General features: G+C 40.0%; 1 protein-coding gene across 2 annotated transcripts; it reads left to right on the top strand.

Annotated features, from left to right (window-relative positions):
* Window positions 1-37,962: 37,962 nt before the first annotated feature.
* ripk2 (receptor-interacting serine-threonine kinase 2) lies at window positions 37,963-120,389 on the top strand. 2 transcript variants are annotated; one of them, XR_009513863.1, is made up of 12 exons: window positions 37,963-38,403; window positions 69,540-69,693; window positions 70,721-70,876; window positions 82,413-82,570; window positions 100,554-100,603; window positions 102,642-102,803; window positions 108,947-109,032; window positions 109,747-109,827; window positions 111,530-111,719; window positions 113,807-114,007; window positions 116,238-116,312; window positions 117,336-117,472. XR_009513863.1 is itself a non-coding variant. In XM_059978990.1 (11 exons), the coding sequence occupies exons 1-11, from the start codon at window positions 38,171-38,173 to the stop codon at window positions 117,692-117,694; spliced, it is 1,830 nt and encodes a 609-aa protein (XP_059834973.1). In that variant the 5' UTR covers window positions 37,969-38,170; the 3' UTR covers window positions 117,695-120,389. The 2 variants fall into 2 exon arrangements, 1 of the variants encoding a protein (XP_059834973.1); XM_059978990.1 differs by lacking the exon at window positions 116,238-116,312 and having other exon boundaries at window positions 37,969-38,403; window positions 117,336-120,389.
* Window positions 120,390-144,179: the final 23,790 nt, after the last annotated feature.

The raw sequence follows: 144,179 nt of genomic DNA, 5'->3' as shown, positions 1-144,179 counted from the left end.
ATGTATTGGTTCCCATGTGCCCCAATTAACTGGAGTTCATTAGAATTCAATTTATATTGTGATATTAAATAGATTACTAGTATTCACCAAACTATCAAAGAGAGATATTAAAACTAGTTCTGGTGAAGTTCATGGTAAATTTATTATCAAAGTATGGATATGCTATAATATACTACAATAAGATTAATTTTCTAGCAGGCATTTACACGAAAAATAAATAATGCAAGAGAACTTACCAAAATACTCTTATTCTTGGCTGTGTGGAGGATTAGAAGGATCTTGGGGTCCAAATCCATAGGGCACTTAAAGTTGCTATGCAGGTTGACTCCGTAGTTAAGAGGGCGTATGGTGCATTGGACTTCATCAACCATGGGATTGAGTTTAGGAGCCGAGAGGTAATGTTGCAGCTATATAGGCCCCTGGTCAGAGCGCACTTGAAGTACTGTGCTCATTCTGGTCACCTCACTACAGGAAGAATGTGGAAACTATTGAAAGGGTCCAGAGGAGATTTACAAAAATGTTGCCTGGATTAGGAAGCATGCCTTATTAAAATAGGTTGAGTGAACTTGACCTTTTCTCCTTGGAGCGACGGAGGATGAGAGGTGACCTGACAGAGGTGTATAAGATGATGAGAGGCATTGATCTTGTGGCTAGTCAGAGGCTTTTTCCCAGAGCTGAAATGGCTATCACGAGAGGGCACAGAGGGCCTGGGAGTAGGTACAGAGGAAATGTCAGGGGTAAGTTTTTTATGCAGACAAAGTTGGGTGCATGGAATGGGCTGCCAGCAATGGTGGGGGAGGCAGATACGATCAGGTCTTTTAAGAGACTCCTGGATAGGTACATGGAGCTTAGAAAAATAGAGGGCTATGGGTAGCCCAGGGTAATTTCTAAAGTAAGTACATGTTTGGCATAGCATTGTGGACCAAAGGGCCTGTATTGTGCTGTAGTTTGTCTATGTTGCTATATTTCTAATATCTGTAGAGAGTGGGAATTTCAAGCTGTATATTGTATACATTTTCTGATATTAAATGGAAACATTGAACATGTTACAATTCATCATTATTTCTCGGCCCAAAATATTAAGTGTTTATTCCTATCCGTAGATGCTGCCTGACTTGCTGAGCTCATCATGTGTATTGCCAGTGGCCTGTGTTCTGTTCCAGCCTTGTCTGTAAGGAGTTGTGTTCATTCTCCCTGTGACCATGTGTCTTTCCTCTGGATATTCCAGTTTCTTCCCACATTCCAGAGACATGCAGGTTAGTAGGTTAATTGGTCACGACTCTGATTGGGTGTGTGGGCTCATTGGGCAGGAAGAGCCTGTTATCATGCTCTATCTTTAAATACATAAAATTAACGTCAAAACCATAGCTTCTCAATAAACTATCTGAATGCAAAGCAACTTATTTATTTGCATTATTTTGTTGATATCTTTTTACTTGATTTAAAAAGTCTATCAATCCTAAAGTTATTTCAATTGATATCAATCAGTAAAATCAAATTAAAAATTAATATTCTCACTATTAATAAAGTCGGTGTGCATAAATCAAGTTTTAAGCACAGAAATTTGGCATGTTGTCTCAAAATCATTCTTCTTTTAAAAATAGTCCCTTCAAGTCTACTTTGATCAACATAATTCATATCCTGGCACATCATCTCTGATCATTTTTGAAATGAGCTGCTATATAACACTGATGCAGAAATGTGTTTAAAAAATCTATTGTGCTTAGATGAAGATTGGGTTGCTAACTGGAAGCCAAAGGCTTTACTGGATGTCCTACATTTAACACAAACTTCTTAATGCAATTGCATAATTATTGTTCAGTCGTTCTTTTACTTATCCTTCATCAGCATACAGTTTGAAGCACTGGAAGGTCAGGGGAGGTTTTTGTGATTAAATGCATTGTTGAGCATCAGTAGAAGTTAGAATCTCTCAAATATGCAGTTTAAGCCTTTGATGGAAATGGTATCGATATTCATTTAAACCAACAACATTTAGTTATTCATCTCATGTGGATAAACATAAAGGAACATCAGCCAATTCATTATGAAAAAAGGTTCTAGTTTTCCTTGCAGAATTTGTTTTGAGCCATGCCTGACTGTAAATAACTTCTATGCAACATCATAAGGCATTAGTTCATTAAGGTTGTCAGAAGTGGGGGAGGTGGTAGGTATATACCCCCACCATGTATTAAATGTTCCAAGTGGTGTACATCTCAGATAGCCTCTGACAACCAAATCCACCTCTTGGCCTTCACATGCATCTTAGCTACTAAGCCCGGCAGAACTGTTTCTACTGACAGGAGAAGGGGCAAAGGCAGGTGACTGGCGCCTTAAAACCAGTCACTTAGGGAAGATGGGGCTCATCAGCCATGTTTGGCAGCTCATCTAGGAGAAGAAAAACTCTGAAAAACTCAAATCTCTGCTGCCTTACAGGTATATCCACTCATGGGGAAGGCTTCGGGAGTAAACCCTGAGGAAAACTCTGGAGGTGGAGACCCTAACGCAGTCCTACATTGAGTTCAAAGTTCACTGGCAACTCCAGATACATCATTGTATCACCAAACTGGAACATTCTCTGATGTCCCTTTAGATTCATCAGCTGCATGGAGAGGGAGAGCCTGCTACATGGGCAACAGCTTGAGTATCACATAACTAACTGGGACATAGCATCTATGGTCAACCCTGAGTCATGACTGTTGTGAGCCTTGACATTATTTCCTACAACAAGAAATGCAGTGAAGTTACATTTGGAATATCTTATGTAGTGATCTCTGACCAAGTCAGTCATTCACAAGCCCAGTTTGAATTCTTGGAAGAGAAGGAAGACAATGATCCAGTGAGGAATTTCATCTGGCAACTTTCAACGACACTTGGGTTAACTGAAGATCTGGGTACTGTCCAACGGCTGGACTTGCCAGCATTACATCATCAACAAGTGGTATGAAAAGCAGAAAAGATTCAATGTTTCAAAGATCATTATTATCAAAGCATGTATCCACATACAACTCTGAAATTTGTCTTCTCCAGATAGCCACGAAACAAAGAAAGAATGTGAAAGTTGTTCAGAGAGGAACATCAAACCCACCCTCTCCCTGCACATAAATGAAAAGCATCCTGGTTACCAACCCCCAAAACCCCCTCCCCTGCACAACACAAAACAGGAACATTGACCCCCAAAAAACAACTGCTTCCTGATCACAACAGAACATCAACCCCCAAATACCCTCCCCCTGTACAAAAAATGATAAAGGAATGGGCAATAAAAACACTGAATATAAAAACCATAAGTTTGAAAAAGTCCATAAACACAATAATCCAATCCATAAACACAGAACCACAGCACCATCCTACGATACTACAACACTCATCGAAAGAAAGGGACAGCACATGAAGTAGAGAGGCCTACCCGACTGCCACAGCCAGCTACACAGTGAGAGTCCTCTTTGACAGTGAGAAAAAAGAAGACAGTCAGTGCTGAACTCCCACTCGCTTTCCGCATTCACCTCGATGTCTCAATCTTCCTCGACACTTTAGTCAATTATTAACGGATGCTTTAACTGGCAAAATGGAGTCAAACATCAGCTCATGTCCCGCCTTGAAGTTTCTTTGCATTGAGACCATCTGTGTACGTGCTCACTTCCCAGAATCTCCTCAGAGACAGCACAGTGCTAGATCACTCAAACAATCTCCAGTCTGTAATCGTGGGACCTAACAGTCCCAGAAATGTACTTAAGGTGAAAAACAGACATAGAAGATGTAAAAAAAAGACATTTTTGTAGGCCATCTGGAAGGTGTCAACGAAGGGAGCCTTGTACACTGGCGCCATCTTGACTGGAACATTAGATAAATATTTGGGACTGAAGCCAATGGTCCTGAAAATCCGTAATCATTCCAGCAAAATTAAAAGGTGCCAAAATCCAGGAAGGCAAAGACAGAGGGAGCGCAAACTTCCACATTAGACTTCCTACATTCTCGGATTTCAGTGCAACCTAATGTAACATCAACATACCTTTGTCTGGTAGAATAAGGTGCATCACTTGATTCAATGGCACATGTGAGTACAATCGGAAAAGCCATCAGGGATGCCCACAACCTTTTCCATGGAAGGCAGGAGCCAATAACATCTTCATTTTTCCTCTCCAACTCATTTGGATTTATTTGGCAGCCGCAAAGTGTGTATGTACACTGACAAGGCACGAACCATTTGCAAATAATTTAGACTAGTGGATTTTTAGAGTGCGTATTTGAGTGAGCTGATGTGAGCATGATGAGGTACAAGTCACAGCTGAATGTTTAAAACTTTATGTGTTATGTGTTTGAGTTATATGTACTGCAGTGTGCACCTTGGTCCAGAGCATCATTGTCTGGTTTGGCAGTATACATGGTAAGAGTGAATGACAATAAACTTGAACTGGATTTTGCCTTAACATGAATGAAATTCCCATTCAGTTTTACCAGGTCTGCTCCATATCATGATCATTCTTACCTTCAAATGCATTTTAAAAAGGAGTTTTAAGGTGGAGTTGATGAATGGTTGTGAAAATTAATCAACAATCTACCTTAAAATGGCGTTGGTGAAGTCAGATAGTTGGTTGAACTGAGGATTGTGCTCTGTGCTCCTGCAGAACATCATTCATAAGCTAGGATTGCCTGAAAGGAAATTGAATGAAATGTCAAGTTGCAGTTGATCAGTGTTGCCTCTGAATGCCCTGCCAATGTGACAGCTGGATGAATCTTTGCAACAGCTGCTTTGACAATGAAGCCATAACCCATTAGACATTGTCAGGAGTGTCAGGATCATTAGAAATGATGGCTATATGAGTTCAAACAATGAGGACACACTGACACTTCTACTTCCATGCTATGTTAATGAAAGCATGAAAGTCTGTGCTTAATGTTCTCCCAACGGCCAAGACCCTGAAGGTATGTGGACCACTTCCCATTCCTCAGGAGTAAACTCTTAAGCAAAAAAAAACGGACATGGGTGGTGAAGTCCATCACTGCCATTAATGCACCAGCACGACTTCTGGCCAGTTGAGGAAACGACTATTTGAAGATTAAGACCTTATACCTGGTGTCCAGGTAACAATGACTTCTGCCCTTTGGGATGCTTCTGAGACCTGGGCTACCTACAGCTAATATATCACCTGTACTGCCAGCACAAAATCCTAATAATAACAACTCACTCAAAGGTTAACTGTCACTACAATCTCCTAGACCAATATTTCCAGCATTAAGGCCTCAGTTACAGTCAGCTAGAGTGGGCATTCATTTACATGCCTAACAAGAGACTTCCAAAACATGCATTAAATTTTTATCTCTGTCTTGGGAGAAGATCGTCAGCTGTTTAGAAGAGAAGATTCAAGGAGGTGCTCAAGGCACCATTGAAGAAATGCAGCATTCCCACTGACTCCTGGGAATCTCTAGCCAATAACAATTTAAAATGGAGAAGCCATTTTAAAATGGCATGGCATTGAAAACTTCAAGTCTATATTTTAGAAGCACAAAGAAGCCCAGTATAAACATTTGAAGGAATGGATCACCCCTTAAATTAACCACTAATCTGCCTCCTTGGGCATCTTCTATACCACCTGTGATCATCTGCAGTTCCCTCATTTGACTCAAAAATCACCTCAGAATGCAGAATTCTGGAGTGAAAGGAAATCACTCAATCCTGAGAGGCTGCATAGGAAGACTATTCACAGAGAAACTATAAACATTCTTCTCTTCTTATTCAATGTTCCAACATAAAGGTTTATTTAAATATTAAGAAGTTGCTATTATCTGAGAGGAAAGAAGCAAATTAATGAACATTATAAAGTTGAGTTTTCAGAGAGACTCCTAAAAGCATATGTTTATGTCATATTGGGTTCTCAGTCATATAATGTTCAACCACTGAATCCCAACAAGAAATGTATAAAACAAAAACAGAAAATGTTGGAAACACACAGCAGTTTCTCTCTTTATTAGAGATGTCCAGTAGCTGAAGTGTTATAACTTAAAAGAAGTCCTACCTGGAATATTCTGATCAGAATTTCATGTTGTAATCTTTGTCAGGGTTTGGTAGTACTTTGTGAATACTACTTCTGTCCCAACGCCTCTAATACAGCACCAATCGCTTAGTATGTTTTTGTGTTTAAAACATTTTAGTCACATCCAGCACTATAAATTTCCCAAAGTCTCAACTTCAACATTTTTATTTTAATAGAATATTAATAATAATTAAGCTGATGGCTTCCAGCTGCTAACAATCCCATCCAATCCAGCCAGAAGAAAGTTAATCTTTGACTAGTAAAAATTATTAGGCACAAGATTAATACAATGTGCTTGATAATTTCATCTGATAACTTCATCCCAAAGCTGAGTGATGTGTTCACTCAGTCTGTATATGGAGTGTATGCTGGAAGATTTCTGCTGTCTTCATAATACATTATACTCTGGGAATGTGCAAAATCCAGAACCAACAGCTCACTTAGTTCTTTAATCTACACTTGCAAATCAGCACTGTCCCCTGCTGGCTTCCAGCATACCAACAAAGGCTCAGCTTTGAACACCTCCTGTTTTTGCAGTAGAGAATTAAAATTGTATTTCTTAAATAAATAAACATTTCAGTATAATTTTGCAGGAGGATGCTTAATATGATAAATTAAGAACACCTGCAACTCTTACAAAATTGTCCACTAAGGATTTGCATAATCCTGGTCAGAATCTTTCAACTCTTTTGATATGGTCATATCCTCGTTACAATCCACCTGATTTAAGATTCTATACAATCTGTGATTAACATGCAGGTCTTTGCATTAATTACTTATGCACTGAAAAGAAAAGTCAGATTATACATGTATGAAGTATTATTTCAATGCTTTGGCTTTAACGCCATTATCATTTTCAGCTGACACAAGATGACAACGGTGTTTCAATCTCGAGTTCAGCTTCAAACTCCATTTTTAATTTGTTACTAAGTGTCTCTATTTCCACTTGTGCAAGATCACATTTTCAAATCATATACCATCCTACTTTTATCTTGTTCTGTAACACGGTAACAGCACTGCTAATATCTCACTATTCCAAACTACCCTCTCTGCCCCACACAAACTTGTTCATCCACCACTTTCAATTTTAAGTTCAATCTAAAATCACCCAAATCTTTGCTGCAATTCATTGTTCCATTAATTTGATTTTGAAGTTCTTTTTGTCTTTAAATGCTCTCTTTCTTTGCAAATTGTCATTTGGGGTTTTGCTCGATAAAAGGTACCACAAGGTCACCGCTTGATATTTGTTAAGGGCAAAAAGCATCAGTGAAACAAATGCCTTAGGCTACACAAGGCAGAGAACAAATTGCTTTTCATATTAAATTTACAAAATTGAAAGGTTTGCTTCAGAAATACAGCCTTTAATTTTTGGCTATTGATGCACTGCCTTGTGTGTACAATGTACAAATATTTAATTAGTGTCCAAATTGATATGTAAGTTAATTTGATATTTAGCCCGAACATGCCTGGGGAATTTAAAGATCAAAGTTTGTCTATCAGGCTGTTTAGGTATAACACCTGTCTCAAGCTGAAACAGTCAATCCATTATTCCAGATTCATCTTCTTCAATAAACTTTGCTGAATCTCACCCAACTTTGACTGTCATTCTGATTAATAGAGAACCAGCTTGATTGGCATTTGATTTTGGCAGACCGGTGTGTGTGCCATCGCTGTGCTTATGCTGTGTTGTTGAAAGCTGTTTTCAGTAAACAGCCCAGGGCCTACTGTGAGCATTCACAGTCTGGATCATCATTTCAGATGACTCTCCCCAGGCTATTACATGCTGTTGCCTTCTTACATTACAATGCCATTAAAGATAATTGTCACTTTTCCCATCTGCCTTAAGCAATTAGTGAAGTTTCTTTCCTCAGTGATCACACATGATTGTAAACAAGTCGTTTATCTGTTGCAAATGTAAATGTGGATATTTCTGCTGGCACATCAGTGAGTATGAAAGAAGACTCGTGCTATAAAGCAGGTAAGTGAGCAAAATATTTTTCGAGGCATAGTGAAAGAGTATTAATGCCTGTGCCATAAAGAACTGGATGATGCTCATGGCTGTAATTTCTTCACCCTTGCTCGTATGGCCTGTTGCCAATCCCAGCAAGACCATCTGGAAAAACATTGCGTAGAAGAGAGGCAATTCTCCACAGGGAGAGATGAGAAATCAGAAGACCAGTCAACCTGTATCACGTTTCTGCAGTGTCAAATGGCTACAAGGGAACAGCATCAACAGAGGGATAGGAACAGCTTGACTAATCTTCAGTTTTAGGAGTTGATATGTGGAGATTTAAAATAAATTTTGGAAAAGAAAAGATAATCTAGAAAGTTAAAAGAGACAGAAATAAATTACAATGATTCAAAGATTCAAGGTACATTTATTATCAAAGTATGTTGGCAGTATGCAACTCTGAGATTCATCTTCCCACAGCCATGAAAAAGGAACACGATGAAACCCATTCAAAGATAACTTCAAACATCAAATACGCAAAAAAAACAATCATGCAAATGACAAATGTCAAGCAAATAACACACAGAATATTAAACATGAAACTGCAGAGTCCTTGAAATGTTTTAGGAACGTTCAGTTGAGCACTGTGTTGTTCGTTGACTGTAGACCACAAAACCAGTCCGCTCCGAACAAAATCACACAAAGTAGCAGCGAAAATGATGAGCAATCAGAAACCAGAGCATGTATAACATGAATGGTAGAAACCAGTAAAAATCAGTCCAATTCACAAACCTTGCCCAAGACTCCTGCACCTCCTCCTGGCAGCAGCGAGACAGTTCTGGCAAATTTTCTGAGAGTAATATTAAATTTGTTGTTCCTAAATGTCCTCAATGTTGCTGCTCTAACACCCAACAGTGTATTCCATGTCCTTACCACTCAACGTGTGAAAACCCATCTCTGACATCACCCCATACCTTCCACCAATCAGCTTAAAAGGATGCCCTCTCACATTAATCACTGAGAAAAAGACATGGACTGTTGACACTATCAATGCTTCTTATCATCTTATACACCTCTTTAGAGTCACATTTTATATTCCTTAACTCCAAAAACAATAGCCCTAACTTGTTCAACTTCTCCACATAAGACATGCTCCCTAATCCAGGCAGCATCCTGGTATATCTCCTCTGCATTGTCTCTAAAGCTTCCACATCAGTTCTATAATGAGGCGACCAGAAATGAATACAATGCTCTGAGTGTGGTCTTGTGGCTCTTGAGCTTAATTCCTGACTAATAAGGCCAGTACACCACACACATTCTTAACAAATTTGTACTGCAACTGTGAGGGATCTATGGATGTGGACCTCAGGATCCCTCTGTTCCTCCCGACTGGGAAGAATCCTTCCACTAACCTTAGACTCTCTCTTCACGTTTGACCTTTCAAAGTGTATAACTTAACACTTTTCCAAATTGAACCCCATTTGCCAACTTCACAGCCCAGTTCTGAAAGCTATAGGTAAATTTCTACATTTTCTACAACACCAACAATGCTACAGTCATCTGCAAACTTGGTAACCCACCCTTTCACTTCCTCACCCAAGTCATTTATAAAAATCACCAGAAAGTAGGGATGAGATCCCTGTGGAGCACCACTAGTCACCACCTACAGTCAGAATACACTCCATCTACTACTACCTTCTGCCTTCTGTAGGCAAGCCAATTCTAAATCCACACCACCAGAGCAGCCACATTTCCCTGGATCCCATGCCTCCTAACTTTCTGAATAAGCCTACAAAGGGGCGCCTTGTCGAAAGCATTACTAAAATCCATATACACCACATCCACCACTCAATTTTGAGTTACTAAATAACCTGTCAATCTGTAGGACAAAACCAGATCACCTTGATAGCATCCACACAACCACAGGAAAACACAAGGGACTGTAGGGGACAGACACTGGAGCAAAAACCAAACATTTCAACCATCCCTTTGCTCCACAAATGTTGTTTAATCCACTAATTTCGGCCACAGAGAGAATGTGCAATTCTGCACAGATGGAACTGGAAGGCAGGAATGAATGCAGGTCACTTAGGAAGCTCCAATAGTTATTCCACTCTGGGTAAATGTCCTAATATAGATACTTCCTGGGGCTTTAGATGATGCCACTAACAATTTAGTGCTTCGGCCATACTCATTGCTTTCATTCTGAGCATCTAGCAGCCTGGGGAAATAGCATGTAATGCACTTTATTAATATATCAGCTCCTCACAGTGTATTCTAATCATCCCACTCACATTTTATTTAGCCCAGGGAAATGCATAATATGTAATAGGACTAGAAATCATAAGTACACTGCAGAATGCCAAATTCAAGCACCCTGATAAATGTCAATGTTTACATCAATAGTCATGTATCCGAGATAATCTCACAAAGAAGGTTTGGACAAGGGAAGCACAGGAGCACCTACAGGACTGCTTTGAATCAGTGGACTGGACTGTATTCAGGGATTCATTGTTGAATCTGGACGAGTATGCTGCAGTTGTTACAGACTTTATTAAAACCTGTATGGATGAGTGTGTGCCCACAAAGACTTACTGTACATTCCCAAACCTAAAGCCATGGATGAACCAGGAGATACGTTGTCTGCTGAAGGCTAGATCTGTGTCAATCAAGTCTGGCAACCTAGGTCTGCACCAGAACACCAGGTATGATTTGCGGAGGGTTATTTCAAGGGTGAAGAGACAATTTCGAAGGAGGTTGGAGGTGATATCAGATGCACAGCAACTCTGGCAGGGTCTGCAAGACATTACTTCCTACAAAGCGAAACCCAATAGTATGAATGGCAGTGATACTTCACGACCAGATGAACTCAAAGCCTTCTATGCATGCTTTGAAAACGATAACACAACTACAGCTGTGAAGATCCTTGCTGCACCTGATGACCTTGTGATCTCTGTTTCAGAGGCCAATGTTAGACTGTTTATAAATAGGGTGAACTCTCGCAAGGCAGAAGGTCTCGATGGAATACCTGGTAAGGCTCTGAAAACCTGTGCCAACCAACTAGTGGGAGTATTCAAGGACATTTTCAACCTCCCACTGCTATGGGCCGAAGTTCCCACTTCCTTCAAAAAGGCAACAATTATTCCAGTGTCAAAGAAGAATAATGTAGGCTGCCTTAACGACTATCACCCGGTAGCACTCACATTGACAGTGATGAAATGCTTTGAGAGGTTGGTCATGACTAGACTGAACTCCTGCCTCAGCAAGGACCTGGACCCATTGCAAATTACCTATCGCCACAATAGGTCAATGGTAGACATGATCTCCATGGCTCTTCACACGGCTTTAGACCACCTAGAAAACACAGGCACCTACATCAGGATGCTGTTCATTGACCAGCTCAGCATTTAATACCATCATTCCCACAATCCTGATTGAGAAGTTGCAGAACCTAGGCCTCTGTACCTCCCTCTGTAATTGGATTCTTGACTTCCTAACCGGAAGAGCACAATCTGTATGGATTGGTGATAAAATATCCTCTTCACTGACAATCAACACCGACGCACCTCAGGGGTATGTGCTTAGCCCACTGCTCTTCTCTCTGTATACACATGACTGTGTGGCTAGGCATAGCTCAAATACCTTCTACAAATTTGCTGACGATACAACCATCGTTGGTAGAATCTCAGGTGGTGATCAGAGGGCATACAGGAGTGAGATATGCCAACTAGTGGAATGGTGCCACAGCAACAACCTGGCACTCAATGTCAGTAAGATGAAAGAGATGATTGTGGACTTCAGGAAGGGTAAGATAAAGGAACACATACCAATCCTCGTAGAGGAATCAGAATTGGAGAGAGTGAGCAGCTTCAAGTTCCTGGGTGTCAAGATCTCTGAGGATCTAACAGACAGACAGACATACTTTATTGATCCTGAGGGAAATTGGGTTTTGTTACTGCCACACCAACCAAGAATAGTGCAGAAATATAGCAATATAAAACCATAAATAATTAAATAATAAGTAAATTATGCCAAGTGGAAATAAGTCCAGGACCAGCCCATTGGCTCAGGGTGTCTGACACTCCGAGGGAGGAGTTGTAAAGTTTGATGGCCACAGGTAGGAATGACTTCCTATGACACTCAGTGTTACATCTCGGTGGAATGAGTCTCTGGCCTAACCAGTACATTATGGAGTGGATGGGAGACATTGTCCAAGATGGCATGCAACTTGGACAGCATCCTCTTTTCAGACACCACGGTCAGAGAGTCCAGTTCCACCCCCACAACTTCACTGGCCTTACAAATGAGTTTGTTGATTCTGTTGGTGTCTGCTACCCTCAGCCTGTTACCCCAGTACACAACAGCAAACATGATAGCACTGGCCACCACAGACTCGCAGAACATCCTCAGCATCATCTGGCGGATGTTAAAGGACCTCAGTCTCCTCAGGAAATAGAGACGGCTCTGACCCTTCTTGTAGACAGCCTCAGTGTTCTTTAACCAGTCCAGTTTATTGTCCATTCATATCCCCAGGTATTTGTAACCTCCACCATGTCCACACTGACCCCTTGGATGGGAACAGGGGTCACCGGTGCCTTAGCCCTCCTCAGGTCCACCACCAGCTCCTTAGTCTTTTTCACATTAAGCTGCAGATGATTCTGCTCACACCATGTGACAAAGTTTCCCACCGTAGCCCTGTACTCCGCCTCATCTCCCTTGCTGATGCATCCAACTATGGCAGAGTCATCAGAAAACTTCTGAAGATGGCAAGACTCTGTGCAGTAGTTGAAGTCCGAGGTGTAGATGGTGAAGAGAAAGGGAGACAGGACAGTCCCCTGTGGAGCCCCAGTGCTGCTGACCACTCTGTCTGACACACAGTGTTGCAAGCGCACATACTGTGGTCTGCCAGTCAGGTAATCAATAATCCATGACACCAGGGAAGCATCCACCTGCATCACTGTCGGCTTCTCACCCAGCAGGGCAGGGCGGATGGTGTTGAATGCACCGGAGAAGTCAGAAAACATGACCCTCACAGTGCTCACCAGCTTGTCCAGGTGGGCGTAGATACGGTTGAGCAGGTGGACGATGGCATCCTCAACTACTAGTCGGGGCTGGTAGGCAAACTGGAAGTGGTCTAGGTGTGGCTTAACCATAGGCCGGAGCTGCTCCAGAGCAAGTCTCTCCAGGGTCTTCATGATGTGGGAGGTCATTGCCACCGGTCTGTAGTCATTGGAGCCACTGGGGCACGGTATCTTCAGTACAGGGACAAGGCAGGACGTCTTCCACAGCACAGGAACCCTCTGGAGACTCAGGCTCAGGTTGAAGACATGGTGAAGTGCACCACATAGCTGGGGGGCACAGGCTTTGAGCACCCTGGGGCTGATACCATCTGGGCCTGCAGCCTTGCTCAGGTGGAGACCTGGTCCCAACATATTGATACAGTTATAAAGAAGGCAGGATGGTGGCTATATTTTATTAGGAGTTTGATGCGTATTGGAATGTCAACAAATACACTCAAAAACTTCTATAGTTGTAACGTGGAGAGCATTCTGACAGGTTGCATCAATGTCTGGTATGGAGGGGCTACTACACAGGACTGAAAGAAGCTGCAGAAGGTTGTAAATCCAGTCAGCTCCATCTTGGGCACTAGCCTACAAAGTACCCAGGGCATGTTTAGGGAGCAGTGTTTCAGAAAGGCAGTGTCCATTATTAAGGACCTCCAGCACCCAGGACATGCCCTTTTCTCACTGTTACCATCATGTAGGAGATACTGAATCCTGAAGGGACACACTCAGCAATTCAGGAACAGCTTCTTCCCCTCTGCCATCTGAACCCTAAATGGACTTTGAAGCTTTGGTCACTACCTCACTTTTTAAAATATATAGTATTTCTGTTTTTGCACATTTTTTAATAATCTATTCAATATACGTAATTGATTTACTTGTTTATTTATTATTATGTTTTATTTTAATATTATTTTTTCTTCCTCCACTATATTATGTACTGCATTGAAATGCTGTTGCTAGGTTAACAAATTCCACGTCAGATGCCGGTGATAATAAACCCGATTCTGATTCTAAACTGTTCAAACAACCAGAATTGGGCGTCTTTTTCCTGCTCTCACCCTAGCCAGAGCAAAAGCAGTGAACCCTGATCCTTACCTTATAGCCCACAAGTATCGACACGCTTCACAGTTTCTGCCAGGTCTTTAGTTCCTTCACCAGACACGTATTCTCTTCGGCATTTCAAAGAGATCTCTCGTTGTGTGACCTCCTAAACCATTATTCCATCTTTTCCATCCCATGTCCTTTCACTCCTTCCATCTAGAGATGCAAGCAATCTTTCCAAGTGAGGCAACAATTTATTTGCTCTTCTTCCAATCTAACGTAACCCACTCATTGTCCACAATGTGGCCTCCTCTATGCTAGAGATACCAAGCACAGGCTATGCATTCTCTTTGTGTACTATCTGCACTCAGACTGCAGGAGTTCTCTTAAGCTTCTCCCTTTAATTCACCACCTCACTCCCACTAGGACATTCCTGTCTGTGGCTTCCTGCACTCCTGCATTATTACAGTGAGGCCCAATGCAAGCACCTCAATTCCTTCTGGACTATTGTAACTTGCCGGTCTCAACATCAAAATCTCCAACTCTACACAACTCACTTTTTTTTTGCTTATCAGAACAGGCCATTATTACCTGCCATTTTTTTTTGTATCCCACCAACCCCTCCTCCTTTTTTTGTCATTTTATATGATTTGCTGAGCATATCATGTATTACACAAAGAAGATTGATGCATTATTTCACCCTAACAGAGAACTTTTACCATCACCCTCCCTCACCTTTTCCAATACCTAGATTAACTTTCTCAGTTCTGGATCTGGTATGTTAACAATTTCTCTTTCCACAGGTGCTGCTGGATCTACCAAACTTTTCCTGGATATTCTGTTTAATTTTAGACCAGAATCCCTAGCTAAGAAGGCAGCAATAGAAATCCAAAGGTGAAGTCTTTACTTGTAGTACATTCTTTTACCACACAGTGGCGGGCTAGCTACATTACATTGTCAGATGTTTTGCTGTCCACTCAGGAGAATAACTACTTATGCTTAATTAAATTAACCCCTGGTGATCATTCCTGGGCAACTGTCTTTTTTTCTGGCACTCCACTAGACTGGAACCTCACTAACGCTGCCTGTGCAAAATCATCCAAATATACTGGGAGCACAACTGAACTAACGTCGCTATGTTCTCCCAGGTCAGCTGGTGAAGTAGCAAGTATACTTCATTAGCAGGCTGTATCATTTACATGCCTTACATCAGGTTTCCCCAAACAGGCATGACAAGAAATTACCAGGAGAAAAGAGGAAATGGTTCAAAGCCCTTATTTAAACCCCCCTGGAAAAACATGTAACCTCCCTTTTGGATTGTGGGTAATTCTGCACAACAAACATTCAAAATTAAGAAGCAGTGTTTGAGGTGGATCCGAGAACCATAAGCCCATGAGCAAAGGACACATAAAAACATAGTGTAAGCTACTGTTCACAGCCTTGTGATCTAAGCACGGTATAGTAACTGCTCCGCCCAAGAAAGTGCAGTTGTGGACACATTTCAATCCATCATGAAACCCAGCCTCTGTTCCATGGACTCCGTCTACACTTCCCACTGCCTCAGGAAAGCAGCCAGCATTATCAAAGATTCTTCCCACCCACGACATTCTCTTCTTCCCCCTCCCATCAGACACAATAGCTTGAAAACACATGTCAGCAGGCTCAAGCACAGCTTTTGTCCCGCTATTATCAAACCCCGGAACAGGCCTTCTGCATGTTAAAGAAGAACTCTTGACCTTACACTCTACCTCATCATAGCCCTTGTACCTTACATTTTCACTGTAACTGTAATACTATATCCTACCCTCACTTATTATTTACGCTTTCTATGACTTTGAAACACTTTTGCTTGCCATCCATACAGATCATTTCAATCCATACAGATCTCCCAGTGGCCACATATTTTAATTCCACGTCCCATTCCCATTCCAATAAGTCTATCCATGGCCTCCTCTACTGTCCAGATGAAGCCACACTCAGGTTGGAGAAACAACACCTTATATTCCTTCTGGGTAGCCTCCAACCTGAAAATTGATTTCTCTAACTTCCATTAATGCCCCTCCTCCCCTTCTAAACCCATCCATTTATTTATTTGTTTGTTTGTTTGATTAGTTATTTATTTCCCTCCCTCCCTCCCTTTGTTTTCTTTTTCTCTCTGTTCTTCTCAAAATCACTCCTTGCCTGCTCTCCATCTCCCTCTGGTACTCCCCTCCTCCTTTCTTTCTCCCTAGGCCTCCTGTCCTATGATCTTTTCCCTTCTCCAGCTCTGTATCCCTTTTGCCAATCAACTTTCTAGCTCTTACCTTCATCCCTCCCCCTCCTGTCTTCTGCTATCATTTTGGATCTTCCCCTCCCCCACCCACTTTCAAATCTCTTACTAGCTCTTCTTTCAGTTAGTCCTGACGAAGGGTCTCGGCCCAAAACGTCAACTGTATTTCTTCCTATAGATGCTGCCTGGTCTGCTGCGTTCCACCAGCATTTTGTGTGCTTTGCTTGAATTTCCATCATCTGCAGATTTCCTCCTGTTTGCATGATCATTTCAAAGCAAGATTTTTCATTGTACTTCATTACCTGTAACAAATTAACTGTGGAATAATCTGCGAGGTTCACATTGGACTCATCTGCCATCTCAGGATGCTTAGTACTGCATCTGACACCATAAGATAGGAGCAGAATTAGGCCATTCAGCCCATCAAGTCTGCTCCACTATTTTATCATGGCTGATCCTGGATCCCACTCAACCCCATACACCTGCCTTCTTGTCATGCCCTTTGAAGTGCTGACCAATCATGAAATGATCAACTTCTGCCTTAAATATAGGCATGGATTTGCAGTCTGTGGCAGAACAATCCACAGATTTGCTACTCTCTGGTTAAAAAAAAAAATCCTCCTTACTCCCATTCTAAAGGGACACCCCTCAATTTTGTGGTTGTGTCCTCTAGTTCTGGATAGCCCCATCATTGGAAACATTCTCTCCACATTCACCCTATCGAGTCCTTTCAATATTCGGTAGGTTTCAATGAGATCCCGATGCATTCTTATAAATTCCTGCAAGTACAGGCCCAAAGCTGCCAAACGCTCCTCATATGTTAACCCTTTCCTTCTTGTAATCATCCTTGTGAACCTTCTTTGGACTCTCTCCAATGACCACCCATCCTTTCTGAGATATGCGGCCCTAAACTGTTGATAATACTGTAAGTGTGCCTTGACTAGTGTCCTATAAAGGCTCAGCATTATCTCTATTTCCCTTAAAATAAATGCCAAGATCACATTTAACTTCTTTACCACAGACTCAACCTGTGAATTAACCTTATGGGAGACTTGCATGAGGACTCCTATGTTCCTCTACACCTCTGATGTTTGAACCTACCCATTTAGATAATAGTCCACGCTATTCTTGCTTTTATCAAAATGCATTATCATACATTTCCCAACACTATATTCCATCTACCACTTTTTTGCCCATTCCAATTTGTCTAAGTCATGCTGCACTTGCTTTGCTTCCTCAACACTACCTACCCTCCACCAGTCTTTATATCATCTTAAAAACTTTGTCACAAAGCCATCAATTCCATTATCTAAATCACAGACAAACAATGAAAAGCAGCGGTCCCAATACTGACCCCTGAGGAACACCACTAGTCACCGACAGCCAAACAGAAAAGGCCCCTTTTATTCCACTTGCTGCCTCTTGCCTGTCAACTATTCTACTATCCATGCCAGGATATTTCCTGTAACGCCTTAGGCCTTTCTCTTGTTAAGCAACCTCATATGTGGCACCTTATAAAACGCCTTCTGAAAATCCAAGTAAATGACATCCACTGCCTCTCCTTTGTCCACCCTGCTTGCTATTTCCTCGGAGAACTCTAACAGATTTATCAGGTAAGATTTCCTTTCACAGAAACCATGGTGACTTTGACTTATTTTATCATTAGTCTCCAAACACCCCAAAACCTCATCCTTAAGAATAGACTCCAACACTTTCCCAGCCACTGAGGTTAGGCTAACTGGCCTATAATTTCCTTTCTTTTGTCTTCCACCCTTCTTAAAGAGTGAAGTGACATTTACAATCTTCCAGTCCTCCAGGACCATGCAGACTCAAGTGATTCTTGAAAGATCATGACCAATGAACCGTTATCTCTTCAGCAAACTCTTTCAGGACTCTGGGACATAGTCCATCTGGTCCAGGTGACTTATTCACCTTATGACCTTTGAGTTTGCCTTATGACTTTTTCCTTTGTAATAGCAATGGCACTCACGCCTGATTCCTGGCACTCACAGACCTCTGGCACACTGCTTGTGTCTTCCACAGCGAAGAGAAATGCAAGTACCCATTAAGTTCATCCGTCATTTCTTTATCCCACATTACCACCTCACCAGCGTCATTTTCCAGTGGTCCAATATCAATTCTCTCCTCCCTTTTACTCTTCATATAACTGAAAAAAACTTTTGGTATCCTGCTTTATATTATTGGCTAGTCTGCCTGCATATTTCATTGTTTCTCTTCTTATAGCTTTTTTCTATGTCTTTTGTTGGATTTTAAAAACTTCCCAATCATCTAACGTCCCATTTACTTTTCAAAAAACACAAAATGCTGGCAGAACTCAGCAGGCCAGACAGCATCTATGGGAGGAGGTAATAACGACGTTTCAGGCCGAAACCCTTCATCAGGAGTGAAGTAACATGGGATGGTCAAGGGGGAATAAGAAGTGGGGGGAGGGATAAAGTAGAGAGCTGGGAAGTGATAGGCTGGAGGGAAATGGGCTGGGGAAAGGTGGAGAATTACGGGAAACAAAAGAGAAAGAAAGGTAGGGCTGAGGGGAGAGATTATAGTGAGGGGGGGAAAGAGAGAGAAAGAGAACCAGACTAAAATAATAGATAGGGATGGGGGTAAGGGTGGGGGGCAGGGGTATCAACAGAGGTCAGTGAATTGGATGTTCATGCTAGCAGGAAGGAGGCTACCTAGGCAGGAGATAAGGTATTGCTCCATCAACCTGAGTGTGGCCTCATCTTGATGGTAGAGGAGACCATGGACAGACATGTCAGAGTGAGGGTGGTCTGTGGAATTCAAGTGGGTGGCCACAAGGAGATCCCGCCACTGCTGGAGGACTGAGCGCCGGTGTTTGGCGAAACGGTCTCCCAGTCTGCGGCGGGTCTCCCCAATGTATAAATGGCCACATCGGGAGCACTGGATACAGTACATCACTCCAGTTGACTCGCAGGAGAAGGCCTCACCTGAAAGGACTGTCTGGGGCCTGGGATGGTGGTGAGGGAAGTGTGGGGGCAGGTGTAGCACTTCTTCCATTTGCAGGGATGAGTGCCTGGAGGGTGGCTCGTGGGGAGGGATGGGGGGGGATGTATGGACAAGGGAGTCGCGTAGGGAGCAATCCCTGCAGAAAGCCGAGAGTGGGGGGGAGGAGAAGGTGTGGTTGGTGGTGGGATCACGTAGGAGGTGGCAGAAGTTATGGAGGATTATGTATTGGATCTGTAGGCTGGTAGGATGATACATTTACTTTTGCTACCTTATATGTCTTTTCCTTGGCTATTATGAACTCCTTAACTTCCTTTGTCAGCCATGGTTGCCTAAACCTGCCATTTGAGAACTTCCTCTGTGGGACATATCTATCCTGTGCCTTGTGAACTATTTCTAGATGTTCTATAGATGTTCGATAGATGTTCTATCGGTCAGTTGTGGAGAGCGCCCTCTTCTTTGTGGTGGCGTGCTGGGGAGGCAGCATTAAGAAGAGGGACGCCTCGCGTCTTAATAAGCTGGTAAGGAAGGCGGGCTCTGTCATGGGCACAGAACTGGAGAGTATGACATCGGTGGCAGAGCAGAGGGTGCTGAGTAGGCTACGGTCAATCATGGAAAACCCTGAACATCCTCTGCACAACACCATCCAGAATCAGAGAAGCAGCTTCAGCGGCAGGTTGCTGTCAATGCAATGCTCCTCAGACAGGATGAAGAGATCATTACTCCCCAAAGCCATTCGGCTCTACAATTCAACCACCAGGGGCAAGACATGTTAAAGTGCCGGGGTTAGGACTGAGCTTAAGTTACCACTCAATGCACTTTAGTAAACTATTTAAGAACTTTTTAAAAGCTATTTATTAATGCTTTTTGGGAGGGTGATTTTAGATGCATATCATACTTATACTGAGTTAAATACTGTATGTAATTAGTTTTGTTACAATAAGTGTATGGGACATTGGAAAAATATTGAATTTCTCCTTGGGGATGAATAAAGTATCTATCTATCTATTTCCAGAAATTTCAGCCTTTTCTGCTCAGCCTTAATCCCCGCCAGTATCCTCCTCCGATCCACCTGGGCAAACTCCTCTCTCAATCCTCTGTAATTCCTTTTATTCCATTGTGATACTGATACGTGTGACTTATGCTTCTCCGTCTGAAACTGCAGTATGAATTCAATCATATTATGATCACTGCCTCCTAAGAGTTATTTTAATTAAGCTCCCTAATAAGATCTGGATTATTACACAACACACAATCTAAGATAGTCTTTCCCTGAGTAGGCTCAAGCACAAGCTTCTCTAAAAAGCCATCTCGTAGGCATTCGTCAAATTCCCTCTCTTGCGATCCACCAGCAACCTGATTTTCCCAGTCCCAATGCATATTGAAGTCCTCCAATTGTATCATTAGCCTTACTATATGTCTTTTCCAGCTCTCTTTGCAATCTTAACCCCACATCTTGGCTACCATTTGGAGACCATATATGATTCCCATAAATGTTTTCTCACCCTTGCAGTTTTTTAACTCCACCTACAAAGATTAATCATTCTCTGACCCTATGTCACCTCTTCTATAGATATAATTCCATCCCTTACCAACAGAGCCACACCACCAGCTATGTCTTCCTACTTGTCCTCTTGATACAAAGTATATCCTTTGATATTAAGCTCAAAACTATGGCCTTCTTCAGCTTCGACTGTGTGATGCCCACAATGTCATACCATCCAATCTCTAATTGCGCCGCGAGTTCATCCACCTTATTCTGAATGCTAAGCATTCTTCGTCCTTTTGAATTTTGCCTCTCTGGTACAATTTAGCTCTTTGCCTTGTCTGCATTTGTACCCAGTAATTGGCTTGTCCTTCCTTACTCTCATGTTAAAATCCATTATCTACTTGTAAACCTGCTGGCTCATCCTCTGCTCTATCATAACAGTTTTCATTCCCCTGCCATATTATTTTAAACTGCTCTCAAAAGATACACATCACTCTCAATTCTAATGGACTGCTAAAATGATTACAAGTTCTGAATAATTTCAATTGCAATTTTCTTTTCCTGTCATCTAGAGGGTCTTTGTTTCTTTGAAGCCTCTTAAATCCTCTTTACAATGAACTGACCCACCTTGCAGATACATTTCTATCTGCATTTGCAGTTTGTTGTCCATTGATCCTGTTTAGTTACTGTTCTGTAGATTTGCCAGGGCTCCCCACTTCTGAGTCACTGATACATTTTGCAGATAGTTGTTATTGTTTTAATATTGATCCCTGCTAACTGCTTCCCAGTTATACCCCATCATCAAGAAAATTTTGTGGCTCCAACATTTTCTTCTGTCCTATTTCAGAATACAAATGTAAGCTAGCCAATAAAGAGAATACCGTAGGTTTCCTCTGATACATAAAGTGTAAAAGGGAGGTAAGAGAGGATATCGGACCACTGAAAAAGTGACACTGGAGAGGTAGCACTGGAGGAGAAGAAAACGGAGAGCAAACTGAATAAGTATTTTGTATCATTTGTAAGATTTAAACAGTACAAAAGCTGTCATGGATGCTAACAAAGAGTCACATGAGTATAGTATAGTACTCACTGAAAGATTGGCAACTAGCAAAAATTAAAGTGAAATAACATGGTGATGGCTTCATTTGGAAAAGTTGATGAACTTGAGAGCACCAATGAAGATTGGGAGTCATATATCGAGATGGTTGATCTGTATTGTAAGGCGAACAATGTAGTTGAGCAAAAGAAAGTCCCCACGCTTCTTAGCTTAATAGCTCCTAGGATGTACAGTCTCTTGCACAACTTAGTAACCCCCGAAAAGTCAGCAAAACGTTCTACAAAATTGTTACAAAATTACTTGAACCCTAACCTCTGATAATAGATGAGAGATTTTGATTTTACAAAAGAAACCAGTCAAAGGATGAAAGCATTTCTGAATACATTTCAGAACTGTGCAAAGTTTCCCAGTACTGTGATTTTAGAGATAGACTTTCTGATGCATTAAGGGATAGGCTTGTATGTGACATGCACTGTCAAAGCACTCAAAAGAGGTTACTGGCAGAAAGTGATCTAACCTTAGAATGGGCATTGACCATTACAATATTATTAGAGAATGTAGCAAAGGATGCAACAGAACTACAGAAAAAGAAGTTAGAATGCGAAATGCACAGAGTGTCCCTGAATGGTCCAAAAAGTCAAAAATGTTATCAATGTGGCAAATCCTCCAACGATGCAAAGAAAAAGTTTGGTTCAAAGGAAGTGTCACAGACAAGGTCATATAGAGAGAGTGTGCAAGTCTGACAAAAAGCACAACCAGAGAGAAAATTGAACAGAGTGAACAATTTCAAACACAAAACTAAGCAAATACATAAAGTGGTCAAACAATACGGAGTCTGACAAAGGTGAGCTGTCATGCCTAGAATCGCAAAGTATTTCTGAAGAAGATCACAAAAGTATATGGAACACAATAGATGTGTCTGGTGTAAAACTTTAAATGGAGCTGGATACTGGGTCAGCTTTGTCTAGAATTCCAGAGGCTGACTACAGCAAACTGTTTTCTAGGATACCATTAGAAAAGACCTCAGTAATGCCTCAGACCTACACAGGTAAAAAAGTGTCCCCCAAAGGCAAACTGAAAGTGAATGTGACATATGGAGGCCAAATATAGCAGTTAGAGGATAATGTATTGAAAAATGGAAGGCCAGCAATTTCTTGGGTGTGAATGGTTGAGAAAACTCCAACTAGACTGGCATCAATCAAAACATATAAGGTGGCATCAGCAGGCAACTGTAGCCCAAACTGTACCACTAACCAGAGACTGTCACGGCTGCCTAATGCCAATGAAAAGATGTTTGAGAAGGGGAATGGTAAACTGAAAGGCATTAAGGCCAGAATTTAATTGAATGAAGCAGAGACACCAAGATTCCATAAAGCGTATCCAGTGCCTTACTCATTATGTCCTAAAATAGGTTCTGAACTTCAGAGCTTGGAGGCATCTGGAACCCTCCCCCAGGTGGAGTGGAATGAGTGAAGGGAAAGCAGGAGCTGTTGGGATATGTGGGGATTTCAAAGTGAGCATCAATCCAGTGCTGCGCCTTTGGCAGGCAGGGAGTGGTTTTCAATGATTGACTTGTCACAAGCCTACCTACAAATGGAGATTGCAGATTCAAGCAAGAAGTTCCTCACAATTAACACTCATGAGGGACTGGTCCAGTGTAATCACCTTTTCTTTGGCGTCACATCAGCTCTAAGATTTTGGCAAGGAACAAAGGACCAAGTCCTCCAAGATATCCCAAGAGCACAATGTTACCTGAATGACATCATTGTGACAGGCAAGAACAATGAAGAGCACCTCTAGAACCTTGGTAAAGTGCACAATAGGCTGAGTGAGTACAGTCTGCATGCAAAGAGAGAGAAATGTGAGTTTTTCAAGAATGAAATCTCATATTGTGGACATGTCATTGACAAGCATGGGTTACAAAAGTCACAAGAGAAAATTTAAGCAGCCTACAGGCACGCAAATTAGAAAATGTGTCTCAATTCAGGTCATACTTGGGCCTTGTAAACTACAACCACCAGTTTCTCCCAAACATTGCTATGATGCTGCACCCATTGAATGCACTGTTGCAGAGAGGAGCAAAGTGGGAAGGGTCAGAAATATGTGAAAGAGCATTCAAGGAAACCAAGAGATAGTAACATCAGATGAACTGCTCACCCATTATTACCCATTGCCGCCCATCAGTCTGGTGTGGGATGCATCCCCTTACGGTATTAGAACTGTTTTGTCACACACCATAAAAGATGGATCTGAATTTCTGATTGGGTTTGCTTCAATATCACTGATGAACTCAGAACACAACTCCCCACAGATCGACCAAGAGTCTAGTATGTGGAATAAAAAATTTCCACCACTGCCTCAATGGACAAAAGTTTACACTGGTGACAGATATCCAGCCCCTTGTGTCCATTTTCAATCGCAGGAAGAGAACTCCTGTGATGACTGCTTCCCAATTACAATGTTGCGCACTGTTCTTAGGAGCCCACTCTCTGGCATAGAGTTCAAGGGTACCAAACAACACAGGAACACTAATGGCGTGTTACATCTTCCACTCTTGGCAACTGAAGAAGAAAACTCTTCATACTGTGACCCAGCAAAAGTGTTCCAGACCGCACTGGTGGACCAGTTCCCGGTAACAAGTTTGGGAAAAACAAAGAGAAACAAGGATGACCCAATGTTGTCAAAAGTCTCTGTTTCCAGAGTTCTCGGTAAGGCAAGACCAACTGTCGGTATGTCATAGAACACTGATGTGTGGATCTCATGTTGTGGTTCCCTCTAAACTGTGCATTAGTGTGTTAGAAAATTTGCATGAAGGATGGCTGGATGAAGAGTCTCCACCAGAGCTATGTGGGCTGGTCAGGAATTGAAGACTTGGCCAAAAGCTGTTTGAGATGCCCACAAGTTCAAAATGCACCCCCACAGACACCAATACACCTGTGGAAGTGGCTGTCATCACCATGGCAAAGAGTACATATTGATTTTGCTGAGCCATTGATGAACTTCATGTTTCTGATTGCTGTGGATGCTCATTCAAAATGGTCTGAGGTTATACCAATGAAGTCAACCATCTCAGCAAAGACCATCTCCACTCTGAGGACTATATTTGGTAGAAACAGCTGATCAGAATAAATTGTGAGTGACAATATGCATCAGAAGATCCAAGTGTTCATGATGAAAAATGGTATCGGACATTTCAAGTCAGTTCCTCACCACCCAGCAATGAATGGGCTAGCTGAAAGGTTCATCCAAACCTTCAAGAAATCCATTAAAGTGATGCACAAGGAGGACATTTCTCCACACGTAATGGGGGCAACTTCCTTTTTGTCTTTGGGAACTCTGTTCATGCAACAACAAATCGAACACCTGTTCAATGGCAGGAATCTGAGATCTCAGATAGATTTCTGAAACCAGAGCTATGGGGGGGAGGTGGGAGTACAGAACTAACGGTTCAGCCAAGCCAAGTGAATCAGCAAGGAGCTTCGGGATTCACAGAGATAGCTTTACCTCTTCAATGTATGAACATGCCCAAATTTCTTCTGTTTTGAAGGCCTCCATGCCCAAATCCAATGAGCTTAACTTGTAGTAATTTCCCTGAAAATACAAGTACAAATGGTTATTATGAAGTATGCAAGTTGGTTTATTGTGGTTACATACACTGAGGTGCAGTGAAAAGCTTGCCTTACATAAATACATTGAGGTAGTACAAGGGCAAACAACAACAGTGTTACAGAGAAGGAATAATGCAAGTAGACAACTAGGAACAAGATCATATCAAGGTAGACTGAGGTCAATTTTCCACCTAATCATACTAGTGAACTGTTCAATAGTCTAATGCCAGTTGTCCTTGAGTCTAGAGGCATATGCTTTCAGACTTTTGTATCTTCTGCTCATTGAGAGGGGGACGAAGAGAGAATGTCCGGGATGTGTGGGTTCTTTATGATTTATCTGGACAGTATGAAGTGTAGACAGAGTCCATGGAGGGGAGGCTGGTTTCTGTGATATGCTGAGCTGTGTCCACAACTCTCCGCAGTTTCTTGTGGTTATGGGCAGAGCAGTTGCCATACCAAGTTGTGATACATTGGATAGGATGTTTTGGTGCATTAATAAAAACTGGTGAAGATCAAACAGAACACTGTGGTGAACTACATATACCTGTCTGGACATGCCCCCTGCTGACTGCTCCTGTGGCTCCTCCCACAGACCCCGGTATAAAGGCGATTGAGGCCTGAGCCGGGCCCTCAGTCTCCAGGATGTAGTATGGTGGTCAACTACTGCTTGTTCTTTCCTCCAGTCAATAAAAGCTGATATCTCACCTTCACGTCTCAGAGAGAGTTATTAATGGTGCATCAAATACATATAAGTTATTTAGCCTCCTGAGGTAGTAGGGGTGCTGGTGAGCTTTCTGAGTCCTGGCATTGATGTGGTTGGGCCAGACAGGTTGCTGGACATTGATGTGAAATATAACTTTGTTTCTCTCTCTCCAAAGATGTTGCCTGACATGCTAAGTATTTCAACTATTTTTCTTTTTTTTTTCAAATTTCTGCTGGAAAATCATCTCAGATTTTCTCATCATCACATCAAGTCTGATCTGGCACAAAATTCCAAACACCCTTGGAAACTGTAAAGCCACAATTGAAAAGCTGAGGAAAGAAAAAGTTGTTTATTTTTCTTCTTTCTTCCCCATTCAGTACAAAACCTGAATTATTTATATGTTTTGTTATTACTTATATGTTGAACTTAGTAATTTTTTTATAATTTTGGAACTTTCTAACTTCATACTGAAGTTTTAAGAAGTTTTTTTATTGCCACATTTTAACTATTAAAATTTCTTCAAGGCCATAAAGCTGGCACTTTGGCAATTGTGAAAGCTTTCAAGAAAGTATTGTGATGGGGGCAATTAAAGTAAACCTTCTATTCAAATCAGGTAAATACTGGAACAGGGAGAGGAGAAGCAGAAATTAAAGCTGGTGAGCTTGGGTTGGTGAGATCTGGACTATAAGTTTTCCTTGCACAGCCTTCTGAAAATTGCTGTGAGCCTTTCATTACCTCTCTATCAAAAACAATTCACATTATCTTGAATCCCAAATGAGTAATTAGGCAATGAAAGTATTGTTATTCATTTCATCACACCCAAGGGATTGCTTTCACAGAAGGTTGAAGACTTAGACAAATTAATATGCCCTTGTTCATTAATGTCAACAGAATAGGGGAAGTATGTTTTTTTTAATTAAGCTTTTGGATTTATATTTAATTTCATTGGCTGTTGGATCATTCTAGTTGCAACTCTGATATTGAATGAAAGGATCGTTCCTTCTGGAGAACTATAATTAATTCTTGACAAACGAAGAGTTTCCCTTTGTTCTGTTCATATGCAAATAATTAATCTATGTTTTGAAAGCTGCTCAGTCAATATTTGACACAAAATAAAGGGACTCAATGGATTGTAAAAATCTACTCATGTTTGCATTTTTAAACTGTCTGCAGATGACTTCTCTGATTTAACTCTGTAGCAATTCAGTACACTCAAGTAAAAGGCAATGCAGAATATGGTGCCAAATATTCCTTTTCTAAGGTCAGATTACACCAGACAGAGGCATGGACTTGGACTGTGGCTAGTTCAGAATGTGGAGGTAGAGCAAAGAGGAAAATAAACCTGTTATTTGAAGTGATATTACTGGGGTGGTTCATGAATAGCAATCAAAGGTAGTAGACCAGTACAACGCACAAACATTCTGGAGGAACTCAGCAGGTTAGCTAGGTAGGTGGAGAAGGTTTCTAATAGGAAAGGAGAGTGGATCATGGGAGACAGGGGAGAAGGAGGGACACCAGTGGGAGGTGATAGGCAAGTGAGGAGAAGAGCTGACAGGCCAGAGTGGGGAATAGAAGAAGGAAGGGCGAGGGAAAAAAAAGTACCGTGAAGAAATCGTTGTTCGTGCCATCAGATTAGAGGCTTCCTAGACAGAGTATGAATGTTGCTCCTCCAGCCTGAGGATTTTGAGGCAGAATGAGAGAAGGGTTGGTGCATGGTGATAACTGGCTTGGTGGAGGATGGGATTGAGTCGAATATGAGGACCAGCAGTGAGAGGGCATTGTGCCTTTTCAGTGGTTTAGCGGTGATTGTGAAGTTGTGCAGCAAACATTTGGGAAAGGACTGGAGTTTGAGTAGTTGATGATCTCCCTCTCCCTCTCCCCCAAATAATAGAGGGAGGTAACCAACTTACCAAAATCACAGAAGTCCCAGATCAACACAATCATCTCAGAAGAACCTAGCAATGGGTACTTCCAAGAAAGCCTGTGTGTGTCCCGAGGTGGAAATCGCAATGTTGCACAAAGTGACAAGGCCAAAGCCAGGTTACATTTGTTTAATGCTACAAAGCAATGGTCATTATCATCTGCAGAAACACACAAAAAATGCAGGAGGAACTCAGCAAATCTGAATCATTTCCAAAGATGCTGCCTGATCTGCTAAGCTCCTCCAGCATTTGTGTGTGTGTTGCTTTTGATTCTAACATCTGCAGACTTTCTCGTGTTGGTAATTATCATCTTTCACTCTGGAGAGAGAAAAGTTAATGGTTTTAAATTTCTTGACACTGAAGAATAAAAAAGCAATACCTTATCTTGTATTTATCACCACAACCCCCTCAGCATCTTCAACGTAGCTCAAGCCCTAATAACCTCAGAATGAATCATGAAAAATGGGTGTAAACAATATTTGAGATATAGTTTTGAATAATACAAGAAATAAAGAACCACTTTTTAAATAAATTGGTAGTACTCAAAGCACCCCATCTGGCACCAACAAACATTTCATAGTTCTATACATTGAATTGCTACCACATGATTGGCTGATTATGTATTTGCATTAACAAGCAGGTGTACCCAATGAAATGGCCACTGAATATACCTCAGATCAATTAACAGCAATTAAGGTAAAAGAAAACCAGTTTTGTTAGTTTGGGTACGTTCTCCTCATCAATTATGTATATTATTCACAATGGCTATTTTGACTAAAGTATCAAAAAGTATCACAATGGTTGTGAAGCATGATAGTCAAATCTGCTGCTCTTATTAGAGCTAAGATTCCATGTCCTGAACCATGTCAAGACTATACAGCACCAAGTTGTGCCTGCTCCCCATCAGGGCTTGCAGGTACACAGACAGAAATAAACAAAAGTTGATCATTGCTCAATTTTGAAATTAAAGAGAGGATCTAATTCTGCTGGATATTTATAAAGATGCTGCAATTGCAAAACACGATTCTGCCTTGAAGGCATAAACTGGTAATGAACATTTCAGATTAGTGACACAAATGTTCATGTGACTAGAATCCCTCAGTAAATCAGACAGCATCTACCAAGAGAAAGGTGTTAAACTTTTAGGTGCAACTCTTCAACAGAAATAGAGATATTTACAAGTTGTAAAGCATTTTTAAAAAGGGTCAGAAGGCAAAGACATAAAAGAGACACAAGGGACAGAATTATAAGAAGTCTGCTTTACTTGTTATTGATGAACTACAGTGAGATTTGAAGCGCAAAAAAGGGAATGTCTGGAAATAATGTTATCAAACAAAGAATAGGGAAAACTATAACTAAGGAATCAAAGAACACCAAGAACATGGTACAACTGAAGTGAGCGGGATTAGGGCTAAACCAAACAAATATAGCAACGGAAGCTGTCAATAAAGTCATATGCTCTATAGAAAACCAGTAAGGTTGCAGAATGCCTTGCTAACATAGTGTCCGAAAACATCTTACTTCTTCTTCAGAAACATTGACCCATTACCCACATTGTCAGCTCTTGCAGCTGTAAAGGAAGTGGAAGTTGAAAGCTACATAACCATATGGACAAGCGTTTTCACTTTTTTTCTTGGAAGTACAATGCCTACCATGTTAATTGCACAATGTATAGAAAGCAAGCACTAGAAAGATTACAACCTTTAAATAAATGTATAAATAATTTGTTCAAAAAAATGCAAGCAAATTTCAGGGCAAGATTTTTAGTAAGTCTAGGCTTTAATTATAAATCACACTTTATTTGCCCGACATTCTAATCCCCTTAGCAACCTCATTCATGCTCAGAGCCCCACCAACCCTTCACACATTCACTCCAATTTCTCTCTCTCTCTAAAGAGAGCAAAGAATTGAGACAACTGTATGGAAAGGATGATGGATAGAATAAAAGCAGATGGTGCGAAAGATGGGGATGGAGAAAGGTAGTTCAGGGGTAAAAGGATTAAAGACATGTAGAGTGTTAAGTTTTGTAACTCCAAAACATGAAACTAATTGAAAGAAAATCATGGACCTGTGCCTTAGTTTCAATTCTTCCTAAAGAGGCGCACGCTTCTGACACGGTGGCATAATGACATAAACCATTCAGGTACTTCATACATATAGCCTGTAATGAATTATGTAAACAACAATGAATCAAACAATATACTTGCAATATCACTCAAATATTAATGAAGTATTAAATACACAACATTCTTCCCTGTTTAGCTTTTAACTGCAACTTAATATAAAATGTATCTCATTTGTAAAAAATGTATCACATATGTAATGTATTGCTCTTTCGTCACAGCATAGTAAATTTTAATTGTCCCATTCAGGCCTAAAGATTTAATTGCTCTGCAAGATTATTTAATCATGTGGGATAGTGTCTTTCCTGACCAGGGAGATCACTCTGCTTGACAGGTGAGGTTTGTGACGATGAAACAATCTCAGCTCCTGGCACTTGGCCCTTGGTGGTTGTAGGAGTTGACTCTGGGATTGAAGGAAGTGGTTCTGACAGTTCTGAATACCTTTCTTCCGGACATGTTCGGAACAGTGCACAGCAAGCTGCTGGATCTTCAGACCTATCCCAGGCCACTAGACAAAGCTTCGAGCCAACACTTTCATTTTGACCGTGCCTAAATGACCAGTATGTGGCTACTCCAACAATTTAGCTCTCAGCTTGGATGGTACAACAACTCTCAATCCCCATATTAGGCAACTTCCATCAAGGGCAAATTCATCTAGCGCTAGTAAAAATGGGGGAAACTGGGATTTCTGCCACACATTCCAGCCATTTTGAAGTACCATGTACCCCTGAGAGAGCACGGGGTCTTTTCTAGTTTCCATTGAAATAATTGTTTTTGGTGCCAAAAAAGAATGATTAGAAGTCAGTGCTCACTTAGAATCCCTTTTGTTACAAACCAAAAGCAAGCCAGAAACCTTGGTGTTGTGATGGACTCCAACTTAAACTTTAACTGCCACATTGTCAATTGTCATTGTCAGCCTACTGCCACCTTAAAAACGTAGCGAGAGTTAAAGGGCTTATGTCTTAGCAAGCTCTAGAAAAACTTGTCGATGCATTTATTTTTAGTAGGCTTGACTACTGTAATGCTGTTTTCACAGGTCTCTGTAGAATATCCCTCAGACAGCTGTAGCTCATTCAGAACGCTGCTGCTAGAGTCCTCACTGAGACCAAGAAAGTAGAACATATAAATCCAGTTCTCAGATCACTACACTGGCTTCCTGTCTATCAGAGGACTGACTATAAAATATTACTACTGGTTTATAAGGCGCTGAATGGTCCAGGGCCAAAACACACCTCTGATCTCCTGCTGCATTCTGAGACTTCCTGAGCTCTCAGGTTGTCTGGGGTGTGTCTGCTTACTGTCCGCAGGTTCAAAAATAAACACGGTTAAGCAACTTTTAGTTACTATGCTCTGCATTCTGGAATAACCTTCCAGAGGATCTGAAATCTGCCCCAACTTTAAGCTCTTTTAAATCGAGACTTAAAACATTTCTTTTCACTGTAGCTTTTCATTTGGATCTCCTGCACTGCAACTTTTATTTCTTTATTTTGTGTGACTTTATTCTCTTTATCTTGTCTGAAATTTGATTTTTATATCTTCTTTTATGTTAAGCACATTGAACTGCCTTGTGTTTGAAATGTGCTATACAAATAAACTTGCCTTTAGATTGTTTCTGCTATAATGGGGTGAATTTCCATTTGCTTTAGGGAGAATACATCAAAAGGAGTGTCCTCCTTTGTAAACTTGCAGGAATTTCCTTTTCCAAGGGTAAACAGGACAATTCATCAGCTTTTCCATGATTAGTTGTCTCTTGAATTTGATCCGGTAATAGTGTCCTTGAAGGAACAGAGCCCATGTCTGCATTTGTGCTGCTGCTGTTCAAGGAATACCCTCCTGGGGATTGAAAATGGATGCTGGTCATTGATGATCTGTAATGAGGGTAAACTTTCTCCCAGACAAGTATTAGTTGAAACATTTTACACCCCAAATGAGATTCACAGCCTCTCTGTCAATCTATGTGTGAATTTTCTCTGTAACAGTAAGGGAACATGATGCAAAGGCTATGGGATATTCACATCCTTTACTCAAAACATTTGATATGACTGCCTAAGGCATGGTGTGGCATCACAGGCAAGTTTCACTAGACGATGTGATTGACATCACCATCTCCTTTACCCTTTGGAAAGCCACCTGCCACTGCTTTGTCCATTATCATTTCCTTCCAATCTGTAGTAATGAGTTCAAGGGTAGAGTAGGATAGCCAGGTTCTGTCGTGAGCCCTACAGCTTACCATAGAGCATTGAGCTTCTAGAGGTTTTTAGCATCTGTATTTAATAATCAACATCATAACTAGAGTTGCTAAGCTCATCTGTTTTCAGTTAGATGTAGCTGCCACACGTTTCCTAGATTCAGTGATTATTTAAAGAGGTCTTCCAGTAAGCACCTCAGTGGTGTTAGTGAGGGTGAATTACCTTGTAGTGTGCTCAGTTGCTCCTATGAGGCTCGGATTATGATGTTTCACCTCTTATTTCCATTTCTGCCTGAGGATCCTGCCGTTCTTCTGCACCTGTGTCCAGTCCTTTGTGAATGCATCATGATAGGTTTGGCAGGAACATGTTATCGTAATCCTAAAAAGGACCAGATGTGTGACACCTTGCTTAGCATTGGGACACCTACCACTACTTGAATTTTCTCAGCACACTTGTGTAATACTTGTGCATCAATAGTGTGACCACAGTTTAAATAATTCACACTTGCGTTGAGTTATGAGCCCATTATGAGTCCATCCGTTTTAACACTGTCTTGAGATTTTGGAGATGTTCCTCCTCATCCTTATTGTAAGAATGATGTCATCCAGGTAACACTAACTGCCTATTCCACAGCTTTCTTCCAGAATGCAGATGTAGATGCTACTCCAAAAATAAGCTCACTATAGCAATAAAGCCCTTTCTGAGTGTTTATCCTGAGAAACATTTTGGATATCCCCAACTGTAGGTAGGCCTCAGCTGTCCACTTTTCTGAAGTATTTTCCAGCAGAAAGGTTTGCAATGATATCCTCTATCCTGGTAGGAGGGTATTGATCTACTTTCAGTACAGGATTGATGATGACCTTAAATTCACCACAGATCCTGACAGGCCAATTCTTCTTGGCTACTGGGGCCACTGGTGTCATCTATGTGCTCCACTCAACATTTAAGAACTCCTTCATCTCCATGTGATATAACTCACAGGCTACTTTATAATGGACGGTATATGGAACTGGATGGACTTTGTAAAACTTGGTTGTGGCATTTTCATTTAAAACTATCTTACCCTTGATATTTTTGAGTTTCCCAATACTATCCCAACAGTTTCCCAACACTGCTGTGGCATTATCCAGTGCCTTCTTCATTTGCTTTCAGTTGACCTTATTGCAGGGGATGTGGCATGCAAATAATGGGTAGATCTTGAATCAATTTATAGCTGTCTTAGTCACTCGTGACCCCACAATGCTGGCCCTCCAGTTCTTACCACACACAAGCCCAATATAACTTGTTGGTTGTTGTATTTCACTGTTACGAATGTCACTTCCACAGGAGTCATCTTTCCTCCAGTGTAAATTCTTAATTAGACATCTGCAGAATTCAGTACAATATCATTGAAATGTCACTCATTTTGTGGAGTGTAATATCACTATATACTAAATGAATTCACATACAAGCATTTTCTACTTCTCAGAACAGCAGAGAATAACAAAAGTCAATTCCAGTCCTGTGATGATACTTATGAAACACATGTAGCAGTTCAAGTGTATTAGCATTTTGGATAATTTTTTTTTATTACGTAGTTCAGTCTAGTTTTTTGTACTGTGTCGTGTAACACCATGGTACTGAAAAACATTGTCTCATTTTTACTATGCACTGTACCAGCAGTTATGGTCGAAATGACAATAAAAGTTGACTTGACTTGACTTGACTTGAAATCCCAATGTCCAGAATTTCCAAGCATTGATATGGTAGGTCAAGACTAAGAAAGTCCATCCTCACCAAAACAAATCTCCAACCATATTCTGATTGAGAGGAGAGAGGATGAGAGCAGAAGGATCTCAAATCCTTGCAATTACCTCACAGAGAATTGACTGCTCCATTTGTAGGCAACCCCACCTCATTCAGGTAAGTCAAGATCATCTGGCTTGTACTTCTGTTTTATTAATAGACATTCATAAGTGGTGCAAGTAGTCTAAATGCAACATGCAGTATTATTTAAAATTAGAAGGAATATCAAACATCACTGCGAAACTCAGAAAAACACAACATTCTGACTGGACAGGATAGGTGAAATGCACTAAGAATATTCCCAATGGCAAGGATCAAAGGTTGGTTATTTAGGTCTGTGATAAAAAGAAAATTATTCCACAGTAGTGAACCAGTGGAAGAGTCAAACCAGAAGGCAATTGAAACCAACATCAGTAAATATATTTAAGAAGGAATTTGATATTGCACTTGGGGCCAAAGAGATCAAGAGATATGTGAAGAAAACAGGAGAGGGATATTTATTTAGGATGATCAATGATTATCACACAGAATGTTGAAGCAGTGATGAAGGGCTGAATACCTACTGTTGCAGTGAGATGTTTGAATATGAGAGAGTTATCATGGGAGCAAGTGCAGGTAATACTGAATTGGAATGATCCAAGTATTGAGGGTTATTTACAAGGTAACTAATATATTCCTGTTCATTCTTCAATGGAATGCTAGAAGTTTAACAGGATTTTGACTTATGTGAAGGATTTTACTGAGAAACTGGATGTGTTATGTGTACAAGAAGACTAGATTTTTTAATTAATGGCCATGATATGTAAGAAATGATAAAGTTAATGGAAGAGTGGGTGAGTGTGCAACTTTTGTTAGAAGGGATTATAGAGAACTAAAGAAAGGAGAAGAACCAGAATACTTAATAACCTAAGTATGGACAATGGAAAGTACAATTAAAATCATTAATATCTATAATCCTTGTAAAAAATTAGAAATAGGTTTACTGGAGCAAATTGGAACAGAGGGAAATACAGTATAGTGTGGGCATTTTAATTCACACAGCATGTTGTGGGGGAGCATGATGAAGTTAATGCCAGCAGTGATAGAAGAACTTGTGGAAATCAAAATTCTGGTACATTCTGAAGTGGGACAAGAGTAAATTTCAATGCAGGCTCTGAATCAGCAATTGGTTGAACATTAGTTGTGGCACCTTTAGCAGGAAAGTGTTCAAGGGAAGTTTTGAAAAAAACAATAGGTAGTGACTTCTGTTACATAGACGAGGAATAGAAATAGTGACAGATCAGGAAAGTAATCTGGAGCATTGGCTATTTGAAAAAGCTGACGGACAAATTTAAAGAAATAGGTGATCAGTAATTACAAAATATTGAAATCAATCAGGATGTGGATATTTTATGTGACAAGATTGTAAAAGGGATAATGACAGCAGCAAGAATAAGTATACCTAGGAAATGGAATAGGGCGAAAAATAAAATGGTACCATAGTGGACAAAAAAATGGTGGGAAGCAATAAAACATCATAATAAAGCATTTAGAATGTTAAAGAGGACAAACATTTTTCAAAACTTAATTGAGTATAAAAAGGTGAAAGAAATAATAAGAAAAACAATTCAAAAGGCAAAACAGGAATATTGGAGTAAGTTTTGTGATTCCAGGAATACAAATATTCATTGAAAGAGTTTGGAAGATGATAAAAGCAATGAATGGGATCATCAGGGAAATTGGATGCCCAGTGTTGTGTAAAGCAGAGAGAGCTGCAGTATTGAATGTAGAGAAAGCAGAACTGCCAGTGCATACTTGTGCTAAAATACACAGTTCTGACAATATGAGTAATGAAGGAAAGAGGAGAAGAGAGGAAACATTAGAAGCAATAGTGATGGCTGAAAATATTGTGGTTCATTAAACCTGATATTCACCCATGACAGAATTGAATAGTGTTCTTAGAGAGGCGAAGAAAACATCTCCCAGAAAGGATCAGATAGTAATGTTATCTAATTTGAGTGAGAAAGGGAAGTTATTTTAAAGTTATTCAACCATGTGTGGGATAAAGGAAAACTTCCTAAAGCATTGAAAGAAGCAATCATTGTTCCAATACATAAACAAGGCAAAAATCTTAACAATTCAGCAAGTTATAGACCAATAACATTAACCTAACATTTATGTAAAACAATAGAAAATAATTAATAATAGATTGACATATTACATGGAAAAAAAAAGATGAGTTTAGGAGAAAAAGAACCATGGATCCCGTTGTCTGCCTGGAACATGTGGCAAGGAGGGGGAGAAAGAGACAGACAGACAGAGAGCAAGTAACAGATTTAGCAAGAGAGTGACAAAGAGCTTCCTGATTGGTCTCTCTGTGCCATGTAGACCTATCAGTTTTCTCTGTGGGCGAGCTGTACAAAAATCTGTCAGTGGTCAATACAGAGCCAAGATGAGGAGAATCCAGAGCAGATTTTGACTTCAGCAGAGAGATTTTCAAATGTGATCAAGGCAGATGCAAGAGAACAACTCCACTTGGAAGTCCTGGATTATTTCTCAACGGACCTTGAAGGACTGGTGCCAAACTACAAAAGTTTGCCAGTTGCTGAGTTCTGGGTGAAGCTGTCCAAAGCAAAATCTGTGAGCACAGGGCAGTGGAGATTCAAAGAGCTCTGCCAGTTGATGAAGTTGCTTTTGGTGCTGCCAAATTCTAATTGTGATGTAGAAAGGGCATTCAGCATTGTGGGTCACATTAAGACAGAATTCAGAAGTCAGCTGTCTCACAAAACACTTGTGAATCTGATGTCTTGCAGAATTAACAAATTCATTGACACAGACTGTTATGAGGTTGAGACTTCTGGGAAAATGCTGAAATCTGCCAAGTAAGCTACGTCACAGTGCAAGGAAAGTTTGAAAAAGAAATAGAAAAGCTATCTACATTTAGCTATTAGCATTAAGACCGCCAACAAAATACTCAACAAGGATATGTTCGTATGTGTGTAAATAATTTCAATATGTGAATCAAATAAAATTGTGTTCTTTCATAATCAAATATCCTGTATACATACACCCTTGGAGGTCGACGTGGGGGGGGGGGGATATGGGGTAGCGGGGGCGGGGGTGGTGGTGCTACGTCCCTGAAATGAGTTTTTGCAGGGTGGGATGTCTGCTAGCTGCGTTTCTGGATGTAGAAAAAACACATCAAACCATGAAAGAAAGGTTTGATCATCAAATTGCATAAATTGGAAAATAGCGGTCGAATAGTAAATTGGAGAAAATATTTTAATCAGTATATCTGTCATGGTGCAAGCAGGGAAAATTACGTCAAGTAATTCCCACCTCTGAAATTCTCTCTTCGGAGTTAGGATTGCTCTTCCGGGAAGCGGTGTGTTGGGATCAATTGCAAAGTGCTGGAATTCTGCTTGACAGTCACTAAGAAGAATATCTCTGCTGAAATAGCATATTCTTCATTATTTCTACTTAGACTTTTCACGGCTACGTAGAAAATTTGAATAACTTGGATTGGAGAAAGAGTAAGAAAAATAAGATTTTCCTTTACTGTGACCAACAATCACTGGTCGGGATTATTTGAACGGCCAGCAATAGTATTTACCTTTTGTTTGCGGAAGGGTTTTTTTTTTGCCCCAGGAATATTCAGTAGAAGCACCAAAGTAATTCTCTGGTTTCCCGTAGAAGGTGTGGTTTCTGATGCGCTCCCTGCTACGCAAGGACTGACTAAAAAGGCGGAAGAGCGTAGTATTTGGGGATTTTTTGTTAATAACGTTCCCAAGAAGAGGTGTTCCTTTCTAGTGAGCAATTAACCCCTTGGACAGTACTGACTATAATATCCTGCTTCTGACGTCGCAAGTTAGTTTACTCCGAGCTAGGTTCCGCCCTGTTATGGAGTAAAAGCGTTAAGCCGTTGGAAGGGAAGAAATGTTTTCTTGTCTCTGAAACTGGCCTCTACGCGGAGGATGAACAGTATCGGGGGAAAAGATCTACGCCTCTCTAAAGTCATGGAGTCCTCCGAGGGGAGCAGTATTTCTCCCATCTCGTCCATCTTAGACGTGGTTCCTTACCAGAAGTTAGTGGACCTGCACTATGTCAGCAGAGGAGGCTATGGTGTGGTGTACAGAGCACGGCACAGTGACTGGAGGATATCCGTGGCTGTTAAGTGTTTACAGTTTGACACTCCAATGGAGGAAGGGTATGATCACAAGTATTATTTATGCCAGTGGAAGTGTTACCGAGTTTGTGCCTAATACTTAAAAACACAAAGTGCTGGCAGAACTCAGCAGGCTAGACAGCATCTATGGGGGAGGAGGTAGTGACGACGTTTCGGGCCGAAACCCTTCATCAGGAGCTTTATACTTTACTAGTTCTAGAACACACCGTTATTTTTTACTGCAGGCTGTGTGTCAGATAAATAATTGTGCAAAGACGATTAACGGCGTCACTATTAGTAAAAACGTGCGCAGTACTGTTGTGCCGAAAAGTTCGTGCAAACTCGTTTTCTCTGTTGATGCACCAAGAATATGGATGGCAAAGCATGGAGATTGGCCATTCGGTCCACTAATTCTATACCAACGACTTAGCACCCATTTTATTTGTCCTGGAATTTCATCTACTCAGACCGCCCCTGCCCCCGCCGCCTTCCAAGATTCTGCCATATTCTATGCAGTAGGGGCTATTTGTGGTGGCCAGTTAACCTGTCAAATTGCACATCCTGCTGGTTTTGGAGAAAACCTTTGTGGTGACAGGGGCAATGTGCAGACAGGATTAAATCTGTGTTGCTGAAGATGTGGGGCGCCAGCCCTTTCCTGGATCGTCCTGGATCGTAGCAGCTGGAATAGACTGTGGTTGGGGTGATTGGGGTTCCCAATGATCCTACAGGCCCTTTTTACACACGTCTTTGTAAATATCCTGAATAGTGGGAAGTTTACAACTACAGATGCGCTGGGCTGTCCACACCACTCTGCAGAATCCTGTGATTAAGGGAGGTACAGTTCCCATACCAGGCAGTGATGCAGCCAGTCAGGATGCTCTCAAATGTGCACCCAGAAGAAAGTTCTTAGGATTTGGGGGCCCATACCAAATTTCCTCAACTGTCTGAGGTGAAAGAGGCTCAGTTGTGCCTTTATCACCACACAGTTGGGGTGTACAGACCACGTGATGTCCTCGGTGATGTGGATACCAAGGAACGTAAAGTTGTTTACCCTCTCAACTCTATTGTCTACCCTCCAAATCTATTAGGGGCTAGCCCGGCTCCATTCCTCCTGTAATCTACAACCAGCTCCTTTGTTTTTGCAACATTGAAGCAGAGGTTGTTTTCTTAACATCACTGTGTCGGAGAGATTACTTCTTCCATGTAGGCAACCTCGTTATTGTTTGAGATTAGGCCAATCAATGTAGTTTCGTCCACAAATTTAATTAACAGATTAGAGCCATGGGTGGCAACATTGTCATAGGTATACAGGGAGTAAAGGAGGGTTCTTAGTACACAGCCCTGAGGGCCTCCTGTGTTGAGAGTCAGTGGGGTGGTGGTGGAGATGGGGGAGCCCACTCTTGCCACCTGCCAGCGATCTGACAGGAAGTCCAGAATTCAGCTGCACAAGGCAGGGTGAAAGCTGAGGTCTCTGAACTTCTTGTTGAGCCCGGATGGAATTATGCTGTTGAATGCTGGACTGTAGTCCAAGAACAGCATACTCAGCTAGGCATCCTTGTCCAGATGTGTAAGGACGGTATGTAGAGCAGTGGCTATTGTGTTATCTGTCGATCAGTTGTGTCGTAGGTGAATTGTAGGGCGTCCAGTTTGGGTGTTAGCAAGCTGCAGATGTAAATTGCCTTATAAGTGGAGATAGGTACAAGAAAATGTGCCTCCAGAAAGTGGTAATAACATCATGTAGCAGAGATGTGATTAATTCACTCTAATTCGTAGTATGATTCAGAATTTTCCATGGCCTTTTGACCTGTCTGAAATGGAGAGTAGTTAGTGTTTTCATAAGAAAGTTTCTCTGAATTTAGGAAGTGCAACGAGTGGGGAAGAGGGTCAGAAGTCTGGCCATCTGGAAGTTCTCAAATACAAAGTTAATTAAATTGATTTTGCTGAAATGCCATATACGATAGTGGATGTACATGAGAATTTAAAGAAATCCTACTGAAGCATAGATAGTTGACATTCCTAATTATGTTGCTCATGAAATAACTAAGGTCCACATGGACTTGAAGATGAATTGTGTGGCACAATGCTTGTACGCTCAATAAAATTAAACTTTAAAGGGAGATCCTGGTGTTGTTATGAATTCCATTTTGATGCTGCTTTACAGCAGAACTTGTAAATCATGTGCAATGGCATGTAGCTGAATCAGAGACATAATTTGCATGATTTTAATGCAAGTATACACAAAGGCTGCAGACAGCAGAGGCCACATGGAAGGGTAAGGGCTCAGCAGTAGGGAGGTCTATTTTGTCGCTACTTAATGGAGACATTTCAGAATGAACCCTAGGTTTCTGAATATGAGGAATCCATTACTGAGAGCCCAGCTTGGCAGCACAGACACAGCAGATGGTGTTGCTGCTTCAGGGCTACAATGGCTCATGTTCAGTCTTGACTTCTGCACTGTTAGTGTGGGATTTGCACATTCTCTCTGTGAAGAAGTGAGTTTCAGAATGCGAATCAAGTTTATTAGCATTGATATGTGTTATGAAATTTGTTTTGTGATAACAGTGTAGTGAAATACATTGAAAAAAATTACCAAGTTACAGTTGGAAATATATAATAGTGCAAAAAGTGAGGTAGTGTGCATGAGTTCATGGTATTTTCAGAAATTTGATGGCAGAGGGGAAGAAACTGTTCCTAACATGTTGAGCATTTTCAGACTTCTGACCCTCTTCCCCACTCGTTGCACGTCCTGGATGGTGAGGAATAATAAATGCCACCTTCTTGTGTCATCACCTATTGAAGATGCCCTCAGTGCCAGAGAGACTAGTGCCCATGTTGGATCTGGATGGATGGTTTCCAATGGATGTTTTGCTTTCCTCCCAAATCCTGAAGTCTTACTTTTGGCCTGTTCATTACGCGAGTTGTACAGACTAAATTAATTATTGTGTAGATGAGTGGTAGGGAAATTGCAGGAGTTAATGGTTATGTGAAAGGGTATAGTTATACAGGAAAATAAATGGGGCAATGAGAGTAGTCTGTTAACCATGGCTTGTGCTAAGAGAAATACAGATGGATAATCCTTAAATAATATAGTTGGTCATTGTGACAACTCTCCGTTGCACTACCTCAACCTTCCTCACCGTCTCTCTGTCCTCATGGGTCCACCACAAGCCAAAACCTCTCCAACAGCTTCCTCACTAAATGATTGAAGGCAGTGTCCACCCTGTTAATGAAAGTGAAGAATCATGAACAGTGTACAATCAGTGGTAATAAAATTTGTATGCATTACCCATGTTACCAATAAACTTGACCATTGCGATGCTCTCCAGTATTCCCCAGTCTTTTCTCCTAAATCTTGAGCTTATTCAGTCTCACAATAGCCTTGTTCATCTGTTACCCTGCTCTATTTGATATCTATCGCTCAGTGGATGATAGTGGTCCTCTCAGTTGAAGTATTTCATTCTTTGACAACATCTGGGGTGGTACAGTAATATAGAATAACTCTACAAAAGTGCCAGTGACCCATATTCAATCTGCCAGTGTTGGTAAAGAGTTTGTATGTTCCCTGTGTGACTGTGTGGATTTTCTCCAAGCGCTTCCGTTTCTTCCCACATTCCAAAGACATACAGATTAGTTGGTTAATTGGCCACATGGATATAATGGGTGGTGGGACTAGTTGAGTTTGAAGGGTGTGTTACTGTGTTGAATCTCTAAATAAATAACATAACTGAGCATGTAATTTTGTGGTTTTAGGATCTTAAGTTATTTGATTAACACTAACTGTATACTTTAATTTCAAAAGTAAAACAAATTCTAGAACATCAGCTATTGAGTGCACATTAAGAGAAGAATATGTGGCTCTGAGGAGTTTTTCTATTGATTTTTGTTGTGACATCAATGCACCATGTAGGAGGTATGAATACAAGTCATTTTTAAGATGACATAGAAATTTTTTTAACTAGAATCCTACTTTAATGATGAGCCTATTAAAGATGGGTCAGTTATACAAACAAGGAGGATTGTGAAAGCGGAAGTTCATTGTAATTGCATAGGACTTTGGAGAGATCATAAGAAAACTCTTGAAGTTGGTGGTGTCATTTGTGTGAAACAGTAGAGGCATTGGTACAGGGTAGCGGTGAAAGGTTTAGAGAGGGTCCAAGGGGGAATTCATCCTGGGTAGTTAGAATCTGGAATGCATTACCTGAGTGGATGGTAATATCAGGTACCTTCACAAAATTGAAGTTCCATTTGAGCACTTGAATAGCCAATGCATAGAATGCTATTGGCCAAAGGCTGGTAAATGAGATTGGATATCTGCTTCTGTATGGATTAATGAAATTAAGGATGTGGTGTCTTTTGATGAGAGAGTGAAGACTGGCCCAGTCTCATCCACAATGAACCTAATCGCATTGTGGATCTTGTGTGGAATTGACAAAATGAATGCTGCTGGGTAGCTTCCTGAAATTCTGGTTGAAGTTTTACTATTTGGAACAAAAGTGAGAAATTTCTTCACTTGAAGAATTGTAAATATTTAAAGTTCTTAATCCTACCTGTTAATACTCAATCTAAGTATACTTGTGGTTGTATTTTTTTAAATTTAAAAGCAATTAAGTAGAAAGATGTATTATGCACAGGTTCAACTGTAAACTTTAAAGCATAAAAAGATGGAAGCTGAAGTCAGTGTTTGGATTTTGAACTTCACCATTAATTGAGACTATGTTAGCTCCTGCACCTTCATACTATCTTGCAATCTCTACATCATTTGAATTTCTTAGCATCCACCCATTTATTGGTCTCTATATTGAACAAGGACAATGCCTGGGATAGAGAATTTTGAAGGTTAGCCATCCAGACAACCATAGAGGCCAAGTCATTAGATATATTTAAAGTGGAGATTGACAGGTTCCTGATTAGTAAGGGTGTCAAAGGTTATGTCGAGAAGGCATGAGAATGTGGTTGAAAGAGAAAATAAAGCAGCCATAATCAAACAATAGAGTAGATTTGATGGGCCAGCTGGTCTAATTCTGGTCCTATGTCTTACATGTTTGCATTTATGCTGAATTTTAAAATTTGCAGGGTTGTTTTCATTTATGGTCCTTGCTTCACCCATATTTGCCTTTAACTCAACAAGCTATCAGTACTCATCCAATTCTGGCATCGACTACATCATAATTTAATTATTCTACCAGTGGCTACCAATGTGTGAAGCACTGGATTTTCCTCCTCATGTTCCCTTTTCTATTTTCTTCAAGAAACATGTGAGATTAAGAACAATAAGCAAGAGAGGGCTATTCATCCCCTCAGGCATGCTCTGTTGTTCAGTGTGATTGTGGCTGATCTTTTATATCAGCAAGACTTTCCTACACCAGCTGTACATCCTCACACTTCATCTTGCCTACATCTTTAATTACAGAGGTCATTCAATCCTTTGAGGCCATGCCAGCTCTCAGCACAATTCCATCAATCTCATTCACATTTTATTTCCCTATAACCTAACCTTTCCTTCATCAGAGAAATTACCCTGGAGTCTAACAGGGTAAGGCTCTGGGGAAATTTATAGTGGCCAACTACCCTACCGGCCAGCAAGCCTTTGGACTGTGAGAAGAACCAGAACATCCAGGGACACCCCAGATTGTCAGGAGAATGTGTAAATTCCACAAATGCAGCATGACAGTCCAGGATCATACTTGGATTGCTGGAGCTGTGAGGAGGCAACATTAGCTCCTACTGATCATCCTCTGAGTTGGATGATCAGCCATGATCATACTGAATGGCGGTGCAGGCTCAAAGGGCCGAATGGCCTACTCCTGCACCTATTTTCTATGTTTCTATGTATCTCAAATGTTGTCATTCACTTTTAGAATACATTTGTCAAAAGAGTGTCCAAAGCCCTTTTGGGTAGCAAATTCTAAGGAAATGCTTTCATCTGGATGAAGAACTGTCTCTCATTTCAACTATGAATGGCCAAGCCAATTGTTTGGAATTGTGATACCTTCTTCAATACATGCTGTTCAGTGCAATATCATCTTTTATCTATATTGTTAAGACCTGGAGGAACTTTGGACAGACAAGAGACTTCAGATGCTAGAAATCCTGATGAAGAGTCTTAACCTGAAATATTGACTGTCTGTTTCCCTCCATAGATGTTATAACCTTAAAACCGCGAAAAATTTATCTTAATAAATATCCTTTTCATTACTCCATTGACTAGTTGGTCCTATGATTATTGTCCCACTGCCCTATACTTGATACTGAATCCTGCACTTGCCCGACAACTAACCAACCAGTGCTTCTTTGTTTCTTTTTCTTCATAAACAGCAGTTGGAATTGTTCCAGAATACTTATACCAATTTTGAAAAATGACGACCAGTGCGCCCACTCATAGCCATGTCATTCAGAATGATTATCAGGATTCTTGCTTAACATTTTTAGTAATGATAATTTCATTAAGTTCTCATTCTCTCTAAACCTGTTTCTGCTTTTTTAAGATGTTTCTGTGCCTTTCATGAAAGCCGCACAAAATATTTTATTGATTTCTCTGCCATTTCCTTATTGTCTAATATAATATGTCATGTGCCAATATATAAACCAGATACATTAACATTTGATATTTGATCTCTCCCAAAGTAAATTTGTTTTGTTTCTTGCAAGGCTACATTGCGTTCTATTTTTATTTCCATTATCTTTATCACTGCTTCAATTCTCTTGTGCTACTTATGAATTTGTCCCTCTCCTTAGAGTTGTTATTTTTGTTTCCTCTGCAAATTTGTCTTTTCCTTTGATCTATTTATCTTTGGCTTTTTAGCCACAGCTGCACTACTCCTCCTGTTTAGTGTGTGTCCCTTAAAGATGTATTCTGTACAATGCTTGCAAGTAAAGTATTCTTTAAATTTTAGCCATTGGTTTCACTGTCAGATTTTTGAATGCTGTTTCCTAATCTACCATAGCAGACCTATGCCATGTGCCTTTGTAGTTTATTCTATTCAAGCTTAAGACCCTGGATTCAGCTTGAATTAATGTAAAATCTTATACTACAATGTTCACTCGAGCTTAAATTCCTCTTGACAAGCTGATCATCAATTTTTCATTTGTTGGTTCCTGAACAGTGTGATGTAGAAAACCAACTATAATGTGCACAATGAATTCAGCCTTCACAAAATCTGCCCGGGGTCTGTTTGGGTTGAACTACCCATAATAATTGTAATATCCGTATCAGATGCCAATCTAATGTCCTGACATAGGTTTTTTTTTAATATGATGCCCTGCGTTATAATTATGTTTGTTTTAGGATATATAATACTCCCATTCAAGTTTTCTGCCCCCTGTATATTTTTAAAGCTCCATCAAAACTGATTCTATTTCATGATTTTGAATTTAAAACGTTTCTACAATTTTAAACCTAATTTTACTAACAGGAGTACACTGTCTGCTCTTCATTTTTCCTACCTCTTCTGAAAGTTAAGTATCCTAGTAAAGTTAATACCCAGCAAATGTGTCTCTATAATGATGATTACATTGTACCCATTTATTTCAATTTGGGCCATTGATTCACCTATGCTGTTACAAGATTTGCTAAGTATGCCAGCTGAGAAAAATCTGAGTTGTATGTGGTGACATATATGTACTCTGGTAATAAATTTTACTTTGAACTTTTTGAACTTCGGAGTGCTGCAAGAGTAATCAGTTTTTCCACCATTTCTGCCATGCAGTAACTCTATTTTGAGGTATATTTTGTTGTGCACTGTCACTTACAGTCAAATGCTGGTTATACTGGGAATTTTCCACAGTGACAGTGAACACCATTATTTTTACTGCCACTGCAACATTTTGATTGGAAGTACAGTAAGTCTGGAGGACAGGCTTCTGTACTATATCTGCAATGCTGCCAAGTCCCTTCCCTTTATTACCATCACATAATCTGAATTGAATTGACTGGAGGTTTCTGCGATAATGGCGATCTCGGGCAAAATCATTTATATAACACTATTGATTGAACATAGTTGTGAATGCTTCAGAATGTTTAACACTTAACAAATATTGCCATTTAGGACATACTACAGCTAAAATCGACGGACATAGCCACGGGTTATTCAGTCCGCAGCATCATTTTAAGACATTTTAAAAAATCTATTGATAGACAAAATCGGCAAACCTCAGACACCACTCGGGTCGCGAGTGCAATTCCTCTTTGAGAAAGCAGAAGTTTGATTGAAATGCTGGGGCTTTAGACTTCTGTCCTGACTATCCTGCTGATGAATGTACAGACTCTGGAAAATTAAAATGAAGAGCTCAGAGTAAGATTGCCATACCAGATGTACATCAGGGACTACTGAGTCTTTTAAAGGCAGGCGAGGTGGTGTATGCTTTATGATTAACTCAAATCTGGTCTCAGTCCTGCTCACCAGAATTTTCCACCTATTACCTCCTAGCTTCTTACTTCATCCTCCCCCTCCTACCCATGATGATTCACCTATCACCTTTTATCTGTACTCCTTTCCCTCCCTCTCCTCCTTATTCTACCTTCATTTGCCCTTCCTTTCCAGTCCTAATGAAGGGTCTTGGCCTGAAATGTCGACTCTACTGCATTCCATAGGAACAGCCTGACATGTTGAGTTTCTCCAGCATTTTGTATGTATTGCTCTGGATCTCCAGCATTTGCAGAATCTCATGTCTTTATGATTGTTTAACTTTTCACTATTGTTCATGTTGTAATATGGTTGGACTGCAAAGTTTCCTTTAGATCTCCTGGTTGTGATATCACTGTGCTCTGGTTACTGCATACTATATTTGCTGATTAGCATTCAGGTAATTTGGTATGCAGCTTCCCAAGAACAACCTGTAGGAATGCTTGGTGATGATCCTGGCATGTCTGATTGAAAGTCCTCTTTGAACCAGAATTGATCCCGTCTTGAAAGCAATGGTTGCATGAAGGATATACAAACCATGAAGTATCAAATTGTGTTGTATGTTTCTGCTGTTGATGGGTTACAGTACTTCAGCAATACCCAACTTTGAGCAGCCAAATCTATCGAGTCCATTCCGTTTAGCATGATTGTAATGTCACAGAATAGAACGGAGTGTGAGGTGGCACGCTGTTCCTCAAAGACCGTGCTGTGGGCACTTCTACCATTTCGTTGATGGACAGAACCTCATGCCACAGGTGGATTGATGAGGTCAACTAGGTATGTCCACCTTCCTGGTCGCCTTGTTAACTGCCCTCCTGTTTGGAACTGCAAAACCCTAAATGATGAAGCGTACAGTGAATGACAGAGCAATGCAGCACAGGTACAGCGCAGCTCCTATCCGTGTACCTACCCAATGCTTCATAAATTATTCTATTCTCCCTGTCTCAACCACTTCCTCTGTCAGCTCATTCCATGTACTCACCACCCTCTGCATGAAAAGTTGTCCCTCGGGGCCCTTTTAAATCCTTCTCTTCTCACTCTAATTTTATACCCCCTTGGTGTTGGACTTCCCTAATCTCAGGAAATGACTGTCATTATCCACCTTTTCTATGCCTCTCATCATTTCAGACTCTTGTCCCTCATTGTCCTGCATTCCAAGGAATAAAGATTTAGTCTGGCCAACTTCTCTTTACAATGCTGGCCCTCAGGTCTTGGCAACGTCATAGAATATAGAAAATGACAGCACAATATAGGCCCTACAGCCCAGGATGTTGTGCTGACATTTTTATCTATTCTTAAGATCAGTCTAACCCTTTCTTTGTACATAGCCCTCCAAATTTATACCATATGTATGCCTATGTAAGACATGGATGCTAGAAAAATATTTTTGAAATGCCCATAGCAGGGCATTCCACACACCAACTTCTTCCTGTGTGAAGAACTTAACTCTGATGTCCCCCTTTTGCATTCCTCCAACCACCCTAAAATTGTGTCCCTTAATTAGACATTTCCTTCCTGAGAAAAGCTCTGGCTATCCACTCTATTTATCAAGTCTCCTCTCATCCTCCTTCACACCTTCCAATTACACCACATCATTCCTAACAACAGGGTGACTAAAACTGTAGACAATAAACCAATGACTTCAGCAATTGCAACATAGTTCCCAATTCCTGTAGACAATGCCCTAGCTGATGAAGACCAGTATGCAAAATGCCTTCTTACCCACAGAACCATGAAATACAGGATGTTAATGAATGAATTGTAAACAAGCACCACTAATGCACTCAACAGCTCTCATAGAAAGTAGAATAGCCAATAAAATAATTTAATAAATGCTGAATGGATATCTGAATACATCTTTCATGAAGTTCTTTGCACATGCAGCTTTGACGTTCTAGGATGTTTCGATGATAGTTACTTCATAAAATGGTTTGGCTTTGTGGCACTGGGAGGAAGTTGTGGGGCTAAGTTGCTCCATAGAAATCTGTCAGCTGGCTTGGGACCATTTTTCTGATCCCTTTTGATTCAACCAAGCAGTATCTTGTTTGTCATAGTAATTTATGTACCCTATTTCTGCCTAGTGTTTATGTTCAGTGTGGTAGAAAGCATTCAGTAAACACCTTACTTACACACACATATTCACACACACACAAACAAGCGTTGTCATTCTGTTGTCATTGTGCTGAGCGTACAGACTCAGTGTCTTTCCCAGTATATTCTCGTAATGGGTCAGAAACTGAGCTGATGTGCTCTGGTTGGATTTAGAACTTAGAACATAGAATCTCCACAATGTTGTGCCGACCCTCAAACCCTGCATCCCATATAACTCCCCACCTTAAATTCCTCTATAAACCTGTCTAGTAGTCTCTTAAACTTCACTAGTGTATCTGCCTCCACCACTGGCTCAGGCAGCGCATTCCACGCACCAACCACTCTCTGAGTGAAAAACCTTCCTCTAATATCTCCCTTGAACTTCCCTCCCCTTAACTTAAAGCCATGTCCTCTTGTACTGAGCAGTGGTGCCCTGGGGAAGAGGTGCTGGCTGTCCACTCTGTCTATTCCTCTTAATATCTTGTACACCTCTATCATGTCTCCTCTCATCCTCCTTTTCTCCAAAGAGCAAAGCCCTAGCTCCCTTAATCTCTGATCATAATCCAAACTCTCTAAACCAGGCAGCATCCTGGTAAATCTCCTCTGTACCCTTTCCAATGCTTCCACATCCTTCCTATAGTGAGGCGACCAGAACTGGACACAGTACTCCAAGTGTGGCCTAACTAGAGTTTTATAGAGCTGCATCATTACATTGCGTCTCTTAAACTCTATCCCTCGACTTATGAAAGCTAACACCCCATAAGCTTTCTTAACTACCCTATCTACCTGTGAGGCAACTTTCAGGGATCTGTAGACATTATCCCCAGATCCCTCTGCTCCTCCACACTACCAAGTATCCTGCCATTTACTTTGTACTCTGCCTTGGAGTTTGTCCTTCCAAAGTGTACCACCTCACACTTCTCCGGGTTGAACTCCATCTGCCCACTTCTGCATCCTATCAATGTCTCTCTGCAGTCTTTGACAATCCCCTACACTTTCTACACTATCACCAACCTTTGCTTTATCCTCTCCTTTTGCTGTTTATTCTGAGAGGTGAATTCTAGCATTTTAGTTCTATAGAAGGATTTCCAAAATAAAGGTAGAATTATTATAATCTGGGAAGTACATACCAAACAGGTTGCCCATTATAGAAAAAAGGCTCTAGGAATAGATCCTTGGATAAAGGCAGGGGAATGGATTTTTCTTCTTCTTTGTAACTCCTTTTAATATTTATATTGTTTTTTAATCAGTCATCTGTATGTCCAAGCACTGTTATTTCTCCTGATTAGTTACAGAATAAAAGCTAAGATTATGAGTAGTATTTTAAACTGCTTAATGATAAGTACCTTAATCCTTTGTTTCCTTCTGCTAAACACATTAATTCCCAGCCAGGTGCTTCTGCTCTATTAAAAAAATAAGGTTATTTGTAAGCATCCTGGGATTAGACTGTGAATGTTCATTGTACTGTGACATTTTATAGAACACAAAGCAATTGTTACAAAGGTATAGTAATCATTTTGTTGGCAATCATAGTTTCAGGTTTCCATTTTGAAAGTGGCTTTGCTACTTGAGAGTGGAATGTCACCAAAGCTCAAAACAACTCCATGTTAATGATTTTGTTTTGTTTTTGTTTATGCTACCTGTTGTTGATTATATATCTCATTCCAAAGGGAACAATTAAAAATAATGCAGCAATATGCCAATGTTGCATTGAAGTGTTCCCTGTGATTATTTGTCAAATGGACATTCTGCTAACTTAGTAACATAAACATTCAACTTTGATAGTTACAACGAATCAAGTATATTGCCACTGGATCTATTCAAAACAATTCCATATTTTAAAACACAAAGTGTATTGTTATAATTGCCTTACAAATGGTATTTTCAGCATTTTGCATTAGTTTGTCTGTGATTTGTCTGCACTAATATAGATTAATGTGCACCTTTGGTGGGTGAGGAGAAATTTGGTTGTCAAAATAAACTTCATTTTCCTTCAGGAAAGGTGGGATTCACTTAAAATATGTTTTTGCAAGATTTAATTTTGCTGATTTATTACCATATTTTAAATTTGATATCTTGCCAGTCAGGCATGTAGGCAGTTTTTCAATGCTGATTAAATTTATGCTGGTTAAAGGAATCATTATTACCGCATTTTTCATCATTTCTGTACCTTCCTCATTAGGCTCCATGACTTCCTTATTTATGTGGTCTACAAAAACAGTAAACTCATTGAGTAGACTTAAAGTTAGCGTAAAAACTAAAAACCAATGCTGACACTTGGTTTTAGTAATTTCTAAATGCCTTCTAGTCCGAAATTGTGGCAACTTATTTCTGAGGTGTTTAATTGGAGGCCCCATTAGATGTTAAAGATCCACTATACTAAAAGACAAAGGTGTACTTACAGTCTCTTGGTCAACATTCCCCCTCAACTAATAAAGGAAGATTTGTGTCATTGGATGGCATCCGTTAGACTCGTCAGACCATGGATCTACACCTGGAAAGTCTTGCAAGTATCTTCTCCAGGACGCAGGCCTGGGCAGGGTTGCATGGAAGACCGGCAGTTGCCCATGCAGCGAGTCTCCCCTCTCCATGCCACCGATGTTGTCCAAGAGAAAGACAAGGACCGATACAGCTTGACACCGGTGACATTGCAGGAGTTGCCAGAACGAGGTTGAAGACAACATCGGACTGCCTTAGAGACTCCAGCTCTGGATTTATCCTCAGGGTTTACTCCCGAAGCCTTTCCCATGAGTGGGTATGGCCGCAAGGCAGCAGAGGTTTGAAATCAGAGTTTTCCCTCTCTTAGATGGACTGCCTTCCCAGGCCGACAAGCTCCATCTACCCGAAGCACTGGTTTTACGGTGCCAGGACCCGCCTTCGCCCCTTCTCCTGTCAGTAGAAGTGGTTCTGCCGGGCTTAGAGGCTAAGCCACATGAGAAGGCCAGTTAGATTTCGTTATCAGAGGCTATTTGAGGCGCATGCCATGAGAAGCACTTTTAGGTAGTGGGAGCTTGTCCCCTCTACCACTCCTCAGCTTGATAATCTTGGAATCTTTGTTCTCATTACTGTTGTTTGTTTCACACCATCTGCCAAGTGGCTGCTGCCTGTCCCCACTAAATAACAGTGACTGCAAAGTTATGTTTATTTGTGAAGAGCATTGAGACTTTTCACTTTGGTGATGAGATTGTATAAATGGAAGCCTATTGGTTGTTCCAAGCAAAATGAAATTTAGGAGAACAAAGTGTAATTACATTTTAATCAATATGTGAGATGGAATTGTCAGACAAAGCTTCATTTAGCCAAAATACTTGCATATTTGGGAGATAAGACCATAAGACATAGGAGCAGAATTAGGCTATTTGGCCCATTCACTCTGCTCCACCATTCAATCATGGCTGATCTTTTTTTCCCCTCCTCAGCCCCAATCCCAAGCCTTTTCCCCATAGCCTTTGATGACATGTCCAATCAAAAACCTATCAAGCTCTGCCTCAATTATACCCAATGACCTGACCTCCATAGCTGCCTGTGGTAACAAATTCCACAAATTTACCACCCTTTGGCTAAAGAAATTCCTCTACATCTCTGTTTTAAATGAATTCCCTTCTATCCTGAGGCTGTGTCGTGTCCTAGACCCACCCCCCCCCCCCCACCACCATGGGAAACATCCTCTCCACATCAACTCTGTCTAGGCCTTTCAACATTCAAAAGGTTTATGAGATTCCCTCTCATCCTTCTAAATTCCAGTGAGTACAGACCCAGCGCTATCAAACATTCCTTATATGATAACCATTTCATTCCCAGAATCATCCTCTGAACCCTCTCCAATGACCGCACATCTTTTCTTAGATGAGGAACCCAAAACTCTTGACAATACTCAAGGTGAGGCCTCACCAGTGCCTTATAAAGCCTCAGCATCACATCCCTGCTCTTATGTTCTACACCTCTTGAATTGAATGCTAACATTGCATTTACCTTCCTCTGCACCGAATCTACCTGCAAGTTAACCTTTAGGGCATTTTGTAGAAAGACTTTCAAGTCCCTTTGCATCTCAGATGTTTGGATTTTCTCCCCATTTAGAAAATAGTCTGCACATTTATTTCTACTACCAAAGTGCATGACCATGCATTTTCCAACATTGTATTTCATTTGCTACTTTCTTGCCCATTCTCCTAATCTGACTAAGTCCTTCTGCAGTCTACCTGTTTCCTCAACATTACCAGCCCTTCCATCAATTTTCATATCATCTGCAAACTTGGCAACGAAGCCATCTATTCCAGTTGACTAATGTACACTTGGGTCTTTCAGCTGTTTGAGCCCCTTCACCCTTGTAATAGTAACTGCATTCACTTCTCTTCCTTCACACCCTTCAACACCAGGCACACTGCTAGTGTCTTCCATAGTGAAGACTGGTGCAAAGTGCTCATTTAGTTCCCCTGCCATCTGCTTATCCCTTGGGTTCAGGTGCAACCTGTCATTTTTGAGCAGATCATATCTCCCCCAGAAGAGATCCCGATGATCCTAGATCCTGAAGTCCTGCCCCCTGCACCAGCTTCTCAGCTACGCATTAATTTGCCCTTCTCTGGTGCATGGCACAAGCAGCAATCCAGAAAATACTACCTTGGAGGACCTGCTTCTCAGCTTTCTACCTGCTCTCTCCAATTCTCTCTTCAGGACCTCGTTGTTTTTCCTTCATATATCATTGGCACCAATATGTACCAAGGCATCTGGCTGCTCTCCTTCTCTCTCCAAAATGCTGTGGATGTGATCTGAGATGTCCCTGACCCTGGCACCTGGGAGGCAGACCATTCTGATGTCTGGGCATGTCCACAGAAACTTCTGTCTGTTCCCCTGACTATTGAGGCCCCTATGACTACCGCTCCCCTCTTCTCCCTCTTTCTCTTCTGCACCATGGACCCATGCTCCGTGCCAGTAACCCAGTCTCTGTGGCATTCCCCCGGAAGCTCAACCCCCACAACAGTATCCAAAACGGTATACTTACATGCGCTCCAGGCCTCTAAGATCAAAGTTCATTGATGATAAAATAAATGAGAGATCTATTAGTACAAATCATGATTTAGATATCTCATTATGTTGAAGGAAGTCTTTGGCTGTTATGTGTATGCTAGTTCTTAGTGCAATCTCTGCATCGTTCCACTTATTTCCCAGCAACCCATTATCTCTCACATACTTATCAACTGCAGCTATATTTGTCCGCCACTCACCAATATTATGAATAATTTAAAGTTTCAAAGCTTATTTATTATCAAAGTATGTTTGCACTATACAACCCTGAGACTTGTCATCCTGCAGACAGTCACAAAGAAAGGAAAACTGTGGAGCCCATCCAAAGGAAAACACCAAACCCCCAACACGCAAAGAGCAAATCGCACAAGCTGCACAAAAAAATAAGGAAAAAACACAGAATATAAATATCAAACCACACTATTCAGCCTAGCCCAGTCAATCCAGTGCTGTACTGCCAGCCAGCTGCAGACCCAGCATGAGTCTGCCCCGACCAAAGCCGCACAAATCAGCAATCGGAACGACAGAGTCTAATCCACAACTGCATCCATTAAACCTTGCCCATCCGGCACTCAGCCTCGAGCGAGAGAGACAGACAGACCAATCAACACAGGCACCTGCCTCCGGGAGAAGTGAGTGCCAGCACAAGACTGGTACTCGGGTACCTTCCTCCAACGGCAGCGAGCAAGAGGGAGAGAGAGACTGGTCACCCACAGGCAGATAACGCTCGCCTTCTGCTCTCGACCTAGTTGATTTCAAACTTCCTTGATGCTTTCATTAGCAGGATAGGCGAGAAATTCACAGGTTTGCACCCTGTCTTCAGTCTTCTTAGCTTCGAAGCTGCACAATGCATTTGAAACCTCACCAAACTCCCTTGGAGACAGCAAAGTACCAGATTGCCCAATCGGCCCAAAACTTATCACCTATATATCGATTACAGGCTCCGAAAGCATCAGAATCACATTTGAAAGAAGAAGAAGAAGCAGTTTTGTGAATTGTCTGAAGGATATTTCCCATGGTGTCATTGTTTGCTGGTGCCACATAATAGTAACTAATCAACCAGCAGGTTGGAATTTGAAAGGAGACCATTACATGCAGACAAACTTACAGATTGCACGTGCCTGCATATAGGGAGCACGTGAGGTCAGAGTGGAACCCAAGTCACTAGAGCTAATGCATTGTACTGTATGTAGTGCTGCCCCATTCAAAGCAGTTTGCTGATAGCTATAAACAGCCTGGCATTTGGGCAGCAATAACATTTTTTTTTACATATTAACATAAGGCCCGGTGAATATCAAGTGCAATGGAAACAGAAAATGGTCTTTCTACATTCCAGAATGATGTCGCTTACTAGGAATTCAGAGAGTACGTAATGCACATGAAGTGATCAGTCGTTAACCTGCTCCTCATGCTATACCTTTTGATGATTGGCTTGTGAAAACCAATAAATAATTGGATTTTTTTTTGTTTCTTTTAGATAACACCTAACTTTTACTTTACCTCTACAACTAAGTGGCTTCATGTGGTTTTGTTATATTGGAAATGTTGCTACGAACCCAACGCGTGAGGCATGAGAGGGAGATAGGTGATGGGGTAGTTGAAAATGAAAAACTCTGGCAAGAACCCACACTGTGCAACTACTGTTATTGAGAAAATGCAAGGCTATCACCAACCATTCCCAACAACAAAGCCTCCCACACCCAGATCACCACCATCCACATGTTATGGCCCCTAGAGGGGGACTTTGATAATTTGGTTGATAATCTGCCGTGATTAGTCCTGCCACCATTACCGTGTGGTTCACCATCCTGTTTTATGATGGCTTATTTCATGTGATTTCTTCTCTGTGGCTTCATCAGGACTTGCTCACACCCCTGCTCCAGTGGTTAAGATTATGTTGGTTGATGTGTTTGAGTCACACAACAAGTGCTCCAGGCTCTGTTATTTGTATCACCCTGGTGTCAGCTGAAGACGGATTCTCCCCATTGACAAAACATAAAATAACAAGTAGGCCCCCGTATATCCCACCATGAACTCCAGTGAGCTATCGATTAAAATTTGAAGTGGTGTTTGAGATTGATTTCTTTTGGCATTTAAACCGATAAATAGATTGTGATTGTTATCTGCCATTGTGGCTTTGTTTCCTTCCATCTGAAAAGTATTATGGTGAAGATATCTGTCTGCCAGACCTGAAAATGACTGTAGTATTTTTTCTTTGTATTTTCCTTCCTTTTACAACATTTTTTGAGCTGAAAGAAACATGCTGCTGTATTATTTTCTAGTTGCTTATGGAGCAAATTAATCTAGATTTGAGGTAAAGTGAGTCTTACAAAAGGGAAGTTGCATCAGGGTGTAATTTATTTTGGTGCATGTTGAATGTTGTGAATAATACAGGAATTTATGACTGAAGTTTGTTTGTTCAGTTACCACCATCACCATGAATAGTCTTTTTGTCTTTCTCCCTGCAATACAGAAGGCAAATTGTTTTGTAAAAAGTCAGCAAAGGGCAACACAGTAGCATAGTGGGTAATATAACACTATTTCAACAGAAAGTTCTTGTGGCTGCATGGGTTTCCTCACAGTACTCAGAAGTAGGTTTAATATCACTGGCATATGCATGTAATTTGTTGTTATGCTGCAGCAGTACATTGTAATATGTAATAAAAACTAAATTACAATAAGAAGTGTATATATTTTTAAGTTAAATTTCCACACTCTTTCCAAAGATATACAGGTTAGGGTTGGTAAGTTGTGGGCATGCTAGTGCTATGTTGGCACCAGAAACATGACACTTGAAGGCTGCCCCCAATACATATTCAGACTGTATTGATGGCAAATGGGGTATTTAACTGTATGTTTTAATGTTTCACTGTGATATAACAATTAAAGCTAATACTTTATCTTTAATCATTGTAAGATTCAGACGGAGATATTTGGGAATGCAGCATTTGTTGAGTTTTGGCCCTTTTAACTTCAGAAAAAGAACAAGAATCTGTATTTATATAATACATTTAGATCATGAGACACATCATAGAAATGTCATCAAATGCAGGCATTCTTAGGTTGATGAATACCTAATATTTTGGAATCCCATACCTATGAATGAGCTTCCATAAATATTATTAAATTCAAACAAAGCCACTCTTAGAAGAAGAAAAATACCTGTTTTAAAGTATCAGGTCCTGTTGCTATTAAGAACACAGGCTACCAGTTCCACTGTGAGAGGCCACTTAAGAGATTTGCTTTGGCAATTGACAAGCAATCACTTTTTTTTTATCTTTATGCAACAATGATCTATTGGGCAATATGGCATCCACTGAAACTTCAAGCCCATTGAAACTAGTCCTTGAGTGTGAGCCATCCTGATTCTGTACCAGTGCAGGAAAATACAATAAATAATGCTAACTGGCCTTCATTACAATGCTGTAAATGTGTGTTTTACTATATCAAGTGATTTTTGTGTATTGTCTATAAATCAAAATTAACATCTGGATAAGATAAGCTTGTGGTTAACTACAGTCTGGTTTGTAATATGGGAACAGGTTGTATGGAGATACGAGAGTAGAGGAGGACAGTTTTAGTAGATATTTAAAGAAAGTGCAGCAGAGAGATTTTGAAAGGTATTAGCATAGCTGCCAATTTTCACTAAATGGAAGAGTCTACATATCTGAAAAGATTACTTTCTTGAAGAAGGATTTCAGCCCAAAGTTTTGACTGTTTATTCATTTCTGTAGATGCTGCCTGACCTGCTGAGTTCCTCCAGCGTTTTGGCGGTGTTACTCAGCAGAGCGATGATTCTGTTGAGGGATTTGGAGTGAATGAAGCAATCATTTATTTGTTTGATTTGATTGGCAGAGTTGTTTTGAACTTGTTATTTCATTAGGAAGAGAAAAATCTCAACTTAAAATTATCAGTTATGGATTCTAATTTACAATTTTGCTCCTTACTTAAATTTTGTGATGAAAATCAAGTCCAGAATCAGAATTTTTTTACAGTTTAGAAAAGTTCTGAATACATTGTTTTTCAACTTCTGGCAAGTTTTGCAAGAACCCACAGTCTGTGGAATTCCCCATTATTTCCCCAATGCAAATTCTGTTTCATTCATAGAGTCATAAGGAAGTGTGTCCACAGAAACACATCCCACTGAGGCTGCATTGACCATCAACTCTCATTTACTCTAATACTATAGTAATCCCTATTTTAAATTATTTCTGCATTCTCATAAACTCCTTACCTACTAGTTTTGGGCAATTAACCATCTAATTCACACGTTTGGAATACAAGAAGAAACAGAGCACCTGAAGGGAACTCACATGGTTAAAAGGAGAATGTGCAGACTCCACACAGTCAAGACCAAGGTCATGACTTAACCCTGAGGAGTGAGGTATGGGGTGGACTCGGGCAACAGTTGTCTAGAATTAAGAATTCCCAACTCTTTGGCATGGGGTCCTGACTCCTTAATTCCCTTCTACCTCCATTAATTGTGAGCTGGAAGTCTAATAATGCCCAGCAATTCTTCTGTTATATCAAAATATATCATTTTATTTAACAGAGCAACACACACAATGCTGGAAGAACATAGCAATTTAGCTACCATCTATGGAAGTCAATATTGAGTCAATGTTCCAGTCTGAGACCCTTCACCAGGACTGGAAAGCAAGTATTCTGTCTATTTTCTCCTTCCTCTCCAGTCCTGATAAAGGGTCTTGGCCTGAAATGGCAATTGTTTATTCCCTTCTACAGATGCTGCCAGACTGCTGAGCTTCTCCAATATCTTGTGTATGCAGCTCTAGATTTCCACCATTGTGCAGGATCTCTTGTGTTTATTGCTATATACCTCTATTAATTATCAGGGGATATCGTTGTCTGTTTCAAATCATATCTACTAAATAGCCTCTCACTAAGACTGTACTTTGCTCACTGACAGCAATGTTTGTTTAAGATAAACTTGAAATGTCAATTACTGCTTGTAGTTTGCATTTGAAAGAAGTTTGAAGGCTCTCCTTTGGTTCAAAAATGACAATAGATTAAACTTTAAAATAATTTTATAGCATATGATTGAAACTATGGAATTCTCATCTGATAGCTGACTGGGTAAATATGATGTGTTGTGAATCAGAGTACAGTTTGAGATCAATCCCTGATTTGAGATAGCACAATAATAGCAGGATTCTTTGATATTCTCAGACTATAAAAATAATGGCACATAGAGTGCAACCAACATGAACATTCAAACCGACTTAAACATGATCTGCAGATAAAAAGGGCAAGGAAGAGGTTTCAGGAGCTGGGCTGAAGTTAATAGTAATGCAAGTGGAAGTGTAATGCATGGCTGAGATGTTCCGCTTCAAACAGTTTTCAAAGAGAGGCAGACTCACTATCTGAAAGCAAACTTCATGGACTGTGATTCAGAACAAAGGCTTTAGGCTTCAAAATATTCAGTTGCAGTTTGTGTTCAGTTTGCATAAATGTCAAAAAAGTGATTGCTTGTCCTGATCCGCTAGAGACAGGACAGGTGACAGAAGTTTGTGTGGGGGAACACTTTGTATCCAGTGACCACAATGCCATTAGTTTCAAAGTAAATATGCAAAAAGATAGGTCTCATCCATAGGTTGATATTCTAAATTGGAGAAAGGCCAATTTTGACAGTATCAGAAAAGATCTGGCAAGTGTGGATTGGGACAGGCTGTTTTCTGGCAAAGGTGTACTAGGAAAGTGGGAGGCCTTCAAAAGTGAAATTTTGATAGTACAAAGATTGAGTATTGAGTTGATATTGGACCACTGGAAATTGATGTAGTAATGAAGGACAAAGAAATGGCAGATGAACTTAATGGGTACCTTGCATCTGTCTTCACTGTGGAAGACACTAGCAGTATGTCAGAGACCCATGAGTGTCGAGGAGCAGGAGTGACTGCCATTGCTAATACAAATGAAAAAGTACTAGGCAAGCTCAAAAGTCTTAAGGTGGATAAGTCACCTGGACCAGATGGATTACATCCCAGAGTCCTGAGAGAGGTTGCTGAAGAGATAATGATGCATTGGTCACAACTGGCAAGGCCCTGGAGGACTGGAAGATTGCAAATGTTATACCACTCTTTAAGAAGGGAGGAAGGCAAAAGAAAGGAAATTATAGGCCAGCAGGCATAACCTCAGTGGCCAGGAAAGTGTTGGAGTCTATTATTAAGATGAAGTTTCGAGGTACTTGGAGAATAATGATAAAGAAGTGAAAGTCAGCATGGTTTCTATGAAGGGAAATCTTGCCTGACAAATCTGTCAGAGTTCTTTGATGAAGTACAAGCAAGGTGGACAAAGGAGAAACAGTGGATGTCATTTACTTGGATTTTCAGAAGGCATTTTATAAGGTGGCCCACGTGAGGCTGCTTAACAAGATAAAATCCTGTGGCGTACAGGAAAGACACTGGCATGGATAGCAGAATGGCTGACAGGCAGCAGGCAGTGAGTGGGAATAAAGGGCCCTTTTCTGGTTGGCTGCCAGTGACTAGTGGTGATCCTCAGGGGTCAGTATTGGGACTGCTACTTTTCACATTGACAAGCAGTGATTTAAATAATGGAATTGATGGCTTTGTGGCAGAGCCTTTGGATAATACGAAGATAGGTGAGGGGGTAGGTAGTGCTGAGGAAATTGTGATTGCAGCAGGACTTAGACAAAATGGAAGAATGGGCAAAAAGTGGCAGATGGAATACAGTATTGGGAAATGAACGATAATGCATTTTGGTAAAAGGAACAGTAGCGCCAACCGTTATCCATACGGTGAGAAGGATCAAACATCAGAGATGCAGAGGGACAGGAGTCCTTGTGCAAGATCCCAGAAAGTTAATTTACAGGTTGAGTCCGTGGTAAAGAAGGCAAATGCACTGTTGGCCTTTATTTCAAGTGGAATAGAATATAAAAGCAAGGAGATATAAGACACCAGTCAGGCTGCACTTGGAGTATTATCAACAGTTTTGTGCTCCCTATCTCAAAAAGGGTGTGTTGGTATTTGAGAGAGAGTCCAGAGGAGGTTCATGAGGATGATTCCGGGAATGAAGGCTTTAACGTGAGGAGCATTTGGCAGCTTTTTGTCTGTCTTGACTGGAAATAAGAAGAATACGTGGGGATCTCATTGAAACCCATTGAATGTTGAAAAGACTAGATAGGATGGATACGGCGAGGGTATGTTGGGAGTAATCAGAACCAGAGAGCATGGACTCAAAATTGAGGGTGACCTTTTAGAACAGAGGTAAGGAGGAATTTTTTTAGACAGAGTAGTAAATCTGGAATGCTCTGCCACAGACTGCGGTGGAGGCCAAGTCTGTACGTGTACTTAAGGTGGAAGCTGGTCGTTTTCTGATCGGTCGGGCATCAAAGGATATGAATTGAATTGAATTGACTTTATTATTTACATCCTTCATATATTTGAGGAGTAAAAACATTTTAATCTAAATGTGTAATGTGACTTGGGTCCCCAATGATCCTCCGGGCCCTTTTTACACACCTGTCTTTGTAAATAACCTGAATTGTGGGAAGTTCACATCTACAGATGCACTGGGCTGTCCACACCACTCTCTGCAGAGTCCTGCAAAAGAGGGAAGTACAGTTCCCATAGCAGGCAGTGATGCAAGAATGCAGGTCTATGGGGTTGATTGGGATCCGGGATCAGCTATGATGGAAAGGGGGATCAGACTCGATGGGCTGAATGACCTAATTCTTCTCCTATGTCTTATGGTCTTATGTGCATGTCAGAATACAAGGTAAAGTAACAAGTGTAGGGAGCCTTGGTTGTCAAGAGATATTGAGGCCTTGGTAGAGAGAAAAGAGAAAGGGCCTAGCAGGTTTAGGCAAATTGGAACTAATGAGGAAGTACAAGAAATGCAAGAGAGCACTTCAGAAAGAAATCCTGAAGGCTAAAAGAACGCTCTAGCAGACAAGGTGAAGGAGAATCCAAAAGGACTCTATGGGTATGTTAAGAGCAAAAGCATTGCAAGGGACAAAATTGGTCCTCTGGAAGACCAGAATGATAATCCATGTGTGGAGCTGAAACAGATGAGAGAGATCTGAAATAATTTTTTTACGTCTGTATTTAATCAGGGGATATATACAAAGTCTATAGAAGTAAGGCAAACTGGTATCAACTTCATGAACCCTGTACAGATTACAGAGGAGGAGAAGGTGTTTGCTACCCTGAGGCAAATCAGGGTTGATAAACCCCCAGGGCCTGATAAGATGTTTCCTTCGACCCCACCGGAAGCAAGTGCAGAAATAGCCAGGGTCCTAGCAAAGATATTTAAAACATCCTTAGCAACAGGAAAGGTACTAGAGGATTAGAGGTTAGCCAATGTTTTTCTGCTGGTTAAAAAAGGCTGTACACATAAACCCAAGAAATTATAGGCTGACGAGTCTAACATCAGTTGTGGGAAAGTTATTGGAAGGTATTCATAGGGACTGGATATATATTTGGATAGACATAGACTAATTAAGGATCATCAGCATGGCTTTGTGCGTAGTAGATCATGTCTAACCAGTTTTTTGAGGGAGTTACCAGGAGAGTGGATGAAGACAAAGCAGTGAATGTTGTCTCCATGGACTTTGGTAAGGCATTTGACAAGGTCCCACATGAGATGCTGGACAAGAAGATTCAGTCACTTGACATTCAGGATGAAGTAGTAAATGCGATTACATTGATTTTGTGGGAGAAGTCAGAGAGTGGTAGAAGAGGGTTGACTCTCTGACGGGAGACCTGTGACTAGTAGGGATTGATGCTGGGTCATTTGTGGCTTGTCATCTATATCAATGATGTGGATGATAATGTGGTTAACTGGATCAGCACGTTTGTGGATGACAACAAGATTTGGGGTGTAGTGGACAGTGAGGAAAGCTACCATAGCTTTAATTCAGACAAGTGCAAGGTCTTGTACTTCAATAAGACTAACCAGGGTAGGTCTTACACAGTGAGTGGTAGGGCACTGAGGTGTGTGGTAGAGCAAAGGGGTCTGGGAATATATGTCCGTAATATGTGAAAGTGTCTTCACAGGTAGTTAGGGTTGTAAAGAAAGCTTTTCGCACATTGGCCTTCATAAATCAATGTGTTGAGTAGAGGAGATGGGATGTTATGTTTTTTTTTGAAAACTTTTTTTATTGCATTTTTAAGTAGTTACAAAATGAAGTATGAAAAAAAAATGTATATAACCCTTCCCCCCTCCCCTTAACCCCTCCCCCCTAACTGCCCTATAGAAAAAAAAAGAGAAAGAGAAAAAAAAGAAAGAAAGAAAGATTGCCTGGTTGTTGGAAGATCTCCACATGCTCCATGGAATTCGTAAAAACTTTAATATGTATATTTATTTCTTTCCCCAAATGACCAATTGTTTCATCTTCAGAGCATCTATAGATTTAATCCTGTCTTTTGTAAACAAGGGCTCCAAATTTTCAGAAATGTTTCATATTTATCTCTTAAATTATAAGTAATTTTTTCTAATGGAATACAACCATAGATTTCTTTCTTCCAAGAGTTTATACTTAAATATGTATCCGATTTCCAAGTAACTGCAATAGCTTTTTTGGCTACTGCCAGTGCAATTTTTATAAATTCTTTCTGGTATTTATTTAGTTTGAGTTTTGGTTTTATCCCTTCAATATCACCTAATAAGTGTAATATTGGATTATGAGGAAATTGTGTTCCTGTAATTTGTTCCAGTAAAAGTCTTAAATTTCTCCAAAAAGGTTGAATTTTAGAACAAGACCATGTAGAATGTAAAAAAGTATCAGTTTCCTGGTTACATCGGAAACACTGATCCGATAAGTTTGGATTTAATTTATTTATTTTTTGTGGTGTAATATATAATTGATGTAGAAAATTATACTGTACTAATCTTAACCGAACATTTATTGTATTTATCAAGACATAGTCTTGACCAATTTGCTTCTTCAATTTTAATATTCAAATCACTTTCCCATTTTTGTCTTGACTTATGGATTCCTTGTTTAATTGCCTGTTTTTGAATCAAATTATACATACAAGATATAAATTTTTTAATATTTCCTTTTTGAATTAAAATTTCTATTTCATTAGGTTTCGGCAATAACATTGTTTGACCTAATTTTTCTCTTAAATAAGCCCTTAATTGAAAGTAACAAAATAAAGTGTTATTTGATACTTTATATTTATTCTTTAATTGATCAAATGACATTAATATACCTCCTTCAAAACAATTCCCTATATATCTAATCCCTTTTTGAATCCAATTATATAAAAGTTGATTGTCCATTGTGAAAGGAATAAGTCTATTTTGAATTAAAGATCTCTTTGCTAATAAAGATTTTTTGTCTCATCATCAACATTTATCTTATTCCATAAATCAATCAAATGTTTTAATGTAGGAGATTCTTTCTTTTCCCATATCCATTTAGATTCCCATTTATATATAAAATCTTCTGGTATGTTTTCTCCTATTTTATCTAGTTCTATTCTAAGCCATGCCAGTTTATCTTTCTCGAAAAAAGATGCAATAAATCAAAGTTGATTTGCTTTATAATAATTCTTAAAATTTGGAAGTTGTAATCCTCCTAGATCAAATTTCCATGTCAATTTTTCCAACGATATTCTTGACATCTTACCTTTCCAGAGAAATTTCCTCACATATTTGTTTAACTCTTGAAAAAACTTCTGGGGTAATTGTATTGGTAATGATTGAAATAAATATTGTAGTCTAGGGAATATATTCATTTTTATAGTATTTACTCTTCTACCTACTAATGTTATTGGTAATGCCATCCATTTATCAAGATCTTCCTGAATTTTTTTCAAAAGTGGTAAATAATTTAATTTGTATAAGTTTTTTATGTCATTATCAACTCTTATACCTAAATATTTTATACCATTTGCTGGCCATCTAAATTGAGTTATTAATCAACATTGATTATAATCTCTAGTAAGAGGTAAAATTTCACTTTTATCCCAATTTATTTTATTACCCAATATTTTCCCATATTCTTCTAATCTATAAGATAATTTGCGTAGTGAATGTAATGGATCTGTTAAATAAAGTAGAACATCATCAGCAAATAAGTTAATCTTGTATTCTTCCTGATTAACTCTGAAACCCTTAATATCTGGGTCCATTCTAATTAATTCAGCTAGTGGTTCTATTGCCAACACAAACAAAGCAGGTGATAATGGGCAACCTTGCCTAGTTGATCTTGTTAACTGAAATGATGTTGAAATTTGACCATTTGTCACTACTTTAGCTTTAGGATTAGTATTTAAGGTTTTAATCCATTTTATAAATGATGCTCCTAATCCATATTTTTCCAATACCTTAAATAAAAAATCCCATTCCAATCTATCAAATGCTTTTTCTGCATCTAAAGCAACTGCCACACTCATTTCCTCCCTCTTTTGCGCTAAATGAATTATACTAAATAACTGGGTTACATTATCTGCCGATTGTCTATTTTTGATAAATCCTGTTTGATCCATATGCACTAATTTTGGTAAGCATTTAGATAATCTATTAGATAAGATTTTTGCTATTATTTTATAATCGGTGTTTAATAAAGAAATAGGTCTATATGATGCTGGTTTTAAAAGGTCTCTATCTTTTTTTGGCAGTACTATTAAAATAGCTGTTGAAAAAGATTCTGGAAGTTTATGCGTTCTTTCCGCTTGATATATTAACTCCATAAAAGGAGGAATTAATAAATCTTTAAACTTTTCATAAAATTCAGGTGGAAAACCATCTTCTCCTGGAGATTTATTACTTTGAAGTGATCCCAAAGCTTCTTCAACTTCCTTCAATGTAAAAGGCATATCTAATCCCTTCTGTTCTTCTGTATTTAATTTTGGAAGAGTTATTTGTGATAAAAATTCTTCTATCTTAACATCATCATTCTTTGATTCTGATTTATACAACTCAGAATAAAAATTCTTAAAAGCCTCATTAATTTCTAGAGGCTTATAAGTAATTTCATTCCCTTTTGTTCGAATTGCATTTATTGTTTTGGAAATCTGATCTGTTTTTAACTGCCATGCAAGAACTTTATGTGATCTTTCACCTAGTTCATAATATCTCTGTTTAGTTCTCATAATTGCTTTTTCTGTTCGATATGTCTGGAGTGTATTATATTTTAACTTATTAATAAGTTGTCTTCGTTTTTCTTCTGTCATATTTCTTTGAGATTCTTTTTCTAATTTTATAATCTCTTTTTCCAATTGATCTATTTCTATCATATATTCCTTCTTAATTTTAGAAGTATAACTTATTATCTGGCCTCTCAAATATGCTTTCATTGCTTCCCACAATATAAATTTATCATCAACTGAATGTAAATTTGTATCTAAAAAGAACTGAATCTGCTTTTTCATAAAATCACAAAAATCTTGATGTTTTAGTAGAATTGAATTAAATGTCCAACTATAAATTGATTCCTCTTTATCTATCATTATCATTGTCATTATTAAAGGAGAGTGATCAGACAATATTCTTGCTTTATATTCCACATTTTTCACTCTATCTCGAGTATTTGTTGATAATAGGAAAAAATCTATCCTTGAGTATGTTTTATGTCTATTTGAATAGAATGAATAATCCCTTTCTTTTGGATTGATTCTTCTCCATATATCAATCAAATTTAAATCTTTCATCAATGATAGAGTTAATTTTGCTACTTTTGATTTTGTAATAGCCTTTGTTGATCTATCTAAAACTGGATCTAAACAAAAATTAAAATCTCCACCTATTAATATTTTATCATGTGCGTTAGCCAAATTCAAAAAGACCTCCTGTATAAATTTTACATCATTTTCATTTGGTGCATAAATATTCATAAGAGTCCATAGTTCTGAAAAAATTTGACAATGTATAATTAAATATCTTCCTGCCAAATCAGTTTATACATTTTGTATTTTAATTGGTAAATTTTTATTAACCAAAATTGCAACTCCTCTCGCCTTTGAGTTAAATGAAGCTGCAATAACATTTCCAACCCAGTCTCTTTTTAATTTCTGATGTTCTATATGTTCTATATGTTGAAGTTGTATGAGACATTGATGTGGCTTAATTTAGAGTACTGTTCACCTACCTAAAGGAAAGATGTAAACAAGGTTGAAAGAGTGCAGAGAAAACTTGCAAGGATGTTGCCAGGACTAGAGGACCTGAGTTACAAGGAACGCTTGAATAGATAAGGACCTTAGTCTTTAGAATGTAGAAGATGGAGAGGAGATTTGATAAAGGTATACAGAATTATGAGGGGTGCAGTTAGTGTAAATGTAAGCAGGCTTTTTTCCACTGAGGTTGGATGGGACTAGAGCTAAAGGTCATGGGTTATGGTGAAAGGTGAGAAGCTTAAGGGGAATAGTAGGGAAAACTTTTTCACTCAGGAGGTCGTAAGAGTGTAGAATGAGCTGCCAACACAAGTGATGCATGCAAGCTTGATTTCAATGTTTAAGAGAAGTTTAGATAGGTACATGAATAGCAAGGATATGGGGGACTATGGTCCCGGTGCGGGTCGATAGGAAGAGGCAGCTTAAATGGTTTTGGCATGGACTGGATGGACTGAAGGGCCTGTGTCTGTGCTGTACTTCTTTTGACTCTCTGACTAACCTTCCACACTAACCTCTACACCACTAAACTTCATGTGACCTGCAAACTTACTAACCCTCCTTTCTACTTCCTCATCCAATTCATTCATAAAAATAACAACAAGCAGTGGGGTCCCAGAACAGATGCTTATGGACCAAGACACCAACCTCCAGGCAGAATACGCTCCATCTATTACCACCTTCTGCCCTCTGTGGGTTAACTAATTCCAAAATCGTGTATCAACTTTCCATGGATCCTAAGCCTCATAACTTTCTGCATGAGCCTTCAATAAAGGATCTTATTGGACTCCTCACAAAAATCCGTATTGACCACTTCCACTGCTCTATCTTCATTAGTTTGCTTTGTCACTTTCTCAAGAAAGTCAGTCAGGCCTGTGAGGCATATCCTGTCTCTCACAAAGCCATGCTGACCAACACTGATGAGTCTATACTTCTCTAAATGCTCATAAATCCTGTCTCTAAGATTCCTCTCTATTAGTTTGCCCACCACTAAGTGTGATTTAATGATTTATAATTCCCAGAACTGTCCCTATTTCCCTTCTTGAACAAAGGAGCAATATCTGCCATCCTCCAATCCTCTGTTGCTACTCCTGTGACCAGTAAGGATACAAAAATCATCTTTAGCTTCCAGTAATCTCTTCCCTTGCTTCATGTAACCCAGCATATGTTCCTTCCAGACTCGTGGACTTAACTATCCTAATGTTTTTCAAATCTCCAAAAGTGCATGTTTCTTAACCTCAATGTGCTCCTGCACGTTAGTCTGTTCTAGTTTGCCCTCCCATTCATCAAGCTTCCTCTCCCTGGTGATCACTGAAGCAAAATATTCAGTAAGCTCCTTCCTGGTTACCTTATAACTCTCAAGAGCCCTGTTTATTCTTTGCTTCCTAAACCTTAAAATTTCCACCTCTCTTGTCTCATGGTTCTTTTACCTGTCTCCATGTGACATATCCAACTAGAACCTCACGCAAATGCTCACCAAACAACCTCCATATTTCTGCTTTGCATTTCCCTGAGAACATCTGCTCTTAATTTACACTCCCATGTTCCAGCCTAATACCCTCATACTTAGCCCTCCCCCAAATAAATACGTTGTCCTTCTCCTTGGCTTTGCTGAAGGTTTGGGAGTTATGACTACTGCCTCCAAAATGCTCATTCAGTGAGAGGTTCATCAATTAACCAGGTTCATTAGCTAGTTCTAGATCCAGTGTAGCATCTCCTTCCAGTTGACCTGTCCACATACTGTGTCAGCAATTCTTCCCGGAAACATTTAACAGATTCTGCCCCACCTAAGCTTCTTGCATGAAGGAGATGGCAAACAATATTAGGGAAGATGAAGTCACCCATGACAACAATCATGTTACTTTTGTACCTTTCCAAAATCTGCCAATTTATCTTCTCTCGGTGTTCTTGTTGCTTTTGGAGGGGCTATAGAATATTCCTGTTAGAATGATTGTTCCATTCTTGTAACTGATGTCCATCTATATTGATGTATATGTTCCTTCCACAATATCCTCCTTTTCTGCGTTTGTGATGTTTTGGGTAGGATTGTTTTTAAGTGGCTACAGACAGTGGTGAATATTTGTAATTCTCTTTCTTGTAGCACACTTGGGGCTCAGTCATTTCAAACCAGAGAGTGGTAGAGTTCTGGATATTAAAGTAATCTGGAATAGTAGAGGACTATGGACTGAGATAGAATATTAGCCATGTCCTTGAAGAATAGCAGAACAGATTCAAAAAGGACAAATACCATCAGCTTATTCCAATTTCTTGAATTCTTGTGTACGTATAACATAATATTAGCAGGCATTGTTTCAAATCATTCTAATCAAAGTTTATACAAAACATATATTAAGTAAAGCTTCTTTAAAAGAATAATTCCAATTGTGACACAAAAGAATTTCATTATAACCTCCATTTGTAATGCAGATGTTTTTGTGTTATGTGTAAAACATTAGTGCAAAATCCCAGTTTAATCCTTCATTCATAGTTGCCATCTTGGTTACAAAGAATCTGCTTCAATGAATTGTTGCATTATTAGTTCGTCTTTCTCTCTTTTTTTCCCCAAAAGTGAAAGGAACACACTTTTGAAGGAAGCAGAGGTCTTGCACAGAGCCAGATTTTCCCACATAATCCAAATTTATGGTATTTGCAATGAACCTGAATTCATGGGCATTGTGACAGAATACATGAGCAATGGATCTTTGGACCAACTCCTTCATCAGGTAATGTGCTCTATATAAGGCTTTTCTCTGTATATTTATACATTATTATAATAAAAATTGCAGAATGACTGCATTTATATAGTTCTTTGTGAACTCAGGATGTCATAAAGCATATTCAGTGTACATTGCTGAAATATTGAAAATACAAAATGCTGAAATATCTACAAGTTAGAACATATTATTGGAGAAATTTAGCTTTAAAATTCACAATCCAGCCAAAATCTCTATTGTGCTAATCAGCTTGTGAGTAGTTCTAAATGGTTTACTTAGATATCTGAAAATCTAGAAACTAATTCAAATGTTTGACCATATAATTTAAAGAGCACATTACTTCTTTCTGACCCAGATCATTTGTTATCTTTCTTTGAGGTTCTACATACTTTAAATCCTTGGAGTAATTTCCCCATTGGACTTTGACCATAGATTCCTGAAATATGCTTGGCATATTGGTTGCTGTTAAACTTTCAAAACCAACACATGGTACCTAAATTGCAACAATGCAGTGTTTTTTTTTTTGCTACCACTACTCATACTTTAAATCATGGCTATTCCACATTATGCCAGAAGATTTTTGCTTATAGCTTTATTCTACCATCCCCCACTGTATCACTCTGACTTTGAGCTCTATTATGATGAGTGCCTAACTTTACTTTTTAACTTCCTCCTGGACTTCCTCTTTCTGGCACCTTTCCAGTTGACTGCAGTAAAATAAGCATTGATTGAAGTTTACACAGAACCCCAATGAAAATGGCAGGGTTAAGAATTACGGCTTTAAATTTCTTGTCTTCTAACAAGAGAAAGTGTTGTGAAGAAAAAATGCAGTCACTCATTGGCAAAAGTCTAAAACTGGAAGCTGCACATTCATGTTTATATCTAAACTGTTTCATCAAATGATTTTCACAGGCTAGGCCTTTAAATAGGCTGTAAAGGTGGAACAATCTTAAATTCAATAGAGGTGTCAGGCACATAATAAATTATTGTTCCAGATGAATTATTTTCTAAAAACAGCTCTATAATTTTCTAATAGAAAGAAACTTATCCTATACTTCCTTGGTCGTTGCGACTTCGTATATTGTATGAAATTGCCCTTGGAGTAAATTTCCTGCACAACATGAATCCTCCATTGTTGCATCATGACCTGAAGGCACAAAATATTCTGCTGGATGGTGAATTCCATGTGAAGGTAAGGAACATTATGCAGTGTTTGAATTCAGTTATTTCAGTACCTCATTGTGTTAAAGTTTCAGAACAATGACTCAGACCAACTCTCTGTTTTCAGCAGTACATTACTTCCTCCATTATCCCCCATGGAGCTGTTTTGAATTATCAGTTTGTAACATTAACATTCCGAAACATCGATTACTGTAACAATGACTTAAATAGAGAAACATGAATTTTGTATTAGAAATGATGTGGTGACTCTTAGTGGTATATGATATTGAGTGAGCATGTGATGCATGTAGGAACCACCAAAGATGTTTTGACCATGAGTCCTTCAGACATAACCCTATCTACTTCCATCATGCATTTTCCAGCATCCATTGTTTGATTACCATAATAAAAATACTAATCCTATAGTTCTGCCGTAATTCTGAAGATGTTCGTGTAACTGGCATGGTTTACAAACTCCTTTGAAATAAATTTGAATGAAGACTCAAGTCTATTGCAAAATTATTTATTACATGGTACCTGAACCAAATAAGATATGACCTATTCCTGATTTTGTCTTTATTTGCTCATGGGATGTAAATATCGCTGGCAACACCAGCATTTATTGTCTTTCCCTAACCAACCCTGATCTATAGAGACAGCCCTGAGTCAGCCATACAGATGCTCCTGTAGATGCGTAATAGAGCAAACTACAGAAAGATGACAGATCTCTTTCCCCAGGGGAAGTTAGTGAATCAGGTAGCTTTGTGTTAAACTACAGTTTAGGAATTTCATAGGCAATGTTACTAATAAGTTTATTTCTGAATTATTTATTATTATAATTTAAGTTCCCAATTATCACAATGAAATTTGAAGTTGTGCTTCTAGTTCAATGCTCCATGCCTCTAGAGCAAAACTAACACTTATTTTTATATGTGCTTGTACTTAATGTAATTTACAGCAAGTGCATGTGAATTTAATAGTATAATATTGTGTTCTGTATGTTACGTATCCCGTAACTGGATAACTTACCAGCAAAGATAGAGAGGTCCGTTGAAGTCTGATGTCACTATTTTCAAACGATTTTATTTATAAAGGGGCACAAAAGTAAGGTTAATGCAAACATTCAGATAATGCACATCACCAATACTCAATCTAAAGCGCGGGTATAGTACTAATCATCATTAAGAAGTAATCTCGGCTGTTGTCTAGGGGATAATATTTTTGTCCATTGGAAATATAAAAAGTCATTCAGAAGTCTTTCGAGGAATCGTTGGGTTTCACGTGTTTTAGAGGGATCGGTGAAAATGAAAAGAAAACTTGCCTGTGTCTTTATGAAGCCACTCCGTTAAAATCAGGGGAGCGTTGTTTTCCCCGTTGTTAGTTCGAAGTCCTTCTCGGTATTATCAGCCACCCGCTCCCCAGGCAAAGGAGCTAGGAGCACACGTGGCGTTGAGTGGCTTCCAGCTCTCACGGGAGTGTTGAGCGAGCAAGTTCCTCTGGTGCATCGCTAGGGTACTGCCTCCTGCAGTCCACTTTTATCTTTACTTGCAGAGTTGTAGATGTCCATCAAAGTAGGGTGATGCAATCTCCACCCCCACATGGCCCGAGGGTGTCCATGTCCATGGTAGCTGCCACGTAGCAGGGACATGCACGTGACACAGGTGCCTCTAAGAACAATGGCCATAACCGTTGCATTGTCTCTCACTTCCGAGACCCGAATTAATAGCGATCTTGCGATTCTCCGGAAGGAGGGGGCTGCTCCCGCTCCTTCGGCCCCTCAGAGCTGTGGTACCTTCATAACATTTATGATAAATACCCTGGTGATTCTTGTACCCGTTATGAGCTGGGCCTGACTGTCAGGGTGGCGGCAAGTGCTGACACTATTGTACAGCCTGCTGCATCTTATCCGGAATGTTTACTAAGTGGATGTGTTTCATTCATTCCTCGTTATACATAAGTTTACAGTCCCTAGAATGATGTTGCCCTGGCTACCCTTTGGATGGCCCTCCCTGTAATTTTGAGTGTGAACTAATGGTTGCAAAGACTCAGTGAATGCTTTTCTCCCAGTGCAGCCAGCTGCCTACAGCCAGTTGAAAAAGCAGTCTACGATCATTCTCTGTGGGGCCCAGATGAAAGTACTCCCTCAGAGTTTGCTGAACCTGGTGACTTTATGATCACCTGAAAGGCAAGAGTAATGTCTGAGCCTGCACAGCAGCCCACATGTCAGGACATGGTAGATAATAGTAGTCATGGATTGAAAATCGGTTGTTGTATAGTAAACAGAGCTGGACTAGGTAGCTTAAGTTACAAAGATATAACTAATTGACCATCAGTTATGTACAGTTTATGCTTTTGACTTGAAGAAGGGACAAAATGTAAGGTATGTGTATTTATAGGTGGCATGAATATAGATGGAATGGCAAGAAGTGATAAGGATATTGTGATTCTAAGGTAGATTGGAGACAGATTGAGTGAGTGATTGGAATACAGTTTAATTTGGGAAAGCATTGCAATTTGGTGGGAGGAACAGAGACTGTCCACGTGGAGAGAGACTGCAAATGAGTGATGTACAGGGAGTCAGTGCTGATGAAGGATCTCAGTCCAACAGATCCACTGTTTACAGATGCTGCCCGGCTTGTTGAGTTCCTTCAGTACTTCGTGTGTGATTCTCCAGATTTAACAAAGTACAGAGGGATCTTGTACATGAATCACAGAAAGTTAGCAGGCAGGTACAACATGTAATTAAGATGACCTTTATTGCAAAGGGTTTGGAATTTCAAAATATGCAATTTTGTTAGTGTTACAGGGTTTACAGTTACCTAAGAAAGGATATGATCACACTGAAGGCAGTTCAAAATACATTTGCCAGAATAATTCCTGGGATGTGTGGATGGTTGTAATAAGGAAGGCAAACCGGGAAGAGTTTGTATTGCTTGGCATTTAGAAAAATGAGGGATTGTCTTATTAAAATATACACAATTCTGAAAGGGCTTGGCAGAGTAGGTTCAAGACGTTTTCACTAATTGGAGTGAACAAGGGGACACTGGTGTACAATACGCCCTCTCCATCGACCCTCACTGCCTTTATTTGTATTACTACTATCTGTGCTTGCTGGGAAGTGTACACCTAAATGCTAACATGCTTATGGGATTGGTGTAATGCTTTGTAACTCCAAAAGATAAAACTAACTGAATGAAAAATAAGGGGTCAGAATGTATGCCTAACTTCATTTTTACTTCAAGCTAGGCATGCACAAATGATGCAGTGGTGTGGTAGTGTATGCCATTCCTGTACATACACTATAGCCATAATAAATTACATAAGAATGCTTAATCAAAAAATACATTTACAATATAACTGAAATATTAAATACACAACTCTCCTCCCTTCTTAGCTATAAACTCCAGCTTGATATAGAATGCATCTCAACTTATCTACATTATACTATATAATACAACTACTATATAGACATAGCAAATTTTAACTTGTCCCATTAAAGCCTAAAGATTCAATTGCTATGGAGGATTCCTTACTGTAGTGGGATGATATCCTTCTTGAGAAGTGGGGGCACTCTGCTTGGCAGGAGAGACTTGTGGCTGTGAAACAATCTCAGGTTCTGGGGCCTCCTCCGTGGTGGTTGTAGGAGTTGACTCTGGGACTGCAGGAAGTGGGTATGACAGGTCTAGACACCTTTCTTCTGGACATGCTGGCATCCTGAACAGTACACGGCAAACTGCTCAATTTGCTGATCAATCCCAGGTCACCAGACGAAGTTTCGAGCCGATGCTTTCATTTTCACCACATCTAGATGACTGGCATGTAGATCCTCCAACACTATAGCTCAGCTTGGATAGTAGAACAACTCTCAATCCCCACATAAGGCAACATCCGTCAAGGACAAGTTCAGCTGGTGCTGGTAAGACTAGGGGATTTGGGAGTCCTGTTGCATATTCCAGCCATTTTGACTCACCACGTAGACCTGAGGCGGTGTGGGGTCATTACTGGGTTCCCTTTGGATAATTTCTGCTGTAATGGGGTGACTTTCCATTCACATTAGGGAGAACACATCAAGAGGAGTGTCCTCCTTTGTAAGTTTTTCAGGTATTTGCTTTTCCAAGCGTAAACAGAACAATGCATCAGCAATTCCATGATTAGTCAACCTCTTGAATTCAATCTTGTAATTCTGTCTTCCAAGAAACAGCCCATTTCTGCATTCCTGCTGCTGCTGTTAGAGGAACAGCCTTCTGTGGATGGAACATGGCACTAGTGGGTGATAATCAGCAGTGACGGTAAACTCTCCTATGCAAGTACTAGTTGAAATGATTTACATCCCAAACCAGACTCAAGGTATCAGTCATTCAGTAAATAATTTTTTGCTGCAGCGTTAAGGGAATGTGATGCAAAGGCTGTGGAATGCTCACTTCCATCACTCATAAAATGTGACATGACTGCACCTACACCATAATGCAAGGTGTCACAGGCAAGCTTCACTGGATGATGTGGATCACAGTGTGAGAGTACAGTGTCTGATGTCACCATTTCCTTTGTCTTTTGGAAAGCCACCTCACACTGCTTTGTCTTCCAATCTATAGTAATGAGCTTAAGGGGTGGAGCACAGTAGCCAGGTTCGGCAGGACCCTTTATAGTAATTGACAGATCTTAAAAAGGACCACAACTGTGACCCATCCTTTGGCCCTGGGACATTCACCACTGCTTGGATTTTCTCAGCACACTTGCGTAAATTTTGTGTGTCAATAGTGTGACCACAGTAAATGATGCGTGGTTTAAAGGATTTACACTTGTTGCACTGTGCTCTGAGCTCATGATCTGCTAATCACTTTAACACTGTTTTGAGATTTCTCTGCCTCTGGGACATCTTTTTTGTCGTTTTCGATACCTTGTAATTTTTATTGGTAGCAATGATGTCATCCAAGTAACACAATGCCTTGGCAACTTTGCAGCACCTGGTCCATAACTTTCTGCCAGAGTGCAGATGCAGTTGCCACTCCAGAAATAAGGCTGTTATAGCGACAAGGCCCTTTGTGAGTGTTTATGTTGAGAAACACTTTGGACTCTTCTTCTATCACCATCTGTAGGTAGGCCTCAGCTAAGTGTACTTTGCTGAATTGTTTCCCTTCAGAAAGGTTTGCGAAGATGTCCTATTTCCAGGGCAGAGGTTATTGATCTAGTTTCAGTACTGGGTGATAGTGACAAAATCACCACAGATCCTGACAGATCCATTCTTCCTGGTTACTAGGATTTCTGATGTTGCCCATGGGCTGCAATCAACCTTGAAAAGAATTCCTTCAACCTCCATGCATTCCAACTCACTGGTTACTTTGTCAATAATGGGATAAGGAACTGGTTGGGCTTTATAACACTTGTGTGTGGAGTTTTCACTTATTACTGTTTTACCCTTGATAAGTCTGAATCTTCCAGTACCGTCCTTGAATACTGCTGTGGCATCATCCAGTGCCTTTCTTAATTCTCTTTCAGTTGACTATTGCAGGGAATGTGATATGAAAATGGTGGATGGATCTCCAGTTGAGTTGTAGTTGTCTTAGCCAATCAATGTCCCCACAATGCTGTCTTTCCTGTTTTTACTGCATACAAGCTACAAGCCTCATGTGGCTTGTTGGTTGTATTTCACTGTTACAAATGTCATTCCCACAGGAGTTATCTTTTCCCCGGTTTAAGTTTTTGGTTGAATATCTGCAGGCTTCAGTCAGTATTCTTTGAAATGCCTTTCAAATTCATTTTGTGGAATGACTGAAACAGCCAAGCCAGTGTCCAATTCCATTTTAGTTAATTTACTGCTCACTACTTGTGTATACCATATTGTTTCTCTATTGTCAGTTTTCACATTGTAAATCTCAAGGCTACACAGCCATGTGTCCCTCTCATCATCAGATTTTTCATCAAAAGCATGCAGATTAGTATTTTTCTTTTGAAACCGCAATTTGACTTATCTTTATCTCTTTCTTGTACTGTCCATTGTTATCTTCCAAAGATGCTCTTTGTCCTACTTTGCTGTATTTTCTGGAAGTTTCTCCTTTAAGTCTGCATTAGTCTGGTGTATGTGTTTCCCTGCCACAATGGTAACACAATTTGTTTGGCCAGACGGGTTTCTGTGTAGATATCACAATTTTGTTTACGCTCACTTTCATTCCTGACTACAACTAACTCAATTGTGTCTCTGTCTGTTGTTTCCATTGAGGCAGCGATTTTAACTGCTCTTTTAAATGTGAGTTCTGCTTCAGGTAGAATCTATTTTAACATCTTGTCTTGTAAAACCTAAACAATCTCTCATTGCATCATTAAGACCATCACTAAACTGACAATGCTCAGACAATCTCTTCAATTCAGCCACATAAGCTGAAACGGGCTCCCCTTCCTCTTGATTCCTCTTATGAAACATAAAGCATTTTGCAGTCAAAAATAGCTTTGGTTTTAAATGTTCCTGTATTACGTTCATGATATGAGCAATACTCATTTTGGCTGGTTTGATTGGAGCAGTTAAACCTCTAAGTAAATTGTATGTTTTTCCACCAATGCACTCAGCAAAACTGGCACTCACTTTTTATTGGCTATCCTATTTGCTCTAAGTTACTGCTAAATTACTTCAGTATGTACCAGACAGTTATCTTTAGTTCAATCGAATATGTTTCTCTTTCCAACGTAACCAACCATTTCTGCTTATCTAGTTATTTACTATTATCATCACCCAGTACTCACTGTTTATGGACCCATGAATTGGTCCGTTCGCTGTCTTTTTTTATACTTGAGCATTTTACTGTGCTGTAATAGGTAGGTTATTGTCTCTGGACCACTTTTAAACTTACTTGTCACCACTGTTATATTTTGTAACTCAAAAATATAAAACTAATGGAAAGAAAAATACAGAATCTAAATGTGTGTCTAACTTGGTTTTCATTTTAAGTGAGGTACACACATGTGACATGGTGGGGTGATGATGTACAGTTGGCCCCCATTTTTCGAATGTTCGCTTTATGGTAGCTCGCTGTTACAAAAGACCTACATTAGTACCTGTTTTCACTAAGCAAAGAGGATTTTCGCTTTTATGAAAAGAAGACACCCACTTTATATGTGTGTTTACCCCGAAAAGACTACCATGACCGTGAAGCCTTGTGCAGGCAGTTGTGTGCGTATGCGTGTACGTGCGTATGCATGTACATGCCGATTTTTTTTTCTCTAAATCGATTTTGGCTCACTGTCTTCCCAATTTTGATAAGTGAATATACCGTAAATACAATATTTCTACTTTATATAGGCTGTTTATTAATCATATCATGCCTGCTTTTACTATATGTTAGTGTTATTTTAGGTTTTATGTGTTATTTGGTATGATTTGGTAGGTTACTTTTTGGGTCTGGGAATGCTCAAAAATTTTTCCCATATAAATTAATGGTAATTGCTTCTTCGCTTTACGACATTTCAGCTTACAAATGGTTTCATAGGGATGCTCTGCCTTTGGGTGGCAGGGGAAACCTGTATGTCATTCACTTTCTGCATACATATAATGAATTATATTAAACAACAAAGAATGCTTAATCAAACAATATGACTCAAATTGATTAAATTCTTTCTTTCTTTTTCAAACTTTTTATTTAATTTTTCAAGGCAAATACATAATGGTCATAATAGTACAAAGGGAGTGGGATTACATTGTTGGCAGTTAGTACATGTGAGTAGAAACTACAGGGAACATCAATATAATCGATCTCCCAAACCCTTAATATAAACAAGGTACAAGGAAATAAAAAGATGGGAAAAAAAACCCCAAAATGAAAAATCAAGAACAAAGTAAACTAAACTAAACAAAACTAAGACTAAACTAAACAAAGTTGGGCTATTCTATTATACCAAATAAAATCATTAGTGGCATTAACTCTGCTCCTCTACTCAAATTAATGAATAATATAAGGAGTCAGAAAAGGTCAAATTACATTCCATGAAAGTATTGAATAAAAGTCCTTCAAGTTTCTTCAAATTTAACTGAGGGATCAAAGTTGCCACTTCTAATTTTTTCTAAGTTTAAACAGGATACAGTTTGGGAAAACCATTGAGATGTAGTTGGAGGATTCATCTCTTTCCAATTCAGTAAAATAGATCTTCTAGCTATTAAAGTAGCAAATGCAAGCATCTGCTGAGCTGCAGAGGGCAGATCAATCATTGGTAAGCCAAAAATTGCAGTGATAGGGTGAGGTTGTAAATCAATGTGCAAAACTGAAGAGAATGTATCAAAAATGCCTTTCCAAAATAGGGCAAGACCAAAACATATGAGTCAGAGAGGCTACCTCAGAGTGACATCTATCACAGATCGGATTTATATGACAGTAAAAATGAGCTAATTTATCTTTAGACATCTGAGCCCTATGCACCACTTTAAATTTAATCAACATATGTTTAGCACAAATAGAAGAAAAGTTAACTAATTGAAAATTTTTCTCCCATTTCTCTATAGGTAAAGAAAGTTGAAGTTCCTTCTCCCATTCATTTTTTTAGATACTTACAGATCAGAGATTTTTTGAATACCACGTTACCTACTTTTCCAATTTCATATCCAACCGATTTCATGTAAAAAATTTCAGGCTTAAACCCTTATCAAAAGGGTTTAATAGCAATCATTTATGATATGATTATGAAAATACAGTCAGATATATCTGATAAAATTGATTAAATTCTTACTTCATTAAATTAAAAAGTTGTGTTTAGCTGCATAATTTTATGCAATAAAATTCTAAAAAAAAATTTTTAAGAAAGCCTTGAGACCATCATGTCACATTTATGTGGGATTCTGTTTTAAAAACACTCAGTTATAATCCCACTGACGATAGCTTCATGGCTTTAGCTCATCAGCCAAGCATGTGCACCAGACATGTGAACCTGTGTTTTCTCTTACTAAACTGGATTCCTATTGCGACACCAATTTAACACAAGAGAAATACCCAAGGTCTAATGTTTTAGGCAAATATTGTAGCTATCTGGTGAATATGTGATTCAAAACTCAGCTCATTTAAGTAGGATATCATTTGTAAAGCCTTGTGCAATTACAAATATTGCCAGGGCCAGATTGTAATTACTTAATAAGGAATAGATTTTGTAATGAGCACAACATGTTTGGAAGTTATGGAGGTTGAAGATATCTTACAAAGATGGGAAGATTAAATATCGTAATTTTGAGAACAGTGCTCACAAGTTTGTGAGAGAGGGTGAGGATACATCTAGAGGTAATTAACATTGCTAACTATTTTAAAAACAATACAAAGAACCCACTTGAAAACTACAAGTCTTGTTGGGAATGAATCACTGTTTTGAAATAGCGAGTGAGTGAGCAGCATTTTGCAGGGAAGGAGCCATTTGAAAATTGCATATCTCATTGGGAGTAAGTTTTATTTGAGCCAGTAAAGAAAAGGACGATATAGAATCCAATTTACTACCTCATCTTGAATGCCAGGTGAATGAATCTTCTTGACCAATCTCCCATGCGGAACCTTGTCAAAGGCCTTGCTAAAATTCACGTAGAAAACAGTCACTGACTTACCTTCATCAGCTTTCCTGGTAACTTCCTCAAAAAGCCAAGAGTCGTTAGACACAACCTACTACCACATACAGGGCCATGTTGATTATCCCTAATAATTTCCTGTCTATTAAAATACTTATATATCCAGTTCCTTTGAATACCTTCCAATAACTTTCCCACAACAAATATCAGATTTGCTAACCTACAATTTTCTAGCTTATTCTGATAGCCTTCCTCAAACAATGGGACACTGGCTATACTCCTGTAGTGCAATCCTCCAGCACCTCACCTCTGGCTAAGGATGTTTTAGGTATCTCTTCTAAGGCCTCTGCAATTTTTACCTCTCACAGGTTCTGAAGGATTTATTCATCCTAATTTGCCAGAAAACAGCAAACCACACCTCCTCTGTAATCTGTATAGGGTCCATGACCTCACTGCTGCATCTCCTTATATCTACAGACTCTGTGTCCATCTCCCGAGTAAACACAGTTGCAAAGATTCCATTTATGATCTCCCCCCGCCTCTTTTGGCTCTGCGCAGAGATTATCAGTCTGATCTTCCAGAGGACTAGTTTTATCCCTAGCTATCTTTTTGTTCTTTATATCTATACAAGCCTTTAAGATTCTCCTTCTCCTGGTTGGCTAGACCAATCTCGTGTCTTTTAGCCCTTCTGAATTTTCTTAAGTGTTCTGTTGCATTCTTTTATAACTTAATTGTTTCTGTCTGCCTATACCTGCTGTGCACCATCTCATTTTTCTTAGCTAGAGCCTCAATATCTCTTGAAAACTGTGGTTCCATTAGCTTTTGATTACCAAGTGCATCTTTGCCAGAAAACAAGCTGTCCCAGTCCACACTTCCCAGATTCTTTCTGATATCATCAAAGTTGGTCCTTCTCCAGTTTAGAATTTCAACCCTAGGACCAGACCAGTCATTTTCCATAATTACTTTAAAACTAATGGCATGACGATCACTGGATGCTGTGTGTTCCCCAGCACCAATTTCTGTCCCCTGCCCTGTCTCATTCCCTAACAGGAGATCTAGTATTGCACTCTCTCTAGATAGGCTGGTAAAGAAGTTTGTGGCACATTGGCCTTCATAAATTAATGTCTTGAGTACAGGAGTTGGGATATTATGTTGAAATTGCATAAGATGTTGGTGAGGCTTAATTTGGAGTATTGTCTGCAGTTCTCCTCACCTACATACAGGAAAGATGTAAATAAGATTGCAGAGAAAATTTACAAGGGTATTGCTGGGACTTGAGGACCTGACTGATAGGGAAAGGTTGAATAGGTTGGGACTTTATTCCCTCGAAAATAGAAGATTAAAGGGAGATTTGACAGTGGTATACAAAATTATGCAAGGCATAGATAGGGTAAAGTCAAGCAGGCTTTTCCCACTGAGGTTGGGTAAGACTACAACTAGAAATCATGGGGTTAAGGGTGAAAGGTGAAATACTTAAGGGGCACATGAGGGCGCTGTTCATTCAGAGGGTGAATGAGCAAGTGGTGGAGGTGGGGTCGATTTCATCATTCAAGAGAAATTTGGGTAGGTACTTGGATTAGAGTGGTATGGAGGGCAATGGTCAAGGTGCAGGTTGATGGGAACAGGTAAGTTAATGGTTTGGCACAGACTAGATGGGCAGAAGGACCTGTTTCTGTGCTGTCATATTCTATGACTCTGAAAGTGCAGGTGGTGGCATTCTAAGATGAAGACAAATACAACAGATACTCAAGATACTCAAGAAACTGTTAGGCGTTCAAAGCAGTGACCTTTTATCAGAAGCTCAGCAAATCTTAGCCATTTTTGATTGTTTGTAATGTCATGAAATTATTTCCAAATGCAATTAAATCAAGTCACTGTTTCCATTCATTCAGCTTCATTTGCATTGTTCAGACTCAACAATCTCAGCAATAATCTCAAAGTGATTTATGACTGTTTGAACAGATGATTTATTTATGTGATCATAAAAGTTTTAAAATGTTTGCTTAACTGAACTTAGTCATGGCTATGATTGTTTGTTAAGATTGCAGACTTCGGACTTTCGAAATGGCGGCGTTTAACCATGAGTAAATCATCAGGCGTTAAATCCCCCACAGCTGGTGGGACAGTTATCTACATGGCTCCCGAGCAGTATGAGCCAAACAAAGTGAAGCGTGCAGATGTAAAACATGACATGTACAGGTAAATAAAACCCAAAGCATTTAGATAGTTTCTTAACATCATTTGCATAAAACAACAAGCAATGAAATTTGATAAATTTGACATATTTTGCCTCAGTTAAGAAATCAGTCCAACCATTTACTGTGTGCAGCTTTGCAATGTGTACGTAACTACTTTTGTGCCAGAGCTGCACCCTGTATTCTAAGGTGTTTCTATTTTCATGAAGAATTCACTGATAATGTAAAATGCTTTGAGCAGAGTATGTTGTCAACATCCACACATTCAATTATTTGAAATAATGAATGTGTTCCTTTCCGTACACCAGTCTCAACCACTTCCCCTCCACCACCACACACCTCTGCCTGGCGGAACTTCTCCTTAGTCTTAATAATTTCTTCTTTGGCTCCTCCCACTTATGTCAAACAAAAGGTGTAGCCATGGGCACCAGCCTTGCCTGCCTGTTTGTCAGCTACGTGGAACAGTTTATGTTCCAAGCCTACACTGGTGGCCATGCCACACTTTCCTATGCTATGTCGACAACTGCATTGGTGTTGCTTCCAGCACCCATGCGGAGCTCTTTGACTTCATCCACTTTACCTCCAACTTCCATCCTGCCGTCAAATATAGCTGGTCCATTTCCGACACACCCCTCCCCTTTTTGGATCTCTCTGTCTTTATTTCTGGAGACAGCTTATCTACCGACACTTATTACAAACCCACGGACTCTCACAGCTACCTGGACTATACCTCTTCCCAACCTATGACTTGTAAAAATGTTATCCCGTTCTCTCAATTCCTGTGTCTCCACTGCATCTTCCCTTAGGATGAGGCTTTTCCCCTCTGAATGAAGAAAATGTTTTCCTTTTTCAAAGAAAGGAGCTTCCCTTCATCCACCATCAATACTGCCTTCAACCACATCTCTTCCATTTCACACATGTCTGCTCTTACCCCATCCTCCTACCACCCTACCAGGGATAAGGTTCTTCTTGTCCTCACCTACCACCCAACCAGCCTCCACTTCCAGCACATAATTCTGTCATCACCAACAGGATCCCACCACCAAGCACATCCTTCCCATCTCACCCCCACCCCCGCTTTCTGCTTTCCATAGGGATTGCTCCCTACACGACTCCCTTGTCCATTCATCCCTCTCTACTGATCTCCCTCCTGGCACTTATCCTTACTAGCTGAACAAGCTACACCTGCCCCTACACCACCTCCCTCACTACCATTCAGGGCCCCAAATTTTCCTTCCTGGTGAGGCAACACTTCATCTGTGAGTCTGTTGGGGTCTTGCACAGTGTCCAGCACATCCTGTGTGACCTCCTGTGTATTGATGAAACCCAACGTAAATTGGGAGACCGCTTCACCAAGCTTCTGCGCTCTGTCCACCAAAACAAGCAGGGTATCCCAGTGGCCACCCATTTTATCTGCACTTCCCATTTCCATTCCAATATGTTTCTCTATGGCTTCCTCCACTATCATGATAAGGCCACACTCAGGGTGGAGGAATACTGATTTCTCAAACCTTCTGTAATGCCCCTCCCCTTACCATTCCACACACCCTTTTCCCTCTTTCACCCTATCACCTTCCCTGCCCATCACCTCTGGCACACCTCCACCCTTTTCTTTCATGGCCTTCTGTCCTCTCCTGTCAGACTCCCCCTTCCCCAGCCCTATATTTCAACAATCAACTTCCCAGCTCTTAACTTCACTCCCACCCCCTCCTGGTTTCACCTATCACCTTGTGTTTCTCCATCCCCTACCTGCCCCTCCCCTATCTTCTAACTCTGCTTCTCATTTTGTTTTTTTTTATCCAACCCTGCTGAAGGGTCTTCGTCTGAAATATCAACTGTACTCTTTTTCCATAGATGCTGTCTGGCCTGCTGAGTTCCTCCAGCACTTTGTATGTGTTACTTTGAATCAGTGTTTACCAAGCAGAAGGATTAGGAAGATGGTGAAAGCTGAGTGGAACATGTTAATGTGCTGGGACATTTTGAGATTGATGAGGTAGTGTTTAGAATTCAGGAAAACATTGTTGGCTAAGGTTCAAGGGCCTAATGTCACATATCCTAAAACAATGGAAGAAATATGTGAGGAGATCACTGAGATTTTGTTCAAAATCTTTGTCCTATCAGTAGGCATAGGTGAAATAAGACAAGGCCATAAGACAAAGGAACAGAATTAGACAATTCAGCCCATTGATTGTGCTCCGCATTCCATCGTGGCTGATTTATTATCCCTCTCAATGTCATCCTTCTGCTTTCTGCCAGTCGGTGTGACACCCTGACTAATCAAGAACCTATTAACTTCTGCTTTAAATATATACAATGACTTGGCCTGCACATCCATCTCTGCCAATGAATTCCATAGATCCATTATCATCTGGCTAAACAAATTCTTCCTCATCTCTGTCCTAAATGAATGTTCCTCTGTTCAGAGGCTATGCCCTCTAGTCCTGAATTTCCCCACTATAGGAAATACATTCTCCACATGCACTCTGTGTAGGCCTTTCAATAGTCAATAGGTTTCAATGGGATCCCTCCTCATTTACCTAAACTCCAGTGAGTATGGGTCCAGAGCCATCAAATGCTTCTTATATTAACCCATTCATTCCCACAATCATTCTTGTGGAACTTCCTCTCTATATTCTAGTCCTCTTGAAATGAATACTAACATTTCATTTGCCTCCCCTTACCACTGGCTCAAACTGAATCCTGCATGAGGACTTCCAAGTCACTCTGCACCTGATGTTTGAATTTTCTCCCCATTTAGAAAATACTCTACACCTTTATGCCATTCAACCAAAGTGCAGGACTAAATATTTCCCTACACTATATTCCATTTCCTACTTTTTTGCCCATTCTCCTAATCTGTCTACAGCAGGCTCCCTGCTTCCTCAACTCTAGCTGCATCTCTACCTATCTTCGCCAACCAGAAATGGCCCCCCTTTATTCCCATTCTTTGCCTCCCGCCAATCAGCCAATCTTCTATCCATTCTCATATCTTTCCTCCAAAGTGAGTGCTTTTATCTTTTTAAGTAGACTTATGTGTGGCATTTAGTCAAAGGCCTTCTATAAATCCAAGTAAATAACATCTACTGACTCTCCTTAGTCTATCTTGCTTGTTATTTCCTCAAAGAGTCCCAACGGGATTTCCAGGCAAGATTTCCCCGTAAGAAAACCATGCTAGCCATGACTTATTTCATCATGTGCCATCAAGTGCTCCAAAACCACGTCCTTAATAATGGACTCCAACATCCTCCTGACCACTGAAATCAGGCTAGCTGGGCTATATTTTCTTTAAAGAGCAAACACGAGGAAATCTGCAGATGCTGGAAATTTCAAACAACACGCACAAAATGCTGGTGGAACACAGCAGGCCAGGCAGCGTCTATGAGGAGAAGGGTCTTGGCCCGAAACGTCAACAGTACTTCTCCTTATAGATGCTGCCTGGCCTGCTGTGTTCCACCAGCATTTTGTGTGTGTGGCCTATAGTTTCCTTTTTCAGCTTCCCTCCATTCTTAAGAGGTGGAGTGACAGCTTCAATCTTCTGGGCCCCTGGAACCATTCCAGAATCCAGTGATTCATCAAAGATCATTACTAATACTTGCACAGTCTCTCCTGCTACCTCTTTCAGAATACTGGGGTATAGTTCATCTGGTCCAGGTGACTTATCTACCTTCAGAACTTTAAGATTCCCAAGCATCTTTTCAAAGTTCACTCATGTCTACCATCTGACACTCTTGAATTTCTGACAGTCTGCTAGTATCTTCCATAGTGAAGACTGACACTAATATTTAAGTTAATTCACCATTTATTTGTCTCTCTTTACTACCTCTCCAGTGTCATTATCCAGCAGTTCAATACATATTCTCGCTTCTCCTTTGCTCTTTATATATCTGAAAAAAATTTGGTACCTTCTTTTATTTCATTGGCAGGCTTGCCTTCATATTTCATCTTTTTTCTCCTTATGGTTTTTTGAAAACTTCCTGATCTTCTAACTTCCTCTAACTTTTGCCATATTATATGCTCTCTCATTTGCTTTCATACTGCCTTTGACTTCCCTCGTCTACCACAGTTGCATCATCCTCCATTTAGAATACTACTTCATCTTTGGCTTGTATATATTCTGTGACCTCCAAATTGCTCCCAGAAACTACAGCCATTGCTGTTCTGCCATTATACCTGCTAGTATCCCATTCCAATCAAATTTGGCCAGCTCCTCACTCATCGCTTTACTCCACTGTAATCCTGATACATCTGACTTCAGCTTCTCCCTGCAAATGGCTTGGCAAGTTCTATCACATTATGATCACTATCTCCTCAGGGTTCCTTTTACCATAAGCTCCCTAATTAAATCTGAGTTAATTACACAACATCTAATCCAGACACAAAGATGAGAAAATCTGCAGATGCTGGAAATCCAAGCAACACAAACAAAATGATGTAGGAAATCAACAGGCCAACTATGGAAAAGAGTACCGTTGACATCTTGGGCCGAGAACCTTCAGCAGGACTGGAGAAAAAAGATGAAGAGTTGGAGTTAAAAGTGGGGCAAGGGGAGGGAGAACACAAGCTGATAGGTGAAACCGAGAGCGGCAGGGGTGATGTAAAGAGGTGGGAAGTTGATTGGCGAAGAGACACAGGACTGCAGAGAGGGAATAGAATAGGAGAGGACAGAAGGCCATGGAAGAAAGAAAAGGGGAGGAGCGCCCGAGGGAGCCGATGACAATCTGCTTTCCACAGGGATTGCTCATCCATTCATCCCTTCCCACTGATCTCCCTCCTGGCACTTACCCTTGCAAGCAGAACAAGTGCTACACCTCCTTCCTCACTACCATTCAGAGCCCAAACAATCCTTCCAGATGAGGCGACACTTCACCTGTGAGTCTTTTGAGGTCATATACTGTGTCCGGTGCTCCCAGTGTGGCCTCCTGTATATCGGTGAGAACTGATGCAGATTGGGAGACCACTTCACTGAGTACCTACATTCCATCTGCCAGAAGGATCTCCCAGAAGCCATCCATTCACATTCCGACATGTCAATCCATACCTCCATTATTGTCGCGATGAGGCCACACACAGGTTGGAGGAACGACAGCTTGTATTCTGTCTAGGTAGACTGCAACCTGACGGTATGAGCATCAATTTTTCAAACGTCCCGTAATGGCCTCCTCCCACCATTCCCTTTTCCCTCCGACACCTTATCACCTTGCCTACTCATTGCTTCCCACTGGTGTTCCTCCCCCTTTTCTTCTGTGGCTTTCTGTCCTCTCCTATTGGATTCCCCCTCCTCCAGCCTTGGATCTCTTTCACCAATCAACTTCCCAGCTCTTTACTTCACCCCCACCTGGTTTCACCTATCACTTTATGTCTCTCCCTCCCCTCCCCCCTCCTTTTAACTCTGACTCCTCATCTCTTTTTCTCCAGTCTTGCTGAAGAGTCTTGGCCTGAAACGTCAACTGTACTCTCTTCCATAGATGCTGCCTGGCCTGCTGAGGTCCTCCAACATTTTGTGCGTGTTGCCCAATCCAGAATTGTCTTTCCCCTAGTGGGCTCAACCAGAAGTTGCTCTAGGCATAGGCATTGTACAAATTTTTGGGATCTAGCACAAACCTGATTTATCCAAATCTATCTGCATACTGAAATGTTCCACAACTATCATAACATTACCCATTTTAATGCCTTGTCTATCTCCCATTGTAATTTGTCGCCCACATCTTGACACTGTTTGCAGGTCTATCTATAAATCCCATCAGGATCTTTTTACCCTTGCAGTTTGTTAGCTTTATCCACCAGGATTTTACATCGTCTGATCCTATGCCACCTGTTTTCTGAAGATTTTATTTTAATTTTTACAAACAGAGTCTCCCAACTCCTCTGCCAAACTGCCTGCCGTTTCGATACAATGTGCATCCTTAGATGTTAAGGTCCCAACTATAATTTTCTTTCAGCCACGATGCAGTGATGCCCATATGTCATATTTGCCAATCTATAACTCTGCTGTATGATCATCTACTTTATTCTATATACAAAGTGCTTTCAAATACAATTCCTTCAGTCCTGTACTCTTAATTCTTTTTGATTTTGCCCCCATATTACACCACCTCATCTCACTGACTGCAATTTTGCCCTGTCTTCATGTCCTTCATCACATCTTCTTGTATACCAACTGCCCCATCCTCAGCCCTATCACTTCCATTCCCATTCCACTGCTAAAATAGTTTAAACACTCCCCAACAATGCCAGCAAAACTGCCCGCAATGATATTGGTCCCCCTCAGGTTCAAGTGTAACTGTCTTTTTGGTATAGGTCATACCTTCCCCAGAAGAGATCACAATGATCTTTGCTTCAGAATTTACCCGTGAAAAGGACTTTGGCAATTGTGGGGATGACTTATAGCAGACTGAAATGCTTGAGTGCGTAAACATTAAGAAAGAGGATGTGCTGGAGATTTTGAAAGGTATTAAGTTAGATAAGTTACTAGGACCAGATGAGGTATACCCCAGGCTATGTGGGAAGTGAGGATGGAGATTGTTGAGCTTCTGGCAGTGATCTTTGCATCATCAATAGGGATGGAAGTACCAGAATATTAGAAGGTTACAGATATTGGTCTCGTGTTCAAGAAACGGAGTAGAGATAAACCAGGAAATTATAGACCAGTGAGTCTGGTTTCAGTGGTGGACAATTTGTTGGAGAAACTCCTGAGAGGCAGGATTTATGAGCATTTGGAGAGACGTAATCTGATTAGGGATAGTCAGCATGGCCTTGTCAAGGGCAGGTCGTGCCTTACGGACTTGATTGAGTTACTTGAGGATGTAACAAAACACATTGAAGGTAGAGCAGTTGATGTAGTGTATATAGATTTAAGTGAGGCATTTGATAAGGTTCCCAATAAGAAGCTCGGTCAGAAAGTAATGAGGCATGGGATCCAAGGAGAACTTGCTTTGTGGATCCAGAATTGGCTTGCCCAAAAAGGCAAAAGGTAGTTGTAGATGGTTCATATTCTGCATGAAGGTCGGTGACCAGTGGAGTTCAGCAGGAAACTGTTCTGAGACCCCCCCCCCCCAGTGATTTTTTAAAAAATATGAAATGATCTGCATGAGGAAGTAGAAGGGTGAGTTAGTAAGTTTTCTGATGACACAAAATTTGATTGTGTTTTGGATAGCCCGGAGGATCGTTAGAGGTTACAATGCAACATCGATAGTTTGCAGAACTGGGCTGAGATGGCGTTCAACTGGGGAGGTGGCGTTCAACCCAGGGAAGTGTGAAGTGGTTCATTTTGGTAGATCAAATTTGAAGACAGAATATAATATTAATGGTAAGACTCTTGGCAGTGTGGAGGATCAGTGAGATCTTGGGGTCCATGTCCCTAAGACACTCAAGCTGCTATGTGGGTTGACAGTTAAGAAAGTGTACGGTGTGTGGCCTTCATCAACCATGGGATTGTGTTCAAGAGCCATGAGGTAATGTTGCAGCTATATAAGACCTTAGTTAAACCCCACTTGAGGTACTGTGTTCACTTCTAGTCACCTCATTAGAGAAAGGATGTGGATACTATAGAGAGACTGTAGAAGAGATTTCCAAAGATGTTGCCTGGATTGGAGGGAATGCCTTATGGGAATAGGTTGATTGAAATTGGCCTTTTCTCCATGGAGTGACAGAGGGTGACAGGTGATCTGATACAGGTGTGTATTGCGGGCCAAAGGGCCTGTAATGTTCTGTAGGTTCCTATGTTCCTTTGTTTCTACGATCCAGAAACTGAAACCCTACCCCCTGCACCAATTCCTCAGCCATGTATTCATCTAACAAAGTATCATATTCTGTTCATTGCCCTTGCACCCCAAATGCTTCTTCAGATAAATCGATGACACCTTCATAGTATGGCCTCGTGGACTCCAGGCACTCCAGCAGTTCCATGACTATCTGAACCAGATACGTCCAAACATTCAATTTACAATAGAGGGACATTCTAATAAGACAGAAACTGGATGGTAGCCTTGGACATGACATAAATTGGAAACCTACTCACACGGATTGATATCTCAACAGCCACAGCCACCATGACACCTCCTAATGTAGAATAGTTCTTTCTACTTAAATTAATCATGCAAAACCTATTTTGGAATCAGAGAATCTCCTGGAGGAAATAAGATGATTATGCATAATGTTCGTACAGAATGGCTACAAGGTGAAGGAAATCAATTGAGCCCTTAAAAGGCCCAACAGAAGAACCAGAAAACCTAACAACACGGGGAATCCATCAGTACTGCCTGTCTTCCCTGGATTTCTATGGTTTCTGACGGAATGCCATCTGGCCAGGATCTTGAAGTACTACCAGATTAATACCATCCATAAAGCAGTAGGGAAGCTCAAATCATAGCTTACGGGGTCAAAGATGACCTGAGACTCTGAACAGCTGGTGCTTCTAGGATACCTTGTGACTGCGGAGCAGCATACATCAACCAGACAGAGTGCATGGTGGGAACCCACATCGAGGAGCCCAGGATCCGTTTGGGTTATCCAAAGACATCGGCGGTAGCAGAAAATTGCACTTGCAATGGCTATAGGATTGACTTTGGCACAAAACTACTGTGCCCCACCAATGGGTTTTGGGACCACCTAGTGAAGGAAGCCGTTGAAATAAAGCTAGAAGAAAAGTTTTTACAAAAATGAAGGTCTCACTCGGTAAGAACTGGAATTGAATTGCAAATAAGGTGGAGCAACAGAAACCTAATTGGAAGAGGACTAATCAATCAGGAGGTATGGATGATGGGGGTATAATTACCACCAGACAAGACATGCCCAGCTATCATCCCTGATGAAGATGGCAGCATTTCTTATTGAAACATTGGTTAAAATTGATACCTATACCTAGCTGGAAGCCCAAGACAAGTTTCTTCATGTTATTCTTAACTTCACTGGCACTTGGCACAGGCAGCAATCCAGAGATTACTAACCTGCTTTTCAGCTTTCTATCTAGCACCTCATATTCTCTATTTAGGGCCTTCTCTCTTTTCCTACCCATTTCATAGTACCATTATGTACCTAGATAACCGGTTGTTCGCTCTCCTCTTTTAGAATACCTTAGACCCGATCCGAGATATTCCTGACCCTGACACCTGGGAGGCAACATATCACATGGGTGTCTCTTTCACACCCACAGTATTTCCTGTCTTCTTCTCAAACTATGGAATCCCTTATCACTACTGCACTCCTCTTTTCTCACCCGCTCCCCTTCTCTCCCACTTTCTGAGCCACAGAGCCAGACTCAGAGCCAAAGACCTGATGACCAGTGTGGCTTTTCTCTGTAAGGTCATCCTCCTTCCACCCCCTCCCCCCAGCAGTACCCAAAGCAGAATACCTGTTGTTGAGGGGAATGGTTCAAGGGTACCCTGCCTCCTTTCCCCCTCCTTAAGGTCATCCAGGTACTGTTTTCCTGCATCTTGTATGTAACTGCTGTAGTTCTCTGTACATCCTGTTGATCATCCCTCAGCCTCATGAGTTCATCCAGTTTCCTCTCCACTTGCGTAACACAGCCCAAAAGAAACTGCAGCTAGGTGCATTTGCAGGTGTAGTCATCAGGGAAGCTGGAGGTCTCCCTGCCTTCCCACATCCTGCAAGAGGAGCATTCCACTATCCTGCCTGGCCTCCCCATAGCTCTGATTGTGCAAAATGAAAGAAAGAAAAAAAATTCACCTCACTGATGCCTCTATGAGTCAAAGCCTTAGCTCCCCAATCTAACACTGGTCCACCTACACTATGTCTGCTTCCACAATGGCTACTCTGGTTAAACCCAACTTTTTATTGGCCTCTGCCAAGTTCCTAATTACGCACTATACAATGTCTCTTCAGGAACTGTGGTGCAGAGAATATTCCAGCTTTTCCTGCTCACTTCTTTTGAATTCTCTCTCCTCTAACCAAATCCTGGAGAGCAGTAAATATACCTTTGTTCATAAAGGAAAATAGGGGTAGCACAGGTTATTTTAGATCAGTGATTCTCACATCAGTGGTGTGGAAGCTATAGGAGAGGATAATTAGGCACATTTGTGAAGGCAAAACTGGTTATGGAGAACATTGCTTTCAGCAGGGTAGGTCATGCCTTACAAACTTGACTGATTTTCTTGAGGTGATACAGGCATTTGATGAGAATAAGACAATTGACATCTATAAGGAGTTAATTAAGGCAGTTGGTGTTGTTCCTCATAGTACGCTGATTAAGAAGATGAATAGAAATGGTATCCAGGGTGAATTGCAAGTTTGGATTTTGAATTGGCTTGCTGATAAAAGACAGTAGGAGAGGAAGACTGTTATTCTGGCTGGGGTTCCATGACCACTGGTCTTCCATCCGGATTGGTGCTGCCACCTCTCTTTGTCATGCACTGTACAGTATATCAGTGAAAATGTAGATATGGATGGATGGTTTGTGAATGATACCAAGATTGGTGGAATTGTGACAGTGTAAAGGCCTATCGAAGTGTAGATTGGGATATAGTTCATTTAAAGAGAGAGGCAAAGAGAGGCGAATGGAATTTATACACAAACTTTGTAGAATTTAGAACATTACAGCCCACCACAATATTGTGCCAAATCTGTACCTAATTAAGATAAATTCAAACCCTACCTCCTACGTAGTGCTTCAATTTTTTCTATCACCTATGTGCCTATAAAAGAGTTTCTTAAATACCCTGAATTTATTAAAGTCTACCACCACCCGTGGTATTGTATTCCATGCCCTTACCCCTCTGTGGGGGGGGGGGGAGAAAACTGAATACTGATATCCCCCTTCATACTTGTCTTCTTTAAAATGATGCATTCTCGAATGGCCATTGCCGCCTGGAAAAAGGCCCTGGCTGTTCGCTCTTATCTATTCGTTTTATCATCTTATACAACCCTAATCATTTTTTAAAATTAAGATACAGTACAGAATAGCTTTCCTGGCCCCTTGAACCACGCTGCCCTAGCCTATTCATGGGACAATTTACAATGACCAATTAACCTACCAATTGGTACAACTTTAGACCGTGAGTGAAAATCTATGTGGTCACGGGGAGAACATTCAAACTCCTTACAAACAGCAGCAGGAATTGTACCCAGATTGCTCGTACTATAAAGCATGTGCCAACCACTACGCTACCATCCTTTGCTCCAGGAAAAAAAAATGCCCTAATTTGATCAATATATCATCATGAGATATGCCCTGTAGTGCAGGCAGCATCTTGGTAAATCTCCTCTGCACCCTCTCTGAAGTTTCTGCATCTTTCCTATAATGAGGAACCAGAATTGAACACAATGTTCCAAGTGTGTTCTAACCAGTCTTTTTATAGAGCTGCAACACTATCTCATGGCTATTGAGCTCAATCCCCTGATTAATGAAGTCAACTAACGATATGCTCGTTAACTACCTTAACAATTTGTGTGGCCACTTTGAGGGATCTACAGAAGATTCCTCTGTTCTTCCACACTCCAAAGTGCATCACTTCACACTTATCCAGATTGAATTCCATCTGCTCTGCTCTGCATCCTATCACTGTCCCGTTGTAATCTATAACAACCTTCTACACCATCCACAACTTTACCAACCTTTGTATCATCTACAAACTTACTAATCCATCCTTCCCTCCTGATGAAATGCCTAACAGCACACTGAGCAAGTATTGTCGAACCCTGCTGAAGCACCACGCCTCACCCTACCACCCAGCATAGCACTCAAGCACAAAGTATCTTGGAAGGTAATATGAGTTCTTTTAGTAGTGCTACTCCCATGCTGATTCTATAGCTGAGAAGCTACAACACCAACAGTGTTTCAACATTTTAGCTTTTTTTGTTCCAGCTAGTCCAGTAGTCAGTCCAATTCTGCAGGAAGTGCAAGACTCCCTTACCCATACAGTATGAAGAAACTATGCCAGTTCCACATCACAAGATCTCAGGGACAGAAATGCCTCCACTCATTTGGCTTATCCGCAGAGGGTTTCTGATTACGCATTTTCTAGCATAAGTGTGATTAATCATTTGCTTGCTCCTTCGAAATATAGACCTGATATCTAATAACTTTGTGTATCATCCAGATATTTGATATTTTAAATCCTGTCAGACGAATATCACTGTTACTGTTCAGGACAAGTTAAATTCCTAAATATTTTATTCCTTCCTTCATTCTGGCCTAATTCCTCCTGGAGGGGTTTAAGGACATCTAAGCTATCCCCGTTACAAGGAAGAGAGTCATAATTACGGAAGTAGTCTAAATTTAATACCCGTGTTTTTTGGGAAACTTGATAGCTAAGTGAAGTCCTGTGTGAGGATGCAGTAATTCTCCTGAACTTTGAGTTCAGGAGAAAAAAGATTTCTCTACCTTAGCTCTGGCCCACTATGCAAATAGGCTATAACAATTTCCTCACTGCATTCTTGATGAAGGGCCTTGGCCAAAAACATCAAAACTTTTATTCATTTCCATAGATGCTGCCTCACCTGCTGAGTTCCTCCAGAATTTTGTGTGATTCTGCAGCTCTGGATTTCCAGCAGCTGCAGAATCTTTTGCCACACTTAGGATGGAGGAGCAAGACCTCATATTCCATCTAAATTGTCTCCAACCTGATGGCATGAACATACATTTTCCTTTTCATTCATTCTTTTGTTGCCTCCCCCTATTCTGGCCTCTTATGTTATTTCAAGTACATCTATTAACAAAGAATGATAGATACATACTTCATTGATCCCAAAGGAAATTATGGTGTCACAGTATCATTACAAGTGCACAGATATACAAAAATATTAAGTTATACAAACTTGAGATTTGTTCACTCACAGGTACCTCTTCCCCTTCTCACCTACCTATCACCTCCCCTGGTGCCTTTCTCCCCTGCCCCACTCTCCTCTCCAATCACATTCCTTCTTCCCCAGCTCTTTACCTTTCTCACTCTCCTGGCTTCTCCTATCACCTTCTAGCTGGTCCTCCTTCCCCTTCCCCACACATTTTTAATCAGGCATTTTCCCCCTTCCTTTGCAGTCCTGAAGAAGGTTCTTGCTCCGAAACGTCAACTTTTTAATCATTTTCCTAGAAGCTCCCTGACCTTCTGAGTTCCTCCAGCATCGTGTGTGTTGATGTGCAGAAGCTCTTGTGTGTAAGTGATCGTACACACAAGTAGCTGAGTGGTGACATAGCAGTTAGAGTGATGCTCCTACAGCTCAGGGCATTGCCGTTCGGAGTTCAATCCCGGTTTTCTCAGTGCATCCTCCACGAGGAACGCTTGGGTTTTCTCTATGTTCCTCCCCACAGTTCAAAGCCCTACTGGGTAGGTTGATTGGTCGTTGTAAGTTGTCCTGTGATTAGGTTAGGGTTAATTTGGGGTGGTTGGGGATTACCGGGTGGTGTGGTTCAATGAGCTGGAAGGGCCTATTCCATGCTGTGTAACTAAACGAAATAAAATTAAGTAAAAAATTCCCTTGTCACATTTAACTTCGTAAAGGGGACATGACAAAATCAAAGTGGAATCATCTCAGCTCAAGGATCAAGGACTGACTTTATTCACCATATACATTCACATGTATTAGGAAATTGTTCTGGTTTGTCGGCGCTACAAAAAAATCAACTTTCAACAATATACAAAATAAGGAATTATATGAAGTTAAATGTACAGATATGGGATAAAATGTACATAAGTTACAGCATGTATTTACTATGTAAATAGCTTATAAAAAGTGGTTTAAAGTGTTTATAGTTCAGTGACTGAGGTAGATAGTGGGGGCGGGGGGGTGAGGGAAAATAGAATGGTTGATCAGTTTAACTGCTTGTGGGACAAGACTTACAAGATGGAGTGGAGCTGTTAGAAAAGGCAGTTTGCTGGGTGGGTAATCTCCCCGATGATTTCTCCTGCCCTTTTCTTTGTTCTGGACACATGGTAGTCTGCAGCCAATGGCATTTTCTGCTGTCCTGATAACAGCGTAGTTTTTGTATGTTGTGAGGTGGATGTTGCAGCAAACCAGAGAGGAATGGTTGAAGTGAGAATGGTCTCCATGATGCCAGTGTAGAGTTGCTGGGGAATATGGGCTTTTACCAACTGCCTCAAGAAGTGCATCCTCTGCCAAGCCTTTTTGCTAATGGAGGAGACGTGGTTCTCTCACATGAGGTACGAAGAGATAATGATGCTCAAGAACCTGACTGTTGAAACATGTTAGCTGTAGAGTTTTTGATGAAAAGTGGGTGGAGAGGAGACACACTTCTCGCGAAGTCAATACACATCTCCACGGTTTTGAGGGCATTCAAATGATGAATACGCTGACAGAGTTAGCTCCTATAACAGCTTTTGTGAAGTTGCCTGTATTCCCACTAAAACAATCACCAACTTCAGCTATAATAAAACCTGGTCCAATCACTGTTGTGATTGCACCAGCACGTGTTTGATTCCTGGTAGTACTTGGATTTGTTAGCTCTGATGATTAGTCTTATGACAGTGACACCATCTGTGAGCTGTATCAGTTTAACTGATGGATTATTGGAGACTCAGTTGTTGGTGCACAGAAAGAATAGGAGAGGGGAGACAGCAGACCAGTGACCAGTGGTATACCAGTGCTGACTCAGCAGAATATCTAAATGAGCTTTCCTGGTCTCACATACTGCCTCCTGTCAGAGAGGATGATTGTGATCCAACTACAGATAGGACCTGGTATGTGAAGTTTGGCAAGTTTCTCTTGCAGAAGCTCAAGAATGATGGTGTTGAAGGCTGAACTAAAATCGACAGAGAATCCTGACCAGCTGTAGTGTAAAGTCAAGTCGGATGTTAACTGCATCATCTACAGATCTGTTGGCTCTATAGGCCAATGTCAGCATGTGTAGAAATTTGGTGTTATGGAGTTGAGAAATGGCATAATCAACCTTTCAAAAGTCTTCATTACGACTGGTCTGTAGTCATTGAATACAGTTATCTTTAATTTTTTGAGACTGATTTCTTGAAACATGCTGGAACAGTGATGTTTAAGAGGCTGAAAATGTTTGTGAGGATTGTAGACCTCTGTTTAGCACAGTGTTTGATGATGGCAGGGCCAGTATAATTTTGTATCCTGAACAGTTTTCTCACCCCTTCTTCTTTGACAATAAAGGGTGTGAGGAATTTGTGATGTTCTGGCTGAATGGGCTCTGGAGAAGGTCTTTGAAGTGTGAGCTGTCAAATCTGTAGTAGAACTGGTTTAACCGTTTAAAGAGGAGGAGTCATCAAGGAAAGAATGATGCTTTCTTTTTGTACAGTTGGTAATCAACAAAGCTCTTTCCAAACTAAAAAAAACAGTCATATGCAGAAAACTGCTTTTCTAGTTTGTCTGAATATTTGGTATTTGGCAGGTCTAATTGGCTTTTCTTGGACTTTTTTCCCCAGTCCTACAGTCCTCCTCCTTTTCCAGACACAACTGCTTAAGCTCTGCATTGAACCAGGTTTTATTATAGCTGAAGTTGGTGATTGTTTTAGTGGGAATACAGGCATCGACACAAAAGCTGTTATAGGAGCTGACTCTGTCAGTGTATTCATCAATGCTGTCAGAACAAGTTTTAAAGATGTTTCAAATACTGGAATTAATAGTGGACAAACGAGAGAAAATCTGTAGATGCTGGAAGTCCAAGCAACACATGCTGGAGGAACTCAGCAGGGCAGGCAGCATCCAGGAAAAGAGTACAGTCAACATTTTGGGCTGAAACCCTCCAGCAGGACTGGGGGTCTAGTAGAACTAGGGGGTCATTAAAACTGAGGTACATAGGAACTGCTTCTTGCAGTGGGTGTTGAGTCTCTGGAATTCTATACCCCAGGGGCTATGGAAACTAAATCACAGGAAGTATTTAAAGAGAAGAAAGATTTTTTTACGAAAGTTTGAGGAATTCAGGGCTATTGGTAATTAGAATAGGAGGGGAGTTGAAACCTGCATCAGCTCAGCCATGATCATGTTAGTTGGTCTATTCCTTCACAAACAAGAGAAAATCTGCAGAGGCTGGAAATCCAAACAACACACATGGGACTGATGAAGGGGCTTGGCCCGAAAAAGACTGTTCACTCTTTTCCATAGAAGCTGTCTGGCCTGCAGAGTTCCTCCAGCATTTTGCGTGCGTCGACTCCCAAGAACCCATTCAAATGGCAGTCTGCCTGAGACGCTGACGTTTTGTGATGGCAAATTCCAATTCCATTGCAGTGCCTGGGCATTCACTGCCTTCTGCCTCCCCTGTAACATCTGCTTCTAGAAGCTGCAGCCTGGTTGAATTCACTTATCATCATTGTGTTCTGTCTCATATGGCATAGGCAATCATGGTCTTATGACCCTGATTATTCTTAGCAAATTTCTCTGCAGAAGCAGTTTGCCTTTTTTTTTTCTAGGCAGTGTCTTTACAAGACAGGTGACCCCAGCCATTATCAATACTCTTCAGAGACTGTCTGCCTGGCACCGGTGGTCGCATGACTAGGACTTGTGATATGCACCAGTTACTCATGCGACCATCCACCACCTGCTGCCGTGATTTCATATGGACCCTGAACGGGGGCCAAGCAGGTGTTGCACCTTGCCCAAGGTTGACCTGCAGGCTAGCGGAGGGAAGGTGTGCCTCACAGATTATTTGATTGAGATGTATCTCCACCCCTTCACCCATGAATTCACTAGTGTTTCCATTAAGTTAGGTGTATGTACCACACGCAACCACGGTCTTAGTTCTGTGCCTGGTACCTCCATACTTCCTGGCTGAGGGGGGCAATAACCCATCATCTACCCTCCTTAATCACCCCCAAAGTCTGTACTCTTCCCTCTGATAAATTGGTGTCTGTGGCATCCTGTCTCCTTCTTTCAATCCCATTCTTTTGAGTGAGGCTAGAACTAGAGCTCATAGTTTCAGGTTGATGAGTGAAATATTTAAGGGGAACTTGAGGGTTGAACTTCAGACGATAGAGTTCGGAATGAGTTGCTGGTAGAAGTGATGGATGAAGGTTAGATTACAACATTTAAGACATAGTTAGATAGTTACAAGGATGGGAGATGTATGGAGGGCTATGGTCCAGGTGCAGATCGATGGGACTAGGAAAAATAACAGTTCTGTATGGACTAGACAGAGCAAAGGGCCTGTTTTTGTGTTGCCTTATTTATAACTCTAAATATTGTATATGAGGGGGCAAACCTGCTTAAAATCAATGGATAAATGATCTGGGTAATAGATATCGAAGGGTAATTCAAGCAGATGTGATGGATTGATCATTGTCAGAATCAAATGGTGTAGTTACTAAAATCTAGCAGATGGATATGTATTCAGGAGGCTATTCATTATCTGGCACTGAATCTGCATTCTTGAGCATAATTTTGCCATGACTACTTTCTTCCTCTGCCTTGTGAGAGAATGTGGGAGAATGTCTTCTAATCCCTAGAAGTTACAGGAGAACGAGCCAACAAAAGCTCTATCTGAAAATCTCGAAGCTTACTCTTGCTACTTTGCTCGTTTCTGGATCTCATTCAGTTGTAGAATGCTTTCCAGCTGAATTCCGTCCTCAATGCACCTTAGTTTTAGGAGCAGTCTGAAAGCTTCACCAAATGCCGATTAGCTCTAATTTGTGGTATTCTGAAAATCTAGCCACTGAAGGGCATAATCATAGCTAACTTGATTGCTGCCTGTATTATAATACATTTGGATGTGTTAATTAAATATATTGCAGTTTCCTGTACCTACTTCCCAGGCTGAGAAATATAACATCCCACTCCATCCACCCTGATATCATGACATAACTGAAAGTATCCTTGTCAGGATTAATACAATATTTCCTGTTTATTAACAAACTGCAAGCTATTGTGTTTCCTTTTCTCTAGTATCTGAACTTGGAAAAGTGAGAGGAAATTTTTAAAGTGAGTTATTTGCAGAAGTATTCCACTGTAATTCTGCATGTTGCTTCAAGCAACTTGGTGTAGTGCAACTTGAAGCCTCAACAGTGAATATGGTTTGCCTTGTTAATAAATCAACAATGTATAAATGTATTGTGTTTCCTTTATAGCTATGCGATAATAATGTGGGAAGTTCTCTCAAGAAAACAACCATTTGAAGGCAAGTTCTCATGTGGATTTAATTTCAGACCAGGTGTTGACGTCATTCAATTTCACTTTAAAAAAAAAATGAAATAAATACAAACTCGTACATTTCAAAGCCAAACATTTTATTTCCAATTCAACATTTGTTTGTCAGATATGGATCTAAAGTATTTCTGAAAGTCTGCATTAAAGTTCAACACCAGAAATATGACACTTTGGTACAGCACTATGGGAGGGTTGCAGTTCAAAAGTGCATTGTTTTGGGAATGATTGGAATTAGAAGTGCTATTGTGCTCCCAGATGAAGATAAATATCCTAATGTATTATTCGAAAGTCACAGCGCAGTTCCTTCAGTGATAAGGCTTAATGTTTTCCCTCATTGAGCTTCAGTAGTACAGAATGAGTAATAGTTTATTTAGATGCTTTTTGTAGCATCTTGTGGAGTACAAATAAGTAGTGAGCTCGATAAACATCCAATGTGAAAGCAGAAAAGTGTTTGAAACTATCTGCAGAGCAGAAGCAACTGAGAAGATATAAACTAGAAATATTTCAGTTCTCGATCCACTGAACACTTGCAAAATGTTCTGGTTCTATTGCTAGGCATACATCAGTTGCCATATTTCCTTATAACAGCAACTTTTTTTGCCATTGCTATGATTTTTTAAAGTATTTTAAAAGAATATGAAGGCATTACATAAATAGCAGTCATTCTGTGTCTGTATGTTTTCAACCTGACATATTCAACCTTTATTGGGAGAAGATTGTAAGAGAAATTAGTAGTATTCCAGGCATGATAATTGATGGATACAACTTGAACAACCTGCGATATGTAGATGACACAGTACTGATAGCTACTTCTATAGGGAAGCTCCAAGTAATACCGTCACAGAAAGTGCAAAGAGAGGATTGACCATCAACTGCAAGAAGGCCAAATGTATGTCGTCACAAACAAGACAAAAATACAGAAACGTGAACTGTAACAATTAAACAAACATGGAAGTTCAGTTCATTAAGGTTCATGATAACATTTGACGGTAGGGGCTGATGTTGAAATTAGGAGGAGGATTGGGATTGCTAAATGCACATTTGAGCAAGATAGTAAAGAATGACATATTTTCTATGGGTATGAAACTCAGTGTTGTGGTGCTACGTTCATTCCACACTAATATATAGAAGTGAATCTTGAACAATATCAAAGCAAACTGAGGGAAGACTTGAAGCTGCAGAATTGGGGTTTTGAGAAGAATGATGAAAGTATCAAGGAACGACAGAGAACAAATGAGGAAGTGTTGGGAAAAGCCGGAATAGGAAGAGAGCTGATATCATCAACCAAGAAATGGCAATTGGAATTACTGGGACATGTACTGAGGAAAGAAAAGCTCGAACATCTTGCAGTGACAGCAAAAATTGGCGGAAGATAAAGTTGCAGATGACAGTGCATAACATTCATGAGTTACATCAAGGGATGGACAGGCAAAAGTTTTGAAAAGTTTATTAGAATTTCTCAGGTTAAAGAGAGATGGAAGACTATGATCACCCATGTCATATGACAAAGCAGGTACTGATGAATTATATTAGGCCAAAAGGAAAAAAGTCACAAAAACATTATGTATATATTCAAAGGATGTGGACTTTGTGAGCTGAGGTAGCATTTAATTGTCCTTCCCAGCTGCCCTTAAGGTGAAGTTGAGCTACCTTCTTGAACTGTTGCAGTCCTTTCCCATTGTGAGTATACGCACATCTCTCAGGCAGAATAGCAGACTCAAATTGTTTTCCACAACATTAATACGCTATTTCTGAATACTAAATTAAGTTGTTTATAATCTGAAATGAAATGAAAATGGATGGAATAATACTTGTCTGGTCACCACAGTAACAAACTTAGAATTTAGTACAGAATCTTTGTAGTTTATTTTCCAAAAAGCTCATTTGAACATTTCATGATTAACTTCTAAGCAAAATAGTTTCCTTTGGTTAAAACCTTAAATTGCAACATTTTAATTGAAAAGCAGGTTTTGTTTGTTTCCTCATTTGCATCCTCTGCCCTTTTGCAGATGCTACGAACCCAGTACAGGTGATGTTTAGTGTACTGCGAGGTACCAGACCTGACACCAGTGAGGAAAGTTTACCATTAGAGATCCCCAACCGTGAGATTCTGCTCGAGCTGATGACAAGTGGCTGGTCTCAAAACCCTAATGAACGCCCTTCCTTTATTAGTAAGTTGTTATAAGTATGATGCATATGGATTTCAAAGATAACTGCAGTACACTCCTTATCCGCTGGGGATTTCCCGACCCCCCCCACCGAGGAAACCAAAATTCGCGGATGCTCAAGTCTCTTATTTAACATGTATCAGTGCGGTGGTCTTTAGGACCCAACGGAACCTCAGACTTTATTTAACATGTATCCGTGCAGTGGACATTAGGACCTGGCGGCGCAGCTCTGAATCTGCAGTGTTTCTGTTCACGAAAATAATCACAATCACGATTGAAAATAAAGTGGAAGTAATAAAGTGATCGGAAAGAGGTGAAACGCCATTGGTCATTGGAAAAGCGTTAGGCTACAATTGGTCAATGATCGGAATAATTTTAATGGAGCATATGAAAGGCCCTGCCTGGATGAAAGCTACAATTATTACTAAGCAACGCGGTGGTTAAATTATTGAACTACATATGTTTCTTAAGTGTTTTATATGCATAGAAAGATAAAATATGTACTATATACTAAGAAAAACGTCTGACTAACTGATGCTAAATAATACTGGATGTACCTGTTCTGACTTCAAATCCGACTTAAAGATGGACTCAGGAATGGAACTCATTCATAACCCAGGGACTGCCTGTACTTTAAAGTCATTTCTAGATTACTTATAATACCTAATACAATGTAAATGCTCTGTAAATAGTTGTTGTACTGTATTGTTTAGGGAATAATGACAAGAAAAATAGTCTGTACATGCTCAAGCAATGAGTGCTGGAGAGAGAACTTCCGGGTTTTCCCAATCCATGGTTCATTGAATTTGGCGCATGCGGAATCCGCAGATAAGGAGAGCCGACTGTAATCCAAAGGATTCCAAAACAGTCCATAGTGGATCTAATACAAGTTTTAATAACTTGCAGTGATCATTTCCAGATTCATTAATATCATGAATACAATGGTCAGTTCAGTGGGATTAATTTGTTTTCACCAGCTCTTTAAGGTTGTATCACTGGACATTTGATTGGAGCTCGCAACTCTTTGCTGACAGGAACTGAAAGCAAATCCTTCAAAAGTTACTTTCCTAGCACTACAACACAAGTCCAGCCCATTCACGTTGCAACACCAGGGGAGTGGATCGTAAGTCAAGCTGCCTTACCTCCATCTCCTACTCGATGACCCATGCATTAATTTCTTTTTTTAAACTTCCTCATTCCAGTTCCTTATCTGCTGTCTGAAAGGCCAGTCCTCAACCACAGAAAAATGTTGGAAGCTTTTCCTCAAGATCCTTTGATTCATAACCTCATTTTGGATGAGGGATTTCGACACTTTTTTATGCCATGGATCCTTACCATTAACTGAATGGTCCATGGACCCCAGTTTTGGAGCCCCTATTTTAGATAAACTGTTTGGTATCCTGACCCTATCGCAAACCTGAGCTGCATTTGATAACTTTCCCACTCACCAAAGTAACAACACCAGATTTATAACTTTATGTCATACTGCAGGTAATAAACCAACATGATAACATAGTTCAAACATTGGATTACTACCAGGTCTACTTCATTTTCAATATCTTTCTGCTTCCATCATTTCTCCCTCATTTAAAAAAATATGAAATATCTTCAAAAACCCAGAATTATTCCCTCACTCTGTTCTCCACATCAGTCCTTTCTATAAAAGGATAATTAACACTGTGTTGCAATCTTCAGTCAGATTGCATCATAGCTACAAAATAAGCCTTTTTCTCTGTATGAACCTCTGTATTAGACAACAGTCCAATATGAAAAAGAGAAGCAACTTCTGTCTGTGGTATCCCCTTGAAAGTAATTATAAATTATACCTTCATTTCAGTCTGTAGATATAGAAAATGGGACTATGCTTTTATTGATTCATAAAGTACAATAACAGAGAAACAGACCCTTTGTCCTATCTAGTCTGTAACAATCTGATTTTCTGCCTAGTCACTTCTACCTGCACATGGCCTATATTCCTTCAAACCCTCCCTGATTCAAACTTCTGTTAAATGTTACAATTAGACCTACATCAACCACTTCCACTGCCTGCTCCTTCCACACTTGCATCATCCTCTGCGTGAAGAGGTTTCCTCTCAAACATTTAGAACATAGAACAATACAGCACAGGCCCTTTGGCCCTCAATGTTATGCCGACCCTTAAACCCTGCCTCCACCTCAAATTCCTCCATATACCTGTCTAGTAGTCTGTTAAACTTCACTAGTGTATCTGCCTCCACCACTGACTCAGGCAGTGCATTCCATGCACCAACCACTCTCTGAGTAAAAAACCTTCCTCTAATATCCCCCTTGAACTTTCCAACCTTACCTTGAAGCCATGTCTTCTTGTTTTCAGCAGTGGTGCCCTGAGGAAGAGGTGCTGGTTGTGCACTCTATCTATTCCTCTTAATATCTTGTATCTCACCTTCAGAGGTTTCAAAGGTACATTTAATGTCAGAGAAATTTATAAAATATACATCCTGAAATCCTCTTCCTTTGCAACCATCCACAAAAACAGAGGAGTGCCCCAAGGTATGAGCGACAGTTATATATTAGAACCCCAACCCCCCCGCTACCCCTTTCTGTGCTTAAGTGGCAGCAAGCTATAATCCCCCTCACCCCACTAGCAAAAAAAAAAGCATCTGCACCCACTACTGAGCACTCAAGTGTGAGCAAAGCAACAGACTTGCAGTTACCCCAAAGACTTCGTATTTCACCTGGTTTACAATGTAAAAGATCCACAACATCACTTTTTTTTTAGCTCTGTGCCCAAAAATCTGGGCACACGACCGCAGATATTCCAACTTCCCCGATGACACACGGGTCTCCTGTTGTGACACCGACCCTCAATCCACCCGTCTCCAGAGCCCTGAGATCCTAGGCTTCCAAATCCGAGCCGGACTCTTAGGCCGAGCCCTTGGTGTACCAAACCCCAAGAGCGGGTCCCATTCCCGCAAAGAACCATAGTCAGCGTGTAACTCCAGGTCAGGGTCTTCAACAGAACCCTGAAAGGGAAAAGTAAAGATATTAAAGATGGAAATAAAGCCATTTCCGAAGATGCAAGCAAAGGAGTCATCGTTTAATGCCATCATCACTCCACACCACCTTCTTTCACTCTAAATCTAGGACCTCTAGTTCTACTCTCTTGCAACCTGAAGGGAAAAAGCCTACATGCGTTCACCCTATATACATCTTCATAATTTTGTATACCTATACAAGATCTCCCCTCATTCTACTGCACTCCAGGGAATAAAGTACTAACCTATTTAACCATTCCCTATAGACTCCTCAAGTCACGACAACATCATTGTAAATTTTCCTCCAGCTTTTAAGCTTCTTGATGTCTTTCTTGTAGTTTGGTGACCAGAACTGCACACAATACTCAAAATTCAGTCTCACCAATATCTTGTACAACTTCAACATGAGGAGGAGCTTCTTCACTCAGAGGGTGGTGAGAGTGTGGAACGGGCTGCCAGCGTGAAAGGTGGCAGCTAGCAAGATTTTGCCATTTAAGAGGAATTTGGATTGCTACATAGATGGGAGGTGTAGGGAGGGCTGTGGTCCAGGTGCAGGTCAATGGGTCTAGGCAGATCTATGGTTCAGCATGAACTAGATGGGCCAATTTCTTTGCTGTAGTGCTCTGTGCCCTATCACACAAAGCTATGCTAACCATCTCTAATAAGACCTTGTTAATCCAAATATATATGCTCTCCTTTAAAATGCCTTCCAATAATTTACCATGACTGACGGTTGGTTCACTAGACTATAAGTTCCTGGATTGTTCTTAGGCGTTTTCTTGAACAATGGAACAACATTAACTATGCTCTAGTCCTCCTGCGCCTTACCTGTGTGTTAAATATCTCTGCCAGGGCCTCTACAGCATCTGAACTAGCCTCCAAGGGGACATCTTATCATGGAATTATCCTCCCTAATTCCCCTCAAGACTTCCAGCTGTTACGTACATGCAACCCTGTAAAAGTATCAGCGACAATAGAACTCACCTTGTGTCTGGTTTTGCTGTTAACAAAATCACTATTTTATTAGTAACTACATCATATAGTAACTTAAACCAGGCAAATCAAGAGTTAACTGTGTTATGCATATATAGGTATAAATATATAAATCCCCAAACTTCTTCAAGTTTAGGTGGTAAGTGATACAGTCTTACGATGGTATGTAAGAAAGTTTTTCTCAGTTCAATCCACAGGTTAATTAATCTAAAGGCAAATGTTGTGAGAAGGCAATTATGTTGATACTCCACAGATTCCACGACAGCAATACAAAATAACAACAGCATTAGATTTTATCTCCAAAGTTGTTCCACTCCACACATGAATTATCACCAACAGTGATCTTCAACAAATGTCGTTTCAACACAAGTGGTACCACACCCAAATTCAGCTACGGGACATCACAAAGTGGTGGCCGCAGGATACTCAAACAAAATCCATGTATGGATTATCACCAACAGTAGCTTATCACAAAGAGGACTATCTTCAAGGGAACCACCACCCAGGCAAGGGTCAACACATCAGTAGATTCCACAAGGTTACCCCAAACACACACAATGTGATAGATACTTATCCAGTTCCACGACATACAAGATAACTCCAACAGTAATTTGCCACAAGGATACCTTTCTTCAGTGAACTACTGCACCCAGGCAAAGGGTAAACACACACGTGGTATTCACAAAGGTTCTCCCCTCACCAGAGAACCCACTCCTGTGGATTAACTAAGTGACAATCACACTTCTGTAGCCGAATGGAAACAAACTCACCCTGACAGACTACTTAGAGAGAGTCATTTATCAATACTCTGGATCAATCTTAATTCACCCCTTTTGGGCCACTGAAAGTTTAAACCAGCGACCCATTCACTGGTGTCTTCCACTGACCAAATCCATCTTGACTCTAACTGTGTGTGTCTGTGACAGTCCTTGTAAAAAGTTAACAAGCTGCAGAGAAACCATAACATCGATTGTCCATCAAATCACTCCACCTCAATCTCCCTCTCTCTCTCTCTGGAGCAGCTTAACCAGTGTCCAAATGTCAGTCTCATTCTCCCAGCATTTTAAAGTGACAGTCCCTAGGAGTACATAACACGGCACCTTCTCTTCTGTAATCTGATAACCCCACTACCTTTTTAACTCATTTCTATAGTCTGAGACTGTCTCCTGAGTAAATACAGATGCAAAACATTCTTTTAGAAATCTCTCTCATCTCTTTTGGCTCCATGCATTGATGGTGCTGCTGAATTTCAAGTGTACCAGTTTTTTCCCTTGCTAGCCGTTTGCTCATAATATAGCTATGTAAACCTTAGGATTCTCTCTCATTTTGTCTGTGAGTAATCACATGCCCCCTTATAGCCCTTGTAAGTGTTTTCTTGCATTCCACTTGTACTCCTCAAGCACCTCATTTGATTCTAATGGCCTACACCTGTCTTTCTTTACCATGGACTCAATATCCCTTGATAACTGAGGTTTGCTAAACCTACTAGCCTTGCCTTTTATTCTAACAGGAATATATGGATTCTGTATTTTCAATATTTCACTTTTGAAAGTCACCTTCTTACCAAGCATCTCTTTGCTGGAAAATGACCTATCCCAATCGGCACCTTCTGATACTGTCAAAATTGGCCTTTCTCGACTCAAGAACCAGTCCTATCCTTCTCTGTAATTCTAAAACCTTGCAAACCAATGCAATTCACCAGAACTTCTCAGTGATTGATTTAACTTGGGAAATGAATGTTTGAAAAATCAGGCTTTTAGGCAGTTTTTTTTTTCAGAAAACTAATGCAAACATTCCAAGAAAATATTTCCTAAGGAGTTTATGCTTGACATTCTAAAATTAGTTTACAATATGTCATTGCACTAAAATGTAAAACAATATGTAGACTGGATTGCTTTTAAGCATTTGATTAGTGGCTACAATATTGTGCAGCATTGTGGTTCTCCACAAAGATCTGGGCCACTAATAATATGTTTTGTGTTAGTTTGGCTGATTGTATGAGTAATGTTGAATGAAATTAAAGCAACTTTATAGAACTTCAGTTCTACATCTATGTTATCATGTACATTGGTTTAAGTACAGAGACCAATTTAAAACAAAATGAATAATCATCAAAATAATGCTTGTTTGCTTACACAGAGTGCCTCATAGAATTGGAACCAGTGGTTCGAACCTTTAATGAACTGACTCTGCTTGAGGATGTTTTGTATCTCAAACGAGCCAAAGTGAGTGCACCTTAATTTAATTCTACTGGTTAGCATATGATGAAAACCAAGAGTTAGGAAGTATTGATTAGTTTTTACAATGATTATAACATACATCTCAATCAGCTGAGCAGCAACATGTTTTCACTAAATCAATATGGTGCAATGCATACAGCGACGTAAATATTGTCTCCTGACTGGTAAAAGAAGTAGGTGGAGGCCTATTGAGAAATATGGCAATAGGGAGGGATTGCAAAGACAAACTTTTGTCATAGTTTTATAAGCAATTGATTCAATCCAGACTTGGAATCGACATAATTGCATGTGGAATTAGAAAACTGAAAATACAGATTTGAACAAAATCAATTGAATGCTTAATTACACAGCCTAAACAGTGATGGAGCACTTAGATTGCACTTCACTTAATCTGCACTGTAGATGTAGTTATGTCAAAATAAACCTAGTCAGACCACACTTGAAGTTTTGTATTTAATAGTAACAGAAGTTCAGGAACTGCACAGCTTTGATACTGGCAACTAGATGTGTTAATGTGTGAAGAATCAAAATCTTAGTGTATTATTCTGCTTCCTACCTAGAGTAATCAATGCTGGAATGGACTGGGGTAGGGTGAGAACAGTTATGCACATACTAAAGCTATGAATGAAAAGTAGTTGCAACATGCATAAGAAAGACCTAAATGCAAATAAAAATGTCTTAATATTTTTATAATTGTAGGGGAATTGTGCCTCAGACAACTTCTCTGCATCATTTGAAAAGGTAAATGGAGATCTGAAGACACTCAATATACCAGTGCAGGTAATAAATAAATGCCCTACACTAAGTATGTGTTTTTCCAAAAAAAAAATTGCTTTGACCTTAACAATGGGCGGTGAAGTTGGGAAGCAGGGGAAGGAAACAGCATGCACCAGATTGTAATTTAAAATCTGTAGTTTTGTTTGTTTGTTTTAACTAAAATTAAGGGATAAAATTATTGTATAAGTTTATGATGGGATTATTTTATAAGCCACTTTCATACCTTGAGAATAATCCAGGATGCTTATGGTGGAAGCAGCATTATAAACCCAGTGGCCAAATGCTGGTTCGCAAAACTAGGTGAAATTCTGCCATTGTTGAGAACAAAAGTTGAATGAAGATGGGGGAAAATGTGTTCAGATCTTAGTGTACTTCAGCTGAGAAGTTCTACATGAGAATTGCAAATTTACAACATTGAAAATTGAATATACACAATAGATTGATATATCAATCAAATACATGGTATTCCCTATCAGAGTGGCAAGACTCACTGTCAAAATATATTAAGAGTGGCAGCATTTTGAAAGGAAGTCAGTGGAATGTAAATGGGCTGGTGCTTTGACAGGAAAGTGAAGCTTCCAGTGGACATCATTTGATGGAATAGGTTCAAATGGCTCAATTTAATCTCAGAGAATATGTAAAGAATACAAGCTGAAATTCTTACTGTTCACAGACATCTACAAAACATGAAACCCCAAAGAATGAATGAAACATCAGAATCCCGAAGCCCCCCCCATCTATTCCACATGCAAACAGCAGCAGAAGCAAAGGCACTGACCGTCCCACCATAGACGAAGTTTGAGCTGTAAATCACAGACTCCAACAGAACCCCATACCACCTTGAAAAGAAAAGAAAGACATAAGAGAAGAAGAATAAGCTGTTTCGTGGATGTACTTGAAGGATTTGCCTGGGTCTATCAAAACCACTGGCACCACTTTTCCTAGATGCTCGTCCTCACCATATTATACAGACAGCTGACTTCAAAGTCAAAACTTACATGAGTTCGGTACTAGTGGAGAAATTTGAAACTTCATGTTTCAAGCCACAGGTTTGCAGGGTGATCAGGTATAACATTAGGATTGTTAAATTTAGTTCCAAACCATATACGATCTATCTGTAATATTGGCTAGGTATTTTCCTCCATTATCATGACCTGACCTGCTGGTCATATCCAACAGCACTGAATTTCATAACAGTTTACAATCTTTTGTCTGTATTATCTCCAGTGACCCACTGATCACTGCTTATCACATACAAAATACTGGAAGAACTCATCAAGTCAGGCAGCATTAATAGAGAGAAATAAATAGTTTATGTTTCAGACCAATACCCTTTGTCAGTCCTGAAAAGTTGACTATTTATTTCCCCTCATTGGTACTGTCTGACTTACTGGGTTCCTGCAGCATTTGGTATGTGCTGCTCAAGACTTTCAATAACTACAGAATCTCGTGTCTCTTTTTTAAAAAAAAACAATGGATTCTAGAACAATAAGGAAGCTAATGGGGTGAACTGTAATTCTGGTTGCCATATAGTTGTTTAGCTTGACCATGGTCAAGGTGATACCAGAGACACCAGCATTATCATGCACAATGGTCTGACATTATTTGGGACCCAGTCAATCTTGTAACTTATTTTACAATAATTTGATAACAATAAATCAGTTCTTAAATTAATCTTCTTTGAATGGATTCTGTTGTACTACAGGCAGTGAATACAGAACCACAAAGCTTATCCTCCCAACAGGGAAATGTCTCCTATCAGCCATCATCAGGATCTCACAATCAGCTCTCACAAGCAACTTCTTTATTCTCTTCGTGCAACCCAATTTCCTCTTCAATGCAAGACAGAGTTGCTATTCCAGTGGAAGATAGAGCTGATATGCACAAGAAAATAAGTAAGTATAAGGGATTTTTGATGCTGTATTGCTGGTATTTGATTCAATTGATGAAGCAGATGTAGAGCAGGGATCCATGAAATGTGCTTCTTGTAAAAATGAGAAAAAAGAAAAAAAACAGTCCACAAGTCTAGGAAAGGTTGGAAGATCAGTGTAAGGGACAGCAGAGGAAGTAAAGGCAATTTACCACATGATAAATGAAAAGTTGTGAAGGTTAAGAGGTAGTGGAAGGAAAGTAGAACAAAAAGTAAAAAAATACGTTTTTTTGAATAATTTGATGCAATTGATTAGCATTTTGAAAGCAAAATAACTACTGCTAGAACCAGTCTAGCAGGAAGAGCTTGAGTCACAAGTAAATAGAGTTCTGAAAGGAGCTTGAAACTGTGTTAGTATATTCTGTATGAAATATGAAGATGAACAATGGTGTGGCATGGATATATTTTGCAAGACAGAGATAAATTCCAGTGTCAGTAACAAGTATGAAGTGCAGATACACCAGAAAAATTAGGAAGGCATGATTGTCAGCCCTTTTCAGTGCAAATCAGGAGTCAGCTCTGGAGAGGTGCAAATTTGAGAACAGGAGCTTTACATTTGAGACAGTGATGAAAGAGAGATGCAATGAGTAAATTAATTTTGAAGATAAGAACTGATTTTCTAGAGGATTAAGTACTAGCAAGAAAAGCATTGTTGTCAAGTCTGCAGGTAATGAATTCATCAATGGGAGTAGTAGATGTGAAAGTGGATAAAGTAGCAGAGAGGTAGCTTTTAAAAAGTGGAAAATTTCAACCATTAAAAGGCCCTTTTCACCATTAAGCCAGAGTGTTCATAAAGGCAATATTTAATAACCTTGTACAACTAGAAGAGGTACAGTGTACATTAGTTAAATTAAGGTTAAATAAATAGGTTATGATTTCCCATTTAAAGTTGTCAGCTGCATCCCTTATAGTTTTAAGTACCGGATTCCACTCTTTAGGAATGTGTAACAATTTTAGTTTTAGTTTTTGGAAATGATTCATTTGGAGGGGGGGGGGGCTAGAATAATTGATGAAGTGTACCTAGTGGGAATATAAAATTCCCCCAGAGCTGGTGATAATTCTATGTGTGACACGAGAGAGTAGCAGTTAGCATTTTGCTTTACAATGCCTGTGTTCACCAACCAGGATTCAATTCTCCACATGGGTTGACACGGTAGCATAGTGGCTAGCACTACACTTCACAGCACCAGCGACTAGGGTTCAATTCCTGCTGTTGCCTGTTCTCCCCGTGACTGTGTGAGTTTCCTCTGACAGTCCAAAGAGGTACAAGTTGGTAGGTTAATTGGTCATTGTAAATTGTCCCATTTTAGGCAAGGTTTAAATGAGGGGATTGCTGGGCTATAAAGGTATGTTCCATGCTGTATCTCAATAAATAAATAAACAGAATGGAAAATCTGTTATCAGAGAAAACCCAAATAGATCATCGATTTTATAATTCCCATGTATATTTGCATGCCAGAAAATTAAAGTAAGATATGGAGGTATAGTAAATTCAGTTAATGCAAGGTGGTACAAATTTTGTTCAATAAAATTGATTGTCTTTCAAATGTAAATTTATTTTCTCCTATCTTTTGGGTTCATTAATCCTTAGTATTTAAAGCATGAGCTGTTTGTGAACAACACTGTTTGCAGACTCATTCCAATATTTAATTAATTCACTGTGCTAACTAACTCACTATTTTTGCAAAATGATTAGCTTTCAAAATATTTTATTCCAAAATTAGAATCAGGTTTATTATCACTTGTTGTGAAATTTGTTGTTATTGTGGCAGCTGTACAGTGCAAGACATAAAATACTTTGACAAGTTACAATAATTAATGAAATAACATAGCGCAACAGAAGAATACAAAGGTAGTGTTCATGAATGGTTCAAAAACAGGCAGAGGAAAAAAAGCTGTACTTAAAATACAGTGTGTGCATCTTCTGGCTCTTGTACCAGCTCCTGTTGATAGTAATAAGGAGAGGGCATGACCTGGATGGTGAGGATCCTTAATGAGTATAACCTTTACTGCTATTGTTTAATCCTTTCTGATATGTCTGTTACTATACAGATAATACAGACAAAAATGTACAGTCTAGTATGAAGTGTCAAGAAGAATTGTACCCAGCATCTTTAGCTAGCCTCAGAGATGAAGGCAGTTTGTCTCAGACTGCTATATGCCAACCAGATGACAACTTTGCTCCACGAAGTGGAATTCCGGAAAGTGAATCGGATTGTGGATTGGGACTAATAACACTGCAACCTTCCACTAGTAAGTACAGTTAAATTGTGATTGACTATAACTTAAGCCCATATTTTTATACTTGGAAATTTCCAGCTAGATAGAAACAGTTTGTTATTTGCTGAAATTCATGGATCTAGAGTATTGGAGCCTCACCAGGCAACGGAAGCAAAAAAAAATCTATGAATAACTGGAAATAGAGAGAGAGAGAGAGCAAAACAGCACAGATACAGTCCCTTTGGCCAAACGAGTCCATGCAGATCATGGTACCCATCCAGCTAGTCCCAATTTGTTACATTTAGCCCATTTTCCTCTGAGCCATTCCCCATCCAAATGCTCCCTAAATGGTATTATGGTACCTGCCTCAACCACTTGTGCAAGCTCATTGTGTTACTCACCACCCTCTACAAGAAAAAGTTGCTACTCAGGACCCTTTAATGTCTTTCCCCTCTCATGCAAAATCACCCAAACTCCCCTACCCTTGGGAAAAGACTGTTATCAACCACCTTATCTATGTCTCTCATAATTTTAAATATTTCATTCTTCAGTGTTACAAGGAATAAAGACCTAGTCTGGCCAACCTCGAACAACTCAAGTCCTTTAGTCCTAGTAACATCCTCATAAACCTTTTCAGTACACCTTTCCGGTTCAGCCAAGTTTCCTACAGCAGTGTGACCAAAACAAGTGCGGCCTCACAAACAGCAGGCACGATTGTAACATAATGTCCCAACTTCTACGCTCAATGCCCTGACTGAAGGCCAGCATGCTAAATGCCTTTTTTTAAATGCCCTGTTTGTGATGCTGCTTTCAACTATATATGAGGGGTGATTGATAAGTTTGTGCCCTAAGGTAGAAGGAGTCAATTTTAGAAAACCTAGCACATTTATTTTTCAACATAGCCCTCTCCTACGTTTACACTACTTAGTCCAGTGGTCATGGAGCATACAGACCTTGGACCTCCAGAAAGTGTCCACAGATGGGTGATTGATAAGTTTGTGGCCTAAGGTAGAAGGATAAGAGTTATTAATTTCAAACTTTCTGCATAATCACTCAGCGAGAGCTGTATAACTCAACTCATCTGTATAAATGTGGGAGGGGACTATGTTGAAAAATAAATGTGCTAAGTTTTCTAAAAATGACTGCTTCTACCTTAGGCCTCGAGCTTATCAATCACCCCTCCTACTGTAGTCCCCAGTGCCTTATCATTTATAGTACAAGCCCAATGCTGTTTTGACTTGCCAAAATGCATCACCTCACACTTAACTTACGAAATCCTTTTCCTATTCCTTGGCCCACTTTCCAAACTAATCAAAATCCCCTTATCATCGGTAATAAACTTCTTCACTATCAACACTGTCTAATTTTGTGTCATCCACAAACTTATTGGTGAAGCCTTGTGTATTCACATCCAAATCATTTATATAAATGTTGGAACTCTACCACTACTTAATTATTTCCTGCCAGTCAACAATGTACAGCCTAGCGTCACTTTATGGATATATAATTAATCTATGTACATAAGCAATCTTGCGTATTTATATTTATTGTGTTTCTTTTTATTATTATTGTGTTCTTTATTTTTGTTGTTTTTTTTTTAAATGTTACATCGGATCCAGAGTAACAAACAATGATTTCATTTTCCTTACACTGGTGTACAGGAAATGGCATTAAGCAATCTTGAATTCTTGAATTGAAAGGCCTTCAGGAAGGAGTTCGAGTTTGGTGCAGGTGGATAGTGTAAGATGAGGCAACTTGGAGAGATTTCAATGCCCAGTATCAAATACATTTTACAGCAAGATAGAGTACAGTCTGATGTGACTAATAACCTGAAATTGCACCTATGGCATTTTCTTTGAGACAAATCTAAAGATATAATGAAACATTCATTTGATGAATGTTAAGGAAAACCAGCAGCAACTGCTATGTTAATAAATCCTAGAGTTATTCTCATCCACTAACTGAGAAAACTGACAGTTCTAAAAATCTTAGACAATTCCACCTATCCCAGTGGAAATCACCTTTTTTAGTATCTTCAATCCCAAAGTCAAAGTCAGATTTATTGTCAGATGCACATGCTTTCTAATTTGTAGCAGCACCAGAGGCAAATAGCATTAGGTAAGCAGCATTCACAGCATTTTTTACTAGATTGATTAAAGGTGAGATTTAACATTGGAGATTAGTTGCCAGGTGAGTGGATTGCAGCCCCAATATGGAGAAAATATTCGACCATAACCGCAGATTTTTGTTTTCTTGCTTTAAGGAAACGAAAGTCCTTTAAAATGAGGAACCCTTTTCTTCTATGTCATTACAAAAGCTGGAAGCCAGTAATATGAAGGTACCCCTGAATTCTATTGCAATTTGCTTCATTATAAGGAACCCAGCCATTGATCCAACACCAAATCCATAGGAATTCCTGCAGGAGGCAAATAAAACACAGATTTGGTATTTCCACTCCCATCTGAAGTTTTATCACTTGTTTCCCAGAATCTTTGTTGATCTTCACATTTTGTCCACTGCTCCACTCTGCACTCAGACTCTAACTAGGCTGTTCTAAAGTTGCCAAAGCATTTTAAGTAAAATCTGTATTAGAACATAGAACACAATACAAGTACAAACCATTCGACCCACAATTCTGTGCCAACATTATATCTACTCCAGGATTAATGTAACCCTTCCCCCCCCCTCCCCCACATGGCCCTCCAGTTTTCTTTCAGCCATGTGCTTATCTAAAAGTCTGTTAAATAACCCTACCAGCACCCTGGCAGTGTGTTCCATGTACCCACTACTCTTTATGTAAAGCAAAACCCTGACATCCCCCTATACTTTCCTCCAATCACCTTAAAATCATGCCCTCTCGTATTAGCTTTTATCTCTGCTTCTTTTCTTATACACCTTTATCAAGTCACCTTTTATCCTTCTTCACTCCATGGCAACTTTGAGGGATCTATGACATGGACTCCAAGATCCCTTGATTCTTCCACACTGCTAAGAATCCTGCTCTGTTTTCAAGTTTGAAATTCCAAAGTTTATCACTTCACGCTTTTCCAGATTGAACTCCTTCTCACTCAGAACTTTGATGCAGCTGTTAGATATTAATACGCCAACACATTTGATTCCCTTTGTGGCTGTTGGGGTTATGGTTAGAATGGTGAATCCAGAGATTTAGAAGAGAATGCAGGAAGTGGGGCCCTGAAGAGCCAGATCCTAGAGAACAGATTTTCAGATTTTTACTGTATTCAGAGGTATAGCCCTCAGCCAATAAAAATAATCAAGCACTGTTTTATCATTGTTGTTTGTGTCAAATACATTAATACTGTTAGTGCTGGACCCCATTTACTTATGAAAGTTACATTTGCAGGTTTCCTCTCAGAATCAATCCTTCGAGGTGTGGCTGATCAGTGGATTCAAAGCAGAAGAGAGGATATTATTAACCAAATGACAGAAGCATGTCTTAATCAAACACTGGATGCCCTCATTTCTCGTGACCTAATAATGAAGGAGGACTATGAGCTCATCAACACCAAACCCACTAGAACAGCCAAAGTCCGACAACTCTTAGATACTAGTGACAACCAAGGAGAAGACTTCGCCAAAGTCATCGTTCAGAAGTTAAGGGACAATAGGCAAATGGGACTTCAACCTTATCCAGAGCTATGCACGTTATCCAGTCCAGTGTCTCTTATAAGCTTGATGCCAACTCATCTCAAAAGCAAGTGACTATTATTCACATTTGTTTATTGGATCTACCGTTACCTTGGTCCTATAAGCTATGATATCATGGTTAATTCATCTTCAGTGTTCTTTGCCTTGCACCTCGAGACAGTATAATATTTGACAAATTAAAAATATTTTCATAAACCAGAAAATGTGAATAGTATCCTGATCACATCCCATTTGCCTGTTCTTCACAGTTGATGATTCTCCAGCAAAAAGTAATTTTTATTTGTAAATCTTCCTTTACCTAGATTGTAAAATGTAAGAAACTATGAAATAGTGTCACACCTTTAAAGTGGAGGCTGTTCTTTATTGTGTGTTTCTGGGGTAAAAAAAAAACACTGATTGCCTCATTAGGATGACACTACAAGATGTGCCGTTTACAGCTGAGTTTTAGAAATAAATTTTAGCAGGTCTTAAAATGTTGTCTTCACTTGATTGTTAAAGCATCATAAACATGCACAACTTTAATTGCAGATTTGGTGTTTTGCAAAAAGCTTAGAAGGTAAGCAACAAATGGGCAACATCATCTCCAAGAGCTTTCGCACATCCTCAAAAGTCATCTCAATCCTTAACTTTCATTAAACTTGAAGGAATAAGAAGTAATGGAAATGGGTGCAGATGAGGTTAAAATGTAAGGATGAATCTGCAGGAAAAATATGCCCATGTGTCTTCCTAGCTCAGAGCCTCCAAATTTAGTCACTGGCATGTAGTAGTTTGGAGGTTGCTGATTTTATGGTTAGTTAAGCATAGTATGTCCATAGGCACTTCAACTTGAACTTGTTCTAGGCTTCAACCACAGCTATCCTGACATTCACTAAATATGCTGTTTGATGGTTGTTGGTGACGCCCTTGCAGCAAGTTGAATTCCTCTAGAATCAGCTTTATGATTGGAGTCCTATTATAAAAAACTTTTTATTTTCCAGTAGCAACAAGCATCATGTCAAGTATGGCAGCAAAGGTACTGTCTTTTGATGCTAGGTCATTATTGTCATTGAAATGCTAACAGTGTTTATCTCTCCATAGACACTATCTGACCCATATACTTCTAGTGCTGTGTTTCCATTCTGTAAGCCCCACTAAAGAAAAGATGGCATACCATAACTTAGAAGGTATTGCATTACCCAAAGCAGACTGCATGCACTTTTAAATTTAAAGTACACTTTTTTTAGTGATGTCTATATAAATAAGAACAAAATTCAAGTGATCAGAACATAAGAAATAGGAGCAAGAGTAGGCCATCCAGCCCATCGAGCCTGCCCCGCCATTCAATAAGATTATGGCTGATCTGTCCCTAAACTCAGTTCCATCTACCTGCCTTTTTCCCATCACCCTTAATTCCCTTACTGTGTAAAAACCTGTCTAACTTTTTCTTAAATATATATTCTGAGGAAGCTTCAATTGCCTCCCTAGGCAGAGAAGTCCACAGATTCACCACTCTCTGGGAAAAACAGTTTCTCCTCATCTCCATCCTAAATCTTCTCCCCTGAATCTTGAGGCAATGTCCCCTAATTCTTGTCTCACCTACCAATGGAAACAACTTTCCTACTTCTATTTTATCTATCCCTTTCAATGTTTTGTATGTTTCTATAAGATCCCCTCTCATTCTTCTGAACTCCAGAGAGTATAGTCCCAGGCAACTCAATTTCTCCTCATAGGTTAACCCCTTCATCTCTGGAATCAATATGGTGAACTTCCTCTGAACTGCCTCCAAAGCCGGTATATCCTTCCTCAAGTATGGAGACCAGAACTGCACACAGTTCTCCAGGTGTGGTCTCACCAGAACCCTGTATAGTTACAGCATGATCTCCCTGCTCTTGTATTCAGTCCCTCTAGCAATAAAGGCCAACATTCTGTTTGCCTCCTTAATACAAAGAACTTATATTCTTATCTAAGTTAATAGGATTTATCATACTGGTTTATGGGTTCAAAACTATTATTTGTTAATGCAAACTACATCTCTCTCCAGGTGCCTCAATTACATGACTTGAACTTCCAGCTGGAGAATTAGAGTACTTAGAAATATAATAAGGGATTGAGAAGGAGCTAAGAAATAGAAGCATTTGCCTGCCTGTGAAAAGATAATGCTTCCTCTGCTGTTCAATAACTTCTGTCAAAAAGCTGGAAAAACCTGTCACAGCCTTGGCTTTTATTAGGTAGACAATTCTGGCTGCGAGATTGCAAGAAGAGACAATAATCTGGGTGCAGTTTAATCAATTACATTTCTGAGAGGTAGATGGAATAGTAATTGCACTATTTTCAGCCACTCATTTCCATGTCTGTCACTCAGAAGCCTCACAACTGCCAACCAAGTTCACTACCTCATACTGCATTTGTTAAACAATCCACATACAAATGTACAGATTATTTCCTTGGAGTAGAAACTAGTGACTACATTTAGAAATATAGAGAACTTTCAGTTAGTATTGTAATAATGCCTTCATCAGAGCTATACAGTACATAATTAGGTCTGGTCCTTTTATAATACCCTTTTACTATTTGTCCACAGATTTTCATTTTTCACCTGCCTTCCTAATGTCATACCTGCACATTAAAACAATAGTGCTTACATTGTTTTTACCAAACTACATTATCTCATACTTTTCTACATTTTATTCTATCAGCTATGACCTTGCTAATTAGCTTTACATATCCTTCTTCTCCCAAGCTCTCTGCATCCTCCCCCCCCCACCCCCAATCACAACCTAACTTATCAACAAAACTGGCTCCTCTCCTCCAGCAGTTTGATATACAGTAGATTATGAACAGCTGCAGCATTCTAACGGGTTCAACCTCAACACTGCTTACTCTTAATTTGCCTGCTTTCTGCCAATTCATCAATTCTCAGTCCATGCTGGAATATCCCCTCCAGTCCCATGTGGGAGTGCACCACACCTTATTCAAAGTCTCTTTAGGTTCAACTACATAATATTTATCAGTCCACCTGTTCGCTGTAACTCTAAAGCAGATTTATTAAATGTGGTGTGCCTTTCATAAATTCATTTTGAATCTTCTTAATTCTATAATATTTTCCAAGTGCCCACTGCAGTTTTTTAAATAATGGATTCCAGTATTTTCCCTACAACTGATGTCAGTTTAATTAATCGGTAGTTTCCTGTTCTATTTTTCACTCTCTCTCCTTTCTTATTGGTGGGATGTTATTTACCATCATCTGCCTCCAGGAACCATTCCACAATCTGTGACATTTTAGAAGCTGACAGCCAGTGCAACCTGTAAGTCCAGAACTGCCATCCTCAAAACCGTGAGATTCACATCATCAGATCCTGGGCATTTAGTATCTTTCAGTCTAGTCTACAATACCAATCTTATGCTAATGCCAGTTTCTTTCAGGTAGTCCTTCACTTTCCAAGTTCCAAGACATATTCTGTACTTCCATGAATAATATCATAGAGTATTTTGTGCTTCCACTGCCCTCTGAGGAAGAGAGAGTTCCAATAAAACACAACTAACTGAGAAAAATATTCATCCTGTCCATATTAAATAGACAGACCTGTGCTTTTAAGTGATGACCTACAGTTCTAGATTCTCCCAGAAGCTCAGATCTGTAAGTTCAAATCTCTTTACTCACCCAAACTCCAGCAAATCCAAGTTAATCCTTTGAAAATTGCCTCAAATGACAATTCAGAATTCAAGGTAGTTTAATGTCATTTCCTGTGCATAAGTGTAAAGGAGAACAAAATAATTGTTAATCTAGATCCAATGCACTACTAACAAAAATACAATAAGATAAAGAGTACATTCAAACACAGTAAATATAAATAATAAGATAGCTTATATACATACAATGACTGTATGTACATAAAAGTGTTGCTAGGTACAGAAGTGTTCATGCATAAGGTGATCTGACAAGAATGATAATGCAATGGTGGGGGTGGGTTGTGGTGGGATGGGTAAGTGGCTGGAGGTGTTCATCATCGTTAGTGCTTGGGGAAAGTAACTGATTTTGAGTCTGGTGGTTCTGAAGTGGATGCTACATAATGTCCCCTAGTTCTAGTCTCACCTACCAATGGAAACAACTTTCCTACTTCTATCTTAACTATCCCTTTCAATATTTTGTATGTTTCTATAAGATCCCCTCTCATTCTTCTGAACTCCAGAGAGTATAGTCCCTGATGGGAGTGGAACAAACAGACCATGAGCAGTGTGGATGGGATCCTTCATGCTATTGCTGGCCTTTTTCGACACATTTCTGTATATATGTCTTTGCTATACTGTATCTATATAAAAGGCATACTGTATATGTGTCTTTGCCTAAGCAAAGACCCAGACCCATTGCAATTTGCCTATCGCCACAATAGGTTGGCAGTGGATGCAATCTCATTGACTCTTTACGTGGCCTTGAATCACCTAGACAATACTAACTCTTGTGTACAATGTGTCTGGGACCTTGAAATTTTTTGCAAGAGGTACACTCCCGGAAAACTGCTTGCAGTTTCCACTGCTGTGCTGCTGGTGTAAAGAGGGTTGTGGATGGTGCGAGTTCTCCTGAAGTCGATAACATTCTTCCTTATTTTGCTAACATTGAGGAAGCGCTTGTTTGCCTGGCACCAGGCCTCAGGCGCTTCCACCTCCTCTGTACGACGTTGGTGATGTGCCCCACCACTGCTGAGTCATCAGTGGACTTGTCAATATGATTATGCGGATGCTTGGCCATGCAGTCATGGCTGATGAAATTTGATTCTGTAGTTAGCTTCCTTTAACCCTGAAAATGAACAATCATCCGCAACGTTAATACTGAAGTGTCAGCCTTGTGTGCAATTGTGTGCAAAGTGTGCAATATAAGTAACATTGTTAGTGTGTTTTCATCATAAGTATTGATAATAGTAGTATGAGCTGCTAAATAATTTGTGATTCTGTACAGATATACTTTATGATCTGGTAAAATAAAAATTACTGAGCAGTTTATTTATATGTTAATACATTCTTAAAGAAAAAAAAACTGATGCTTTAATAGAATTGTTATATTTGGATGTAGTAAATTGAATGGAAATCATAAACATAACGTTGCCTGTCCTGTTGAGTTCCTCCAATTGTAAAACACTTTATTTTTCCACACTGAGGTTATATAATTTCTATAAAATTAAAATATAAATTCTGTGCAGAATTTACGATTGTTTTGTTGATTAGTCAACTGAAAAAAACGCTATGCTGTGTCTGGAGAGATGCTTGTGGAGATTAAAGACGGGAGGCCGGAAAGGACTGAGAACATAAGCTGACTTGGGGAAAAGACCAGAGGTGAGGCACAAGGTCATGAACGACTCCACCTCAAAGCAGCGAAGAAGATTGAAGTATTGAGTTGAATGCAGAGGGGGTCAGTAATGGCTCCCAACAGAGACAATCAGCAGCCAGATTGTCACGTTCGGCCCCACGTTGATGGTCAGAGGGTCTGAGGTCTTGTGGTTGCTCCCTTCGTGTGTAGACAAAAGGACATTTCCCATATTCTGAGATTTATTTGATTATTAGACTGTATGTTGGTTTCCTTCAGTTTTTTGGTGTTTTCCTTTCTTATGGATGATTGATAGATGAGTGATATGTTAATTTTGTGTGGGGGAGGTTGGGAGTTTGTTGCTACTACTGCTATTCTTTTCTATGAGTGAGGGGGTCGGGGATTGTAACTGTCACCTGTTTTTTTCTGTGGGTGACGGGGTCAGGGATTGTTTAGGAAGTCAGGGACAGTTATTATTGCAGTTTTTTTGCTGTGGGGGAAGGAGTATTTTGGGGTCTGCGAGTTTTGTTTCTTTTCTTTTTCATGCTGAGAGGGGAGTTGATGTCTTTTCTTTCATAAACACCCATGGTGTTTCTGTATTTAATGGCTATCTGGAGTAGACAAATATCACTGGACAACAAATTTTTTCAAAAGTGTTGCTTCCTCAGAATTTGTTTACGATAGACTGCTTGAAGAGGAACACAAATATAATTTCAGACTACTTGTATCACGTAGGAATTTGGAGAAACAACAAATTAACTTTTATGGAATATAATGTGTTTAATTACATAATGGTGCTGATGCTTTCCAGTAGTTCAACTAAGTTAAAAATACTTTGTTAACGATTTTCATTTATACTCCATGTCTGAGGCTTCTCGCTTAAGTGTCCAGCAATAATTCGCCAGCATTGACGGATTCCAGTTGCCCTGGTATCTTTTCTCCATGACCACAAATGTCCTGGTGAAACCTTTCATCATGCTGATCACTAACAGCACCAAGGTTTGCAGGGAAGAAGTCCAAATAGTAATGCAGAAAATGAATCTTTAGTGACATGTTGCATTTCATGCTTTCAACCATCTGCATGTAGTTTGGTGCTCTGTAGATGCCGAGAAAAATTTCAAAAACTTCTTTGAATGCCTTCCATGTGATTTTCTCTGGTCCCACTAGAAATTCTTCAAATTCCCTGTCATTGATGATCTGTTTGATTTGTGGACCAACAAAAATGCTTTCCTTAATCTCGTCATCAGTTATTCTGGGAAGCATCTGTCTCAAATATCAAAATCCTTCATAGAATTTTTTGTGCCAGGTGATACCAAATTCCATCCTTACAGTCCTGAACTCAATAATTATTACTAAGACCTGTCCTGCCATGCAGCAGCCGCGCCGCCTAAGCATGCCCAAGCATGCCTGGACAAGATCGGAAAATTTCCAGCTTACATTGATGGCAACATTTTAATTGATTTGAATTATGAATTGAATTAGTAAACATAAGTTTATTAAAAATGGTGCGTGATAGGGAAATTTCATGGTGATTTTCATGATCAGTAGCTCAAAATTTATAAGATACACCTAAGGGTATTCAGGAAGCAAAATCTTTGTTGTCCAGTGATATCAGAGTTGTATTCTACATGTGTATTTAAACAATAAAATGAACCTTTGAAACTTTGAACAATGATTTGCATGGTAAGTTCAGGACAATGACATCCAGTACTGACTTTGTTCTCTCTTAAATAATTGTGGTTACAGATAAAATGAAAACTACCTAGAGTGAAATACAACAATGTCCATTTCTGAGTCAGATTTTGTCACTCTGGAAATTTGATTTGGTACTTCCAGGAATGATTCATCCTGTGTTCACCTGACGTGACTTAATTTCAGTTGTGCAATCAGGTGTTTGTTTTAATTTTTCTTCCCATAAAAAGCTGGTAAAGTCAGAGCACTAATTGTAACCAGTTCACAGTGATTAATAGCAAAATAAAATTCTAAAAGTGAAAGGTAAGTTTTTCTTCTGTTTTTTCTCAGGATGATGGTTATACACTAGGAGGCCACTTTGTTAGGTACCTCCTGTACCTAATAATGACTCCACTGAGTATAAGTTCATAGTCTTCTGCTGCTATAGCCCATCCATTTCAGGGTCCGATGTAATGTACATTTGGAGATGCTGCTCTGTGCACCATTGTTGTGATGCATTGTTATTTGAGATACTGTTGCCTTTCAGTCAGCCTGAACCAGTTTGGCCAGTCTCCTCTGACCTCTCTCATAATAAGGCATCTTCCCCAAATAGCAACTTTTCAATTTTTTTTTGTTTTTCACACCATTCCCTGTAAACTCTAGACAGGGGTTCCCTACATTTTTTATGTTATGAACCCCTACCATTAACCTAAGGGTTAATGGACATCAGGTTGTGAACCCCTGCTCTAGAGACTGTTGTGTTAGACCCACATATTTTTGCCTAGAAGTTGGGCTTCTTCTAGCTTTGGTGCGGTAAACTATTCTTTTTTGCACTAATGCCCATTCAAATAAATTGTAGAACAACAGTATCAGGCTGATTTACACCCAGAAATATATGCCAAACCAAAGGCTGCGTAGTTCCTAAGGAGACCACACTTAATTGTGCAATAATCAAAGGAGAGCAGCAACTACAAAAATAAACCTCCCTGGCAGGCTGACAGTAGGAACATTATAGCTACTGTGTATTGTAAGAAGATGGTCTCCTCAGACTTACTGTCAAGTTAAGGTTATTTTTTTCCATCTTGCAGAAGTCTGCTTCAGTGCCCAAAGTCCACCTTGCTTGTAATGTGAAGAAGAATTTTGTGCAAGTTAGTACACCACTACCTACAGATTCTCAGTCACATCCTTTCTAGATGTGGAAATGAATTGAAATTTTTTCGTCTTTCCAGGTTCTTGAAACATTCTACTTGACAAGTTGCAGGTAGCTCTTCAACAAAAGGATTACAGCATTTCAATCAAGACGGTAGTTCACATCAACTTTTTAATGGGAACTAAAGACTGAACAGCATTCTCATTCCATTAAAAGATTTTGTATGAGCATTGTACTGAACTTGCAAGAAAGTGGCAGTAAAAAAATATTGTCTTGCAAGCTTTGCTCCAATCTAAGAAATTGGCCCCGCAAAGCTCACAGCTTAACAAGAGGCCACTATAAGTAAGCAGGCCCTCAACTGAAGATTTAAAAGAGTAGTGCTTCGTGGCAGTTTTCGGAGTTTGAACTGCAGCCAATCGGTGTATGGGAGTGCAAGAAGAAGAGGCGACTCCACATGCCTTGATTAAAACTGAAACAAGCTGTTCTTTGCAGCAGTTATCAGAATTTAAACTGCTGCCAATCAGTGAATGGAATTTCATAGCAAGGGTGAACAAAAATATGGCAGGAAGAAGCAAAGTGGGCCTATATTAAAGTGGGGAGGCATTTGCTTTGGCTCATCATGCTCAGGTCCTGTGCCATGCAGCATTGAAGGTGAGAATAGGAGCATTTGGCAAATAAGTGTGTTACTAGTGTAGGGAGTGGAGGTTCAGATTTCTGAATCATTGTGATCTCTTCCTGGCCAGGAGGTTTGTTGATGCTACTCAGGAGTTTAAACTAGTTTTGCTGGGGGCTGGGAATCGGAGTCCCAGGTCCGCTACAGAAGGATTGGACCAGAAGGCAGATGTCAGGGAAAGTACTGAAAGGTGAAATCAAAATAACAGGTGTAATAGATCTGATAGTTTGAAGTGTGTATATTTTAATGCGAGGAGCATTGTGGATATGAGTGATTAACTTACAAATCAGTACATGGAACTACAATGTTATAGCCATTACTAAAACTTGGTTCAGAGAGGGGCAGAAATAGGCCATTAATGTACCAGGTTTTCAAAGTTTCAGAAAAGATAGTGGAGGAGGAAAAAAGGTGGGTGGGAGGGGGAAGTTGCACTTTCTAATCAGAAACAATATCACAACTGCACTCAGCGAAGACACAAAGGAGGGTAAGACACTGAGTCCATTTGAGTGGAAGTCAAGAATAGGAAGGTTGTAATCATACGGATGCGATCATATTACAGACCCCCTAATAGCCACTGGGACATTGGGGTACAAGTATGTAATCAGATTAAGGAAATGTGTAAAAGTAATGGAGTTGTTGTCATGAGGGATTTCAACTTCCTAAATGTAAACTGGGACCTTCTTAGTACAATTGGTTAAGGTGGTCTTAACTGTATCCAGGAGGTTTCTTAAATCAGTATATAGATTGTCCAACAAGAGGAGGAGCCGTACTGGACCTGGTGTTGGGTAATGAGCCTGGACAGGGGACTCATCTTTCAGTAGATGAAACACAACTCTTTAACTTTCAGGATAGCTATAGATAAGGATAGGTATGGTCCTTGGAGGAAAGCTTTAAATTGGAGTAGGGCAAATTACAAGAACATTGAACCAGAACTGATGAGCGTTAATTGGGAATATATTTTCCCTGGCAAGTTCACATCAGATATGTGGAGGGAGTTTAATAATCAATTACCCAGAGTACAGGAAGGTATGTTCCTGTTAGAAGGAAGGGTGGGGATGGAAAGATAAGAGAACTTTGGATGTCCAGAGAGGTGATGAATTTAATCAAGAAGAAAAAAGAAAAAATAGATAAAGCTTCAGACCGTAGGATCAAGTGAAGAGTATAAAAATGTCAGAAAAGAACTAAAGAAGGGAATTAGGGAAAACAAGAGGGATCATGAAAAGTCCTGGGCAAGTAGGATTCAGGTAAATCCCATGGAATTCTATACATACCTGAAGATAAAGATGATAACACGGTAGAAGGTGGGACCACTCAAGGACAAAGGGGGGAACATTTACTTGGATGGAGCGAATGTGAGTGAGGTACTTGGTGAGCACTTTGCTTCAGTATTTACCAAGGAAAAGGGTATGCAGGACCAGGAGATCAGTATGAGAGTATAAGTTCATCAGGGTGTTTAGGTCAAGGAGGAAGTGTTAGTCCTCCTAATAAGTATTAAGGTGGATAAGTTTTCAGGGCCTGATGTGATTTATCCCAAGTTATTAAAGGAAGCAAGAGGTGAGATTGCGTAACCCTTGACCAGTATCTTTGTGTCCTCTCTAGCCACAGGTGAGTTCCTGGAGGACTGGCGAGTGACTAATGTCTTACCTCTATTTAAGAAGGAAGCAAGGGAAAATCCTGGGAACTACAGACCGTTGACTGAGTTTTTTTAACAAGAGATGAGAGAGATTGAGCAGTGGATGACGTCTACACGGATTTTAGTAAGGCATTTGACAAAGTCCCTTACCGGAGGCTAATCCAGAAGATTTTGCTGCATGGGGTCTACAGCAAATTGGCTGTTTGGATTCAGAAATGTTTTGCACATAGAATATAGCGGGTAGTGGTTGAAGGGACTTATTTGAACTGGAGGGCTTCAATTAATGGATTTTCACAGGGATCAGTGCTGGGACCTCTGCTGTTTGTGATGTATATAAATGACCTGAAAGAAAATGTAGTAAATTTGTGGATGATAATAAGATTGGTGGAGTTGTAGGTAGTATTGAAGACTGGTAAAGAATACAGTGTGATATAGATCATTTGCAGATATGGACAGACTGAGATTAACCCAGATAAATGTGAGGTATTGCACCTCAGTAGGGCAAATGCAAGAAGGCAGAATGTTGTTAAGGGTAAGATCCTTAACAATGTTGCTGAGCAGAGAGATCTAGGGGTCCAAGTTCATAGCTCCTTGAAAGAATCGACACAGAAATAAATATTTAATGAATAAACTGTTGGTGAGATAAATATTTAATGAATATACTGTTGGTGGCTGGTAAAAAGGCTCTTACTCTTTGTGATAAATGCAAAAGGGGCGAGGCTTCTCTTATTCATATGTACTGGTCCTGTCCTAGCTTAGAGAAATTTTGGAAAGATGTCTTCATAACTTTATCCTATATTCTGAATCACCACTTAGAACCTAACCCTTTAATTGCTTTGTTTGTTTTTTTGGGTGAGACAGAGTTCGACTAAGTGTTGAATATTATCTTTTGCTTCTCTCCTGGCTAGACGTTTAATCCTCCTTAGATGGAGAGATGTTGCCCCGCCCACACATGCTCAATGGCTTAATGATATTATGTCCTGATTAGACCTTGAAAAAATTCATTATTCAGTTCTTAATTCAGATATAAAGTTCCATAAGGTCTGGGAACCTTTTATTGAGTACATTCATAACCTTCCTCTTAATTAAGGTTTTTTTTGGTCCCTTGCTTTCAGTTCTTTTTATTGGTAATAGGCATTAATATCTTCTGTTTCCAAGCGTATTTACAGTTTTGGGGGATTGAATGTCCTGATTTATATTCTCTATATTGTGTTGTGGTTAGTCTGGAGTTTTTTTTGTTGTGGGGCTTGGGGAGGATACTAGCTTTACATGACTTCAATTTGGGTGCTTTCTCAATTATATTTTTTGTATTATTATTGTATGTTTATTTTTGCACTGTATTAATTTTCTTCATTTTGGTTTGGGGTTTTTTTCTATCTGTAATGATGTAGAAAATGCATTAAAAAAAAACAATTTTAAAAAAAAGACTCTTACTAGGAAATGGTTATCACAGGAGAGCCCAACTTTAAATGCATGGATGGAAATTACAATGGACATTTACAAAATGGAAAAGATAACAACTTGTTAATCATAAGCTGGAACAATTTGTTTCATACTGGGAAAAATGGTTTAACTACATAATGCCTCATAGGCCTGATTTTATTCTCACAATGAATCTGTTGTAAAAAATAGATCACTCCCTACTTGTCCATAGTTCTTTCGTTTTGCTTGTTTTTTTCTTTCCACTCTTTTCTGTAAGTGTATACCTCAGATAGATAGTTTGTGGAGACTTGTGATATATATGATTATATGATATATATGTACAATGTCTGAAATACATCTTATGGAAATGTTTGTTTGATGATGAACTTCAATCAAAAAATAAATTACAAAAAAAAGAAAGAATCGACACAGATCTATAAGGTGGTTAAGAAAGCTTATGGAATGCTTGTTTTTATTAGACTTGGCATTGAGTTCAAAAGTCAAGAGGTTCTGTTGCAACTTTATAAAACTCTGGTTAGGCCACATCGGGAGTATTGCATACAGTTCTGGTCGCTCCAATATAGGAAGGATTTTGAGACTTTGGAGAGGGTGCAGAAGAGGTTTACCAGAATCCTGTCTGCTTTAGAGGCCATGTGTTATCACAAGGGGGTAGATAAACTTGGATTGTTTTCTCTGGAGTGCCGGAGGCTCAGGGGAATCCTGATAGAGGTTTACAAGATTATGAGAAGCATAGAAGGGGTGGACAGAGCAGTGGTCCCCAACCACTGGTCCGTGGCCCAGTGGTTGGGGACCACTGACATTGAGTATCTGTTTCCCTTGGTTGAAATGGTTAACTGAAGGCAAGAAGGGGTAGTAGGTTGAAGGGGATGTGAGACGTAAGTTTTTTTACTCAGAGAGTGGTGGATACCTGGAATGCACTACTTGGTATGTTGGTAGAGGCAAATACATAAAGGCTTTTAAGAGACATTTGGATAGGCACATGGATGTAAAGAAGATGGAGGGATATGAATGTTGTGTAGGTCAGAGGGATTAGTGTTTTGCTGTTTTAAATTTGCTTTTTAGCTGGTTCATAACAACATTGTGGGCTGAATGGCCTGTTCTTGTGCAGTACTGTTCAATGTTCTATGCTCTTCTGGGGAAGGTACAACCTTTACAAAAGTGATGAGCTACGCTTGAACCTGAAGGGGATCAATATTCTTGTGGACATGTTTGCACAAGCTGTTTGGGATAGTTTAAACTAATTTGGCAGGGGGATGGAAACCAAAGTGATAGCCCTGAGAATGGGGTTTACAACAGAGGCAGTATTAGTGGGACTGCTAGCAAGAACAAGGCTGATGACAGGGCAAAATTACAGTCAGTGGGGTGAGATGCAATGTACAGTTGAAAGGGTGATAAATATAGGAACTGAAGGTGTTATGTTTGAATGCATGCAGAATACAGATAAAGTAGATGAACTTATAGCATAGTTAAATTGGCAAGTATGGCATCGTGGACATCCCAGAGTCATGGCTGAGGGAAGGTTATAGCTGGGAGCTTAAAATCCCAGGATACACATTGTATCAGAAGGGCAGGCAGGTAAGCAGAGGGATGGGATGGTTTTGCAGGTAAAACTGAAATCAAATACTTAGAAAGGAGTGATGTAGGATCAGAAGGTGTACAATTCTTGTGGGTAACAAATTGAAAGGGAAAAACACCCTGACAGAGTTATATACAGGCCTCTGAAAAGCAGCAACGATGTGGATTACAAATCACAACAGGAGATAGAAAACACATAGGCAATGTTATGATACTCATGGGGGATTCCAATATGCAAGTAGATTGGGAAAATTAGGTAAGTACTGGGCCCTAAGAGGGAGAATTTGTAGAATGTATACAAGATAGCTTTTTAGAGCAGCTTGTGATTGAGCCAACGAGGGAATTAGCTATTCTGAATTGAATTGATTCAAGAGTTTAAGGTAAAGGAGCCCTTAGGGGCTAGTGATAATAATATACGCTGCCATTTGAGAGGTAGAAGCTAAAGTGAGATGTGTCAGTATTACAGTGGAGTAAAGGGAATTACCGAGGTATGAGAGAGGAGCCAGCCAAAGTTGATTGCAAGGGGACACCAACAGGGATGATATCAGAATAGCAATGGCTTGAATTTCTGGAAGCAATTTGGAAGGCACAGGATAGATATTGAATGTGTCCACAATATCCTGAAAATAGAGGGAGAGCAGGCAGCAGTTGTGGTACATATTGGTACCAACAGCATAGGAAGAAAAAGGGAGGAGGTCCTGAAAACAGAATTCAGGGATTTAGGAAGGAAGCTAAGAAGCATGACTTCAAGGGTAGTAATCTTAGCATTGCTGCCTGTGCCAAGCAACAATGAGGATAGGAGTAGAATGAGGTGACAGATAAATGTGTGGCTAAAGAATTGGAGCAGGAGGCAGGGATTCAGATTTCTGGATAATTGGGGCTGCTTTGGGGCAGGTGGGACCTGTACAAAAGCGATGGATTGCACTCGAATCCGAAGGGGACCAATATTCCTGCAGGCAAGTTTACTGGAGCCATTGGGTGCGGTTTAAGCTAATATGTCAGGGAGATGGGAACCAATATGACAGAGCTGAGGATGAGCCAGCAGGTTTACAAGTAGATGATGGGTGTAACATGAATGTAAGGAAGGACACGCCAATGATTGGGTACAAATGCAGATAGGGCAAAGAGTTAAATTGTACCAAAGAGGCAAAATTCAAAATGCTGAAGCTTGCAGGACTAAAGGTGCCGTATTTAAATGAACATAGCGTTCAGAAAAAGGTGGACAAACTCGTGGTACAATTAGGGATTGGTGGGAATGATGTTGTTGGCATCACTGAATCGTGGCTGAAAGAAGGCCATAGTTGGGAGCTTAACATCAAAGGATAAACTCTGTATTGAAAGGACAGGCAGTAAGACATAGGTGGTGGTTTGGCTCTGTTGATAAGAGATGGAATTATATCTTTGGGAAGAGGTGACATGGGGTCAGAGAATTTTGGATCTTTGCGGATGGAGTTAAGAATGACGTACAAATAAAAGCCAAGGTGTGGGGTTGAGATTGCAAAGGGACGGGAAAAGTCTTGTAATAAGGATAATGTCACAGTTGTAATGAGGGACTCCGATGTGCAAGAGGATTGGGAAAATCAGGTTGGTGTCAGATCACAAGAGAAGGAATTTGTTGAATGCCTACAGAATAGCTTTTTAGAGCAGCTTGTGCTTGAGCCTACTTGGAGAAAGGCTATATTAGATTGGGTGTTGTGTAATAACCCAGATCTTATTAGGGAGCTTAATGTAAAGGAACCCTCAAGAGGCAGTCATCATAATATGACTGAATTCATACTGCAATTCAAGAGGACAAAGCATAAGACACATGTATTAATATCACAATGGAATAAATGGAATTGCACAGGCATGAGAGAGGAGCTTGCCCAGGTGAACTGAAGGAAGATACTGGTGGTGATGACAGAGCAGAGGTGGCTGAAGTTTCTGGGAATGTTTCACAAGGCACAGGAGCGATATGTCCCAAAGAAGTTGTTCTCAAATGGCAGGGCTAGGCAACTGTGGCTGACAAGGGAAGTTAATGACTGAGTAAAAGCCAAGGAAAGGGCTTTATAAGACACTAGTCGGGTCGCATTTGGAGTAGTGTCCACAGTTTTGGACCCCATATCTCAGAAAGGATGTGCTGTCATTGGAAAGAGTCCAGAGGAGGTTCACATGGATGATTCCAGGAATGAAGGGGTTCACATATGAGGAGGGTTTGGCAGCTTTGGGCCTGTACTCAGTGGAGTTTAGAAGAATGCGGAGGTGGGATCTCACTGAAATTTACTGAAAGTTGAATGGACTAGAGAAGGCAAAGAGTGGGACAAAATAGAACCTTTGCTGGTTGGCTGCTAGTGACTAGTGGTGTTCCACAGGGGTCTGTGTTGGGACTACTTCAATTTATATTTTACATCAGTAATGTGGATGATGGAATTAATGGTTTCATGGCAAGTCTGAAGACAATACAACATAGGTAGTTTTGAGGAAGCTGGGTGGCTACAGAAAGACAGCCAGATTAGGAGAATGGACAAAGAGGTGGCAGATGGAATACTGTGTTGAGAAGTGTTTGGTCATGTATTTTGGTAGAAGAAATAAAAGTATAGACAATGTTTCTAAATTGAGAAAAGATTGAAAAGGCCATGGGACAGAGGGTCTTTAGAGTGCTTGTGCAAGATTCCTTAAAGGTTAATTTGCAGTGTTGAGGAAGGCAAATGCAATATTACCATTCATTTTGAGAGGACTAGAATATAGAACTAAGGGTATAATGTTGAGGCTTTATAAGATACTGGTAAGGCCTCACTATTAGTATTATGAGCAGTTTTGCATGTCTTATCTAAGAAAGGAGGTACTGACATTGGAGAGAGTTCAGAGGGGGTTCACGAGATAGTCATATTTAAGGCAATGGTTTATAGATTCTTGCTTAGTCAGAGCCTGAATGATTATGGGGAGAAGACAAGAAATTGGGGCTGTGAGGGAGATGGATCAGCCATGATGGAATGGCGGAGCAGACTCAATGGGCCAAATGGCCTAATTCTGTGCCTATACCTTATCAGTTTATTGTCTTAAAATGTATCTCATTATTATTTGGTGACATATATGTACTTCGATAATGAATTTACTTTGAACTTTGAATTGTAAATAATACTGAGAACATGAGCTATAGAGTCCTTGAAAGTGAGTCCATAGGTTATGGAATCAGTTCAGAGTAGAGATGAGTGAAGTTATCCACACTAGTTCAAGAGCCATCTAAAATGTGAGCTCTCCTGCTCCAGAGTTTTTGAAAGACTAAGGAAAATTAATTGTGACAGAGACAAGGATGAACCTGGATGACCAGAAAATCCAGAAAATGACCCAGAAATGTTCATTACTTCGTATCTTTTAGGAAAATAGTGTTCATTTTCAATTTCATAATTCTGAAATATGGTTCAGAAATATAAAAGCAAAAATATCACTTTTCATGTGCTTATAAGTATTGCTAAATTGGTGTTAGCCTGAACTTCCTGTTGGACATTGCAAGCTTCCTTAACCAGTCTAGCTGTTGAACAGAGATTTGAGCAAGCAGAGGATAAGCAGGAGTGATCAGCTAAAACACATTAGCTCATGGACAGATGCACAAAGAAGTTACGTCATTCAGACTGAATTCAGTCCCCTGCAAAATCCAGCAAATTTGAATTATTTTGATTTCAGAAGATGTTTCTTTGTGCATAAAAATGCACAAGTCATAGGTGCTGCTTTTATTTAATTCTTTTAACTTAGTCTTCAGCTTTCAAATGCTGATGAATAAACACCCAACAGTAATTACACATACTGGCCAACCAGTTGTCCATCTCGAGCATTTTCTGCTTAAATTTCAGATGTACTGTTTCTGGAATTTTACTAACGTTGTTTCTTTTTACATGTGTGACCGAAATCAAAAGTTTAAAACTTAAACAAGTTAGAATAGCTTCATTTTCAACAGAACAACTACTGTATAACTGTTCAGATTTGCACAAAATGAAACTATCCTCCAGCAAACAGCTATTGTGCCATTTGCCATTGAGAATTTCTGGGGAGTTTCCAATAGTCACATGAATATTGTTCACTCTACATCCTAAAACAGTCGTGAATAAGTGGCAGTTTTCTAAATGCTGCCAGGGACTCTCAGAATGACCTGGAATGAGCTAAAACAGCTTCTGTTGGGTTTTTTTTGAGGTACATTACCTTTGGATCACATTCAACTAAGCAGTTAGTACAAACATTGTAATGTTAAGAATGTCAGGGGGTGAAGGTAGTTATAGAGGTGTTGAATGTGTAGTTGAAAAGTCTGTTTAGCCTGCAGCCAAAAATCGTCCATATAAATTTTTCTTTATGGGGAATAATGTGTGGGTTGGAAACCGAATGCAAGAGTATGTGGGTGGGTCAGGCCAGCTGGAAGCATGATATCATGTCCGGATATTTCCTGAGATGTGGTTAATCAGAGCTGGAAAGCCTAATGCCTTTGGAAAAACCAACATTCGCAGTTCAATAATCATGCCCCTTCTCTGAGCTACGTAGATTTACAGGATTAAATCTCTGATGTTAGCGATCAGATGGGCTAAAAAAAAACATCAGGTTGCCTTAGCAGACAAGGAGAAGGAGAATCTGAAGGGATTCTACAAATAAGTTAGAGCAAAAGGTTTGGAAGGAACATAATTAATGGTGAGTCTCTTGACAGTGTGGAGGATCAGAGGGATCTTGGGATCCGAGGCTATAGGACACTCAAAGCTGCTGCGCAGGTTGACTCCGTGGTTAGGAAAGCATATGGTACATTGGCCTTCATCAATCGTGGGATTAAGTTCAAGAGCCGAGAAGTGATGTTGCAGCTATATAGGACCCTGGTCAGACCCCACTTGGAGTACTGTGCTCAGTTCTGGTGGCCTCACTACAGGAAGGATGTGGAAACTATAGAAATGGTGCAGAGGAGATTTACAAGGAAGTTGCCTGGATTGGGGAACATGTCTTATGAGAATAGGTTGAGTGAACTTGGCCTTTTCTCCTTGGAGCGATGGAGGATGAGAGGTGACCTGTTAGAGGTATATAAGATGATGAGAGGCATTGATCTTGTGGATAGTCAGAGGCTTCTTCCCAGGGCTGAAATGGCTAACACAAGAAGGCACAGTTTTAAGGTGCTTGGAAGTAGGTACAGAGAGGATGTCAGGGGTAAGTTACACAGAGAGTGGTGAGTGCATGGAATGGGCTGCTGGTGATGGTGGTGGAGGCAGAAACGATAGGGTCTTTTAAGAGACTCCTGGATAGGTATATGAAACTTAGAAAAATAGGTTTGGGTAACCCTAGGTAATTTCTAAAGTAAGTACATGTTTGGCACAGCATTGTGGGCCGAAGGGCTTGTATTGTGCTGTAGGTTTTTCTATGATTCTATGTTTCTAATTGGTCCTCTGGAAGATCAGAATGGTAATCCATGAATGCAGCCAAAAGAGATGGGGGAGATCTTAAATGCATTTTTGCATCTGTATTTATTCAGGAGAGGGACAGTGATTCTGTAGCAGTAAGGCAAATAGCATCAGCTTCATGGACTCTATACAGATTACAAAGGAGGAGGTGTTTGCTTTCTTGAGGTAAATTAGGATGGATAAGTCCCCAGGGCCGAACAAGTTTTTTTCCTAGCAGAGATATTTAAAACATCCTTAGATACAGGCAAGTTGCCAGAAGAATGGAGGGTTGCCAATATTGTTCTGCTGTTTAAGAAAGGGTCTAGAGATAAACCAGGGAATTTTAGGCTGGTGAACCCGATGTCAGTAGTGGTGAAAGTTATTGAAAAATTTTCTAAGGAACCAAATATAAGAGCATTTAGAAAGACATGGGCTGATTAACGATTGTCAGCATGGTTTTGTGCATGGTATGTTTTGTCTAACCAATCTTAGAGTTTTTGAGAAAGTACCAGGAAAGTTGATGAAGGCACAGCAGTGTATGTTGTCTACATGGACTTTGGCAAGGCAATGGACGAGGTCCGCATGGGAGGTTGATCAGGAAGGTTCAGTCACTTGACATTCAAGAAGAGGTAGTAAATTGAATTGCATATTAGCTTTGTAGGAGAAGCCAGGGAACGGTAGTAGACGGTTGCCTTTCTGACTGAAGGCCTGTGACTAGTGGTGCACCGTAGTGATCAATGGTGTGTCTGTTGTTGTCTGTCATCTATATCAACAATCTGGATGATAGCATGGTTAGCTGAATCACCAGATTTGCACCAAATGTAGTGGACAGTGAGGAAGATTATCATGGCTTGCAGCAGTATCTGGACCAGCTGGAAAAAAAAGAACTAAATTTAAGTTCAGGGGTGACCATGCCTTTGCTGTTGCAGCCCTTAGACTGCGGAACAGCATTCCCCTTCCTATCAGATCTTCCCCCCCTCTATCGACTCTTTTAAGTCCAGGCTGAAAACTTAACTTTATTCACTAGTGTTTGAATCTTCCTGATGTGGCTGATTTTTGGTTTGTGCCTAGGCTCGTGTGTTGTTTATTTTGTGCCTGTAAGCTGAGTGCCTTGTTGTTTATATCTGTGTTTCTTGTATTTATGATTTTAGCTACCTGTTATGGTTTGTACAGCACTTTGGTCAAAATGGGTTGTTTTTAAATATGCTTTATAAATAAATTTGACTGGACTTGACTTGATAAAATGGCAGACAAGTGTGAGATGTTACACTTTGTAGGACTAATCAGGGTAGGTCTTACATTGTGAATGGGAGGACATGAGGAATGTAGTAGAACAAAGAGTTCTGGGAATACAGGTCCATAATTCATTGAAAGTGGTGTCACAGGTTGATAGGGTTGTAAAGAAAGCTTTTGGTACATTAGACTTCTTAAATCGAAGTACTGAGTATAGGAGATGGGTCATTATGTAGAAGTTGTTTAAGATGTTGGTGAGGCCTAATCTGGAATATTGTGTGCACTTTTGGTCACTAACCTACAGGAAATACATAAATAAGGTTGAAAGAGTACAGAGAAAATTTACGGGGATGTTGCTGGATCTGGAGAACCTGAGTTATATGGAAAGATTGAATAGGTTAGGACGTTATTCCTTGGGACGTGAAGATTCACAGGAAATTTGATAGAGTTATACAAAATTATGAGGGGTATAGATAGGGTAATTGCTGAAACTGAGGGGGAGCGGGCCCAACTAGAGGTCATGGATTAAGGGTGAAAGATGAAATGTTTAAGGGGAACATGGGGAGAATCTTCTTCACTTAGAATATCGTGAGAGTGTGGAATGAGCTGCCAGCACAAACAGTGCATGCGAGCTCAATATCAACATTTAAGAGAAGCTTGGATAGGTATATAAATGGTAAGGGTATGGAGGGCTATGGTCCCCATTGAGGTTGATGGGAGTGGGCAGTTTAAATGGCTCAACGTGGACTAGATGGGTCAAAAGGCACATTTTTATGATGTACTTTTCTCTGACTCTAAGGCATTTCTATGTCATACTGCATTGGTCACTGCTAATTGTACAACTGGAATTGTGTAATGTGGCATTGTCTCTATTTAAGCTAATTGGAGAAATTGTTCGAGAGTCTTAAATTTCCACTCTCTTTGAATGTCTATGGAGATTTTACAGCAAAGTAGAAATTGTTCAGTCCATCATATTTGTGTTGCCTCTCTGTAAAATAATCAGCCAGTTCCATAGAAAAATTAATTTATTTCCCGGTCATGCCAATTAAATTTTTTTCTGGGATCATAGGCTCCATATCTACCACTCTTAACATCAATTCTTCTCTCCTCAGTATAAGTAATCCTTTTTATCATACTGCAAACCTTTCACCCTTGTCCTTTTATCTCGATACATCAGTTAATGATGGCAGATTGTCTTTGCCTTCTCCAAAGTTGTTTCCCAGTTTCAAAACTACCTTCAATTATTTTTGTCCAGTAAGAACATAGCCAGCTTCTCAGACATAACTTTGCAGCTAAAACCTTCCATTACTCTAGGTCTCTATTCATTGGAATAGAGAAGGTTGAGGGGGAATTTGATCGAGGTATTTAGAATTTTGAGAGGGATAGATAGAGTTGACATGAATAGGCTGTTTCCGTTGAGAGTAGGGGAGATTCAAACGAGAGGACATGATTTGAGAGTTAGGGGGCAGAAGTTTAAGGGAAACACGAGGGGATATTTCTTTACTCAGAGAGTGATAGCTGTGTGGAATGAGCTTCCTGTAGAAGTAGTAGAGGCCAGTTCAGTTGTGTCATTTAAGGTAAAATTAGATAGGTATATGGACAGGAAAGGAGTGGAGGGTTATGGGCTGAGTGCGGGTAGGTGGGACTAGGTGAGATTAAGAGTTTGGCAAGGACTAGGAGGGCCGAGATGGCCTGTTTCTGTGCTGTGATTGTTATATGGTTATAGGGTTACTGGAAGCATTCTGGTAAATTTCCATCGCACCTGCAAGGATTTTTGCATCTTTCTAAAAGTATGGTCATCGGCATGGAATAAAATAAACAGATTGTGGCTCAACCAAACAAGAAGTTTCAGAGTGTTGCTATTTTAGTATTTTGGTGCTCCTGGCTATGAAGTCCAAGCTCCTTTTTTCTGTCCTGCACTTACTTTTCCCATTAGCCCGCTATTCCTGTACCATCTTTGATACTTCCCCAATCCTTTCTGCCAAATAGTATTTCATACTTTGTTGTATAAAACTCAGTCCTAGTTAATAACTCATTCATTATGTTAGTCTCACTGCATCACATTCAATTGATAACTTCTTCCCTTTTTATGAGAAATAGCTTGAAAATGTATTCAGAATTGTACTATCCAGCTAATAAGTTTTTCAACCACATTCATGGTTGTCACAGTCTACTAAACTGAAAAACAACCATTTACCCAAATATCCCTTTTTTGATGTATAGATAAATGTTCCCGCTAAGGTGTCCACGTGTGCATTTACACGTATCTTTTGCTACTAGCACAATCTTTTTGACATGTTAAGTGTATTTCATGATCGTAAACAATCATATTTCCTTTTCAAGTTTCTGATGCAGATGGTGTTGACAACATGGAGCTGGCAATGATTTGACTGCAGATATTAGAACTGGCTTATTTATGCTGTTTTTAATGAAGAAATTATTGATTCGCTATCTCAAATTCCAAGGATTCAAAGGGCATGAAGTGCAAAAGAGTTGTTAGTTCATTTAAAGTGAAAAGACACGTTTGAAGAAATAACATCAGCAGATTTTCACACTTTAGCAGTGGAAGAATCCACAGATATATCTGTCAACAAATCTCTCATTCTGTACTTCAAATTCAGACCTAAATGTTGTATTATGTACAAAACTTCTTTTGGTGGAATATTTCAGCTGAAGGCATGTGATGCTTTTTCCATCGTAATAGCGATCAAAGAGTTTTATGAAAAGATCAAACTCGACTTTAATAAAATGGTCAACTTCCCATCAGATAGAGCATCAGTGATGTTGGGAAAAGTCAATGGTGTCACAGGATATCCCACACTTAGTTCAACAGCCCTGTGTGGCACACCTTGAAGATTGAGGAATTTGGAATGCATGGAAAGCAGTCAAGTTAATGCATAGAACCATGGAACATTACAGCACAGAAACAGACCTATTGGCCCTTCCTGGCTGTGCCAAATCATTTTTCTGCCTAGTCCCACTGACCTGCACCTGGACCATATCCCTCCATACCCCTCTCATCCATGTACCTATCCAAGTTTTTCTTAAATGTTAAAAGTGAGCCCACATTTACCGCTTCATCTGGCAGCTCATTCCACACTCCCACCACTCTCTGTGGGAAAAAGCCTGCTTGCATTCACTCTATCTATACCCATCATAATTTTATATACCTCTATCAAATCTTCCTTCATTCTTCTACCTCCAAGGAATAAAGTCCTAACCTATTCAACCTTTCTCTGTAACTCGGTTTCTCAAGTCCCGGCAACATCCTTGTAAACATTCTCTGCACTCTTTCAACCTTATTAATATCTTTCCAGTAATTTGGTAATTTGGATTGTTAAAAAATGCTATAGGGTGTTTTCTCAATCTTCAACTAAAAGATGCATACTTAAAAAAAAAACAGCAACAGCCTCTAAAAATTAAGCTATTGCTTTGGGACCACTGAATAAAGTGAGATGACTTTCTAGACACTTTGCATAATAGGCGACCATAAACAGTTATGAGTCTTTGATTTCAAGAGGCAAAATTAACAATAAGAAAGTAGTATCTGGCAGACAGTATGTTTTGAAGTGAGAAACTTGAAGCTTTGCTAAGCCAAATTTGTGACAAAACTGTGACAGTAAATACAAATTCTTGGTTGAACTTTATAAACTTTCTCTGTGTTCCCTTAGAAGAGAGGTTTTCTGAGCATGACGTACAAGAATGGGCCGATTTTGATTTTTCTGTGCTTGCAGATTGTGACCTCAACATTGGCAAAGACCAAGACGGTGCCTTCTGTGGAAATTATTCTGATTCGCGTGCTGAAAATAACATCATAGTTAAGCAGTACAATGACTTCAAATTTGCCATACAAGAAAATATTAAATCCAAACTGATTATCAGCTTTTCTGAAGAGGTGACATTTGCACTTCAAAATAAAGAATTTTGTGACTGCAAAATTGATGGGCATTGGCAGAACCTTTCTTGCACTGCCTGTGAAAGAAGTTTTAGCCTAATATATCAAATCCAAAACTAACCGAGAAACTGTTTGAGTGCCATTTGAATAAATTGAGAATTCAAAGCTCTCTGTTGGAAAGATTTATTAGTCTTGACAGAGTTCACAAAGAGTGGGTAAATGCCGAAGACAGAAGGGAGAATAATAACTAAGTGATGCACCATCAATAACTCTTGGAGACGTAAGGCAAGATATAGGATATTATTGGCTGGAAGAAAGAACAAGCAGCAAGTGACCACCACACAACATCCTGGAGACTGAGGGATGAGCAATGCCCCAATCGCCTTTATACCAGGGTCTGTGGGAGGAGCCACAGGAGCAGTCAGCGGGGGCGGGGGGGCCTGTCTAGACAGGTATATGTAGTTCACCACACTAAGCAACTTAAATATGTTCATTATCTTGTTCAACTTTAAGTCTTTTATGCAATCAAGCTACAACATCTGTGCCGTATGCAATGTTTTCCAAATAAAATACCCATCTGGATATTTTCTCAACTAGCCTTGTAATTTTATAAGTTTTGTTTGACCATTTCAAACAACTTTAATAACATGTGAAAAGATTAATATTATTCCATGTCACATAGTGGATGAGAAATAAGACTCACTGATATGTATTATTTTACTGCTTTTAAGCAATGAGCAACAAACTAGACTATTATCCTTAGAATAGCTTCAAGTTTACTTCCACTTAAAAAATTCAGTTTGCTCATGTTCGTGTCACCAGGCAAAATATTGCACATCAGAAGATTTTTGTGCAGACAAGTTAGAGGTAATATTGGGATAGATACCTTTGTGCCTGATGTCACATTATGTACTTTATCAGAAAGGTCAATTCAGGTTAACTCAAGGTGGTGGGGTCTAGGTCCCAGAGAGTATCAAGGCGATTGAACCCTATGTTTAGACGTCAATTTAGGCACCGGGCCAAATTCAAAAGGTCAGGGTGTCAGGACCCGAGGTGAGGGACAGACCAGTTCAGTTTGTGGCTCCACAATTTCACTCAGCTCTGCTCTGAACCTTGTGTACTTCTGTTGGAATGCTATTTGCTTATGTTTTTTTTCTCTTTGTACGTAGGGTGTTCAATGGTCTTCTTTGGGACTTATTGCATTTTTATTTCAGGTTTGCTTGTTAAGAGATGAATCTCCAGGTTGTATCATGTATACATACTTTGATACTAAATGTACTTTGAACATACAATCCATCTATGTCTATGATGCACCATCAATAACTCTCGGAGACGTGAGGCGAGATATATATAGGCTTTTACTAGCTGGAAGAAAGAACAAGCAGCAAATGACCACCACACTACATCCTGGAGACTGAGGCCGGGGCTGTGACTCCAATCGCCTTTATACAGGGGTCTGTGGGAGGAGCCACAGGAGCAGTCAGCGGGGGGGGGGGGGGGTGTCCAGACAGGTATATGTAGTTCACCACAGTCTATAAGCTTATCTTATATATTTACTGTCCATTTATTGTGTTGTTGTGTTTTTATGCTGCATCGGATCCGGAGTAATAAACATTTCATTCTCCTTTACACTTGTGTACTGAAGAATGACAATGAACAATATTGAATCTTGAAATTCCTTCTTCCTTTAAGACAGTTTGAATAACTGATCATAAGATTGCGTCATAATGGTTTGTGGCCAGCATGTTCAAGATTTCCCTAACTAGTTTTATAATAGTTTCATCCTTATATTTGCATTCAAATTGAAAGTCATAGAAATCAAATTTTGTAAGTTCAAAAGCACAGCAAGGGACCATTCAGGAACTACCCCTTTCTTCCCAAACAAACAGCTATTTTGTTCAGTCCCAGTTCCCACTCCAGCACTTCAAAAACTCATCTAGTTACTTCTTAAAATGTGATGTTAGCCATAACGCGAGGCTCTTCTCCCATCACCTCCACAGCTATTCCTTCAGCAAAGATACCCCACACTTCTGCTGATCGCCCCTTCTCCCACCTCAAGCCTTCCTCCTCCTCTTGATGGCACCATTCCGGTCCTCTGCCTATTCTGTATCTTTACAGCTTTGAATGCTGACAGGACATTAACAATCTTTACTTCATGACTTCAACCTCACCCCCTCTGAATGCATTGCTCCACACCAATCTCAATGTCACCAGACAAGAGTGTGTGCTGTTGTGTCTGGTGTTCTGGCCTCTGGCCCTTTTACTTTCTCCGGAATCAGGACCCAACTGAGGAACATTGGGCCACTGTCTCCAGCAAATTTGCTGACTCATTACCTCTGGAGACATCCCCTTTATTCCACAATGCCTCATTCTCTCTCCTGCCCAAGATTCCAAAACCAAACTGCCGCAGTAGGCCCATTGTTTCTGCCTGATCCTGTGCTACTGAACTCGTATCCTTTTACACACAAAATGCTGGAGGTACTCAGGAGGCCAGGCATCATCTAGGGAAAAAAGTACAGTTGACACTTCTGGCAGAAACCCTTCATCAGTCCTGGAACACTGACTACACCCTTTTCCATAGATGCTGCTTGGCAGCATTTTGCG

This window comes from Hypanus sabinus, chromosome 1, assembly GCF_030144855.1.
Source record: "Hypanus sabinus isolate sHypSab1 chromosome 1, sHypSab1.hap1, whole genome shotgun sequence".
NCBI lineage: Eukaryota > Metazoa > Chordata > Chondrichthyes > Myliobatiformes > Dasyatidae > Hypanus > Hypanus sabinus.
This window is presented reverse-complemented; position numbering and strand designations above follow the sequence as displayed.

What these genes read in the sequence shown, in the direction of transcription:
- ripk2 (XM_059978990.1), top strand. Translation starts at nt 38,171, where the DNA reads ATGAACAGTATCGGGGGAAAAGATCTACGCCTCTCTAAAGTCATGGAG. An exon ending in GACACTCCAATGGAGGAAGG is followed by an intron (nt 38,404 to 69,539) that starts GTATGATCACAA and finishes TTTCCCCAAAAG; the next exon opens with TGAAAGGAACACACTTTTGA. An exon ending in CACTCAATATACCAGTGCAG is followed by an intron (nt 109,828 to 111,529) that starts GTAATAAATAAA and finishes GTTGTACTACAG; the next exon opens with GCAGTGAATACAGAACCACA.